This window comes from Caretta caretta, chromosome 1 (genome assembly GCF_965140235.1).
Source record: "Caretta caretta isolate rCarCar2 chromosome 1, rCarCar1.hap1, whole genome shotgun sequence".
NCBI lineage: Eukaryota > Metazoa > Chordata > Testudines > Cheloniidae > Caretta > Caretta caretta.
In genome coordinates, this window is record NC_134206.1 from 217,127,085 (window position 1) to 217,270,634 (window position 143,550).

Here is a 143,550-nt window from a genome sequence, read left to right on the forward strand (position 1 = left end):
CTGTCCCTCAGGCACAGTGGAGCTGTCGCCAGCCAGAGGAAGCTCATTTGTTCAGGAGACAGTTTTCCTGGTGGTTGATCTGAGACTCTGGACCCAACTCCCACAGGATCACAAAATCACCTGAACCCTCTTTCTGTTCCACTTGAAAGTGAGCTTCTGAAATCTGCCTTCAGTAGCATAAGCTCGTAGCATGTCATAAAATAAACCTCCATAAGAATCCACATGCACTTTTTCCCTAGGGGGAAGGATGGAGAACAACCCACATGGGATGAAAGAAAATCATGTCACTTCATGCATCTGTATACGATGCTCTGATGCCACAGTGAAGGGCATAGTATCAGCATTTCTAGGGCAGAGAAGAGATTAGGGGCCTCTTGTCACTGTCTAGTCGTGTGTGTGTGTGCTCATTAAGATACCTGTAAATAACCTCCCATTTATCCTCCTGGATTTCAGAGGAAAGTCTGGAGTCTGGATTGGGGGTTAGGGCCCTCTCTGGAGTTAGGAGTATTTTGTTGCTGGGTTTCTCACTGTTACCGCAAACCTGATAGAGCATTCACTTTCAGTGCAGTGCCCCATCCTAGAGCCTGCGATATCTGAGAAGTGATATTTTAGCATTACTACTTTTTGGTGATTCAGTTGTGAAGTTGCACTCCATAATGTTTTATGGAAATATGCTTATGAGTTTAAATATAATGTAACTGGAATATGCGTTATGCAAAAGGTCTCTTGTAAAGTATCATTACAAAGCTATATAAAATATATTCATCCAATTTGTATGCATGTATCATCATTGTATCTGAAGCTAGAAATATGAAGTATAACTCTAAGGTCCTATTGTAACTAGGCAAAGTGTGGGCCATTAATGATGGCTTAGAATCTTGATGGCTCCCACTGACAAGGACAATTGGTTGCAAAAGTGCAAGTGTTCCTGGGAGCCAGCCAAGGAAGAATGGAGGCTGGGGTCTCACAGGACATGTGAGCATGTCACCTGACACTGGAATCCATCTTAAATCTGGTAATTTTCCATTTAGAAGGAGGGGTGGGGACCCAGAGAGACAAAAGATTCCAGCCTTGTGCCAAAGCTATAAAAGGGGCTGGAACAAAACAAAGGAGGCTGCCAGTCATGAGAACACCCCTGCTTTCCACCTAAGATGTCTGCTGGAACTAACAAGTCTGTACCAGGGGAAAGGATTGGGCCCAGACTAGGAAGGAGCCTAGTTCGTGAAAGAAGCTTATTAGCATATCTGTGAGGGTGAGATTTTACCTGTAATCAGTTTCTTAATGGATTAGGCTTGGACTTGTGTGTTTTTGCTTTATTGTGCTTGCTAACTTACTTTGTTCTGTCTGTCATTACTTGAAACCACTGAAATCCTACTTTTTGTTCTCAATAAAATCACTTTTCTTTATTATTGAACCCAGAGTAAGTGATTAATACCTGGAGGAACAAACGACTGTGCATATCTCTCTATCAATGATATAGAGGGTGAACAATTTATGAGTTTACCCTGTATAAGCTTTATACAGAGTAACATGGATTTATTTGGGGTTTGGATCCCATTGGAAGCTGGGTGTCTGGGTGCTGGAGATAGGAGACCTGCTGAGCAGTTTTTGGTCAAAGTCTGCAGCTTTGGGGGCGTGGACCAGACCTGAGTCTGTATTGTAGCAGGCTAGCATATCTGGCTCAACAAGGCAGGGTGCTGGAGTCCCAAACTGGCAGGGAAAACGGGCTCAGAGGTAGTCTCAGCACGTCAGGTGACAGTCCCAAGGGGGTCTCTGTGACCGAACCCGTCACTTCAGTCTCCATCTCTCTCACTGCTGGTCCACATGGAGCCACCCAACACACCTCATGAGAGAAACATCAGCCCAGGGACAGATCTTCAAAAAGGGTTTAATAAGAAAAAGCAAAAATTCACAATGAAGAAGTGTTAGGGACAAAAAAGCAGGGAAGTTCCAGACTGTCTGATCAATGGGAAATTAGAGGGGAAATCACAGCCCCTGTCTCAGTCAGACTTATTTCTTGCATCTAAACAAAACTGAAATCAAAAAGCTAATTGAAGCAGTTCCCAGGCAGGGATTGTCTCCAATACCCCGTTGGGTCAATGAGCATTTGGGACAGGAAGAGTCTAACCATACAGCATTTACATCCTCACAGGATATTTGATCTGAACCCAGCCATTCTTATATTGATGTCCCAGAGATGCCATCATCAACGTCATCATAACCTGGGTCATGAGAAGGTGGGGACAGGGCTTCCCTCTCAGCCCCAGGGGCCCCTTCACTTCTTAGCGAGTGCAGACTCCAGCCTGAAAATAGCAAGCAAGTCACATTACAGTCAACATATTCATTCTCCACTCATGTGCACTCACATAATGGATGGGCAACATACAGCATGGGCTGTGAATCAGCCTCCACCCACAGTTCCTCTTAGTGGGCCTCTGACATTTTTAAACCATTAGCTCTCTTTCTGTTCTTCAAAGAAAACATGTGGGAGCGGATTCTCTCTGTGCTGAGACCTCCCTGGTGCAGGATAAATGTGGGGATGGCAGTGAGCTGGTGACAACTCCCTGATACAGCACTGGGAGCTGCTGTAACTCCTGACAGCTGATATAGTCCCTAAGGGACCACAAGCCAGCAGACACCTGGTGGCTGGAGCAGGGTGGGGACCCTAGCCTATGGGACTTGCCTGTACATCACAGATCTCACCCACCCACACAATGCTCATTCACACGTTATTCCCATCAAGACCAAAGAAATGCACATTTCATCCCAAACCAGTCTCCCCTGAGATGCAAAGTGGGAGCTCAGTCCTGGGTCCCAGCTCTGATCCTGTGCTAATGGGGACATTTACATATTGAAGATAGTGATTTCAAAGCCAGGCCGCTAACTAACCCCACCCCAGGAACCTGCTCTTCCCATTACCATCCAGGGAACTGACATCTGGTTTGGGGAAGGGTACTTTGGCCCTGATCCTGCCAATGGACCCATGTAACTTTGTTGATTTGGACAGTCCCACTGAAGTCAGAGAGAGTATTCATGTGAGTAGACTGACAGATGGGATCTAGTATTTGTAGGATCAGGGACCTTATCTAGGAAATCTTCTCTCTGTCTTGATTTCAATCCATTTAACTCTATTTAGCAGAGGTCAGGGAGGGGACACAGCTCGGAGTTTACCAATAACTGTGTTTCAGTGCAGTCACAGTGACCCCTAGTGGCCAGTAAAGGCTCTTCCAGGTGAGTTGTGTACACTCCACTCACCTGTCCGTGAATCCCTGTTCCTGACACTTTCCCCATGGGCCCCCGTGACTCCCTGGGCACTCGGTCCAAAACCAGGGTCATCTTCAGGGTCAGAAATTTCTCTGGCATCATCATAACTGTCCCTTGGGTCATCTCCAGGTAGGGCAGGGACCTCTGAAATAATGATGGGAATTAATGGTAATGAGAAAAGGCTTTCCACTGAATAGAGAAATAAGCTACATGCCAGGTGTGGCAAAGCAGGGACTTATGTGTATTATTTCTTATGAATGCCACATACACCTCAGTTTAGCTGTTTGATATTATCCTGCCAGATTGCACAGGGATAATCAAAGGAGGCCATTAGAGGGGAAGCAAACAGGAAACATAAAAATAACAAAGACGTGGCTCCTACAGGCAACAATGAGGGGAGCTGTTAATTGTGAAATGCCCTTGCCATAAATATAAAGGGAAGGGTAATCACCTTTCTGTATTCAGTGCTATAAAATCCCTCCTGGACAGAGGCAAAGTCCTTTTACCTGTAAAGGGTTAAGAAGCTCAGGTAACCTGGCTGGCACCTGACCGAAAATGACCTCTGAGGGGACAAAATACTTTCAAATCTGGACGGGGGGGAAAGGCTTTTGTCTGTCTGTGTGATGCCTTTGCCGGGAACAGATCAAGGATGAAAGCCCTCCAACTCCTGTAAAGTTAGTAAGTAATCTAGTGAGAAAATGTGTTGGGTTTTCTTTGTTTTGGCTTGTGAAATTTGCTGTGCTGGAGGAAATGTGTATTCCTGTTTTTGTGTCTTTTTGTAACTTAAGGTTTTGCCAAGAGGGATTCTCTATGTTTTGAATCTGACTGCCTGTAAGATTATCTTCCACTCTGATCTTACAGAGTTGTTCTCTTATCTTTTTTTGTTCTTCTAATAAAGTTCTGGGGTTATTTTTAAGAATCTGATTGGGGTTTGGGGGTCTTAAAAATCCAAGGCTGGTTTGTGCTCATCTTGTTTATTCTCAAGCCTCCCCAGGAAAGGGGGTGTAAGGGCTTGGAGGGATATTTTGGGAAAAAGGAACTCCAGGTGGTCCTTTCCCTGGTCTTTGTCTAAATCACTTGGTGGTGGCAGCATATTGTCCAAGGACAAGATGAAATTGGTGCCTTGGGAAAGCTTTTAACCTAAGCTGGTAAAAATAAGCTTCGGGGGTCTTTCATGCGGGTCCCCATATCTGTACCCGTGAGTTCAGTGTGGGGAGGGAACCCTGACAGCCCTTCGCTGGCTCCAGCCAGGCTACTTTGGGTTAATTCTTCCCAGCCCTGAGCTCAGGATCAAAGGGCAGACTAGGGAATGAAGGGGGGGAGCAGCAGTAGCCAAGGGGCAATGTGGCTTCCAGGAGGCAGATTCATCATTGCTCACCTCGGCTGTCTGGAGTCTGGAGGACGTTCCTCAAGGCAGGCTCCTCCACATTATCGTAATCCAACTGAGATCCCCCTGGGGAAGCTCCCTCTGGAACAGCAAACATCACGGTCAGCTTCCCCTGAACACACCCATTTCCCCAGCAAGTTTTAGTTCCCCTGTTTAGTTTAGGCCTGTTGTTTTCGAGTTTGGGCTTTTCATCATAGAGTCTGCAGGAGAAGTCACAGGGTGACCCAGGGGAAAAGGGAGAGTCATGGACATTCTGTCAAACAATAATTGTGCCACCTTTGTTTCCTCAGAAATAACTAAGGTCCAGCCCTGCCCCACAGCATCCAATACCAACTTTGTCATGCCCTTCAATGAGATCAGGATCTATGCTGGTATTGAGCTAACCCTGGACCTGTTTCATCGATTCATAGATTCATTGATATTAAGGTCAGAAGGGACCATTATGATCATCTAGTCCGACCTCCTTCACAATGCAGGCCACAGAATCTCACCCACCCACTCCAGCGATAAACCTCTCACCTATGTCTCAGCAACTGAAGTCCTCAAATCGTGGTTTAAAGACTTCAAGGAGCACAGAATCCTCCAGCAAGTGACCAGTGCCCCATGCTACAGAGGAAGGCGAAAAACCTCCAGGGCCTCCTCCAATCTGCCCTGGAGGAAAATTCCTTCCCGACCCCAAATATGGTGATCAGCTGAACCCGGAGCATATGGACAAGATTCACCAGTCAGATACCCAGGAAAGAATTCTCTGTAGTAACTCAGATCCCACCCCATCTAACATCCCATCACAGGCTGCTTGGAGATAGTAGCTGCCACACCAGAGCTGATCATTGTGAATTCAACTGAACTCTATTAAGGCATGGTTTAAAGTCCTTACATTATATGGGCTGGATCGTGAATTCGGCTATATGCTCCTGTTGAGGAGGCAGGGGGCTAAGGTCATGGGGCATAGATCGGGGTTGTACAGTGACACGTGTAAGCTGTGGAAGTCAGATTCTTTCATACAGTGTGAATATTTCTCTGCCCGGTTCCCTGCAGCTCCTCCCCTGCGAGAGAGCACACTCAACCACACACAGAAAGGGTCAGGATTTGTTCACATTTCCATCAAGAGCTGGACAGAAATCTTGTGTGTGTCTCTGTGTCCACCCCCATCCTTGTTACCTTGCTCTGATCCAGGATCATTTTCCCCCTCGCTGTCCCTGGTGTAATACTGCAGCTTTGTCACTGAGTCATCTGAATAGGAAACTGGAGAAAGGGTAAATGGGATGTTATCACAGTGAGAGCAGCGAAACTGGCTGATGGGCAATACATCTGGGTCCTGGAGCAAGATTTATGGTCTCACTATATTGCTTCTTCAAGAGAAGATGCTGAATTCACAGTGACTGAGTGGTGAGAGGCTGACACAGACTTTCTAAGCTAAATATCAGTTTTTTTGTAGTAAATGTGGCTTTGGGGTGGATAATTCAGACTGGGAAGATGCTGGGAACAGCCATATTGACCTCATGAGGTGAGGCAGGAACTGAGTGAGCCTTTTACCATGGCATCCCCTCCTGTGGGTTTCATTCAAATCCTTCTCAAGAACTGGGGAGCCTGTTTTGAGTCACACTCAGGGTGTAAGAATCTCTTTAGAGATGAATGTTTATCTTCTCCTCCTGAATGTTGCTGCTTCATGGCCTGATCCAGCAGAAAATTATGGCTGAGGCTGCTGGTCCAGATCTCCTCAGCCACGGACATGACTCCCATTTTGTTCTGGAAGATACTCCCCCTCCCCCGCCTTTTTGACAGGTAAGGCCACACCCCTCCTATGATCAGAGTCTGTGACTAACCCCCACCATTACCAGAGAGGAGAATGTGCATCTCAGAAGTAGCCTCGGGGAGAAGCACTGACCATGCTCAGAGTGCCCCACAATGTGCTGAACTGAGAGCAGCATCTTCCCCCCTGATTGACATTCAGTCAAAATGACATGTTACAGTCACTTTCCTGACCCATAACTAATTACCCCCTAAGGCTGCAGGATGTACTGATGGGCCCGACTATCTTCAGAATGGGGCTAGCAGAGTCTGCTAGGGAGGAAACTCATTCATCTCAGTCCATTAACTGGCTGGTCTCTTCACAGACCCAGCATCTGCAGCCATCCAGGACTCACAGGCTTGAAGGCTGCAGAGATTTAGCTCTAAGTCAGAGCTTTAGATTTTCTCCCTGTTAGGAATGACACACACAGACCTGAGCGATCCAACATTTCCTGCTTCTTTCTCATCAGGTTATAATCGATCTCCTCGTACACGGCCTCAGAGAAAGGGTCCAAGGGTCTTCTGGAGCCTGAAAACAAAGGGCAGGGTTTGCACAGGGTCAGAGAAGCTAGGGATGGGAAACCCTATGAGATCATCCAGCCCCTGCCCCCAACTCCAGTGCAGGACTGGTTCCTACAGCATATTCCCACTGCTCTCTCCAGTTTAGATTTCAGCATCCCAGGTGTCCCTGTCATGTTTGTTCTATTGGCTATTTCACTGTCATTAAGTTTATCTGGATATTCAACCTTAATGGTCCCTTCATAAATGTATCCTATTACTCCTACTACCACCCAAAATCATTCCTCTCCTATCCTGGTGCTCACACCTATGGGCAAAATAGTACTTGTATATGTACTGCCTAGAGACTGTGTGGGGAATAATTAGCTAATATTTGTGCAGTGCTTTAAAAATGGAAAGTACTATCTACCTATCTTTTTAGGTGATGAATTTGAGGAACTGTCCCAGATTGAGGTGTCATGAGAGGAAGTTCTGGAACAAATTGATGAACTAAACAGTAATAACAGGTTTCAGAGTAACAGCCGTGTTAGTCTGTATTTGCAAAAAGAAAAGGAGTACTTGTGGCACCTTAGAGACTAACCAATTTATTTGAGCATAAGCTTTCGTGAGCTACAGCTCACTTCATCGGATGCATACTGTGGAAAGTGTAGAAGATCTTTTTATACACACAAAGCATGAAAAAATACCTCCCCCCACCCCACTCTCCTGCTGGTAATAGCTTATCTAAAGTGATCACTCGCCTTACAATGTGTATGATAATCAAGTTGGACCATTTCCAGCAGAAATCCAGGTTTTCTCACCCCCCACCCCTGCACACACACATACACAAACACACTCTCCTGCTGGTAATGGCCCAACTTGATTATCATACACATTGTAAGGAGAGTGATCACTTTAGATAAGCTATTACCAGCAGGAGAGTGGGGTGGGAGGAGGTATTTTTTCATGCTTTGTGTGTATAAAAAGATCTTCTTCACTTTCCACAGTATGCATCTGATGAAGTGAGCTGTAACTCACGAAAGCTTATGCTCAAATAAATTGGTTAGTCTCTAAGGTGCCACAAGTACTCCTTTTCTTTAAACAGTAATAAGTCACCAGAACCAGATGGTATTCACCCAAGAGCTCTGAAGGAACTCAAATGTGAAATTGCAGAACTACTAACTGTAGTCTGTAACCTATCATTTAAATCAGTTTCCGTACCGGAAGACTGGAGGATAGCTAATGTGATGCAAATTTTTTAAAAAGGCTCAAGAAGCAATCCCAGCAATTACAGGCCAGTAACCCAAACTACAGAACCAGGCAAATTCGTTTAAACTACAGTAAAAAACAGAATGATCAGACACATAGATGAACATGATTTGTTGGGGAAGAGTCAACATGGTTGTTGTCAAGGGAAATTGTGCCTCACCAATTCTTTTGGATTCTCTGAGGGAGTCAACAAGCATGTGGATGAGGGGGATCCAGTGGATATAGTGTACTTAGATTTTCAGAAAGCCTTTGACAAGGTCCCTCACCAAAGGCTCTTAAGAAAAGTAATCTGTCATGGGATAAGGGGGGAGGTCCTCTCATGGATCAGTGACTGAGTAAAAGATAGGGAAAAAAGGGGAAGAAATAAAGGGTCAGTTTTCAGAACAGAGAGAGGTAAATAGTCGTGACTCCCAGGGGTCTGTACTGGTACCAGTGCTGATCAACATATTCATAAATGCTCTGGAAAAAGGGGTAAACAGGGAGGTGGCAAAATTTGCCGATGATACAAAACTAGTCAAGATAGTTAAGTCCAAAGCAGACTGCGAAAAATACACTGGGATCTCACAAAACTGCGTGACTGGGCAACACAGTTGCAGAAGAAATTCAATGTTGATAAACGCAAAGTAATGCACGTCGGAAAACATAATCCCAACTATAGATATAAAATGATGGGGTCTAAATTGGCTGTTACCACTCAAGAAAGATCTTGGAGTCATTGTGGATAGTTCTCTGAAAACACCCACTCAATGTGCAGTGGCAGTCAAAAAAGCTAACAGAATTTTGTTAAATCATTTGGAAAGGGATAAATAATAAGACAGAAAATATCATGTTGCCTGGATCTAAATCCATGCTATGCCTCCATCTTGAGTACTGCGTGTAGATGTGGTCACCCCATCTCAAAAAAGATATATTGAAATTGGAAGAGGTTCAGAAAAGGGCAACAAAAATGGTTAGGGGTATGGAACAGCTGCCATATGAGGAGAGATTAATAAAACTGGGACTTTTCAGCTTGGAAAAGAGATGATTAAGGGGCGATATGAAACTATAAAATTGTGACTGGTGTGGAGAAAGTAAATAAGGAAGTGTTATTTACTCCTTCTCATAACACAAGAACTGGGGGTCACCAAATGAAATTAATAGGCAGCAGGGTTAAAACAAACAAAAGGAAGTATTTCTTCACCCAACACACAGTCAATGCCTGTGGAACTCTTTCCCAGAGGATGTTGTGAAGGACAAGAGTATAACAGGGTTCAAAAAAGAACTAGATAAATTCATGGAGGATAGGTCCAGCAATGGCTATTAGCCAGGACGGGCAGGGATGGTGTCCTTAGCCTCTGTTTGCCAGAAGCTGGGAATGGGCGACAGTGGATGTATCACTTGATGATTACCTGTTCTGTTCATTCCCTCTGAAGCGCCTGGCATTGGCCACTGTCGGAAGACAGGATACTGGGCTAGATGGACTTTTCGTCTGACCCACGATGGCCGTTCTTATGTTCTTATATAAGGGTAAATCTACACTGCAATCTGGAGGAGTGATTGCAGCATAAACACATCTGAGCTGGCTTTGATCAAGCTAGCCACGTAGCTGTGTCAGCACACGCAGCAGCACAGGCTAACCTGCCGTGTACAGCCTCGCCTAGGAGCCTGGGTGCACACTCCAGTGGCTAGCCCACGTCACAGCCATGCTGACGCAACTACACTGCTGTTGTTATGCCAGCTAGCTTTCACCGAGCTAGGTAAAAGCTAGCTTGGGTATTTCTACATGTGCTGCGATCACACCTCTCACTGCAGTGTAGATATGCCCTAAATGCCTAGTAGAACTGTCTGATCTCTTTGGCCATTACCACCCAAGCTCTTTTGCAGCATTTCTCCTTCCTGGTACCCTCCCTCCTGCTGTATCTCTCTATTCCGGATCTTTCCCTCACATGGATTTTCTTGTACTTTTCTAAATGGAATCTCAACATTTTCTAAGAATACTTGAAGTCTCTTTGTATTATTTTCTCCAGTGAGGCGGAGTGGCCTCCCTCCCCACTTTAGAGTGAGGGACCACTACACTCCCTCTGGTGGGCAGAGCTAAACCTGCCCTGCCCCCGTCGCCGGAATTACCAGGGCAGGACAGGAAGTATAAAGGGAGGGCCTTGCATCTCATTGGAGTGGGAGCCAGGAAAGGAGACAGAAGTCTCCAGCCTGCTGCAGAATTCTGGAGCTGGACCTGCACTAGGCAGCATCCTGTCCCCAAAGGAGACTGACCCTGGAGAGAAATTGCCTGCACTGCCATCGGCCAAGTACCCCAACGAGACCAAGGACCCGGGCACTATGGAACCCCTCACCCAGACGCTGGTAGGAAGTAGACCAAGGAAACTGGACTTTGGTCCCATTACACTGTCAAAACCCGAGTCAACATGTTTTAGCTGAATCCCTGCTGACCCAGTGGCAGAACAGTTCACCACTGTTAGGGCCCCGGGCTGGGACGCAGACGAGTAGGGTGCGCCAAGGTCCCCTCATCCCCTGCTGCCAATCCCATCCCTGGGGTGGCAGCCTCCCCACGTTAGGCCAAGCGGTCTGCTGTTGGCCAGAGCCAGGTCATCAAAACTGTCTGTTTGGTGCTCTGCCCTGCCTGAGGGCCTGAATCCCTAGACTGTTTGGTGCTCCCTGCTCTTCCCCACCCAAAGAGCCAGAGCCCCAGACTGTGTCTTTGCTGCCTACCTTAGCCAAGAGGCTTAGGTAAAATCTGCTTCCCACTCTGCCCTGCCCTGGGGGCCAGAGCTTCCCTTATCAACCATGAACTCCTGGCTGTTCCAGCCAGGATGCTGTGGACTAAAGACTGTTTATACTCCACCCCGCCTAGAACACCAGGGTTCTAGACTCTTGATTGGCGGCAGCTCTGACAGGAGGCTGCGAACTCTAGACTTCTTACAGATCGGCCCAGCAAGTGGGACCCGAGCCTGAGTGCTGCTGCCTGACACAGTGAGAGGGTGCGGCCTCCCTCTCCACTTGAGAGCAAGGGACCACTGCATTTCCCCTTTGTATTATTTCTCTGTCGTCCCCACTAGTTTCAACTCCTCCCAGTGTAGTGTCATCTGCAAGTGTCACTGCTGTGCTGTTCATTTCCATGGCCAGATCATAGCTGAAGATATTAGATATGACAGGACTTAAGATGGTCCCTGGATCCCCCACAAAGCTCTCCCTGACATGTACACCTTGTGCAGGTTACAGGGCTGCTACTAGCAGGCCAGACTTCTGTACCAGACATGCACTGGCTACAGAGCTTCCGTGCAAGAGAGGTACACACCAGATGTGTTCACCGTAAGATACCTTAATACTCCGACAGGTATGGCTGAAGTTAGTTTAAACAAGGTATGTTACACACAGTGTCACCTAGTGGCTGAATAGTATAATACAGTTTAGCCTTCCATTACGTCTCTCCCTTTGCGTTCTACATTCTTACCATTCACAACATTTACGTTATCATGGTATCTTTATAGTTGAGCACAGATCAGTCTATTAAGTGTCTCTTGTTAGTATATAGGTCTGTCTTTTAGCCTAGGATAAAATTTTGGGTTTGACTTTTGATACTTTTATATCCTCCTTACGAATATGTATGAACAAAGAATGAAAACACTTGTGTGTTGCTTCCAGATGGGGTTTATAGCACAATGAAAAGAAATAAGGAAAAGAGTTAAAGTGTTGCTGGGAATGGTGGGAGTTTAATATACAAGCGTATTCTTGAAGACTGCCTCAACCCTTATCTCAAGGCAAGGTCAAGCAACCAGACGGGAGGGGCGGGCGGGAGGGTGGGCAAACATAAGAAACACTAAAAAGCCAAAGAAAAGGTGACCCTGGCCGAAATATAACCTTACTCCTTACCCCACCCATAGGGTACAAAAGAGGTGGTACCAAAGTCCCCATACTACGATCCTCCAAAACGGAACATAACCATAAATTGTAAGGGGTAATTGTTCCTGTCTCCATCCTTCATTGCTCCTCTGTCTGCAACATCTGTTGCTCTCTTCCTTCTGTTTTTCTTCTCCTCTGGCACTGCTTAACTTAGGGCACCATGTCACATACACCTTGGACATGGTAGGTGGCAAGGCTGCTATAAGCAGGTCAGGCTTCTGTATCAGACATGGACTGGCTACAGAGCTTCCTTTCCGGAGAGATACTCAACAGATGTATTCACAATAAGATCCCTTAATGCTCTGCCAGGCATGGCTGAGGTTAGCGAATGTAAGTTGTTACATGCAACACCACTTCGTGGCTGAACAGTATAATACAATTTAACCTTCCACTACACTGCCAACGCCCCACCCCCCTTAGGCACAGCTCCGCCTGCTATTTCAGAGGCATTTCACACAGTGACACCAAGCAGGACCCACCTCTGCGCTCTGCCCTGGCACTTCGCACCTGCGCCCCCAGGATGATTAAGACCAGGCAGAGCAGGGCCCCCAGGATAATGCAGATGACCACGGGCACCGTGACTCTCCCACTGTCGGTCGGAGGGCGGCGCGGGGGAGCTGGATGGAAATGAACATGGAAGAGGGAGAGATTATCCTGTGGGAGTCCGGGAGGCCCAGGGATCTCCCCAGTCACTCATTGCACGGCCCAGGACAGCAGGGTAAGGGGCTGGGACACAGTCTGTGTGCCATGGGGGCAGCTCACAGGATGCTGTTTAAATCATGGGCCCTGCCCTGTCAGCTGGAGCCAGCAGACAGGAATCCTCTGGCTCAGCACAGCCTGCAGCTCCCACCCAGATGTCATTCGCCCCTAGATTTCACAGGCCATGTGTAAGGGGACTGTTGGCTCCTTACTAAAACTCGGTGGGGGTGTTTCGGTTGGCTAGCTCCCAGGACCAGAAGGAAGGGGAAGGGTTGATAGGAAAGCAGGACCCTGAGACTGACAGTCCCCAGGAACAATGGGGAGAGGCTGACTGTCAGCCTGACTGACAGGGCGGGCAGGCTAATCAGGGAGTCAGGAGGACAAGGTGGGTCCTGTCCTCCCTGTGAGCTGGATTGCCTGGGTCAGACAGAGTGGGGCCGAGCTATGGAGAGAGCAGGGGCCTGAGCTGAGCTGCGGAGCAGAGCTGCGCCAGATCCAGAGAGAACCAGAGCAGCAGCCCGGGGGAGCAGGTCAGTGCTGGGAGCAGAGTCACAGGAGACCTGTGCTGGGAGCAGAGCTGCAGCAACCAGATCCGGAGGGGCTGGAAAAAGCAGCCCAGGGAGCTGGAGGCAGAGCAGCAGCAGCGCTGAGGCAGAGGGGAGCAGGAGCAGGAGCAGGAGCTGGGGCTGGGGCTGGAGCAGTCTGAAGCCAGGCGCGGTGAGGAGCTGAGGAGAGCGAGGGGGACCCTGGACAGCGGGCCCAGAGCAGGGAGACGCCCCCAGCCAAGAGGCCTGGCAGGCCAGACTTGGAGGGGGATCGTAACCCCGACTGGGCGGGGGCGATACTGGGAAGAAGGGTCCTGCCACCTTCAGCCTGAAGGTGTGTGACCACCCCCAGAGCAAGTGTCCGACCCGCAGTATCCCTGCAGCACAGCCAGGGCCTGGGCAGGAGGCCTGGGACGTGTGAGGAACAGACTGAACTTCCCTTACAGTCCAGAGACGCTGGTTGTGACGTCCCCGTGCCACAGTGCAGGGTGACGTGTTTTCCTTTAACCTTTCCCACTTTTTTCTTATTTTTTAAAATCGATTGCCGTTTAATACACTGTATTTCCTTTGAACTGCATGAAATGATCAGTGGGTCAGGGAAGCATCCAGTGCAGAGAGAGCATCTGGGAGTGGGGACACCTTAGCCCCTGCCCTAAGTGACCACGACAGGGTTGGGGGTCGACCCCCCCAGGAATCCTGGGCCCAGCCCTGTCGGGGTTACGAGGACTCTGCCAGACAGGAGTGTGGAAGGGGAGCCCTTAGAATCATAGAATCATAGAATATCAGGGTTGGAAGGGACCCCTGAAGGTCATCTAGTCCAACCCCCTGCTCGAAGCAGGACCAATTCCCAGTTAAATCATCCCAGCCAGGGCTTTGTCAAGCCTGACCTTAAAAACCTCTAAGGAAGGAGATTCTACCACCTCCCTAGGTAACGCATTCCAGTGTTTCACCACCCTCTTAGTGAAAAAGTTTTTCCTAATATCCAATCTAAACCTCCCCCACTGCAACTTGAGACCATTACTCCTCGTTCTGTCATCTGCTACCATTGAGAACAGTCTAGAGCCATCCTCTTTGGAACCCCCTTTCAGGTAGTTGAAAGCAGCTATCAAATCCCCCCTCATTCTTCTCTTCTGCAGACTAAACAATCCCAGCTCCCTCAGCCTCTCCTCATAAGTCATGTGTTCTAGACCCCTAATCATTTTTGTTGCCCTTTGCTGGACTCTCTCCAATTTTTCCACATCCTTCTTTTAGTGTGGGGCCCAAAACTGGACACAGTACTCCAGATGAGGCCTCACCAATGTCGAATAGAGGGGAATGATCACGTCCCTCGATCTGCTCGCTATGCCCCGACTTATACATCCCAAAATGCCATTGGCCTTCTTGGCAACAAGGGCACACTGCTGACTCATATCCAGCTTCTCGTCCACTGTCACCCCTCGGTCCTTTTCCGCAGAACTGCTGCCTAGCCATTCGGCCCCTAGTCTGTAGCGGTGCATTGGATTCTTCCATCCTACGTGCAGGACCCTGCACTTATCCTTATTGAACCTCATCAGATTTCTTTTGGCCCAATCCTCCAATTTGTCTAGGTCCTTGATGTCAGGCAGGCCTCTGCGTAAAGGAAGGGGGAGCGAGGACTCAGATCCCTTCACTAGCCCATTTCACTGGGGTAGTGTATAAGCCAGGAAAGTTCCCCACAATAGTGGGACCATTCCCCTGCTTACTCATGGCAAGGAGCTCCTGTCCTTAGGCTACAGCTTGCAGCTCATCCTCTGTGACCCAGCACCCAGTAAATTTTAACTCTTGATGGGAGCGGAGGATGTTTTACCTGTTCTACTCAGTGATGCTGTCGTCTCTGTCACACCTGCAAGGGGAAAGGGAGGAGAGTTGGAGTCTGGAGCGAGGGGGAGCTGATGTGTTTGTCACTGGGTAGCGTCCCCCTCAGATCTCCAGACATCACTTCTACAAACTCCCTCAGAGCAGCACAGGGTCTGTCTGTTAGTGATTTAGGGCCCACGTCCCCCTAGGCTGACTAGTAACAAACCAGCACACTGGGGTCTGTGATGGACGCAGGGGTTATGTGGGCTGATGTCTGAGCCAATATGGCCCCACAAAGCTTCCACCCCACAGCATCCATGATGCTTCTGCAAACAGGAGATGGAGGGGGCTGGCCTGTGACCAAGGGCGGGCGGGCAATTGGACCCATCCCCCTTCCAGAAAATTACAGCATGTAGCAGAAACATCTCCTGTCACTCACCTGAGCAATTCACTGCAACATCTTCCTTGTGACCACAGTTGCTCTCACCCCAGGGCTTAGCAGGACAGTCCCAGAGAGATGACTCCGTCCCTCTGCAATTCAACGTTTCTACCCAGATGGGACCAGTCCCTTCACCAAATGCAGCCTCGCCTGGGACTGGTACAGCAGATCCACAGCCCAGTTGTTTACAGACAACTTTGGCATCCGCCATATCCCAGGAGTCATCACAAACTGTTCCCCAGAAGCCACGGTACCAAACCTCCACTCTCCCCGAGCATCTGTCCTCTCCTCCCACGACACGTAACTTCTCCTGATCTGGAAATGCAGAAACCTCACATGTTACTGGGACAGCTGGGAAAGTCCTTTGGGACCAAGAGTGAGACAGTGAGAAGCAGAAATACCTGTGCAGCTTGTCGAGTTCGGGCAGTCGGCAAACAGGGTCTGAGGTGGTTTCTCTTTTTCTCCTATGCAGAGAAAATGAGTAAGTGAACGGACCGAGAAGAGTGTATGATATAGGAGAGAGTAGGGCTTATCTGTATATTAAACCCCTAAATTTCAGCAATTTTATAAACTTAAATCTAAAATCTATTTTGTTTCATAGCTAATGGATTTGTTCCTCAGTGAATTCTCTGGATGTTGAAATCTTTATTCAGCTCGCTGCTGGTGTGTGCGCGTTTGTGGGTATCTGAGTCTGTTCCATCCACCCTGTGTACAGCTGCTCTTGACCCTGTTTGAAGGTAAACTGATCTGTCAGCTGAAACACACCCACATTGTTGTGAGGATCCAGAGACAAGAAATGGTGGTATTAGAATTGAGGACTGTACCTATTGGGTAATGGGAAGTGGGCACCCGCTTCAGCCCTGAAGGGGTTGGAAAAGCCCTGCAGAGGGCTGGGGCTGGGGAAGGAAGTAAAACCCCAGCTGACTGGGGGAAGTGGTGGCAGCTGGGGGCCACGCCCCAATCAGGGCCCAGCTGGCTCTATAAAGGCTGTGAGCCAGAAGCCAAGAGAGATCACTCTCTCTAGCTCTGCTGGAGGGACCTGGCTGCAGAGACCTGAATAGAGGACCCAGTTTGGAGCAGGACTGGGGAAAGGCCAAGGGAACTGAGGAGCTCCAGCCTAGGAAAGCTGCAGGCCTGGTAAGGTCTATTAGGTACGGGGGTTGCAGGGGCAGCCACGGGTGGGTAGAGGCAGCAGGTCCAAACCCAACCTTGCTGGTTGGCTCATACTGCAGTCTGCCCCAGAGCGCAGGGACTAGCTGGTGACTAGAAGGAGCCTACGACTGAGGTGAGGTAGGGATAGCGGGTGTGGGGGTTCCCCTGGGAGGGGGAGACCCAGAACTGTGGGGTACTGCCAGGGGGCAGCACCCAGTGAAAGGGGCACCAGGGTCCTGGGAGGGACACGGGAGCCAGCAGCAAGGCGAGACAGGGCTGAAGAGGGCGCTCTGGCGGCTGGAACGCTAAATCCCAAGGACAACCAGCAGCAGGCGCCGCTGGTGAGTCTGCGCCCCGGTTACAAGGACTAAATGAGACTTTAGATCTGAAACACTCTCACCTACACGCACAGACCCCCTTTTTGGGAATTCTGATCCTGACCCAGATTTCACAGCCTGGGTGTCAGGAAGCAGGGGCTGCAGCGGAGCTAGTCTCCAGGCTACTTAACGAGCGCAGCTGGACTGTATCAGGCTGCCTGACTGGTCATACTGCCTGATTGGTCAGCAGTCCAGCTCTTGAGTCCAGCAGCCACACCAGCATTCAGCAACTGCTCAGAGCATTTCCCACAGCTAAGATATCTCATTTTCCTGTCTTGTTCAGTCTTGCTTTTACCTTTACTCCAGACTTACCCCTTGCCTTGCTCCAGCTAACCTGGTCCTGACCCTGAGCTCCAATTTCTGCCTTTGGCTCTGGCCTCTGGCTCTGACCCTTGGCTCCAATTTCTGGCTACCAGCTCCTGCTCTAACCACTGGATATGACTCCTGCTCCAACCACTCAGCATGACCACTCACGTCCTGTTCACTGACCTTGGGCCCATCTCTGATTGTTCATCCCAAAAGTACAGCCACAGAGATTCCCAAATGATGCTTGCTAATGGGAGGCATTTGCAGTGGTGCTGGAACAATTTTTACAGTTGGGGTGCTGAAAGTCCGGTCCCCAAACTTTTTACCTTGCCCCTTCTTACCCTGTCTGTGCACCCTCTCCCCCGAGTTGAGGCCAGGACTGGGCTGTGGATCGGGGTAAGGTGACTCAGGCTGGGACCACACCTTGTGGGGCTAACAGCAGGACCCCGTGTCGGGGACCAGCAGTGGAGTGCGGGGCCGGCAGCCAGGACCCCACGCAAACTGATTAACCCCTTGCACCCCAAGTTCCTGTGCCTACGGGCATTTTTAGGCTCTCACTAGGTGATTGCACCGTGTAACACAGCTTGTATGAATAACTCCCATGTTTGTTTTCCAGGTGCTGTATTGAGAATTGACAATGAAAATATGTCTCACTACTGTGAATGTAAAACTGTCTCTACTGAAAAGTAAATACATTCAAAATTTCTATCACACCCTTTCAATGAGTAAAAGATGGAGTGGGTGTGTGCACAGACAGTTTCAGAATTACCACGGCAAGAAATATGGGTCTCTTCTGCTCGGTTATCACAGGACTGCTGTTTCCATATGCCTGATGGGCACTGCCAAAGGGACCTGTGCTGCTCACTGCATACAACATGGTCCAGCCACGTGGGACCAGAACCTGCTCCATATGCCAAGTCTCTTGCAACCTGCCCTCCATCCCCACAGTTCAGCTGTTTGCAGACAATTGCTGGGGTGACTCCAGACATCTGATTGGAGCAAACACTGCCCCACGTCCCATTGTAGAAAACTTCCAGCCGCCCAGCACAATCACTGTCACTCACCAGCCTCAAATCCGTGAATTCTAGAAGGAAGTGCACAAAAAGGGAATTTAAATCGTCTGATTCTGAAATGAACTGGGGTGAAGAATGAAATCCCAGCGATTGCTCAACCCAAAAGTATAGCCACATCATTCTGCAGGAACAAGTGCAGAGAGAATCACTCTAAGAATGAGAGACTCTCCTGGACACCATGGGACTATTAGAAATACAATGGTCACCTCTGAAAAGTCACCAGTTCCCAGCAGTTACACACACAGACACCTGCAATACAGCAGTGACTGCCCTGCCAACACTAGAGAAATGCTGCGATATCTCCAATACTCCTGGGTGGGAACCGATGGGAAATGGTGACTTTCTAATCATGACCCCAGTTGGTAGGTAGAACAGTAGAGTGACCATATTTTCTCAAAGGGAAAACGGAACACCGCACGGGGGGCCCAACCCCCAAACCTCCTTTCCTCTCCCCCCCCGCCACACGTGGGGCCAGCCTGAACGCACCCTGCCTCCCACCCGTGCGGGGTCAGTGCAAGGCCCCATTCTTCCATCCTGCGCGCACAGCGGCCGAAGACCCTTGCTGCCCTCCTGCGTTGGGCTAGCGTTGCCACTGTCCCCCCTCCCCCCACATGTTCCTCCGCACTCCGCTAGGGGGCGCATCCCATTTTTTTGGCAAAACTGTGCACGTGTCCAATTTGCTCTTCCCAACTCCTGATCCGTTGGCAAGAGGAAACGAGAGAAATGCCCAGTTTTGCCAAAACAGTCGGGATGGCCAGGGCAGGCTTAAAAAAGAGACTGTTCTGGCCAAAACGCGCTGTATGGGCACCCTATAGAAAAGACAGTGAGGGAGAGGCTCTATCATCCTCGGCTCTCTCCTCAAATGTCTGCCCCCTCCAGTAAATCCCCTGGTAACCAGGCTCACGTGAGCATTCCCGGACCAGACCTGAGCAGAGAACTCCCGCGTCCTCTTTGTGTCTGCAGTTGTGCTGGCCCCAGCCCCTGGAAGGACAGTCCCAAAGATCGGATTCGTTTCCAGAGCAGTTCACATCGTCCAGCCAGATCTGCCCGGATCCTTCCCCGTAATGAGCACAGACAGTTGCATTGATGGCGCGTCCACATCCCAGTTGTTTGCAAACGACATTGGAGTCTGACAGATCCCAGGAATCATCACAGACTGTCCCCCAGCTGCCATTGTAATACATCTCCACTCTCCCAGCACAGCGACCTGCCCCATTCACCAGTCTGATCCGCCGGCTCCCTGCAGGGATAGATCCCAGCTGTTAATATGCAATATGATGATTATTAAATAGCTTCCATGTAAATCAATGATGATGCTACAATGGCTGAGATATTGAAATGCTTTTTAAAATCTGTCTTTAACAAGAAACACAGAAACGGAGAAAAGCTGAGTAAGGAAATAAGGAATACTTCTTACAGAGCACTATTGATAAACAACATGTGAGTGTAAGGGCCTAATTCTGAATTCCTTACTCATCGGAGTAATCCTTAAGGGACTCATCATATGGGTCAGAGCTATTTGTGAGACTAAGCGTTAGCAGAAACAGCCCTTACTCAAAATCTTGAATATTCTCAAACAACTCTTAAAGGATAAGCATCAAGGTGTTCAAGGAATTATTAGGCAATTAATTTATCCAAAACCAAATATTCTTTTCAATTGTTACAGAATGGGGAGGGGGTGACACTGGCTGACCAGGTCATGCTAGAGTGTAGTTAGATCCGTTCACTTGTGTAGATTAAAGTAATGGTTAGATGTATACGTGTGTATTCAGATGTTTAAACTTTATGAAAACCAGTGGAATGTTATGGGTATTGTTTTTGCGTGTCTATTGCTGTCATAATGTAATGCCAAACATTTACATGATAAATACACGTGTAGCTAAATAACACATCAAATAAATTTTGTGAAATGGGGAGGATTTAAGGACTTTAACAGAAAATGCTAATTTCAAAGGAAATAGCCATTATGAATAAGGTCTGAGGTCAAAAATCTAAGTGCATTTCTCACTCCCTGTCATCAAAGGAAAAGCCCACATGGGTAGATTGTCAGCTTGTTTTCTGTGAGCTTATGTTCTTATGTGAGAAGAAGATATAAATATGGATTCAAAGAAAGATCCTGTATCTCTGGACTGTCTGGATTCTAACAGAGAAGAATAACTGAATGAGAAGACAGAGATCCCCAGAGTTATTTCTGGGTAGCCCTGTGTGATGGGGTGAGCTCCCCACACTAGCCTTGCAAGAGCTGGGTTGAGCCAGGTGGGCCCAATCAGCTAATTATGCTGCAAAGGGTGGAGGTTTAGGCCGGAATCAGTTGGTTAGAGAGAGTCTCACCTATTCAGGAACAGGTGGGACCTATAAAGCCAGGAAGGTGGCTCCGGGTTGGGGCTGTTGGGAACGACTGCAGTAAGACAGACAGCAGTCATGCCCTGGGAAGAGGGAGGAGTGTATGAGGGCTGCAGGGAGACAGTCTGTAGTTATTCCCTGGGAGGAGGATTCTTGGGGCTGGCACACCCAGAGTGAGGGGGGGAACCAGAGTATAGGAAGCAGTCATACAATCATAGAAGATTAGGTTTGGAGGCCATCTAGTCCCACACCCTGCTCAAAGCAGGACCAACCCCAACTAAATCAGTCCAGGGAAGGAGCAGTGTGGGCAGAGAGAGGAAGCCCAGAACTGCTGAGCTGTCCCTGGACTGGATCCCAGAGAAGAGGGCAGGCCTGGGTTCCCCTATCAGCCACTGAGGGAGTGGCACCAGGGCAGTGAATGGGAAGACGGCCTAGGACTGTTGATGGATTGAATCCCGTAAGGGGGAACACTGAGTGACCTAGCTGGAGGGCTAAGTGACAAAGAGGATGCTGCAGGTCCTGGAGCAAGAGGAGCTGCAGACCAGAGTGAGAGCGATGGTGTGCAAACTGTGGATGGGCATTGGCCTCGAGAGCTAATCCCCAGAGTAACCAGGAGGAGATGCCAGACTGGCAGTGAGTGGAGTACCTCACGACACCCTGTAAAAGACTTTGGGGAAACTGACAGTTTATTACATCACTGCCACCATTTGGAGTTACAAACTGATTTCCCTGTTGTTATATTTTACCTGCTATAGCCTCTCAATAACCCTCCTTCTTTCTTCTTAGCTAATAAACCTTTAGTTATTTACTATAGAACTGGCTGCCAGCGTTATCTTTGGAGGAAGTTCTGGGTGACTGACTGGTCTCTTGGGACTGGGAGAAACGTGGTGTGGTGTGATGTTAGGATTAAGTGTCATTTTATCACAACTTTCAGTTTGTCTGGGTGGCAGGTTAGGCGGTCTGTGACTCCACAGTGAGACTTGTATAGTGATCCAGGAGTTCACGTTTGTGATTGGCTTGATGAATCATAGAATATCAGGGTTGGAAGTGAGCTCAGGAGGTCATCTAGTCCAACCCCCTGCTCAAAGCAGGACCGATCCCCAATTAAATCATCCCAGCCAGGGCTTTGTCAAGCCTGACCTTAAAAACTTTGAAGGAAGGAGATTCCACCACCTCCCTAGGTAACACATTCCAGTGTTTCACCATCCTCCTAGTGAAAAAGTTTATCCAATCTAAATCTTCCCCACTGCAACTTCAGACCATTACTCCTTGTTCTGTCATCTGCTACCACTGAGAACAGTCTAGAGCCATCCTCTTTGGAACCCCCTTTCAGGTAGTTGAAAGCAGCTATCAAATCCCCCCTCATTCTTCTCTTCCGTAGACTAAACATCCCCAGTTCCCTCAGCCTCTCCTCCTAAGTCATGTGTTCCAGTCCCCTAATCATTTTAGTTGCCCTCCGCTGGACTCTTTCCAATTTTTCCACATCCTTCTTGTAGTGTGGGACCCAAAACTGGACACAGTACTGCAGATGAGGCCTCACCAGTGTCAAATAGAGGGGAACGATCACGTCCCTCGATTTGCTGGCAATGCCCCTACTTATACATCCCAAAATGCCATTGGCCTTCTTGGCAACAAGGGCACACTGTTGACTCATATCCAGCTTCTCGTCCACTGTAACCCCTAGGTCCTTTTCTGCAGAATTGCTGCCGAGCCATTCGGTCCCTAGTCTGTAGCAGTGCATTGGATTCTTCCGTCTTAAGTGCAGGACTCTGCAGGCGAAATCTAATGATAGAACACACCACCAGTTTGGGGTATCTGCCCTTGTTTTTTGAGTCTGCCCTGAGTTAGTCACTTACAGTGGTGAGCCACTCCAGATAGCATGACAGCAGGTACCACAACATTAGAGAAAAGGAGACTTGGTACCACTTTATTTTACAAATAAAGGGAAAGACAGGCAAATTGTCTCTGTGTGTGTACAATAAAGTCCCAGACGCTTAGGGCCTAATTCTACCCTGCTGAAATCAACTGTGAAGCTCCCACTGACACAATGGGAACAGAAATGGGCCCTTAATGTGCTGTAGTTACCCTGCAGTTGGAATGGGCATGAAAACTATCAGTGCAGTAACGTACAGTGCATGATATAGGGACATAGTTAAAATATCTGTTACTTGTTTACTTTTACTGTTGGAACTTACTGTAAATATATACCATCAAAAAGAATAGAATTATCTTGTACAATAGTCATGTACAACCAAGAACAATGAAGAAATCCCATCACAGATTTTTTTTTTCGTTTTTTTTTTTTAACCTTTAAATGAAGGAAAATTGCAGTTATAGGATTAGGACTTCACAAGGTCACATTATAAAAGCAACTTTGATGTACTTCCTCAGTGACAGAGGGTTAGATCCACAAAGGAACGTAGCTACCTAACTGCCTCTTTATAAATACATAATATATAAATCATTATGTATTTATTGAAGCAGGGACTTGACTCTCCCATATCCCAGGTGAGTGCCCTGGCCACCAGCTAGAATCAATCTCTAGCTTTTTTTTGGATTCAGTGACTGATTATTTGTACAAAGTGGAACATTTCCAGCAGGAGAGACCCACCCCAGCACAGTCTAGAGTGACTAGGGCACTCACCTGCGTTCACGTCCCTGCTCCAAATCAGGCAGAGCAGGGATTGAATGTGGATTTCCCACCTCCCAGTTGAGTGCTGTAACCACTGGGTCACGTGTAAAATGGGGAGATGAGAGAGCTGACCTGGCTTACGTGCCTAGCTCCAGGAGTGGGTTCATGACTGAGGTCCCCGAGCAGAGATAGGTGCCTACCTCTACCTGTGTGTCAGGGGGCTGAGGCTTCGATCAATGGCAGGTTGGCAATGAAATAACTTTGTGTATCTCGGCCCTACTCCCTTCCTTGGCATTTCATTGCTGGCAAATGTAGGTGGTTCCCTGTTCAGCTTTCTGGCTTCTGGTGCCTAACTCTCCCCATGCATTGTACGTGGAGCTGGGCGCGTGACTCATGGCTGAGGATCCCATTCGATGGCAAGGCACCTAGGAGTCAGGCCTTGCAACGCCCAAGGCCTTTGGGGGATCTAGCCCAGAGCTACTATCCATGGCAGCCTTGGTCAAAACAGGTTGCATGTGACTTCCTTTTCTTACTGTTGTTTTCTGATTCAAGACAGCATGTTTTTTATAGACTTTAACATAAAGAAGCCACTAGATACACAAGAGCTGCTTGGTTTCAGAGTAGCAGCCGTGGTAGTCTGTATTCACAAAAAGAAAAGGAGTACTTGTGGCACCTTAGAGACTAACCAATTTATTTGAGCGTAAGCTTTCATGAGCATCTGATGAAGTGAGCTGTAGCTCACGAAAGCTTATGCTCATATAAATTGGTTAGTCTCTAAGGTGCTACAAGAGCTGCTTGGAAATTAATCCTTTTCTGATTCAAGACAGCATGTTTTTTTAAGACTTTAACATAAAGAAGCCACTAGATACACTAGAGCTGCTTGGAAATTCATCCTTTTCCCCACAAAATATGAATGACCGTGAATATTTTTCATGTTCCACAAATAAATTTGGGATTTTCATAGATCTGTCAAGTGATTAAAAAAAAAATTAACCGTGATTAATTGTGCTGTTAATAATAGAATACCATTTATTTAAATATTTTGGATGTTTTCTACAGTTTCAAATATATTGATTTCAATTACAAAACACAATAGAAAGTGTACAGTGCTCACTTTATATTTTTTTATTCCAAATATTTGAAGTGTAAAAAATGGAAGAAATAGTATTTTTCAATTCAGCTAATACAAGTACTGTAGTGCAATCTCTTTACCATGGAAGCTGAACTTACAAATGTAGATTTATGTACAAAAAATAACTGCATTCAGAAATAAAACAATACATTTCAACTGGTATTCTGTTGTTTAACAGTGCAATTAAAACTGCGATTAATCATGATTTTTTTTAATCTCGATTAATTTTTTTTAGTTAAACGCGTGAGTTAACTGTGGTTAATGAACAGCCCAAGTTTTTCAACTGAAATCTGAACATTTTCAATGAAAACAAACTATTTGAGAAAATTTGTAATCTTATTGTGAAGATTTTTCACAGGAAAAAAGTTTTGATGAATTTTTTTTGAACAGCTCTAATCCATAAAAATATGAGAGAGAGAAAGAGAGAGAGGTTGCTATAGTGCACTAACCCTATACCATGGTGTCAAGGTTCCTCCCCCACTCTGAACTCTAGGGTACAGATGTGGGGACCTGCATGAAAAACCTCCTAAGCTTATCTTTACCAGCTTAGGTCAAAACTTCCCCAAGGTACAAAATATTACACCCGTTATCCTTGGAATGGCCGCTACCACCACCAAACTAATACTGGTTACTGGGGAAGAGCTGTTTGGACGCGTCCTTCCCCCCAAAATACTTCCCAAAACCTTGCACCCCACTTCCTGGACAAGGTTTGGTAAAAAGCCTCACCAATTTGCCTAGGTGACTACAGACCCAGACCCTTGGATCTTAAGAACAATGAACAATCCTCCCAACACTTGCACCCCCCCTTTCCTGGGAAATGTTGGATAAAAAGCCCCACCAATTTGCATAGGTGACCACAGACCCAAACCCTTGGATCTGAGAACAATGAAAAAGCATTCAGTTTCTTACAAGAAGACTTTTAATAAAAATAGAAGTAAATAGAAATGAAGAAATCCCCCCTGTAAAATCAGGATGGTAGATATCTTACAGGGTAATTAGATTCAAAAACATAGAGAACCCCTCTAGGCAAAACCTTAAGTTACAAAAAAGATACACAGACAGAAATAGTTATTCTATTCAGCACAATTCTTTTCTCAGCCATTTAAAGGAATCATAATCTAACACATACCTAGCTAGATTACTTACTAAAAGTTCTAAGACTCCATTCCTGTTCTGTCTCTGGCAAGAGCAGCACACAGACAGACCCTTTGTTTGTCTCCCTCCTCCCAGCTTTTGAAAGTATCTTGTCTCCTCATTGGTCATTTTGGTCAGGTGCCAGCGAGGTTACCTTTAGCTTCTTAACCCTTTACAGGTGAGAGGAGCTTTCCCCTGGCCAGGAGGGATTTCAAAGGGGTTTACCCTTCCCTTTATATTTATGACACGCCCCCCAAATCTCAGCTAGGGTGAAACACTGGCTGGGATTTCTTCCTGGAGCTCTAGGAAAAACAGAGTTAATAAGACACATGCATCTCTAAATATACTACCAAGTACATAAAGACTAACAATATTTTCCACATCTCAAGGACGATTTTAACCAGTTGATTCTGGGAAACTTTCACGGGAGAGTGCATCAGCCACTTTGTTAGAAGCTCCTGAGATGTGTTGGATGTCGAAATCAAAATCTTGGAGAGCTAAACTCCACCGAAGAAGTTTTTTGTTAGTTTCTTTGACGGTGTGAAGCCACTTCAGTGCAACATGGTCGGTTTGCAGGTGGAAACGCCGTCCCCAAACATATGGGCGTAGCTTTTCCAGAGCGTAGACAATGGCGTAACATTCTTTTTCAGTGACTGACCAGTTGCTTTCCCTCTCAGACAGTTTTTTGCTGAGAAACACTACAGGGTGGAATTCTTGATCAGGTCCTTTCTGCATTAAAACTGCTCCCACACCATGCTCGGACGCATCTGTGGTTACTAGGAACGGTTTGTCAAAGTCTGGGGCCCTTAGTACAGGGTCAGACATGAGTGTCGCTTTAAGCTTGTTAAAGGCCTTCTGACACTTTCCGGTCCACTGAACAGCATTTGGCTGTTTCTTTTTGGTTAGGTCTGTCAGTGGGGCAGCGATTTGGCTGTAGTGCGGTACAAAGCGTCTGTAATAACCGGCCAAGCCTAAGAAGGATTGAACCTGTTTCTTTGACTTTGGGACAGGCCACTTTTGGATAGCATCCACTTTGGCCTGTAGGGGGCTGATAGTTCCTTGACCCACCTGGTGTCCAAGGTAAGTCACTCTGTTTAGGCCTATTTGACACTTCTTAGCCTTAACAGTTAGTCCTGCCTCCCTTATGCGCTCAAGGACTTTTTGTAGATGTTCCAGGTGGTCTGCCCAGGAATCCGAAAATATGGCCACATCGTCAAGGTAGGCGACTGCATATTCTCCTAATCCCGCTAGGAGACCATCTACAAGTCTTTGGAAAGTGGCGGGTGCATTTCGCAGCCCGAAAGGGAGTACATTAAATTCATACAGCCCGAGATGTGTGATGAAGGCTGACCTTTCCTTGGCAGATTCATCTAGCGGTACCTGCCAGTACCCCTTGGTTAAGTCCAAGGTAGAGATGAACTGGGCCCGTCCCAGTTTCTCTAATAGTTCATCTGTGCGTGGCATTGGATAGTTGTCTGGGCGAGTTACAGCATTTAGCTTACGGTAGTCCACGCAAAAACGTATTTCCCCATCTGGTTTGGGAACTAGAACCACTGGAGATGCCCATGCACTTTCAGAGGGGCGGATTACACCCATCTGTAACATATCCTGGATCTCCCGTTCTATAGCAGTTTTAGCTTGAGGAGACACCCGGTAAGGTTGAACCCTAATTGGGTGAGCATTACCTGTGTCAATGGAGTGGTATGCCCGTTCAGTCAGTCCTGGGGTGGCTGAGAACGTTGGCGCGTAGCTAGTGCACAGCTCCTGGATCTGCTGTCGCTGCATACGCCCAAGGGTCATGGAGAGGTTCACCTCTTCCACACCACCACCACATTTCCCTTCATAGTAGACACCTTTGGGCCACTCAGCGTCGTCTCCTCCCTGGGCTGTAAACTGACAAACCTTTAATTCTCTGGAATAAAAGGGCTTTAGAGAATTAATATGGTACACCTTAGGCTTTCGGTTGGAGGTGGGGAATGCTATGAGATAATTAACAGCTCCCAGGCGCTCCTGGACCATGAATGGCCCTTCCCACGATGCTTCCATTTTATGGGCCTGGAGCGCTTTTAAGACCATGACCTGGTCTCCTACTTTGAAGGAACACTCTCTGGCATGTTTATCATACCAGGCTTTTTGCTCTTTTTGAGCATCCTGTAAGTTTTCTCTAGCAAGGGCTAAAGAGGTTCGGAGGGTGTTTTGTAGGTTGGTTACGAAGTCCAGAATGTTAGTTCCTGGATAAGGTGTAAATCCCTCCCATTGCTGCTTCACCAACTGCAATGGCCCCTTAACCTCACGGCCATATACAAGTTCAAATGGGGAAAACCCTAAACTGGGATGTGGTACAGCTCTGTAGGCAAAGAGCAACTGCTGCAACACTAGGTCCCAATCATTGGAGTGCTCATTTACAAATTTACGTATCATGGCCCCCAAAGTTCCATTAAACTTCTCCACCATGCCATTTGTTTGATGGTGGTAAGGAGTGGCAACCAAGTGATTTACCCCATGAGCTTCCCAAAGGTTTTTCATAGTTCCTGCCAGGAAATTAGTCCCTGCATCTGTGAGGATGTCGGAGGGCCAACCTACCCTGGCAAAAATGTCTGCTAGTGCCTGACACACACTTTTAGCCCTGGTGTTGCTTAGAGCTACTGCTTCCGGCCATCGGGTGGCAAAATCCATGAAAGTCAGTATGTACTGCTTTCCTCTGGGTGTCTTTTTCGGAAAAGGACCCAGAATATCCACAGCTACTCGCTGAAATGGAACTTCAATGATGGGGAGTGGCTGGAGAGGGCTTTGACCTGGTCTTGGGGTTTTCCCACTCTTTGGCACACCTCACAAGACTGGACATAGGTAGAAACATCCTTGCCCATTCCCTCCCAGTGGAATGATCCCCCCAAACGGTCTTTGGTCCTGTTCACCCCAGCATGGCCACTAGGGTGATCGTGGGCTAAGCTCAAGAGCTTGGCCCGGTATTTAGTTGGAACTACCAACTGTTTCTGAGGATGCCAGTCTTCCTGGTGTCCACCAGAAAGAGTTTCCTTGTATAAAAGTCCTCTTTCTATAACAAACCTGGATCGATTAGAAGAGCTGAGAGGCGGTGGGTTGCTCCGTGCCGCCGTCCAAGCTCTCTGGAGGCTTTCATCTGCTTCCTGTTCGGTCTGGAACTGTTCCCTTGATGCTGGAGACATCAGTTCCTCATGGGATTGTGGACTTAGGCTTGGTCCCTCTGGAAGCAATATAGGGGATGGAGCTGTTTCTGGTGACTGTGAACCACTCTCCGCTGGTGCACTATGTTGGGATTCAGGCTCCGGCTGAGCCTCTTGGGTCGGGTTATCGGCTGCTGCCAGTTCAGGTTCGGTGGGGCCCTCTGTTGTTGAGGTTGCAAGTACTGGATTCAGTGCTGACACGGGGTCTGGTGTTGGTTGTTCGGCTGGTTCCGGTTCTGGGACTGGTTCCGTCTGGGTCTCTGGGACTGGATCCACTACTGCTGTTGCAGACATTGGCCTGGGGTCCAGGTCCATCACCTCTGACTGGGTCCTGATAGAAGTTTCCGGAACAGAGCTAGGCCTCACGGCTTGTTTAGCCTGGCTGCGGGTGACCATTCCCACCCTCTTGGCCTGCTTCACATGATTGGCCAAGTCTTCCCCCAACAGCATGGGGATGGGATAATCATCATAGACTGCAAAAGTCCACATTCCTGACCAGCCCTTGTACTGGACAGGCAACTTGGCTGTAGGCAAATTGAAAGAGTTGGACTTGAAGGGTTGAATCGTCACTTGGATCTCTGGGTTGATTAAATTGGGGTCCACTAAGGAAGCATGGATAGCTGACACTTGTGCTCCGGTGTCCCTCCACGCGGTGACCTTCTTCCCGCCCACACTCACAGTTTCCCTCCGCTCCAAGGGTATCTGGGAGGTATCTGGGCCTGTGGACCTCTGGTGTGATTCCGGTGCAATGAACTGTAATCTGTTGGGGTTCTTGGGGCAGTTGGCCTTTACATGCCCCAGCTCGTTACACTTAAAACATCGTCCAGCTGACGGGTCACTGGGGCGAGGAGGGTTGCTGGAGAACGGGGTGGTGGGACGATAAGGGGTCTGGAGGGTTCTTTGGGAGGTAGGTGGGGCTTTGGGTGGCCCCCGGTAATAGGGTGTGGTCTGGGGTGGTCCCTTCTGGTCTCCACTCCAACTGCGACCAGTTTTCTTCTTCTCTGCCACCTCCACCCATCTGGCTCCAATCTCTCCTGCCTCGATTACAGTTTTGGGCTTCCCGTCTAGGATGTATCTTTCTATTTCCTCAGGAACACCCTCTAAGAATTGTTCCATTTGCATTAGGAAGGGCAAATTTACTGGAGATTCAACACTTGCTCCTGATATCCAGGCATCCCAATGTTTCACAATGTGGTAGGCATGTCGGGTAAATGACATGTCTGGTTTCCACCTTAGGGCTCTGAACCTCCGACGAGACTGCTCGGGTGTTATCCCCATTCTGACTCTCGCCTTGGATTTAAACAGTTCATACTTGTTCATGTGTTCTTTAGGCATTTCAGCTGCCACCTCAGCTAAGGGTCCACTGAGCTGCGGCCTCAGCTCTACCATGTATTGGTCAGTAGAGATGTTGTACCCAAGGCAGGCCCTTTCAAAGTTTTCTAAGAAGGCCTCAGTATCATCACCTGCCTTGTAGGTGGGGAACTTTCTGGGATGGGAAGTGGTACCTGGAGAAGGATTGCTAGGGTTTGTTGGTATATTCTGCTGGGCCTTTATCCTCTCCACCTCCTCCACATGCTTCCTCTCTTTTTCCTTCTCCTCCTCCACATGCTTCCTCTCTTTTTCCTTCTCCTCCTCCACATGCTTCCTTGCCTCCATTTCCCTCTTGTGGGCAGCCTCCTGTACCTCCTTCTCCAGCCGCATGAGTTCTATCTGTCTTTCATGTTCCCTTTGTCTTTCCCTGAAATTTGGCTAATTCCAGCTGTAGTTGAGCTGAGGATTTGGTCATTCTAACCTCTCTGTTTTTAACTAACTTTACACCTGAGGTTTAGAAATAAACAAACAAAACTTGGCTGTAAAATTTTGCTGTGCTGCAATAGAATACCTATTCTCTGATAGTGATTGTCAGCCTACAGAAAAAGACAATTCCCTTGTCTCTGCTCTGGGCCCAAATTAAAGCAAAAAACCTCCAACTGCTTGGAAACCTGCTTACCCAGCCCAAAGAAAAAGCAAATGGGTAGAACACACACCCCCTATTTACTTTTAGGAAGAAAAGAAAAAAAAACCTCTGGATTGGAAGATTTCCCTGCAGGAGTTAAGTACCCTGCCTCCAGGCAAAAAAAAACCTGCAATTCACAAGATAATCCCCTTTTGTCTCTGCTTGGCCACAAAGCAGAGAGAAACCAAGCTGCTTTCAGTTTCAAAGCTGCTTTCTGGACTTTCTTTCCAAAGAAAAAAAAATTTTCCTTTTTAAAATCTGTATTTCTAGTTCAAAAAATCTCAACTGGATCTCAAATGATTTCAGGTTAATCCCACCACTGTGCCACCATGTCAAGGTTCCTCCCCCACTCTGAACTCTAGGGTACAGATGTGGGGACCTGCATGAAAAACCTCCTAAGCTTATCTTTACCAGCTTAGGTCAAAACTTCCCCAAGGTACAAAATATTACACCCGTTATCCTTGGAATGGCCGCTACCACCACCAAACTAATACTGGTTACTGGGGAAGAGCTGTTTGGACGCGTCCTTCCCCCCAAAATACTTCCCAAAACCTTGCACCCCACTTCCTGGACAAGGTTTGGTAAAAAGCCTCACCAATTTGCCTAGGTGACTACAGACCCAGACCCTTGGATCTTAAGAACAATGAACAATCCTCCCAACACTTGCACCCCCCCTTTCCTGGGAAATGTTGGATAAAAAGCCCCACCAATTTGCATAGGTGACCACAGACCCAAACCCTTGGATCTGAGAACAATGAAAAAGCATTCAGTTTCTTACAAGAAGACTTTTAATAAAAATAGAAGTAAATAGAAATGAAGAAATCCCCCCTGTAAAATCAGGATGGTAGATATCTTACAGGGTAATTAGATTCAAAAACATAGAGAACCCCTCTAGGCAAAACCTTAAGTTACAAAAAAGATACACAGACAGAAATAGTTATTCTATTCAGCACAATTCTTTTCTCAGCCATTTAAAGGAATCATAATCTAACACATACCTAGCTAGATTACTTACTAAAAGTTCTAAGACTCCATTCCTGTTCTGTCTCTGGCAAGAGCAGCACACAGACAGACCCTTTGTTTGTCTCCCTCCTCCCAGCTTTTGAAAGTATCTTGTCTCCTCATTGGTCATTTTGGTCAGGTGCCAGCGAGGTTACCTTTAGCTTCTTAACCCTTTACAGGTGAGAGGAGCTTTCCCCTGGCCAGGAGGGATTTCAAAGGGGTTTACCCTTCCCTTTATATTTATGACACATGGCTATGCTTTCTTCTGTATATAATATATTTTTACTATAAATGGGTCCCAGTTTGAACATCAGATCCACATCGTTTCAAGGACTGCCGAGATCACAGCACAAGGTGGGGTGGAGGCAGTCCCTGGGGTGGGTCATGTTCCATTGAACAAGGACAGGATATTTATAAGATTTTCACACTAAGTCACCTGAGCAAACGACACCAACGTCCTCAGCAATTCCTGCCTGGGTTGTCTCAGGCTGGGAGATGTCACAGAGAGTCAGACGAGTCTCATTTCCTCCACATCGGACACTTTTCAGCCCCACGGGGCTCCTTCCTCGCTCAGACATAGGCGGGTTATAAGCTTTCTCAGCGACTCCGCACTGGAGCTGTCTGCACACCACGCTGGCATCGTCCATGTCCCACTGGTCATCCAGCACTCTGCCCCACACACCATGGAGGGAAATCTCCACTCTCCCACTGCATCGGTTCTCTCCATTCAACAGTCTGAGCGCCTCAGAACGACCTGGGCTCACAGAGACAAAAAATATGCTGAATAACACTCCCTGCTGATACTGCATGAGAAATAATACACAGGTGTGATGTGAAACACAGGTTTCTGTGCTGAGTGGAAGGTAACTCTCACCGCTGTGCAGTGATACAGGGAACAGCCTCTTTCAAGGGTTTCATTTGTCTGTCTACTCAGAAATGCAGGAGGTGATGGAAGGAAAGAATTCCCCAGCTCTGAGATCGGATCTTGCACGATGTGGAGCGCTCTCACCTCCCTAAGGAGTCAATGTGAGTGGAGAGTGCTCAGGAACACCTGGCAGATCAGGCCCCTGGTTTCCAAAATGGTCTGTGCAAAAGTGCTCAGTGCTCACCCCGCACATTGATAGCGTCAGCGCTGTGAGGTAGCTGTGATTCACAACAGGAGTCTAGGGATTGGCCTGCAATGAGCGCACCAAGCGCCCCACTTCCCTGCTGCAATTCCCAGATCCAGACTGCCAGGACACATGGCTCCTTTAAAGAAAACTCTGCCCTCTTTGTCCCCGTTCAATGTACATTGGTGGCCTGCGATCACGGCGTCAGCTCCAAACCCATAAGGAGCTAACACAATAAAGGCTTTTCTGCACTCAGCAAGGATTTTCCAGGCCAGGTCTGCAACTGTGGACGCTTGAGTTACCTTTCTCACGAAGTCTAGCTATTGGCTTGGCTGGAGATGATGCTGGAGAAGAGAGTGACCTCAGGGCAATGGGGAAGAAGATCCCATTATTTTTCTAAACATATATATTTTTCATTTTAAAACTTTGTTCACTGTGAGCACATAAAGATGTTGAAGTTCCTTGTGGGAGAAGCGAAGACCCTTTCTGGTGATTAGGTCATTGGAGATTTATACAGTGTATGCAGCACCTTACATTTCAAAGGAGCCAAAGTGCTCCCAAAATGTGATCTGTAAACCTGTCAAATCTTCCTAATATATAAACAGTTATAAGAATATACATACAGAGGACAGTAGTGACTCCATATTGAAAGATGAGATTAGTATTACACTTAAGACAGGTATTTAACTACTCTGTTTTTTATTAAAGTTTTGTATGGTCTGAATCTCACATTAAGACTCCTATACTCTGAGCAGGTGTAAATGAGCCCTTAGGGTTAGTAAGAATTAGGCCCAGTGTAATCTCCCCTTACTTCCCGCACAGAATCTCTGTGTCAGTGTGACCCACATTCCTTGTACTGCAGCATTTGACTTTATTTCTCTGACAGGAAGCGAAAGATGCCATGGGGAGGGGACATAGATTGTATCTGGATACTCTGGGCCTCTGTTACGTTAAGGGCAACCCCACACCCTAGTCACCCTCTGAGGGCAGAGCTAGAGTGCAGGGTCGGGGGGGGGGGGAAGGTTATAAATACAGGAGTTGAAGGGCTTTTATACGCTTGAAAGGCTACAAGGGCACAGCTGCAGCTGTACCTCTGTAGCCCTTTAGTGTAGACCCTACCTATGCCGACCGGAGGGGTTCTCCCATTCCTATAGTTCATCCACCTCCCTGAGAGGTGGTAGCGAGCTTGACAGAAGAATTTTTCTGTTTACCTAGTGCTGTCTACACTGCGGGGGGTGGGGGCGGAAAAAAAGCTTTTTTCAAAAAGCTTATGCTCAAATAAATTGGTTAGTCTCTAAGGTGCCACAAGTACTCCTTTTCTTTTTGCGAATACAGACTAACACGGCTGTTACTCTGAAACATATCCCTGAGTGATTTAGCTGGGTCAACCCAGCTTTTTAATGTATACCGTGTCGAAGACAGCCCTGTGGACTCAGTGGCTGAGAGATGTATCTGCTGTGAGGGCTGATCCCAACCCCTCTACCACCGTGGATACAGGGCAGTGCTATGCCAGCTTTATTTTCTAAGGAAGCCCTCCATTGAGATAATGTTTGGTGCACCATGGTGTGGTCTATGGACGTAGAGGGAGAGCTGGGGCAGTACTTGTTGCTGTGGAGACCACAGAGACTATGGAATTTACATTTAGCTATCAGCTGACTGCTCTAAACTGGGATTCTGTCTCAGTTAAAGAAAGAGAACGGGGCAGCACTTGGTGAGGTGAGGATTTGTGAATTCTTGCCTGATTTAGCTGGGTTTATGGGGAGAAGACAGTGCTCCATGGAGTGAGAGCCTCACAGAGATCCAGGGAACAGATATTGTAGAGGCTGCTTCCAATCCTGGTACCACATTGAATACAGGCTACAGATTTCTGTTTCACCAGCAACTGAGATACCCAGTCAACTCTTAACCCAAGCCTAGGGCTGGAGCGCTGCTAGCTGCTAAGGTCCCCAGACTGTTTCATTGCTCACCGAGTTCTGAAGTGTTTGAAACGGCTGAGGTTCTGCCATTTGTCAAGCTCTGAAGACCCACTACATGTTACAACCACACTGCAAAGCCTGAGAAATCATCTCTAAGAGAAGATCAGTGGGGAATGTGTTTGGATGTTTGTGCTGAAGTATAGAACACGTTAAGTTGTAAGAGAAACAAATGGAGGAAGGTCTGTATAAGGAGAACCCATAGATTTACTTTCTTATAGCTTTTGTTGAAGTGGCAAAGAGTCCTATGGCACCTTATAGACTAACAGATGTTTTGGAGCATAAGCTTTCGTGGGTGAATACCCACTTTGTCGGATGCATGAGGTGGAAATTTCCAGGGCGAGGAATAAATCTGCAAGCAAGAATCAGGCTAGGGATAACGAGGTTAGTTCAATCAGGGAGGATGAGGCCCTTTTCTAGCAGCTGAGGTGTGAACACCAAGGGAGGAGAAACTGCTTTTGTCGTTGGCTAGCCATTCACAGTCTTTGTTTAATCCCGAGCTGATGGTGTCAAATTTGCGAATGAACTGAAGCTCAGCATTTTCTCTTTGAAGTCTGGGCCTGAAGTTTTTTTGCTGCAGGATGGCTACCTTTAAATCTGCTATTGTGTGTCCAGCGAGGTTGAAGTGTTCTTCTACAGGTTTTTGTATATTGCCATTCCTAATATCTGATTTGTGTCCATTTATCCTTTTACGTAGGGACTGTCCAGTTTGGCTGATGTACATAGCAGAGGGGATTGCTGGCACATGATGGCGTATATTATCATAGAATCATAGAATCATAGAATATCAGGGTTGGAAGGGACCTCAGGAGGTCATCTAGTCCAACCCCCTGCTCAAAGCAGGACCAATCCCCAACTAAATCATCCCAGCCAGGACTCTGTCAAGCCTGACCTTAAAAACTTCTAAGGAAGGAGATTCCACCACCTCCCTAGGTAACGCATTCCAGTGCTTCACCACCCTCCTAGTAAAAAAGTTTTTCCTAATATCCAACTTAAACCTCCCCCACTGCAACTTGATGACATTGATGGATGTGCAGGTGAATGAACCGGTGTTGGTGTGGCTGATCTGGTTCGGTCCTGTTATGGTGTCGCTGGTGTAGATATGTGGGCAGAGTTGGCATTGTGGTTTGTTGCACGGATTGTTTCCTGAGTTAGAGTTACTATGGTGCAGTGTGTAGTTGCTGGTGAGAATATGCTTCAGGTTGGCAGGCTGTCTGTGGGCGAGGACTGGCCTGCCTCCCAAGGCCTGTGAAAGTGCGGGATTGTTGTCCAGGATGGGTTGTAGATCACTGATGATGCGTTGGAGAGATTTTAGCTGAGGACTGTATGTGATGGCCAGTGGAGTTCTGTTGGTTTCTTTCTTGGGCTTGTCTTGCAGCAGGAGGCTTCTGGCTCTGTTGATCTACATGTCTGGCTCTGTTCATCTGTTTCCTTATTTCCTCGTGTGGGTATCGTAGATTTGAGAATGCTTGGTGAAGATCTTGTAGGTGTTGGTCTCTGTCTGAGGGGTTGGAACAAATGTGGTTGTACCTCAGCACTTGGCTGTAGACAATGGATCATGTGGTGTGTTCGGGATGGAAGCTGGAGGCATGAAGGTAGGCATAACGGTCGGTGGGTTTTCGGTATAGCGGTGGTGTTAACGTGACCGTCACTTATTTGCACCGTGGTGTCTAGGAAGTGGACCTCCCGTGTAGATTGGTCCAGGCTGAGTTTGATGGTGGGGTGGAAGCTGTTGAAATTGTGGTGGAATTCTTCCAGAGTTTCCTTCTCATGGGTCCAGAGGATGAAGATGTCATCAGTGTAATGTAGGTAGAGAAGGGGCGTGAGTGGATGAGAGCTGAGGAAACGTTGTTCCAGGTCAGCCATAAAAACGCTGGCATATTTTGGGGCCATGAGGGTGCCCATAGCGGTGCCACTGGTCTGGAGGTGTATATTGTCACCAAATTTGAAATAATTGTGCATAAGGGTAAAGTTACAGAGCTCAGCAACCAGCTGTGCTGTGGCATCATCAGGGATACTGTTCCTGACAGCTTTTATTCCATCTATGTGTGGGATGTTTGTGTAGAGAGCCTCTACATCCATGGTGGCTAGGATGGTGTTTTCTGGAAGATCACCAATGCACTGTAGTTTTCTCAGGAAATCAGTGGTGTCACGGAGATAGCTGGGAGTGCTTATTCATAGCTATTACAATGTTTTAATGTGTGCATTAAATGTTTGGTTTACTAAGGCCATGTCTACACTGTGAGTGCTACAGTGACACAGAACTTCACTGCAGCTATGTCGCTGTCGTGTGGATGCTTCCTTCAGCGACAGAAGGGGTTTTACTGTTGCTGTGGGTAATCCATCTTTCCAAGTGGTGGTAGCTAGATCAATAGAAGAATTCTTCTATTGTTGTCTACAGTGGGGGTGAGGTTGGCATAGTTATGTCACTCAGGGATGTGACTCCTATTGATCTCATTGATGAATGCTGCAAAGTGCCTAAATCCTTACTGAAAATGAAATGTATGCTCTTAAACCAGTTAGGCATTGCCATGCTGAATGGAGCAACAGTGAAACAGCTGTAAAAATATGGGCCTAGCCACTATGGATAGCCATCAGATGACTTGCCATCAATCAGCTATGGCAGTTCTCTGGTGTGGCATGGGGAAGCCGATGAAGATCTTTGGAGAAGCCTGCAGGAAAAAGGACCCCTACAGTATTTGTGTTGCATTGTAGAGGAGGATCTTCATCAAAGTGCCAGCTGCTCTCACTAAGAGCAGGATCTTTGTGAAAGTTCCCAGCTTGCTCAGAAGCCAAGCTCTGGAACCATTTGAACGCTTTCCTGAAAACTGGGATCTTTGGCAAAGAAATGACTATTTCTATGAAGTGCTGTGGGGAATTAATGATCTACAAACATACACACCCACTGAGCAAGCTCTGTAGGTGAGGGCTGCAGCCCACCAGCACACAACCCAGGATGGGCAACGGGGGAAGTGTTTTGGCCAGGAACACTCTACTTTTCCAGAGAGTGAAATGGGATTGTAATGGCCCCACAGCATGGATGAGATCTCTGCGTATAGGTTGCTTCTGCAACACCAACCTCAACCTGATGAAGGGCTGAGTCAGCCCTGCTGGGACTGAGGGAATCTGTGAATCACAAATCCCAGGTTTATAGCACAGAGCCATTCTCTCCGGTTCACTCTAGCCTAGTGCTAGGATCCACCTCGCCACCCCTTACTGCACCTGGAGGTGTCTCTGATCTGGGGAACCTAAACAAAGAGAGCAACATTCCGATACCCCTACTTACCTTGCGTACTGTAGTCAATGGGACTACTCATGATGATCCTAAGCTGGCCTATAAACTGCACTATAACTAATACACACACATATATATTAAACTTACCTGAGCAAATAACACTGACCGTGTCTCTGGGGGAGCAGGCTGGGTTGCCCAGGGCCATGCGAGAACAATCCCACAGACAGAGTTCAGTCCCTTCACAATGAAAAGTGTCGCTCCATACGGTTCCGCTCCCTTCCCCGAAATGGGCTCCTCCCAGGATCGACTCGGCGTATCCACAGTTCAGCTGATGGCAGAGGACGTTGGCATCTTGCAAATCCCAGTGGGAGGCACAGAGGCTTCCCCATGTGTCTCCATGTCGGATCTCCACTCTCCCGGAGCACTCAGTGCCATTCACTAACCTGCCGCCTAGGCACCCTGAGCACAAGGGAAAGTGAGTGTCGAGGAGGTGCAGTGATCAGTGTTAACGGCAACGGCAGGGAGGGGTGTAGGGAACAGGAAGGGATTGTTGGTCATGATCAATTCTAGCAGTTACCCTGTGGGGGCTGTGGGACTATTCTACACCTGCATATTCACAAACTGATACTCGATCCACGTCAGTTAGTGCGAAGGGAGGTCCAGGGACCAGAATTTGGCTTCCATGGTACATTCCATACTCAAGGCACCACAAGCATTTCACTGAGGGATCAGTTCCAGCAGACTTGGCTGGTGCAGGGACAGGGGGCCAAATTATGGGCCAGTCCCCACCTGGTGTAAATCGGCATAGCCTCACTGAGCCCAATGGAGCTTGGCTGATTGACACACTGTGAAGATCTGGCTGAGGATGTTCCCCAATCCCCAATCCTTTTCTTTCCCCCTGCAGCTGCTCACCTGAACACACCACGCTGGCTTCACTCCCAGGGGGACACTCAGTTGTGCCCAGCGCAGTAACAGGACAGTCCCTCAGGCGGGATTCATTCCTCTCACAGCCAAACGTGCCATTCCAGACAGGCCCGTCTCCTGTGCCAAAGAGCTGCCCGGCTGGAATCGACAGGGCGAATCCACAGTCAAACTGCTGGCAGAGGGCGTGGGCAGCCTGTAAATCCCACTGGGAGTCACAGAGGGTTCCCCAGGCGCCTTCGTGACGAAGCTCCACTCTCCCCGAACACCCTGTGCTGCCGTTTGCCAGCCTGTACCCGCCGTACCCTGAGAAGAAGGAGAAGGGAGATCAAAAGGACATTTCTCTTGCACAATTGTATCCAAAGATGTGACGAAGGAGCCCCAGTGACCTGGGATAATTAACTAATAATTACTTCCCAGTTTACTGGGCACTTTGTAAATGAGGATGTTCAGATGTGATTATCAGGTTCTTTCAGTGCAGACGTTATTGCTCATATCTGCCCTTTGTGGGAAGTCACACAGCACGCACCAAACTCTGCCTTGGCATTTACTGCTCTGGGGTCAGGGTCATGCCTGGGACAGATTGTCTTTAGCTGAGGCCAGTCTCTGCTTTGGTTGTTCCAGAGTGCTGGTCAGGAGTCTGGAGCGGCTGCCCCTAAGTTATCACACAAATCCCATGTGAAGAAACTGGGGTTCTCAAGGGTGCTGAGTCCTAGGTTATTGGAAGCTTACTGAATCAGAACAGTTGCACTCAGGAGTCTGACTGGGAATAAAATACACAGTGGTGATATTCTAGCTCAGTGACAGCTCTGCAACAGTTAAGGTTGAGACCAGCTTTCCTTCAAAGCTAATTTTTTCTAAGTGCTCTAATATCTGCTTGATTGATTGGATTGGATTGAAATACAGTATTTCACATAGGAGCACAGGGTTGTATTAGTAATCCAAATGTGGGGCCATTTCACCAAGGGGTTTCCGAGATACAGCTCCCAGGAAGGAAAAAAAACAGCTTATATTAAAGTTGACAGATTCGGACATTTTATTTTTGTACACAGGTAGAGATCAAACCAAGGCTCAGATCATTGCACCAGGGTCTCAGACACTTGAGGGTTACCCCCAACAGAGGATATTGCATCCACCAGCCTTTGAGGGAAATCGAATTCAGATGTTATTTCAAAACGAGCCTGCTTCTCCAGTTAGGTGCTTGCGAAGGCTTGTGCACCTACACACACATCTACTGGACTACACTGAGCATGTGCAGTGAGAGAGGATAGCTGTCTGGAAACCTGACAATCCAGCATGAGATGTGGGTGGCTTTGAGGGTAAATTGTGGCCTTTACAGCTAGGCACCCCCAACCCCGGCACTGTGAGCGCAACTCCAGCTCAGAAAAGAAACGTGATGTTAAAAAAGCAGGTTTATTGCTCCAGTTGGTCTCTCTCATGGGGGATTTTGTTTGGTGTAAATATAATGAGTGCAGCAACATATTCAGAATGTGCTGAAATTGCTTTTGAAAAGAAAACAACTTCCAAATGTGAATGTTGACTGGGAAGGGTAGGGGGGATCAGGGGTGCAAGAGTAGGTGGTAACAGGGGGAAATGTTTGGGTTTTCAGCCAGGGATGTGCTTATTATGGGGAGGGAGACAAATGGGAATCGGTGGTAGGGGAGAGAAGAAGTTGCGGGGTGGGCTCAGGGAAGGGGGAGAGTGTGAGGAGTGGGAGAGGAGGAAGGGAAAATACATGAGGGGTTGCAAACTAGGAAGGGTAGCAGAAAAAGTTGAGGGGTTGAAGTAAGTCACATCAGCCATGAATTCTCCCCTTCCGTGTGTGTGCTGCAATCTATGGGAGCCCTATCCCTTTGCAGGCCCTGGGAGCAACTATACAACCACCATTATCCCCATTCCATTCTAACAAAATGTACAGGACAAGGAGGAGCACTGAGGAATCACATAGCAACCTTGTGGCCCAGTGGAAAAACCACTGGACTGGAACTATCCCCAGCTTTGCCACTGGCTTGCTGTCTGACCTTGGGCAAGTCTGAGGTTCTGAGCCCCAGAAGGTGGTGAGAGGCAGACCAGCTGAAAGTCTCTGGGCAAAGATAAAAGCCGGGAAAAATAGTGGTGATGTAATGGTGGGGGTCTACTATAGACCATCCAATCAGTAGAAGAAATGGATGAGGCATTTCTACAACAAACACAAATATTCAAAACACAAGACCTGACAGTAACAGGGGAGTTTATCTACCCAGACATCTGTTGGAAAAGTAATAAGGCAAAACACTAAATGTTCAATCAGTTCTTGGAATGTGTTGGGGAAAACTTTTTGTTCCATAAAAGTAGAGGAAGTAACCAGGAGGACCGACATTTGAGACTAGATTCTGACCCAGAGGGAGGAATTGTTAGTGAATCAGAAGGTGGAAGGCAACTTGGGTGAAAGTGACCATAAACAATAGTTGTCATGATTCTAAGGAAAGGAAGGAGTGAAAGAAACAGAATAAGTAAAAAGGACTTTGAAAACTCCAGACTTTAACAAACATAGTGAACTGATAGCTAAGTTCCCCTGGGAAGAAAATCTTAGGGAAAAAAGGAAGTCAGGAGACCTGACAGTATCTGAATATTAAAGACACAACTGCAAAGTATCCTGATGTGAAGGAAAAACAGAAAGAATCGTAAGGGAACATTATGGCTCCACAGGAGCTCTTTAAGGACTGAAAATCAAAAAGGAATCGTACCGAACGTGGAAATGTGAAACACTTGCTAAGGATGAGCACAAAACCACAGCACCAGCATGTTGGGACTAAATCAGAGAGGCTAAAGCACAATACGAGTTACACCCAGCAAGGGACATAAAAAGATAATACTAATAAGAAGTTCTCTAAATACATTAGGGGGTAAGAGAAAGATGAAGTAAAGTACAGGTCCTCTACTTAGTTAAAAGAAGAGATAATAAGGAATGATATCAAGAAGGCTGAGGTGTTTAATTTCTATTTTGCTTTAACCTTTACTAAATAGGTTAATGGTGAGCAGATACTCAACACAATTAATATTAACAATGAAGGGGAAGGAATGCAAACCTCACAGAAATTAAGTTGACTGTCCCCACAGATACACTACACACACACTAGCCTGTTAGCCTGTAGCCCTGTATTTGACATTCCTGCCTGTACCCCACAATTGGACAGCACTGGAGTCAGTCATTTTGCCAGCTGAAACCCAAACATCACATAGCTAATAATAGTTTAATGACCCTGAGAGGCAAGGCCAAATAGCTACATGCTTGCAGTTTTTCTAATCAAAATGGAAGAATACAATAAAAAATAAACGTACTGTAAAAATAGAAACAAATGTTTGGGCAACTGACCTTGGTTTCAGGTGCCTCTAACATGTAAGCTTTATCATTGTTATAACCAGGAATATTTTGCTAATAAAAATAATGAATTGTTATTGGCTGTTGCTGGGGAAATTATTAGCCCATTAGAGGCTATTATGAGCTGTGTGCTTTATCCAAAGAAAATTTACAAAAAAAATTATTTAGAAAGTGTGCTTTGGAGCAGTCTGGGGAAGCTTTCCTTTTGGCAAGGATTTTACACTTAAGTTCCCCAATAGTCAGATGGAAGGAGGGGGCCCCCAGTAGCTTGGCTGTTAATTTCTTGAGACCATTTCAGACTTTTTAGATAACTGTAAATATTTGGAATGCTCTGCACCCTACTGCTACAGCATACATAGTGTGCCCACGCTTGAAACCCAATAAAGTAGTTTTAGGTAAAGCACTCTGGTTTGTATCAATCATTTATCAGACAGAGGAGTTATGGCCATATTATTTTTTTCTTGAAGAAAACCAGTTAAATTACCACTGATTTGGGTTCTAAAACCCCTGGGTAGCAAGCCCAGCTGAGGACACACTCTTTACCTTAACACACAGCATGGAGCTGATTTATGGTAAAACCACGAATAAGTTTATTAATAAAAAGAAAAGGAGTACTTGTGGCACCTTAGAGACTAACCAATTTATTTGAGCATGAGCTTTCGTGAGCTACAGCTAGCTCACGAAAGCTCATGCTCAAATAAATTGGTTAGTCTCTAAGGTGCCACAAGTACTCCTTTTCTTTTTGCGAATACAGACTAACACGGCTGTTCCTCTGAAACCTTTATTAATAAAGAACATAGATTTAAATGATACTAAGCAGAGATAACAGAAGCAGAAAATGCTTACAAACAAAACAAAATACAACACTTTCTAGTGTCTAAGACTTTACTTTAGCAAACTATGATCTTTGCCTCAACAGCTTTCTCACATCAAACTGCCAGCATCTCCAAGCCTTCCGGCAGGAGGATCCAACATTCACGGAATTGGAAGGTGCTGTCCTCTTTGCCCACTAAAGGATGGGTAACTAACGAGTTTTCTCCCCTTCTTTGTATACTCTAGTAACCTTTTGAAATGTGTTTGTCTAAAGTGCCTCCCCAGATAAATTTCTTCTCCTTTGCTATTTGACTCTTCCTAGTGACTTCCCATCATCCTCTTGGCTCATATGTAACATAATTACCACTGTCTCTGGCCTCACCTTGCTCAGTTTACATTGGAGACACAGGCAAACAGGTAAAACAACATCCCTTTGTCTAGGACAAACTTGTTTCTCAAGTCTGACCCCAAAACATATTTTAGGAACATCTTTCCATCACACAGACATAACTCTACTCGCCATCTGTATATACCTCACACAATGATATCCACAACGAGCATGTCTCCAGTTTTTATATGATATCTTACCCAAGTGAGCTGTAGCTCACTAAAGCTTATGCTCAAATAAATTTGTTAGTCTCTAAGGTGCCACAAGTCCTCCTTTTCTTTTTACCCAGTACACTGTTATAGTACAATAATACTGTATACAAACAGTTGTTTCAACTGCTTATTCTTTGGGTTTCAGGCCCCTTGTTCTCCCCTTGGGGTGTCTGGACCCTGATTGTCACACAAAGATACTTAAGGATCTAGCTGAAGCACTGGTGGAACCGTCAGCCATGATATACAGACAGCTGCAGCGGCACAGGAGCCAGCAAACAGAGAGGTAAACAGGGGAGTTTGAAAGGGGAGTTTCTCTTGTGGTGCTTGTTCGGAGTTTGTTTTTGCTGTGGGGGTGTGGTGTTTTGATGTGGTTTGTGTTTCCCAGATTAACAGGATTTAGGTGGGAAGGCTATGACAGATACAGAGGCAGCAGTGGGAGTGACCCATGTCGTGGAGGACACAACGAAGATGACTGGATGTGGAAGCTGCGGTATGTACATGATCCTGGAGAGGGGTACCTGGTAAGAGTTTTGTCGGCATGAAATGCCGTCTGATAGAGCTGATGGAGGAAAAGATCCGAGGTTTGGAGATGCAGGTGGAAAGTCTGGTTGAGTTTAGAAAGGGGTTCGAGCAGATTATGGAGCAAAGACATGAGATATATGAAGGGAAAAGCTCAGACTTACAGATGGAAGCAGGACTGAGGAATTCTGAGGGGAGACTACTGGGTGAGGAAAGTGGTCAGTGGAAGTATGTGACTAAAAGAACCAGGCAGAGGAAAAGAAGGGCTAGTGAAGGAGAAATAGAGCTCAAGAATAGGTTTGTGGAGTTGGAAAATGAAGAAGGGGCTCAGCAGGTAGTCACTGAAGGTGGAAGGGCAAGGAAGAAGAGAAGAGCGGCTAGTCCTATAGGAAACGGGGAAGAGTCAATGGAGACTACACCAACTATGAGCCCCAGGAGGATATGGGATAGATTGCAGAGGATTGCAAGGGAGAATAGGAATGGAAAGAACTTGCAGCCAGAGGGAACAGGGGATAGACTGGAGAATAGCACCGTCACCAGGAAAAGGCAGGTCTATGTGAGCAGGGACTCTTTACTGAGAAGAATAGACAGGCCTGTAACCAGAGCTGATCCAGAGAATAGAAGGGTGTGCTGTCTTCCAGGTGCTAAGATACGGTATGTAGACCTGAAGTTGAAAAGGATCCTAAAGGGAGCAGGAAAGAATCCCCGAATTATCCTTCATGTGGGAACAAATGTTACGGCTAGATTCTCGCTGGAAAGTATTAAGGGAGACTATGCTAGGCTGGGGAAGACGCTGAAGGAAATCGAGGCTCAGGTGATCTTTAGTGGGATTCTGCCTGTTCCTAGAGAAGGGCAACAAAGGGGTGACAAGATTATGACTATTAACAGATGGCTTAGGCAGTGGTGCTATAAGGAGGGCTTTGGGATGTATGGCCACTGGGAGGCATTCATGGACAGAGGACAGTTCTCTCGGGATGGACTTCATCTGAGTAGGGAAGGAAATAGACTTCTAGGATGGAGGCTGGCACAACTGATTAAGAGAGCTTTAAACTAGGAATCTGGGGGAGATGGTTGGGAGATGTCCAGATAATCTCCACACTGGATTTTAGCATTGAGAGGGAAGAAAACAAAGTAAGAAAGGATACAGCCGTGGGTAGGAGAATGGATATAAGGAGGAAGGGCAGTGTGAATACCAGTCTAATAGGTTATACTGGCTGTAGAATGACCGTGCCTAATTGGGTACAGAATGTGAGTGAGGCCAAACAGAAAAAATGAAGATGTTTGTACACCAATGCGAGGAGCCTAGGTAACAAAATGGAGAAACTAGAGCTACTGGAGCAGGAAGTGAAACCAGATATTATAAGGATAACAGAAACATGGTGGAATAGTAGTCATGACTGAACTATGGGTATTGAAGGGTATGTGCTGTTTAGGAAAGACAGAAATAAAGGCAAAGGTGGTGGAGTAGCATTGTATATCAATGATGAGGTAGACTATAAAGAAATAAGAAGCGATGGAATGGAGAAGACAGAGTCAGTCTGGGCAAAAATTACATTGGGGAAGAAAACTATTAGAGCCTCCCCTGGGATAGTGCTTGGGGTGTGTTATAGACCGCCAGGATCTAATTTGGATATGGATAGAGCCCTCTTTAATGTTTTTAATCAAGTAAATACTAATGGAAACTGTGTGATCATGGGAGACTTTAACTTCCCAGATATAGACTGGAGCACAAGTGCTAGTAATAATAATAGGGCTCAGATTTTCCTAGATGAGATAGCTTATGGATTCCTTCATCAAGTAGTTGCTGCACCGACTAGAGGGGATGCCATTTTAGATTTGGTTTTGGTGAGTAGTGAGGACATCATAGAAGTAATGGTTGTAGGGGACAACCTTGGTTCAAGTGATCATGAGCTAATTCAGTTCAAACTGAACGGAAGGATTAACAAAAATAAATCTGCAACTAGGGTTTTTGATTTCAAAAGGACTGACTTTCAAAAATTAAGGAAATTAGTTAGGGAAGTGGATTGGACTGAAGAATGTATGGATCTAAAGGCAGAGGAGGCCTGGGATTACTTTAAATCAAAGCTGCAGAAGCTATCGGAAGCCTGCATCCCAAGAAAGGGGAAAAAATTCACAGGCAGGAGTTGTAGACCAAGCTGGATGAGCAAGCATCTCAGAGAGGTGATTAAGAAAAAGCAGAAAGTCTACAGGGAGTGGAAGATGAGAGGGATCAGCAAGGAAAGCTACCTTATTGAGGTCAGAACATGTAGGGATAAAGTGAGACAGGCAAAAAGTCAAGTAGAGTTGGACCTTGCAAAGGGAATTAAAACCAATAGTAAAAGGTTCTATAGCCATATAAATAAGAAGAAAACAAAGAAAGAAGAAGTGGGACTGCTAAACACTGAGGATGGAGTGGAGGTGAAGGATAACCTAGGCATGGCCCAATATCTAAACGAATACTTTGCCTAAGTCTTTAATAAGGCTAAAGAAGATCTTAGGGATAATGGTAGCATGACAAATGGGAATGAGGACATGGAGGTAGATATTACCATATCTGAGATAGAAGCAAAACTCGAACAGCTTAATAGGACTAAATCGGAGGGCCCAGATAATCTGCATCCAAGAATATTGAAGGAATTGGCACATGAAATTGCAAGCCCATTAGCAAAAATTTTTAATGAATCTGTAAACTCAGGGGTTGTACCGTATGATTGGAGAATTGCTAACATAGTTCCTATATTTAAGAAAGGGAAAAAAAAGTGATGCAGGTAACTACAGGCCTATTAGTTTGACATCTGTAGTATGCAAGGTCTTGGAAAAAATTTTGAAGGAGAAAGTAGTTAAGGACATTGAGGTCAATGGTAATTGGGACAAAATACAACACGGTTTTACAAAAGGGAGATCGTGCCAAACCAACCTGATCTCCTTCTTTGAGAAAGTAACAGATTTTTTAGACAAAGGAAACACAGTGGATCTAATTTACCTAGATTTCAGTAAGGTGTTTGATACCGTGCCACATGGGGAATTATTAGTTAAATTGGAAAAGATGGGGATCAATATGAAAATTAAAAGGTGGGTAAGGAAATGGTTAACTGGGAGACTACAGCGGGTCCAACTGAAAGGTGAACTGTCAGGCTGGAGGGAAGTTACCAGTGGAGTTCCTCAGGGATCAGTTTTGGGACCAATCTTATTTAATCTTTTTATTACTGACCTCGGCACAAAAGGTGGGAGTGTCCTAATAAAGTTTGCGGATGATACAAAGCTGAGAGGTATTACCAATTTAGAGAGAGACCGGGATATCATACAGGAAGATTTGGATGACCTTGTAAATTGGAGTAATAGTAATAGGATGAAATTTAATAGTGAGAAGTGTAAGGTTATGCATTTAGGGATTAATAACAAGAATTTTAGTTATAAGCTGGGGGCGTATCAATTAGAAGTAACAGAGGAGGAGAAGGACCTTGGAGTATCGGTTGATCATAGGATGACTATGAGCCGCCAATGTGATATGGCCGTGAAAAAAGCTAATGCGGTCTTGAGATGCATCAGGCGAGGTATTTCCAGTAGAGATAAGGAGGTGTTAGTACCGTTATACAAGGCAGTGGTGAGACCTCACCTGGAATACTGTGTGCAGTTCTGGTCTCCCATGTTTAAGAAGGATGAATTCAAACTGGAACAGGTACAGAGAAGGGCTACTAGGATGAACCGAGGAATGGAAAACCTGTCCTATGAAAGGAGACTCAAGGAGCTTGGCTTTTTTAGCCTAACTAAAAGAAGGTTGAGGGGAGATATGATTGCTGTCTATAAATATATCAGAGGGATAAATACCAGAGAGGGAGATGAATTATTTAAGCTCAGTGGACACAAGAACAAATGGATATAAACTGGTCATTGGGAAGTTTAGACTTGAAATTAGATGAAGGTTTCTAACCATCAGAGGAGTGACGTTTTGGAATAACCTTCCAAGGGAAGCAGTGGGGGCAAAAGACCTATCTGGCTTTAAGATTAAACTTGATAAGTTTATGGAGGAGATGGTATGATGGAATAACATGATTTTGGCAATTAATTGATCTTTAAATATTCATGGTAAATAGGCCCATTGGCCTGTGATGGAATGTTAGATGGGGTGGGATCTGAGTTACCACTGAGAATTCTTTCCTGGGTATCTGGCTGGTGAATCTTGCCCATATGCTCAGGGTTTAGCTGATCGCCATATTTGGGGTCAGGGAGGAATTTTCCTCCAGGGCAGATTGGAAGAGGCCCTGGAGGTTTTTCGCCTTCCTCTGTAGCATGGGGCACAGGTCACTTGCTGGAGGATTCTCTGCTCCTTGAAGTCTTTAAACCACGATTTGAGGACTTCAATAGCTCAGACATAGGTGAGAGGTTTATTGCAGGAATGGGTGGGTGAGATTCTGTGGCCTGCGTTGTGCAGGAGGTCAGACTAGATGATCATAATGGTCCCTTCTGACCTTAATATCTATGAATCTTTGAGAACTCATCTAGGACAGGTGACGTCCCAGAGGACTGGAGAAGGGCAAATACCTATCTATAAAGACTGGAATAAAGAGGACCCTGTCAGTTTAACATCAATACCCAAAAGATACTGGAACAAATTATTAAACAATCAATTTATAAGCACCTACAGTATAATAGAGTTGTAAGGAAGAGCCAGCATGGATTTGTCAAAAACAAATTATGCCATGCCAACCTAATTTCCTTCTTTCACGGGCTTACTGGCCTCCTGGGTAGGGCTGAAGTAGTAGACAGGAGATATCTTGATTTTAGTTAGGCTTTTGATATAGTGGCACACGGCATTCTCATAAACAAATTTGAGAAATGTGGTCTAGATGAAATTACTCTAAGGTGGGTGCACAACTGGTTGATAACCGTACTCAAACAGTAGTCATCAGTGGTTTGCTGTCAAACTGGGAACGTGTATCTAGTGGGTTGCCATGGGGTAAGTCCTGGGTCTGGTACTATTCAATATTTTCATTAATGACTTGGATAATGGAATGGAAAGAATGCTTATAAAATGCGCAAGTGACCCAAGCTGGGAGGGATCAAAAGCACTTGGAGGACAGGATTAGAATTCAATATGACCTTGACAAGTTGCAGAGCAGGTTTGAAAAGAAGATGAAATTCAGTAAAGAAAAGGGCAAAGTACTACACTTAGGAATGGAAAGTCAAATGCACAACTTCAAAAGGGGGAATAACTGTACTTGGTGGTAGTACTGCTGAAATAGATCTGGGGTAACTGTAGATCACAAATTGAATACGATTTAACAGTGTGATGCAATTTTGAAAATCCCAGTATCATTCTGGTGTGTATTAACAGGAATGTCCTATGTAAGACAGAGGATGTAACTGTCCTGATCTAGGGGGCACTGGTGAGGCCTCAGCTGGAGTACTGTGTCCAATTCTGGGTGCCACACTTTAGAAAAGATATTGAAAAAATTGGAGATGGTCCAGAGGAGAGCAACAAAAATGATAAAAGGTTTAGAAAACCTGACCTATGAGGAGAAGTTAAAAAAACTTGGCATGTTTAGTCTTCAGAAAAGAAGACTTGGGGGGACATGATATCAGTTTTCAAATATACTAAGTGCTGTTACACAGAGAACCAGGGTGATTTTTTCTTCCTGTCCACTGAAGGTAGGACAAAAAGTAATGGTCTCAACCTGCAGCAAGGGAGATTTATGTTAGATATTAGGAGAAACATCCTAACTGGAAGGGTATTTTCGGTTCGTTCTAGAGGAGGAGGTTGTAGAATCCACATCACTGGAGGTTTTTAAGAACAGGATGGATAAACTTCTGGCTAGATTGAACTGGTCCTGGCCCAGTGCAGGGGGCTGGACTTGATAACCTCTCCAGGTCTCTTCCAGCCCCACATTTCTATGATTCTTTGAAGATACTTCACTGCTCTCTGCTTCAGTTTCCCATCTGTGAAATGTGGATTATGATGTAAGTACTTTGAGAGCTACTCATGAAAAGCTCTATAGAAAAACTAGGTCTTTAGATTATTAGTCACAGCTGCAAACCTAGGTGAGAACTACAACTGTTGAGAAAAACCATTGACTCCTACCAACAAACATTTCTCTTTCAGTTTAAAAACCTAGGAAATTAAATGGCAACAATCTTTGTTAATGCAGAGTTAATGCACACACACTCCCACTCTGCCTGTTCACTGTCATAGTCAGGCACTATCTGCACTTTCCCTATGCTCAAACACTGAGCCTGCCCCCCCGAGAGCATACCACACTTGCAAAATATAACAACCACCCTTTTACCACCCATTGACACATCAACACAAGATATCACCTAAACATATACTTTCCCCCACCCATCATTAAATCCACACCCAGCTCTCATGTCCCAACTCACTACTGACAAGTACCCATGGCAAGATGAACCCAGTGCCCTGCTCCTGACACAGCCTACACAAATGATGCCAACTGCAACCTCAAGGGCCATGTGCACATCTTTCCTTTGATAACACACAAGCGAGCACTCAAGCCCAGATCTCCTCGTATCACATTCACAGCTCTCTGATGCTCCTCAAACTAATTCCCAGGTCTCCTCATATTACAACCACAGCTCTCCCAAGCTACTCCAGCGTATTCCTCCACCATTCAGTACAGCCACACCTAATGCAGTGGCTGCAGCTGGAGAGCAGATAAGCCCCATGGTTATTGCCAGCTCCAGGAGGATCCCTTGGTGAAGAGCTGCTTGGGGCTTCCATTGGTGGCACTGAAACAGGAACTCTAAGAATTGTGAACTGCCTCAGTCAACTCAACAGTGCTCAAGCTGGGGCTTTCTGAGGACAATTCAAAAAGCAAACACTGGTGATTGTCTCCCTGCCCCAAGTTGTAGAGCTGTTCTGAGATTGTGGGTAAAATTGGGGATTCAGAGCAGACGTTGAGTAGAATTAAATGGTAAAAAACCATCATTAATGCAGAGTTAAGGTTGCCCAATGATACCCTGGGCACCTCCAGAATGTTGATCTCAGCAGGGGAGGGTCCCCCGAGTACAGGACACAATCTCACAAGGTGCTGAGTGGATCCTGTGAGAGGCTGAGCACCCTCAGCTGCCACTCCTGGATCAGACCCAAAGTGAGTCAAACACACCAATAAAGGATAAAGGAGGGAGAGGTGAAAGCTTTATTATCACTAGAAGCTCACACCAAGAAATTTGAAGGAATGAGCACCATAGGGCTGAGGTCTCCCTCTCTCCCCACCACCAGCCATATACTACCTGGCTGGTTTTTGAGTAGCCTGACTAGTTTTTCTTTAGGCTTGCCAGTAGCTGGTCCAAAGGTGTTATTGGCTGCGGGCAGGGGAGGGGTTGGTGTTGCCAGGATTTCTAAGCTGTGCACAAATGCGCCTGGGCATGCAGCGATCTCGGAACTCCAGCTATGCGTGTCACAGCTGGAAACACACAATGGCCTCCCGGCTGGCACACTCATCCTGAGCTGCATGGGTGCAGTGGGCCAAGGCAGGCACCAGTCAATGGGAGAGCAGTGCCACACTCCCAACCACAAATCCCACCAAACTTGTCTTCACTTTCTGAGCACTGAGCTCCTCCCTCCCCATGTTTGCCCCCAACCCTGGGACTCGGTCCTGCCCACAGACCAGCCTCGCCTCTTCTGGGACCTGGCCCTGTCCACAGACCAGCCACACCTCCCCTGGGATGTGGGCCTGCCCACAGACAGGCCAGTTTTTCTGTGCCTTAGAGGTGGCAACCCCACCCTATACAGAAAGGCAGCCCATCTCCAATCCTGGCTTCTCCTGTCCAGGACTTCAAATTTCAGGAAAAAGACCTCTCTGTTTTCCATTTCCCCCAGCCCATCCTAACACCCAACCTGGCAGTATGACCATGGCCAGTGAGCCAGCCAGATCTCCTCATGGACACATGGACAGGCTATCCAGCTGGCTGCTGTGGACTGGGTTTTCGGCCAGTGGTGTGTTCCACAGGCAGGCTAGTGGGCAGTGCAGATCCTGTCCAGGCTCTGCTGTTAGAGGTGATGTTGGGAAAGGCACCTCGCTAGCTCGCCCCACCCTTCTTTTAGCTCGTCCATTTAGGTTTGTGTCCTGACAAGACCCTGGCCCTGACAAGAAGGTGACCTTTGTTACCCATATAAGAAGATCCCAGGTCTGTCACTCTGTCTGTTAGTCACTCTGAAGCCTAGGATGTGTGCTGAGTCAGCATGAAATGTTGGGACAAGCTACAAGCCTGCGGGGAGCAGGGAACAGGGAGGGGAGGGGCAGGAGGCAGATTTAGGGGTTTTGAACAGAATGGCATGGAGAAGGATTTGGGGCAGGAAAAAGGCTGGGGGGCAGAGGGACGTGGGGGGCAGAGGGCAGCTGGAGGTGGAGGTGGAAGGGAGGTTGAGAGGGATGTAAGGGGATGCGAAGTTCAGGGAGGCTGAGGGGGCTGCAGAAGACAGCAATGGGGGTGAGAGATGAAGGGGATTAGGTGGCAGATCCCCAGCCTCGAGTTGGTGGTGGAGGTGGGGTGTCCCCTCCAAGCAGCCAGGGGAAGGCAGTCTTGCCGTGTTTCCAGATCTCACAAGCTGATTGGGAGTCATGGGATTTTGCTGCCTACAAAAAATCAGAGGAGCTGCTGTGATGATACAAGAAGCTCCTCTAATACTCCAGTTTTCAGGGCTGGACCAAGCTCTGTGCGAGAGCTTCAGGGCTGAGGACACAGACCTGCCCTGCCACTGAGCCCTGCCTTCATGTATATCCCTAGAGCAGAGAGAGGGTCCCGGGGCAGCAAGAGGCAAGGGAGGGTGAAGTTGGTAAACTGTTCCGGCTGGGAACCAGGCAGAAGACAAACCCGCTTGGCCCAGGAGGCAGGGAGTGGGGAGTCAGGGAAGTGATGTAGCTGGGTTCTAGGTGGTGTCCCAGGGTAGCAGGAGGCAGGGAAGTCTTGCGATGGGTGAAGAGGGAATGAAGGGCAGTTCCCCCATCTCAGGGGTGAGAGGAGGGCAAGTGCAGTCTCCAGCTGAGCAGCCAGGGAGAGGGGTGTTTTGTGTGTGCATTACAGGGTTGACTTTCCAACCTGCAATTATCACACACTCACACTGGCAGGGGAATAGAGGGCAGTTAAAAAGCCCAAAGATAGACTAGGATGACAACTTATTTTAGCAATAAATACAGTATTGGTACAGTGATAGACTCAGCTTGGTGAAAGGCACCTTGGTAATAAGTAAGTCTCATTTTCAGATCAGAGAGAGCTGTCAGGTGTTCAAGTTGTCAAGCACTTGTCTTTCAATTGATGTCTGCCTCAGAATGAAAATGGCTGCATGCTTTCAACAAAAATGAAATGGGTGGTTCACAATTCTGTGTAAACATTAACTGTCCTAAGTAATTTAAAAAAACAACTGGGAGGGAGGTGGATATATCTGAGACAGATTATATGAGAAAAAGCAGTGACGTGCGTACATTGCAATTTGACAATGTACATGTTTTGCTTTCATATTCTTTCTATGTTTTTTGCTTAATATTTTCTTCCAGCAGTCACTGTTGCTTCACAGGACTTTACAAATTACACCCGTGCAATAGCACAGGCTTCCAGCTAGTCTCTAATAAGCAGATCTGCATGAATGGGTGGCACAAAGCCAACCCCTGTTGCAGGGCAATAACATAAAAGTGGCCACAACTGCTCCAATTCCATCAAGAAAGTTTTAAAATAATAAAACCTGGCCCCTATATAGTACTATGTATTCAAGTGCCTGAAAGCACTTTGCAAACACAAGTGAAGTTAAGCCTCACAGCCACTCTGTGAGGTAGGAAATTAACTGTTGTTTCACAAATGGGGAAACTGAGGCACAAGGCATTATTGAATACAGAACCAGAACTGGAAATAAAACCCCTGTTTTCCGGTGTCTGGTTCTGTGCTCTGACCACTAGACCTTTCCCCTTCCCCTTACAGATGTATCTGAGTAGGGAGGAGAGTGCTCAGCAGTGGAGAACATGCATCCCTAGTGGAGGATAAGGGAAATCAGAGCTCTTCTGGGACCCTATCCTTGTATCAGGAGAAAGGTAAATAGAACTGTCCCCATTTACTGGAGACACTTGAAATAGAGAGGAATATGAGAGAGATAATGGGGTTTCCCACTATGTCTTCTTGGCTCCCCCTGGGTGGTGGGACAGTGGAACCATCCTTTGTAGCAGACAGGAATCCTTTGGAGAAACTTGGAAACACGCAAAATTTTCTGGGATGTGGGTTCACATGAGGGATATTGGATGTGGGAGAAAAGAGACTGAGTGGCTCAGCTGTAGGGTCTACAGTGTTAGTGGTTCACCAGTTTGAATTCTTACCTGAGCACAATACGCCAACATCATTTGTGTGGGAGCATGTGTGGTTGGGACGGGACATCCTGGGACATTTCTGAAGGAGAGACTCATTCCCCACACACTGAAACTCTTCCTTCCAGATCAGATCATGTCCTTCTCCGAAGTGAGCTGTTCCCAAGGTGGCTACAGCCTGTCCACACCCTAATTCATTGCAGATAACAGAAGCGGTGTTGAAATCCAAGTATGAATCACAGACTGTCTCCCACATTTTTCCATGTTTGACTTCAACACGTCCTGAGCAGGCAGTGTCCCCTCCAATCAGACGGACCTCGATGAGACCTAAAGAGTCAATGCATCCATCAATCAGTGTTGGTTATTTTGACATCCCATAACCTTCCCCAGTCCTTCCTGGGGATGAAATGAAGAGAACCTTCTTCTCTCAACAGCAAAGACATTGTTAAATAAGCAGGAGCCCTTTACCAGTCAGCTCTGTGTTCTTGGGGAACCAGGGCATAGTACCCAGCCTGTCTGACTCATGAAAGACCTTCCCCTGCAGCCTCTGCTTGAACCAAAACCGATCAGAAGAAAGACTTACAAAAAGCAATGAAAAGGCAAGTGGGAGACACACCTAAACCCCTGGGACAAGGGTGACAGGATTAAGGAAACTCCCCTAGCCTCATTTGCATGGCAGATGGGACAGGGAGGCATCTCTATTAGCATACAGAATGGAGACCAGAGATTCCAAAGCAAGAGCCACATGGAACTCTGGGACCTGAAAAGCAAGGAAGCACTGCATGATGGGGGATCTCTGCTCCAGATGTTAATGAACCCGCGCCTGCACACACCCAGCTCAGTAGTTATCAGACCAATTCTAATAATAAATCTGTTCCTGGTATCCAAAATACTGAAGCTACCTAATTGCATTGTGAGCTCCCTCCAAAGAACACCACCCACAGCCAGGAAAGAGCAGTCCCTACTGCCTAGCCTGAACACAACAACTTTGGTATATTCCCTTGAGCCATCAGTTTACCCAGAAACACAAGTGACACAACTAGTACATTGATAGAATTACAGAACCTGCCCCCCCCCAAAGAGTAGCCCTAATAAATGAATGTACCCCAAAGTAATGGGCAAATCTGGTAACAACACTGTGCTCCAGTGATGAGAGAGAGTTTGAATAAAAGGGCAATGTGTGACACTGCTGGGGGGTGGGAGTAGGCAACAAAGTAATTCTCAGTAGTGAACAGATAGACACAAAGCAGAATGTGCAGGTGGGACTGATGAGTGTTTACATGGTCTAAGTACATCCTCAGCTGGAATATTTTATTTCTGTCCCTTCATTACAGGAAGGCTATTGAAAAACTGGCAAAAGTTCAAAGAAAGGAAACTATTCAATGATGAAGCCTGGAGGCTTGAAAGAGGCTCAATCTGTGAGACTGGGGAGTAAAGGAGAATTAAGGGGCAAGGAATAGCAAGTGTCTCCACAGAGCTGAGAACAAGGAGAGGAGGAGCTTCGTAATTCATATTATCTGAAAATACTAAAATAATGGCTGAGAGTTCAGAAGGGAAAAGCAAAGGGCAGAGAGGAGGAATAAGTCCCCAGCAGTGGAAGGAGTAGAGCGGGATAGACACAAAGGGGAAGTGACCGAGTCACTGTGATTGAAGATAGTCTAGAACAGACTAGATACAATACTAGTGGGAAGGAAGCAGGGGAATGTTCTGCAAGACGCCAGAGAACAGAGCTGCTCCAACTGCTTGGAATCAGGATCTCGTGTGTCGGCCTCACGCCAACAAAGCCTGACACATGGAAGGCCGGTTCCAGAGTGAAGCCCTTCTCAATTACCCTTATGGCTTGTCTATAGGGGATGTTACCTCATATTAACTGTAATTAGCTCTCCTTAAATACCTTGTGTCCACATGAACCCTGTTCTCATAGCAATTTATTTGGCATTTTAGGTTGCCGTAACTAATCCTCATTGGAGAAGGAATAGCTCCACTTCACATTCTGTTTGCTCATTGTAAGATTCCTGTGAAATAATTCCTAATGCTAATGCTGCTGACAGTCCTCCAGCTAGTGTCCCACACTGCATCGCTTCATACCTGCATCAACCTGCTTTGCGCCTGTTTGCACTCCACAGCTCTGGGGTCATCTTGACCAGATGTACTCTCTCTGGTTAAATGCTGGCAGGCAGCCAGGAGCGCCTCTTTTCAGTACCAGGTGAGTTCACATTCCCATAGCAACCATGGCCCCCCTGCTTCCACATAGACCTCTGTAGAGGCCCAGGACTTGATTGGCCTGTCTGGAGACAAGCATGTCCACTTCCCTGTGGATAAGAGTCACCAGAATGCAGACGTCTACAGGGCACTGTCAGAGAAAATGAAAGTGAGGTGGCTCTGAATCTGGTACCGAGTCAGCGAACGAGCTCCAGCAGGTTAGTAACTGAACGTGCATCTCTGCAAGCTGTCCTGAGTACAGCTGAATGAATAACTGAAATTTCTCCCCGTCCCTCCCAAAATTTGTTCCTTTTTTAATGTCTTTTCAAAATCATATTTCAAATCTTTCATTAGATCAGAAAGAATGTTTTTATGTTTCGTTTCTGCAAGAAAAAACAAAAACATTCAGTTTTGGCTCTCAATGAATCAGTTCTTTTTTCAGATTTTTTGGTTTGGCCACTGAACTGAGAAAATCAAACTATTCACTCAGCTGTAGTCTGTAAAACCTGCAGAAGGGCACAAGCAGTCACTAACCTGCTCCTGCCACTCCTCCACCCACCCTAGAAAAGAAAAGAGTCATCCATCCACCCCCCAATTGCTCCAAACCATACACAGTTTAAAAATCTCGCCTACACAAAGCCTGCCCCCTCCTCCCCACACACGCATGTGCACCACTCAAATAAAGTACAGAAGGTCTGTAGAGTGGGAAATAAATGGGGGAATATCTTACGATCACAAGGGAAAACATGGAGTTGAAAGAGAAGATGGGAATGTCATTCCGACATTATGGGAACAGGAACTTTTTATCATTGTTGGCATGGAGACTATGAGAAATGGGACCATAAAGGACTGCTTTTTCTTATTTCCCTGTGCACGTGTAACTGTGTGAAGAGGAGAGTTGTAGTGTGCAGAGAGGCTGTCAGATCTCAGGAAAAAATAAGAAAAAGCTATACATGATTTGTTCCATGGAGCATACAGTTAATCCCAATAGACGGCTCTGAAAACAGCTGGAAAGGCTTCCTGGAGCATGAACAAAAGGTCAGAATGGAGCACACAGCCCTTGGGAGGTACACGATGCAGACAATGCAAAGGCAAACAACTGTGATAAAGCACCTTTTGCTGCAAAAGCCAAGCACTGTGTCCCAACGCTCCAATGTCCTGAAAACTATGGAGAATGCACCATATTGAGAGCACAATTCCAAACAACCTTAGGACAGATCCTTCCCACTGCATTCAGTCCCACAGGAGATGGAGAAGGAGAACGCTTTCTGATGCATCACCGTCAGGGGTGAATACTCCTTGGTGGGGCTCTCCCTCAATACCCAAGTTTTTCCGTTTGCACAACATTCTTTGGACTGGTCTACTCCTAAAACTTAGGTCACCCTAGCTCCATGGGTCATGGCTGTGAAAAATTCACACCTCTAAAAGACACAGTTCCTTTTTTTGATAAACTAAAAAAATTCATTTCCATAGAATGATCGAAGTGTAGGACTTGAATGGACCTTGATAGGTCATCTAATCCAGTCCCCTGCACCAAGGCAGGACTAAACCTATGTCTTCATTGCCATTTTTGTCAGTGAAACTTCTGTCGGACAGAGGTGTAAAAAAAACTACCCCCGACTGACAAAAGTTTCACTGACAAAAGCGCCGGTATGGACAGAGCTGTGCCGGCAGGAGACGCTCTCCCACTGACATAGCTACTGGTGCTTGTTAGGGCTCATTTAATTATGCTGGCAGGAGAGACCTCTCCCATCGGCATAGAGTGGCTACATGGGATGCCTTACAGCTGTGCCACTGTAAGGTCTGCAGTGAAAACATAGCCTAAGTATTATCTAGACCACCCCTGACAGATGTTTGTCTGACCCTTTCTTAAAAATGTCCAATGACAGAGATTCCACAACCTCCCTAAGTAATTTGTTCCACTGCTTCACAAGTCTTACGGTTAGGAAGTTTTCCCCAATGTCTAATCTAAATCTCTCTTGCTTCAATTTAATCCTTTTGCTTCTAGCCCCATCCTCAGTTGTTAAGGAGAAAAAATTAGTGCCCTCCTATTTATAGCAGCCTTTTACGTACTTGAAGAATGTTAGGATGTCCCCCCATCGACCTTCTCTTCTCCAGACTAAACCAGCCCATTTTTTCCATCTTTCCTCGTAGTTGATGTTTTCCAGGCCTTTAATCATTTTTGTTGCTCTCCTCTGTTAGCTACCATTTTGTCTGAAAAACTCAGAGCTCAGCCCATAAATGGCATAATACCTCCCATCCCATGCTATTAATTCAGAATGTAATCAAACCAAAACTCCTTTACTTGCTCACAATGTTCATTAACCACAAATTCCTGTGGCATCCTAGCAGAAGCACAAGACATCCTCACTCTCTTCCCTTAACCACTTGGACCTTTTTGCAAGGGGCCCTCTCTGGCTGCCCATAATTTTGAGAAGTTTTATCCAGTTCCTGCCCCCATCCATCCTCCAGGATTTCAACCTGGGTCTCACAGATGTTGTGCAACATCCAATAGGCACTTGTCACACCAGGCACATTAGTAGTAGTATCAAAGCATCTGGGAGCCCTACTCATGGTCTAGGGCTCCGTTGTACTAGGCGCTGTACAAACACAGAAGAGAAAGACAGTCTCCGCCCCAAAGAACTTAAAATCTAAGTAGAAGGCAAGAAACAACAGAGGGATACAAACAGACGGACAGGGGAGTACATGGTCAGCATGACAGATTGTGCTCTCAGCACACCAACAGCCTAACCATTGTCTAGTTTTCACCTGGGTCAATTTTCAACTGTTGTCTTGTGTTTGTCTAGTGATGGATGGCAAAGATGGTTTCTGTTCTTGCATATATCTTCCAAAGTTCAATGAACTTGTTTCCAGAGGCAGGATGACCTTAAGCTGTTTTTTCTTTCCTGTGGACTTCCCATTCCCCTGCTGATTTCTATGCAAATAGAGCTTCCCTTGTTTTGGGGGACCCTTTGCTTAATTTCACTGAGGACAGGTAGGTAGTTGCCTTCCGTCCTGCCTGTGAGAAACCCTTTGTTTGGACACACACTTTAAACCCCAATATCACTGAGAATCCATAATTCTTAATATAGTTGTAATACAGAGATTTCATGATGATATTATGTGTGTCATAGGCTTTCATTGAACATCTCACTCAGTGATATTGTATATAATATTGTATACGATCAGTTGATTCAATTGCTTATTGCTTGAGGTTCAGCTCCCCTGTCTTTATAGCCCAGTAAACCTTTGCAATGTACTCTTTGAGAAGTAAAACTCAGACCAAGCTTCTCTCGCCTGCTGCATTTGACGCCATGATGTCTCCTCCCCAACTTGGAGCTTCATAGTTTTGCCTAATATGTAAATGGACCTTTTTCATCTCTACCTGATGACCGGGCTGGTCAGAGAAGCAAACACATTCCTTTGGCAGACCTGTTTACCAACTCCCCATGACATGCCTGGTTTAAACACACTTTAGTCATTATTCCAGCCTGTACTCATAACTCCTTGTATACACTTCATACATACGATATGTAAGAATATCAATATCAGTGACATATTAGTTTTCCAATATTATACATGCCACCTATCAGACACAGATTATGACATCAGTGAATTGGGGACACTGAACTGGCCCGGACATCTCAAACTCTTTACCTGATACCAGTGAGCCCCTTGCCCCCTGGCATTGAGACGCTGTGAGTGTCACACCCACCAACTCTGTCCACCTCCACACCCATACTAACCACTGCTTCCAGTCCTCTCATGTCACCAGTCCTAGCTACAGCCAGGCCAGTAATTGTTGTTTTGGTTCAGACAGCAAACCGAAAAATCAGAAATAATATTTGATTCAGCCCTGAAACTGTTTGGAACTTGTCACAAATCAGAAGAGTCCATTGTAGGTCATACAGAAACTGTGTGTGCTCCCTCTTATAAACTTTAGACAGTGATTAGGGCACTTGTCTGGGAGACACTGGTTTGAATCCCTACTCAGGAGCAGGAGCTTGAATACAGGTACTCTATCCCTGATCCACAGGTGAGTGTGCTACTCACCAGGCCGTGAACTATTCCAGGCTGGAATGCTCTCAATGTCTCCTGTTGAAGCTGTTCCACTTTAAATGTTCCACCTCTGAAATTTAGGAAATGATTAGTGAAGGTACAGGTCACCAGTGGGTGTGTGCAGGGGGAGGCAGTTTGGAGGGGGTTGGACTGGATTGGCCTGGGGCATGGCTGGGGAAGGAGTCCCAGGTTGGTCAGGGGAATGGGGGCCCCAGCTCAATGTGTGGCTCAGGCTACATAGGTACCAAGGTAGGGTGCAGCCCTCCAGTGATCTGCTGCTGTGATATGTTTATGCAGCAACATAGGGCAGGAGACAGCAAGGAATAACTTCTTACACGTTAATGGCTTCTAGAGTGCCAACTAATGGCTTACTGGGATAGGAAGGGGAGGGGGAGCTGGAAACGTTGAAGAGGGCTAAATTTTACAGAGACTGGTGGGGCAGGGGGTGGAGAAGGAGAGAAAAATGGCAGTCTCCTCTCACACACTTAAAGTTACTGTAACAACCATGTGAAAAAAGACTTTAATGATTTTGGGACAGACAGATGGAATTTTTCTTACTGACCTTCTTAGCAAATACCCGTTGCAAACATTTCAAAGCACAACCAGTATTCCCATTCCATTGTGACAAAAGGTACAAAGGCAGGTAGGAGCACTAAGGAATCACCAAGCAACCATGTGGCCTAGTATAGAGACCCCTGGACTGCGACTATTCCTAGCTCTGCCTCTGGACTTCTAAGTGTCCTTGAGCAAATCACTTCACCACTCTGTGCCTCAGTTTCCCATCTGTATAATGGGGATAGTGAGGTAAAGCTGTTTGTGATCTAGTGATGAAAAGCGCTATATAAAATTTAGGTCTTTTTGTCATTACCTAGCTACAGTTTGTGTCAACTGCAAACCTAGGTGAGAACTACAACTGTATAAATGATCACCAACTCTGACAACAAACACTTCTCTTTCTTTTAAAAAAAAAACCTAAGAAATCTTCATTAGTGCAGGGGTAAGGTTGCCTGGAGGTATCTTGTGCTCTTCCAGAATGCTGAGTTCAGTAAACTCAAACCCCTGAAAACATAATGTTAAGGTGCACACCCATGCAACATTAACTCTCCCCTCTTTGAGCTGTGATCCAATATAGTCATAGGACAAACATGCACACTTTGCCTTTGAAAACATCACTCAGGGAATAGGGCACATGACAAGAGTATCAACTGAAGCAAATGCATATTCTTTGTTAAGATACAACTTGTTTTCAGGTGAAGTGTACTGAACAGCCTATACTCACAACCCTACATCTGTCCAACACTCAAATACTCAGTGTACCCCCAGAAAGAACCACAAACCTGTTAAATTTGACAACCCTTTTTCACCCTTGTCACCCAATCATGCTTCTCCCCCAGCTCCAAAGAATGCACTGCCACACCCAGTCTTTTGGGAGAATGTTTATTTTCTTAACAGAAGTTAGAACATAAGAATGGCCATACTGGGTCAGACCAAAGGTCCATCAAGCCCAGTATCTTGTCCTCTGACAGTGGCCAATGGCAGGTGCCCCAAACAGACAGGTTATCATCAAGTGATCCATCCCCTGTCACCCAATCCCAGCTTTTGGCAAACAGAAGCTAGGGACACCATACCTGCCCATCCTGGCTAATAGCCATTGATGGACCTATCTTCCATGAATCTATCTAGCTCCCTTTTGAACCCCGTTATAGTATTGGCCTTCGCAACACACTCTGGAAAGGAGTTCCAGAGGTTGAGAGTGCATTGCGTGAAAAAATACTTTCTTGTGTTTGTTTTAAACCTGCTACCAATTAATTTCATTCGGTGGCCCCTTGTTCTTGTATTATGAGAAGGGGTAAATAACACTTCTTTATTTACCTTCTCTATACCACTCATGATTTTATAGACCTCTATCATATCCCCCCTTAGTCGCCTCTTTTCCAAGCTGAAAAGTCCCAGTCTTATTAATCTCTCCCCGTACGGAAGCCGTTCTATACCCCTAATCATTTTTGTTGCCCTTTTCTGAACCTTTTCCAATTCCAATATATCTTTTTTGAGATGGGAAGACCACATCTGCACGCAGTATTCAAGGTGTGGGCATATCATAGATTTATATAGAGGCAATATGATATTTTCTGTCTTATTATCTATCCCTTTCTTGATGATTCCTAACGTTCTGTTCATTTTTTTGACTGCCGCTGCACATTGAGTGGGTGTTTTCAGAGAACTATCCACAATGACTCCAAGATCTCTTTCTTGCATAGTAACAGCTAATTTAGACCCCATCACGGCATGTGTAAAGTTAGGATTATGTTTTCCAATGTGCATTACTTTGCATTTTTCAACATTAAATTTCATCTGCCATTTTGTTGCGCAGTCACCCAGTTTTGTGAGATCCTTCTATAGCTCTTCACAGTCTGCATGGGACTTAACTATCTTGAGTAGTTTTGTATCATTTGCAAATTTTGCCACCTCACTGTTTACCCCTTTTTCCAGATCGTTTATGAATATGTTAAATAGGACTGGGCCCAGTACAGATCCCTGAGGGACACCATTTACCCCTCTCCATTCTGAAAACTGACCATTTATTCCTACCCTTTGTTTCATATCTTTTAACCAGTTACCAATCCATGAGAGAACCTTCCCTCTTATCCCATGACTGCTTATTTTGCTTAAGAACCTTTGGTGAGGGACCTTGGCAAAGGCTTTCTGAAAATCTAAATACACTATATCCACTGGATCTTCTTTGTCCGCATGCTTGTTGACCCCCTCAAAGAATTCTAGTAGATTGGTGAGGCATGATTTCCCTTTACAAAAACCATGTTGACTATTTCCCAACAAATTATGTTCATCTATGTGTCTGACAATTTTGTCCTTTACGAAAGTTTCAACCAATTTCCCTGGTACTGAAGTGAGGCTTACTGGCCTGTAGTTGCCAGGGTCATCTCTGGAGCCCGTTTTTAAAAATTGGCATCTTATCCAGTCATTTAGTACAGAAGCTGATTTAAATGATAGGTTACAGATGGACAGTTAGTAGTCCTGCAATTTTCACATTTGAGTTCCTTCAGAACTCTTGGGTGCATACCATCAGGTCCTGGAGACTTATTACTGTTTAGTTTATCAATTTGTTCCAAAACCTCCTCTAATGACACCTCAATTTGGGACAGTTCCTCAGATCTGTCACCCAAAAAGAATGGCTCAGGTTTGGGAATCTCCCTCACATCTTCAACAGTGAAGACCGATGCAAAGAATTAATTTCGTTTCTCCGCAAAGGCCTTATCGTCTTTGAGTGCTTGCTCTTTGAGCATCTCGATCGTCCAGTTAGCAAACCAACAGGAAATTTTTTCTTTTTCCTTCCTTGGTCTCTGGGCCACCCCATCCAGGGGTCTCTGGCACTGCTGCTCCTGGCAGCTTCCAAGTTTCAGTCACCTCTGCTCCCTTCTCGGACCCTAGCTGCTTCCACAAGCCCCTGGCCCCTTGTTGGCGGGATACACCACAGGAGCTAACTCCCCTCTGGTGTGTCTTCCCCTCCCCAGGCTGCAGCCTGTCTCAGTCTATCTTCCCTAACTGCCCATGAGCAGCCCTTTACAGGCCCAGGTGTAGCTCAGCCCTCTTCAATTGGCTGGATTGGACTCACCTACTCTGGACCAGGGTAGCTGGCTTAGCCTATCCACAGGGACCAGCTACCCTGTGAAAATCCTCTTACAACCCATTCACCCTTATGTAGGACCCCCTGTCTACTCAATTACCTCCTTTGGCACCAATCTCCTTACAGGTTTTGATGGATAGGCCTGGGCTCTTTTGAATCTCACCTCCAGCTCAGCAGGGTTCAACTTCCATATTCTTCCCATATGAATTTATTTGGCAGTGCCTCCACTCTCTTCGCTCCTTCCTAGTAGGGTTGTATGGAAGCTGGAAGGAAAATTCTGACCAGAGGGTAACCCCCACTTACTTGCCAGACAGTTGGAGACTCCCAAGAAATAACACAAACACATACAACATATTCAACACAGTAATTACATTTCACAGGAAGTAAATCTAGCACAACATGGTAAAACACTGCTCTCAGGGCCACTGGTGCCCATGCTGATAGTACCCATTAGTTTCCCATGAATCTAAACTCCACAGTCACTGCACAGGGGCTGATGATCGCTGCTCTCAGGCATCCTCTTCATGCAGGAGTCAGACTGCTTCTGCTCCTGGGATTTCCCCTCATCACAAAGGGGTGCAGGGCTCAAGGTGCACATTGCAATAACATTACTAAAAATCCTAACTTTAGTCTCCTTCCCTAGTGCTCAGACACACTCATAGCAGGCAGGCAGCTTTGACTCGCAGTCAGAGCAAAGTTTGCCATGTGGTGGTGGATTTTACCTTGGTAGCTGAAGCACTAATTCAGCCTGGCTGGGTGGGGAATATTCCCAATAAAACTCTTCAACCGGGGAGTCACCTTGAAAAGGGAAAGGCCCAGGCTGAGAGATGTTGCTGCCCAGGGGCCAGTTCTAAGGGGGACCCTGCATGCAGGCCTGGGACTCACCACACAGCCAGTCCTGACCTTTCCATAGCTGGCTCCAGACTGCTCGAAATTGGCTTCTTGTCTCTCCAGTGCTGGGCATCTCATATCCTATTGGTCAGACTTGCTCATGTTCCCAGGCTCTCTCTTGTCAGTCACTTGACTCTGCCCCCTCCTTTCTCTCAGACATGGCCCCTCCTCTGAGCAGCGGGCTGGTGGCCACCCAGACACAACTGCTATCCTCGCCTGACCTGACACGGCACCTATCACGGACATGGCACCCATCTCTCCATTCTCTCTCTTGGTAGCCTCACACACTCTGGGTCTGTCCCCTGACTCCCATGTACAGTGCTTCTCCCTGAGGTACTAGCATACGGAGCCCCAGGAACCTAGGTAAACCCATCATTAAACACACAGACTGCCTTCATCTCCCACCAGGTGCATTAATGAGGATTTTTGTTAGTGAATTTTAACTTAATTCCACAGTTACTGATATGCAAAGTTGTCTGTCCACAGGCAGTAAGGAGAGTCTGGCCTTCATCACAATGAATGAACAATGGCCTCCTGGTTCTGAGAGCACCAGTGACAATACATAGTGTGAGAAATGTTCAACTCTAGCAGTGACTGCAGGTCTATGTGCACACAGAGGTCTCTGTCCTCCATAGTGCTTTGTGTAGGAAGCTGCATTGGTGTAACAGTGGTGTAAAGTGGGCCTTACACATCACCGCTAGTCAACTGCACCCACGCGCCACCTCTAAGCTGACTGTTGCCTGTGAAAAGTAGATGTAGTTGAAGCAAGACCAGCTGGCTCTGTGAGATGAGAGGCACTCTCCAAAAGGGAGCTGTTAGCAAAATCCATACTGTGCTTATTTCCAGATGAGAGCCTGGATGTAAGTGGATGGTGTAAACTGGAGAAGCCACAAGGCTGCTCAAAAGAGAAGTGCAAAGCTGGTGGACAGGGATCCTATTCAATAGCAATATTTAACAATGCCATGCTGTGTGTTGGCCTCTCTGCTCTCCTCCTGGTGTGTACAGGGTTGCTGCCTGGTGTGTAGATGAAGGGAAATGTGATGCATTTCCCTTGGTGCAATACAGGTAATTGGCCAGATAGGTTTTGTGTGGGTGCAGGGTGTGAAAGCCAGGGAGGGGCCATGCAGACATCAGAGGTGGGAGAGAGGGAAAGTGGCAAAGCCACTGAGCTGATTACTGACTGGTAAAATAGGGCCTTTCAACATCCAGCCAGTGCTTGTCAGGTGTGGGGAGGGTCATTGTGCAGACTAGTACATGTGAGCATCGCCCTAGCACAGACTCAGGGCAACTTTACAGCAGCTGTGTCTGGGGAGCAGAGCTCTCAGTCTACCAAGGGCCAAATGTGGTGCCAGTGTGATTGTCAAGGTTCCTTCCCCACTCTGAACTCTAGGGTACATATGTGGGGACCTGCATGAAAACCTCCTAAGATTACTTTTACCAGATTAGGTTAAAACTTCCCCAAGGTACAAATTAATTTTATCCTTTGCCCTTGGAATATCCACTGCCACCACCAAACTCTAACTGGGTTTACTGGGAAACGTAGTTTGGACACATCTTTCCCCCCAGAATCCTCCCAACCCTTGCACCCCACTTCCTGGGAAAGGTTTGGTAAAAATCCTCACCAATTTGCATAGGTGACCACAGACCCAAACCCTTAGATCTGAGAACAATGAAGAAGCATTCAGTTTTCTTACAAGAAGACTTTTAATAGAAATAAAGAAATTCCCTCTGTAAAATCAGGATGGTAGATACCTTACAGGGTAATTAGATTCAAAACATAGAGAATCCCTCTAGGCAAAACCTTAAGTTACAAAAAAGACACACAGACAGAAATAGTCATTCTATTCAGCACAGTTCTTTTCTCAGCCATTTAAAGAAATCATCATCTAACACATACCTAGCTAAATTACTTACTAAAAGTTCTAGGACTCCATTCCTGCTCTATCCCCAGCAAAAGCAGCATACAGACAGACACAGACCCTTTGTTTCTCTCCCTCCTCCCAGCTTTTGAAAGTATCTTGTCTCCTCATGGGTCATTTTGGTCAGGTGCCAGCGAGGTTACCTTTAGCTTCTTAACCCTTTACAGGTGAGAGGATTTTTCCTCTGACCAGGAGGGATTTTAAAGGGGTTTACCCTTCTCTTTATATTTATGACAGTGATACAGACCCAAAATGAAGGACACACACTGAGCATTCATGCAGGGAACTTAAAATGCCAAGGAATCTTTTCCTTTAGTGTAAATGTCTCTTTCTGTAACCTCAGAGCAATGATTCTTTATTTCTGAGGTAAATTATTGTCAATAATAACTGTGAGGGGACACTCAGTTCATTGGTTGCTTTGGTAGCAAGATGAGTTACAGGAGGTACACTGGAGTAGGATGGATGGAGTTAGGGTTTCTCAGACAAGTAGGTTTCCATTTCATGTATATTCAGGATCTACCTTGTAAATGCTTGTGCCTAATTCCCAGATAGCTGGTCGAGTTCCTTTGTACCCTCTGGATCCTCCCCAAATCCTCCAAGCAGCACAATAGGCCCAGAAGTTCAGGGTTTACAAGCCCAGAGCTGCGGCTGCAGAGACAAGAACAGGCCCAGCAGGGAATGGGGGTTTTGGCTGCCAGGCTCCCACTTTGGGCTCCTCCCATTATGCAAAGGAGCTCCTCTCTGCACTTGTGCATTTCTGGTATAGAAACAGTGGAAATAAGGGTGGTGCAGCTCAGGCAGGTACACCTCAGCTGAGACACTGCAGCTGCAGAGCTCACTGCACATGGGAAACCCAGAATGAAGCCCAGAGAGAGACCCTTCACCTCGGCCCCGGTAGATCCATGCACCTGTGCTGAGCCTGGCACAGAGACTGAGAAGGGAGCCAGTGCATCTCCATGTGCTGAGGGTTACTCCACTTTAGGCCCTGTTGAGGAGGCCCCCACTGTGCCCGGCATATTTCTGAAGGAAGGTTGGGGGGGCTTATGGTGACTGTGGCCCCTGTGTTCTGACACAGGGCCAAGAGGGCACAGGGGAGGGGAAACCTCCCCCATAGTTTCTGGGGATCCTGTCACTGAGGATGTGTGGTGTTTAGATGCTGCTTGTAATTATTAGAACTGGGAGCACTGGCTGTTGGGAGTCTGAAAGGACAGGAAACAGGAAGGAGAGGGGGAGTTGAGGAGGCGGAGTGAGAGCTACGGAGGGTGCAGCAGCAGCTTGGTAAAGAGGTTTCCACTTTAAAAATAAAGTCCTGTTCAAGTTTTTAGTACCTTGCCTGGTTGCTACAACAGGATGGTAAGTGTGTGGCAGGGTGTGAGGGGAGACACACAAAGCACTGACCCTAGTGATCAGACGTGACCTCACCATTAGCAGTGATCAGGAACTAGCAGAGAGATGCAAACTGAGCTAATCAGAACAAAGAGGTGTTGTCACTGTTCAGCCAGCTGCAGCGACCAGTGTCCTACACTGAGGGCAAGTCTACAGTACAAAATGTAGTTGACCTAAGTTATGTGAATGTATAGCTGCCACAGTAATTAAATCATTTTGCGTGTCCACACTACACTCCTTGTGTTGATGGTGTGCATCCTCACCAGGGGCGCTTGCACCCATGGACGGCACATGAGCCGCCCATTCGGGGAGCCGAGCCCCTATCCCTGCCCCTTCTGCCTGAGGCCCCGCCCCTCCTCCGCCCTTTCCACCCCCCATCCCCTGCCAGAACCTTGAGCCCCCGACCGTGGCCACTGCCCCTCCCCACCGCAGTGCCGGGCCACCCTGACCTGCCCACCCGAGCGCCCCCAGGCTCAGAGCACTGGGGGCCCCAACTGCCCCAAGTCCCGGGGTCCCAGGCTGGCACATGCTAGCCCCAGCCCCCTTGGGGAAGAGGAGCAGCCTGCCTGGGCTGAGGCCAGGGGGAAGCAGCAGGAAGCCGGAGGGGGTTTGCAGTGGAGCATGGGTGGGGCCATGCCTGGCTATTTTGGGAGACAGCCTACCCTGGCCTACCATACCCGCTGCCCATGCTTGCATTGATTTAACTGACAGTGTGGAGCATTTTGGGATGACTTCAGAAAGGCAGCAATGGTCAATGTAAGCAATGCAGCATCTACACTGACACTGTGTTGACCGAACTACATCGACCTAAGTGCTACACCTCTCATGGAGGTGGAGTTATTATGTCGGTGTAGTGGGCAAGTTACATTGGCAGGAGCTGCAGAACAAAGAGCTACGCACCATGTGGGAGTTTTCTGCCTGACCCTGCGGGGGGATTCGGGGAAGGAGGGCAGCCATGTGGAGAAGCGCAGCCAGTTTTTGCCCCCGGCACCTACCCCCAGCTGTTTTGGCCCCTCCCCCTTTCCACTGTCAAGCTCAGGGCTCCTCTCCTGCTGCCTCAGGGAACTCTGGGGAAATCTCCACAGCAGTCGTCCCCGCCGCCCGCCCCGGCTCCCATCCCAGCTCCAGCAGCCACAGGCAGGGTCAGATCTGCTGCTGCTGCCCTGGGGAGACACTGGGCTTCTATACATAGGCACCTACCAGCACAGACCTGCTAATGGAGCTGCCCCCTGCCCCTCCCTTACTCCATGACAGCTGCCTGACCTGCCCAGAGGATGAAACAGCCTGCTCATCCCCAGTCTACCCAGGACAGCTCAGGGAGAGACTGGTCAGCTCCACACAGACCTCAGTGCAGGGCACCCTCCAGCTCTGAGTCACCAGGAATGTCACACATGTATTCAGTCCCTTCTCCCTCATGGGCAGTTTCCTACAGGGCAGGTTGGCGGAGTTCTTACCTGAGCAGATCACTCCGGTATCAGCAATATGAGAGCAATTGACTGCACCCCATCCTATATGTCTGCAGTCCCAGAGAGCTGACTCGTCACCATCACAATCAATTCCAATCAGCCAAGTTGGTCCAGATCCTTCTCCAAAATGAGCCCAGCCAGGGGCACTGACAGCAGATCCACATCCCAGCTGCTTACAAACCACCTCAGCATCTTCCATGTCCCAGGGATCATCACACACTGTCCCCCACAGATCGTGGTGTTTAACCTCCACTCTCCCGGCACAGGGGCTGCTTCCATTCACCAGCCTCAGCTCATCAGCACCTTCAAAGAGACACAGAGCAGAGTTGCAGACAGAGCAGAGTCCATCCCCTCTGGCTTGGACAGTATCACACAAGGGCCCTGGGTTTTACTCCCTGATCCCCCAGTCAGGCTTGTCACTGGGGAGGCAGCATGAGGTATCTCCTCCCCTCTGAGTTCTCTGGGCTGGTGAATGCTGAGCACCGTCACTGCTGTGTGATTCACCACCCTCCCTCACCACCCCATCTCCTTCCTTCGACCCTCCTCCCCCATCACTCACTTGAAAACATGTTTCCCCACCCAACCTCTCCCTGGCACCAGCTCCTCCAACCATCTCCAACAACCTCTCCTGCCTGGAAAGGAGTGTGGTGTATTGAAAACTGTTAAAATGACAACCTACTGCCACTTTAAGAGTAAGAGGCTTCCTGGTCCTGTCTGCAGGCTGGGGACCTAGAACTTTGTAAGGAAGTGGCAATCTGGGCCTTCAGCAAACAGACTGCAGAGAGCCCACCTAAACCTAGGTGGGGTAAGTTGTGCCTCTCTGACTTGTGAAGCACTCTGCTTTGTCTCTCTCTGTTTTGGGGTTCTTGTGTGTGAGGGTTCTGCATTCTAAGTAATAGAGTCACATTACGTTGCAACCTTCCAGAAACAGTATTTCACATGTTTATCTAACTTCTCTATGTTTCTGCTGTGAACATAACATGGAGAGACAGACATATCCCACTATCCTGCTCCCCCTCCCCTCAGACTTGCTGCTGCTCGGCCCATTCAGTGCCATGCTTCCACATGCAGCCCCCTGCCACTCACTGCTACTTGCCTTCCTCCACGGTCCGAGTCACTGCTCCTCCCAGAACTGTCCTCCTACACCTGCTTCAAATCTTTCTCATAAGGAATTAGAGAAAATGTTTTTACCCATCTGCATTTACCTGCTGGTTACAAAGTGTAACTGCAGATTTGTGTTATGCATATTTTATCCTCCGTTTTTATAAAGCACATTTCCTCTCCAGTAACAGGGGCTGTAACTCCATCCTGGGGGTGAGGGGACATCAGAAGCTCAGAGCAGAGAGCTCCCCCTAGCTGCAATTACAGCTGTATAGTGATGGGGAGCCGTGTGTGTGTGGTGGGGGGGGCACTGTTCCATATAATCTCATGGTGAAAACAAACCCCTTCCCCAGAGCACAGTGACTATTATGGGAAGTCCAGGAGCTCTGGACCCACCTCCATGTCCCCTCTTGTTGAGGGGATTCATTCTGTGACACTGAGTCCGATTAAGAAACTTGATGTCTCTTCCGACCCTTCCCAGCTCTGTGGGAACCCACATGTTGGGCTTGGGACTAAAGAGTTTACTTTGTTCATTTCAATTTATTTAAAGGTTTTTTCTGTCTGGTGAATTTTATCCCCACGTTATCTCTCCACCCTCAATCACACAGGTAGGTATTGTTCCCTTTTTCACAAAAAGGGAATCTGAGGCAGTGAGAAATGAAGTGAGATGCCCCAAGGTCACACACTCAATCTGTGGCAGAGACAAGAACAGACCCTAATCGCCAGATTCCCAGTGCAGGGTTTTCACCATAGAACCATCTGTAAGTTACACAGGGGGCAGAGACTGTGGACTCATGTATTCCATGGTGTCCTCGCCACAGCAGTGACTGGGGGTTTATTATTATGATTTCCTCTAAGTGCCGCTCCCAGAAGGGCATATCCACTGCAGCATGTTTGCTCTCTGCTTTCAGCAGCCACCATCATGTTACACCTGCCTCTTGCTCTTTGTGGCCCAAACCAGCAAAGGCTAATTATTATTATTTCCTCTTAGTGTCACTCCACCCTGCAGGGAGAATAGGGCCCCCTGGTTTAACATGATGCATACCATGGCAATTTGCTTACCCAGGAATCCCAGTGGAATTCTCTGCGTTTTCACTCTCGTAAAGTTCAGTTTTATCATGAGATCAAACTCCAGCGTCTTCTGTGGGAATTTCTTGGGAAGTTCAGGTAAAACCCCCCACTTCAGAAAATGTCCTTGCTCTGGAATCCTCAGCACCTACCTTCCGAGGCACAGAGACATTGCAGAGCTATCTGTGATCTCTACATACCATCTGTGGTACCGCAGTTTGTCTCTAGCTAAATATTTGAGGTTTCTAAAATCTGACTTTCATCTTCAGCTTCACCTGTTCATACTGCAGCTACAGAACAGCAGCATCTCAGACTGCAGCAACTCACAGAAACAAGCTGCTACTGAACAGTTCAATGTCCTGACAAGTGCATCATTCAAACCCTGCTGAAGTTGCCCAGCATGTTGGATGCACACAGGACAGCGGTGTTATTTTAAATGGTATGGAGTGTATATCTGGAATTATTCACAGGTTCCATACACAGGTAAAGAGCTGGATGGGAGATGAGGCTGGAGGTCACAATACAGAAGCTCACTTTCCTTTTCTTGTGGTTCATTTGTTTAGCAGGAATTTCTAAGCACTGAAGCCATTAGTTCACTAAAACCAACTCTGGGCTCAGAGTGCTACAAGACTGGGGTATTTTATAAAGTACACACAGTCTGGGACTGGGTAAAATCTATGATTATTGCAAATATATAAACCTCCTCCCTCAGAATAACCAACAGGGAGATAATTACACATACACATTTACTTAAACCCAATTGCCTGATTTCCCTTTGTTTCATTGATTTCTGGAATAAAACCCCATTTCCAGTGGATTCAAAACTCTCTTTCTAGTTCTTGTCTGCCCAGCTCATCCAGTGAAATAAAGCAGGCACTTACCCATGGTGTCCTGAAGAAAGAGGAGAAACCAAAGCAGCTGAGTGGAGAGATGCCCCTTCATTGCCAGACGGACCTGCTGTCCCCTCCTGACACTGCACTGGCTGCACCTAAGCACCTGCCAGGGCTCCTCTGTGTCTGACAAGTGACAACAAAGCAGTGGAAGGGAAATATATAGATTCAGAGGCTGGCATCAGCTGCGAGAAGGAACCAATAGAAACAATATTCACCTTTTTAGACATTATCAGAGGGTTTATCTAAATCTTTGTGCAGCTAAAACATCCAATACAATTCTAAAACTCCAGCTCTTACCATATATGAGTGACGAGTCCGCTTCTGATGTCATCTTTGCTTCAGTCTCGGATCATCATGTAACCGCCCTCCTTGGCGTAGGGCAGAACAGTGTGAAAAATGATTCTGTCTTTTTAGGCGAATAAAAGTGAGCCTTGAATGCTGTTCCTCTGATAAATTAATTAAGAAAACAAATGTAGGGAAAAAAGAAACTCCTAAAATTGAACCCCTCAGAGCTGTGCGTGTCCAATTGTAGCCAGGCCACTAAAACCACAGAGTTGGGATGTTACCACTGGGGTCAGTTGTATCCAAAGGAGAGGGGAACAACCCCTGCTACCTTTGTGGAACCCAGACTGCTCGGGGCTTCCTGAATGGCAGTGGTACATTAGTGGTAGGAGTGTGTCATGGAGCTTCCTTTTTCAGATGTAACCATCAGTGGCAGCAGAGTCTCAGAGGGCTTCCTGTTCACCGTGTCAGAGCTTGTTCTTAACACTGACTTTCTAGGTTCTGAGTGACCATCTCGCATACCGTAGTGTAGGTAGCAACCCACTCCAGGACTCTCTGCCCAGGCCAGTGCTAGGCCTGCCCTGTGTGGTAACTCCAGGCAGCACAGGCTGCATTAGTCAGTCTGGGAGCAAGAGAGAATTGCAGAGTCCTGGCCATTTCCGTCCATCTGAATAGAGAATCTCCTTTATACACAGTGTTGCTGAATCCCATCTCTTCTGTACAGTGAAGAGCAGCACATTGGTCATAAGACACAAGCTTCCCAGGAGACAGCAGCAAGTTAACCAGGAAAACAACATAGCTGAAGTCCAGTGGAAAGTGGGTGGGAGAGGTCAATCAAAGGTAAAATCCAGCCTGAAGGAGCCGTGTGTAGGTGTGTGTTAGAACAGGCCTAACAGAGGCACTTAGAATGGAATCTGAAATCAGCCCATCGCAGCAATTGTGGTACCAAACAGAAAGGCAGCCTTGTAGGAAACAGCTCTAACGCAGGCATCTCTGGCACTTTGCCACCCCTACCTCAGGAAGGCCAAACTGCCACAGCGTGAGCTTCTTGGTCATGAACAACAGGGTGTTTCCCCAGCCAGAAGCCATCTTGGTGAGCGGCAAGAACTCTGACTCAGCACAGGAAGTTCTCTCTCACCCATCCAGAGAGCGGCAAAGACCAGGAACCATGCGGCAGCTACCCCAGCTCTGCCTTAACTACAGTCCTTGTCAGCGGCTCACCATGCCAGGGCCAGTAGAGCACAGTGCAGCCCCTGATCCTGAATAACCAGAACACAGGTCGGAGAATTGAAGAACTGCCTGACAATGGAAGATGTGTGCTCGCACAGACACAGTTTGTTAGAAAGTTCAGGTCTTATATGTATGAGGCCCTGGCACTGACAGTGACATTCACACGGATAGGACGTGTTGAAGAGCCACAGTTACTAGAAGTTAAGTGACTGTTCTTTCTTGTGTGTGAGACTGTTGCATGTCCCTACCTCTGCTGTGTGAGGGCTCTGGCTTCATTAGAGTCTGTTGGGGTTTTAGACAAATACTGTCTCTCTGCATTCATTCAGATCCCCTGATGTCACAGTATTTATTGTTATTATTTTGGCTGTTCTTGTTGTTCACGGCAATGTCTGATCCTTTGTAGAATCCTCAGGATCCTTTACATCAAAGAGACACTCAGAACTCGGAGCTGGATATTGCAATTCTTACTTGGAACACGGAAATCTGTCCCCTTAGTGGGAGCTGTGGTCCAAGGTCAGCCAGTCCAAGGTCAGCCAGTATGGCCAACCTCTGGAGATCAGAAATCATGAGTCAATCCCCGCAAAAGCACGAGCTTGATCCAAAAAATCATAAGATTAAAAAAAAAGACTATATTGTGTTATCTGTTTTTGACTGTTGAACTCCCTCTGCCCATCCCCAATGGGGCTTGGTGGGGAGGGTTCCAGGTGTGGGGGGCTCCCAATGCAGGGGAGGGTTTGAGAGGTCGGGGTTTGGGTGTGGGTGTGGGGAGCTCAGTGGAGGGTTCTGGGTGCAGGAAGGTCTGTGTGCGGGGGGGCTCCTGATGCAGGGGGTGAGGCTCGGGGGGTGGAGGTCTGGAGGGCTTAGTGGGGGGGGGTTTCTGGATGCGGGGCACTCCTGATGCAGGGAGGGGCTCGGTGTGTGTGTGTGGGGGTTCTGGGTGTGCAGTGGGGGGAGGGGTCACTATATAGGGAGCTGTTCCCCCGTCCGCCCAATCCCCTCCCCTGCTGAGCTTCACCCCTCCACACTCAGAACCCCCACCTCACTGAGCCACCCCCTGAACTCTGTCTCTTTACTCTTTCCCCCTTGCACCCCGCCCAGCTGGGACTAACATCCCTGGGCAGCCGGGGCATCCCCAGGCCCCCCTCAGTGATTTACCTCTCCCCTGGCTGCCCGAACAGACGCGTCTGAGCTGCCTGGGAGGGCTGAATGAGCACTGGTGCAGCTTCTCTTTGCTTCCGCACAGAAAACATTTTTGGCAGAAAGTAAAGAGAATCTGCAGGGGGGCATTTTTCTGCTGAGCTGCAGAGACGCAGAATTCCTCCAGGACTAACAGAAAGGAAGGAGGGACTGGAGCTGCCCTGAGCTGCCGGGCTCTTTAGCTCCACTCCCTGCTCCCTTCCCATAAGAATGGCTTCAGGTTACTTCAGGGAGGAATTCTCCTTGCAGCAGGTCTGATTGGTTCCTTTGCCCCAGGAGGGGGGCAAGTGGGGCAGGCAGCCAATCAGAGGGCCCAAATTTGCTAGCAGGCAGGAGCGTCTCACTCACCTTATTGCCAGAGTGGGTCCTACCTCGCTGAAATCCCGTCACTGGGAGCAGATCACCAGAGCTGGCGGCGCTGTGACGGCTGCTCCCAGGCCATCCCCTTCAGAACAGGTGTCCTGGGTCCTGCAGCTTCCCCATCAGGAGCAGAGGAATCGGGTGACCATGTCATTTGGCTGATCCCAGGAGCAAGGCAGAAACAGACAGGCAGTGTCTGTTGCCCAGTCAGTGGAGATCAGGGTCTGGGAAAGACCTGGAGCAGGTCTGTGCTCAGAGCCTAGCATCTGGAATGTGGCCGGCAGAGCTCCCTGCCTGAGGAAAGCTGGGGCAGGAACCAAAGGCAGGACTGGCAGGTGAGCCAGTGGCTGGGAGATGAGAAGACAGGATCTGAAACCTGGACATGAGGGGTAGCTATGGAACTCTAGGAAAGGGGCCACATGGGCTGGTGAAGTCCTGCCCCAAGTATAGCAGGACAGGGCTAAAGAGATTGGGTGGGGAAGCCCTGCTGTGAGGGTGAAGAAGGGAATATGTTTCTGTGCTGTAGCTGCCCCAAGACAGGGGAACTTAACTGCCCCCTACCAGGTGTGGGGACTTTATGGAACTGTCAGAGAGTAAACTGAGGCAGGGTGACAGCATGGGCCTGTGCCAGACTGCACCTTAGGACATTGCTGATCTGGGGTCGGAAGTGTGGGAGAAGTCCTGAAAGCTTCTAAATCCCACTCCCAGAACACACAAAATATGTATAGGTTCCTGCTACTGGGCTCTCATAACTCTCATGAGTCTAGGGTATGCCTTAAGCCAGAAAGCGTACTGGGCTTTGTTCTATATTGACAATGTGTGTGTGTGTGTGCTTACATTGGGGGAGGGGGAGGGTTGATAATATTTTTGCCTCTGTCTCTATGTGGCTAGTTACCTTAATCATTTCCTGCTGTTTGAATTTCCCATTTACTCCTGTACAATGATGTATTTTTGTATTTGCCTTGGTTTGCTCCCCCAGATAGAGAAGAACCTTTTCCAAAGGCCCTGTCAGTCTCGGTTTATTTCACAGTCAGAAAAACACCAGAGAAGAGATCAGTATAATTTCCCCATGAAGAGAGACCACAGTGTGGGGTCCGTGCTGTGTTCCAGGCCTGGCCCATCCAGGAGGAAGGCAGGAAGACTCCTCACATTTAAAGGTGCAGACCACAGGAAATATAATTGTAACATTTCCTCAACATTCACTGCAGAGGAGGGTCGGGGAGGCTCAGGCAATGCAGCATCATCCCCCTCATTGTGACATCTCAGACATTCCTATGCTTGAGCGCCTCTTGTTTGGATCTCTGGTGCTCTGGGGACTGTAGCTGAGGCTGCAGGGGGTGGATCCTCTCCTTGTGTCACCATTGCCCCATAATACTTTGCGGATTTCACTGCATAAGAAACTCCCACCAGGCAAAAAGCTCAGTACAAGACCTGAGCTGGATATTCTGGGTCCATTTCTTCTTTGGTGGTTCCAGACTCCTGGCAGGAATCTGTGGGGTGGAGGAATCTGGAAGGGGATGTCCCGACATTGCAGCTGTCAGCAGGGAGTCAATCCCAAAGTTCTCTCTTAGCCAGATCTTGATGCCCAGACTCTCCCAGGCTCTGTTGAGCCAGGTAAGCTCTTCTTTGGACCAGCTGATGGTTCCGGGGGTACGGGAAGGTCCCCATCCTTCCCTTCTTCCTTCAAGCTGGGGGAAGTGGTAATATGCCCAGATGGGAGCTTCTTGCCCCTCCAGACCTGCAATAATAACAACAAGACATCTCTCCTGCCCCACATCAGACCTCACCAGCCCAAAACCTTTAATGCTCTTTTCTGATCCCCATTATTCTTGTTGTCCCCCAGCCCCTATTTCTGCTCTCTGTTTGTTAATGAATCAAGGTATGATGGTGGAGAGGGGCACATATTGACAGTAGCTGTCCATTTGCTATTGACTGAGGCCTGAGTGACATGTTTCCAAACCCAGCTGGGAGTCTGAACCAACAGGGCCTTTCCTGAAGGAATGGGACCATCAGTCTCAGTAAAGTACAACTGAGAAGTTGAATATGGTCAAGGAACAGCCTCCCTCTCTCCACAAGAACAGGGGGCCACCACTAGAGGGTGATGTGGGAGAAGTGCCCTCAGTGCCTTCCCAGAGCATGTACTCTCATTGGTGCACTCCCTCTGCTCCTCCCTAGACCCCCTCTCAGCCTGACCTGGCTCTCAGCATCAGGTGTTATCACGAGAGCCCTAGGGGCCCATTGCTGGCTGTTTAATGCCAGCGCCCCACCCCAAGCTCTCACTACCTGATGCAGCAGTGATCTCACTGGCCTGGGATGGTCCTAACAAGGGGGCTGCCGGCACTTCACAGATATCACTTGCCTGTGAGCATCTGGAGCATAAACTTGGGGTTCCTACAACAGGCCTGGATGAGAACTGGGTGTCACAGTTCAGGGGCACCTGTATTCTCCCTCTATGGTCCACCAATCTCAGACATCCAGCTGTCACCTGAGTGGAAACCCATGTGTCTCTCCCTTCTGACCAGGGTATTTATAGGTTGCACAGTTTCCTGACTACACTGTGAATTCCTCATCAAAACAGACTGCCTAAGCCTGCCTGTTTTGCCTTCTCTTCAGAGACTGTAAGCAGCATAATTACCTCCAGTTAAGCTACCATACAGCCCTTTCTAAGCAAGCACATTTATTCTTAAAGTAAAAGCATTACAGAAAAAAACATATTAAAACAATAACAAATTAACATGCATGTTAATAAGCTTACCAGAGACCACCCCAACTCTAACATGAGCTCTGGCAGGTGAGCAGTCTTTCAAACACCACCAAGGTGTTTTCTGTGGTTATTAGTTCATAACCACTTAGACTCAGAAGAGGCACCCCCATGAATCTGTGAGTATCTCCTTTATCCAGTTTGGGTCTTTGAAGAGACCATGAATAGTAATCAGCCATGTGTTGCATTAGTTTTTTTGTTTGTTTGTTTGTTTTTTGCAGCATCACATTGCTGACTCATTTTGAGGTTCTGATACCTCACAACTCCCAGATCCTTCTCAGCAGTGCTGCTGCCAAGACAGTTTTCCCCATTCTGTTTGGTTTTTCTTCCCTAAGTGTAGCACCTTACACCTGTCTTTGTTGAATTTCATTTTGTTGACTATAGCCCAGATCTCCAATTTATCATGGGTATGGAACAGCTCAGGTATTATGTATGTTAGCTGGGCTTCTGGGTAGTGTCCAGGCTCCAAAGCACAGAATATGGAAGGGAGAGAGGGAAGGATTCCCATGACGGAGTAACAATTTCCCCTGAAGAGAAGGGTTACTCCCTGCCTTTATGCCAAGCTCCTGGCCTGTTCCCATCTCTGCCCACCCCACCCCTAACCTCAGCTGCTCCAGCAAACTAAGGCAGCAAAGACTAGAAGCCACTCTTGCTCCTAGGACTGAGGAGTAGGCTGATAATCTACCTGGATGTGGGTGGTGTCCTTCCCCATGCCCATGATCAACACACTATGCAAGGCAGCCTGCAGGAGGCAAGTTTCCAGCTCCTGATCCAGGGTCAGCCAGAGTTCGTTGGCAGGAGAGAGGTGCCTGCTTTAGACTTCCAAGTATGGGGGTAGGACAGGCACTAACAGGAGCAGGAAACTGTCAACTTGTTGAATGCGGTGGATGAGACTTAAGTATATATGACACAAACACATATGTAGAGTCATAGATGTGCTTTATTTGTATACAAAGAGACATCTATGTAGAGCAGTTAATGAGATTAATGTGCATAACATAGGGACGAACATGACCGATTATTTTGGAAGCCATGAACACTATTTTTTATGCATTTGGAAATTAGACACAATAGATCAGCTGACACTTTCAAAGATACTTTTTGTTTTCACAGCAGACAAGCATTGGCAAGGAACAGAATAAACCACTGCCCACACCCCAAGCTGGACCCATAGAGCTGCATGTCTTAGGTACCCACGTGCCATGATCCTTGTAAAGAAACATTTTCCCTTTGCCTTGAGGTTTTTCTTGAGAAAATTAAGTTACCATAATTTTCACTCCCCAAGGCAGGGTTCCTCTGGGATTTCAGCCCAGGACCTGTGCCTTTGTAATGAAGGCATACTTTTAGGCCATCTGACCACTTTGTGCTTTGGTTTTCTCACTCATGAGTAGGTCTTTGCCAATTAGGTGTGAACTATTATTTCAAAACTGAGCAGCACCCAAAGTTTCACAAGACTAAAGACCACAACTCCCAGCCTGGGAACTCCCCTAGAACACGTCCTGTCTATGAAGAGCTGGACCAGGTGCTCAACCCTGCCTCGAGCATAGAGTCTGCTTTCATGCTGGACCAGCTTCTGCATACGGATGGTGTTAATACTGGACTGGGGCAGAGGGGCTGGAGGAGACATCAGAAGCCATCTCGCCCCGATGCTGCAGCACTGCACTCTGGATGCTATACTTCCAAGGTGATATTAAACTGAGCTACTTCTGCTTGGCTGGGCAGACCAGCGGGAAATTAACCCCGTTGCCAGGTTGCTGCAGCGGACACCTGAGGTCTGGCTCCATCCCCAAAAATGACATTTTAGCCAGGCTGCTCTATAGCCCTTAAGGGAAGGGCAATCTGCTGCTGCTGGGGAGATCTGAGGCCTGGCTCTATCCCCCAGATTAATACCATTGCCCAGCTGCAGTACACACTGCTAGGAGGGCTGCTCTGCAACATCTGTTACTTGGGACCTGCTCCATCCCAGAATTAGTACCTGGCCAGGCTGTTCTATTGCCTGCAGGCAGGGACAATCAGCTGCTGCTGGGGACACGAGTCCTAGCTGAATCCCCCAACCAATGCTCATTCTGGGTTGCTCTATAACCCTGCAGGGAGAGGAGTCCTTCTAGCTCTGCCAGAGAAACGCCAAGACCTGGTTCCACCCACTACTGACATCACTGCTGACCCAAAACACAGCTCTGGATTTTTGATATTAATTTGCTTGAGCCATCAGGTGATCAGGCTGAGGCCGCAGGATCGTTTGGGGAGGAGATGACGGAACACACCAAGTGTCTAATTATAAAGCTTTATTAATAAAATAATGAAATAACAGTGGAGAGTGATGGGTGCTCCCCATGTCACTCAGAGGAAGGAAGAAAGCGTTAGTGCCCCAAGCCCTAACCCACTTTCGTACTCACACACTTAATACCCGAGGGTGGCCAGGCCTGGGTGTAATGTAAGAAGAAGAGGGGGAAGGGTGGATGGGAGTTCTGCCCTGTGTGCACCCAGGTCATCCAGGGTCCACTGTTGATTCCGATTTGCCTCAGCTCTCGGGAGGGTTTTAAGGCCTGGGGTCTCTTGGGGGCATCTTCTTCAGAGATCTTTGTTCCCCATACTCTGTGTACCAGTCCAAACCGGCCTTCCATGGCTTCTTTAGCTTTTTTAAAACACACTGGTTTCAGGGCCATGAGACAGTTCTATTTGTTCCTGGCTGGCCTTTGCCGTCTCGCTTTTTTTCGCGGCCCCTGCATTTTGTTTAATAATTTTTTTTTTATGGCTGGTTGTGGGGGTTGGATTTTTTATTTTTTTTTTTAATTTTTTTTTTGTCTTGGCAGGTAGTAGCTGGCCTTGGGCTGTAGTCAGTTTTTTATTTTCAGACTGAGCTTGCTAGCTGCAGTGTTGAGTTAACCCGTTCTCTGCTCTCTTCCTCCTTCCCCCTTTGGCCTCTCGCAGCCTGCAAAGGAATCTTCCACTCCACACTTACACCTTTGACCCTCCCCAAAATGCCCTGCAATGCTTGCAACAGCAATAGCAATATACAATGCTGATCTGCATCCCGCAGGGGACCTCCTGTGGGAGGAGGCCATTGGGGTGTGACGGTTGCCTCCTACTTCTGCAGAGTGACCATGAGGCCTAGCTCCAAACTCAGCATTAATCTCATTGTTGGGCTGCGAGATAGCACACCTGAGACCAGGCTCCAACCCCCAAATTAATGTAATTGCTGGGTGGCTCCATAGCTCTGCACTGTATTACTATCGCTTCTCGGGAGACCCTAAGGTCAGGATCCAACTCTAAAATTATGCATGTACCATGACTGTCAGTTGACTGTGAGTTGTAACATTTGTTCTCAGTATCTCCAGCTTAGGTTGTGATCATCACTGGTAGGGGTAATGGTACATCACAGAGCATCCTTCTAAAGCACTGAGGCTTAATGGTAGCAGAGTTTCTTAGGGCTTCCTGCTAAAAACTAGATGATTAGTGTTAGAGGAGATTCTAAAGGACCACGGTCATCATCATTATCAGATGTCCTTAAGACTTCTGCTTCATTTCCTTCTCCCTTTCAGCTTTGTGCCTTGTGTCATGCTGCCCCTGATGCCTTGAACCTTCTCCCTGTTCTCATACACTAACAGCCCTTCATCTCCTGCTTCAAATCCCTGCTGAAAACCCACTGCACCTCACCAATAACCCCCAACTTCTCTTATCCTGTTGCCCAATATCATCTTTTTATTTCACTTGTCTTGCTTAGATCCTCAGCTCTTCAGGGCAGGGAACTCACCTTATCTGTGTTTGTAAACACAGTATAAATTTAGGGCATTGTAGAAAGCATGTTTAATAATAACTCATTCTACGCAGCACAATATTGATTCATGTCCCTACAAGTCCCAAATGTATGCATGTTCTGTATGATCCTAATTCCAAATGACTCCAGCACAGGTTAGTAGGAGTTAAACCCACATCTACGAAAGTTGAGATTCTCCTGCAACCACATGGATCCAGGCAACACCAAATATTACAAGACTTGCAATAACGTAATGCAAGCTGGTACTGCTAACTCCCTTGCACCCCTTTGGAAATTCCAGCTGAAGAGTAAAATTTTCATTCCAGGTTGAGAGAGAGACAGAGAGAGAGTATAGTGCAGTGATTTGCTAGGTAACATTCTGCATCTGAACTGAAACACAACATGGCTGCTGCCTCACAACTCCCGCTATATTAGAGAGAGGGTTTGTCTACACTGCAGTCTTAGGTGTGATTGCAGCTCTGGTAGGCAGGCCACACTAGCTTTAATCTAGCTAGCACAGCTAAAAAGAGCATGAAGACATGGAGGCATAGACCCCAGCACAGGCTAGTGATGTGAGGACATACTCAGGATCCCGGTCAGGCTGGTACAGCCCATGCTGATGCCTGTGCTGCCAGCCCTTTACTAGATCCCTCCAAACGCCAGACTCTCTTCCTCCAGTTGCACTCATCACAGTGCACCTCCCCACACATCTCTGTCTGGTAACACACACCGATCAGATTCCTTCAAGTCGGGGGTTGTGTTCATCTCCTGGATGGTCTTGTGGTACGTGCCCTGGGCTGCGGCTCAACAGAGATGGATTCAGTTGCTTGCTCTGTCATAGGTTCCTGTGTGACCACCTTGAGCAAGTTAGTTTATTTCTCTCTATCTCTGTTCCCTCTCTGTAAAATTGAGATAATACTTTTCCCCTCTTTTCCTGTGAGTACAATGGGTTTCTACTCCTTGATTGTGGCTCCCACGCACTCCTGTTAAATAAATAATAAGGAACTCTGCATTTTGGAACAACAAGGGGGTACTGACTGGAACTTGTTCCCTAAAAGAAGACTATATTTCCCCCCTTATCTGAACACACATATTCTTTGGCCTAGTGTCACCACAACACTTTTCTCCAATAAAAAATGGAGTTCTATTGGCTGTGTTATCATTGCTCTTGTCTCACCAGCAGGTGGCACTGTGAAATATTAAAGAGTCCAGTTGGGCAGTGATAGTATCATTGAGTGCTTGGAGTTTAGACAGCCACTTACTGTGTTGCACACACCAGGGTAATTAAAGGGGTGTAAGTGTGGGGCTTGTATGGAAGGGGAGAAACAGGCAGATCAACCTGGACATGTTGCTTTTGCTGACTAGAATGAGAGGAGGTGACATACCTGATTTTTCTTTGCAAGGTTGTGGGACTAAAGATTTTTATCAACTCTCGGCTACAGAAGCCAGTCATGTGCCAGAGTCATAATGTCCAAACACCCCTCTCTCTTTCTGTGGTGATGGTGTCTGTGGAGGATCAGAGCCCCAGAGTAATGCAGGAAGGAGGGATGGGTGGGAGACATATAATTGATTGATTACTAATCAATCTGTCTCTATTATTGTATGGGATGTGGATGTGATTTGGCCTATCAACTAGTGGGGAGTTGGGGGAGGTTTTATGCAGATATCATAACTTAGTTTAAGTCACAACACAGGAAATGTTATAGGGCAGGTAACACTGAATGCCAAACAGAATCCCCAGTGTTAAACTGATGGCTGGATCCTTGCTGCTTCTTAACATTTAACCCCGACGTCCCTAACCAACAGAACTTGACCCTGGAGATAAACCCCAACCACTCTGTGTGACTTTTATCCTGTAAATACCCAGCTAATCAGTAGCATCTGAAGCTATAAATAGTTCACAAAATGTCCCTGTATAATATCTATAGCTATCTATCTATCTTATCCTGCAATCCGTGTCTTGGTTTGGTCACATACTTAGTTGAGACAGAAGTAATGATCATGTATTCCTCATGGATATTAATACTCAGCACTCCCATCCCTGTTAAATCTCCAGTCACTACCTAGCACTTGCTCCTATAAATACCTTACCCTGATCCTTAAAGGTGCCTAAACACCTTTAGGATTTAGGCCCTTGCTATTTCATAACATTTAACGCTAACGTCGCTACTGTGTAATTTTGATCCTGTAAATAGCCAGCTAGTGCCTCCCCGTGTGCGGTACTGCCTTGCCATGGCAGTGCTGGGAACCTGCTGGACATGAGTGAGAGGGAGCTCAGTTTGTCTTCTCTCAAGACCTTTGCTTCTAACCCTCCCTTTCTCCTCCTCCCCTCCCCCGCCCTGACATTACTGTCCTGTAGGGTGACTACTGAGTTCCAGCCGAGATGGGGGTGACGGGAGCTCCTCCAATGCTCACCCCTTGAGCAGAGCAGCAGCACCTGTGTCACATGCAGCCTGCACCACACCAATATGTCTGTCCTGCTCTCAGGTCAGATCTGTTCTTTTGAACAGTGAATTGTGGAATACAAACCCTGGGATTTGTTTGTGGTCTTTTTCCCCCAAAAAACAGCTTTAAAAATGTTTTGAATTTTCAGATTGTATGTATTTGATTGGGTTTTGATTTGACTGGAATGCAAATACGGGCTTGATCGACTAGGGAAAAAAGGGGTACTTACTTAGATTTGGTCAGTTGTTTATTTTGCTTTAAATAGTGTGTGTGTGTGTGTGTTGTTTAATTTCTTTTGTGTGTGCAAATGGCTAATTTTAAAATGTAATACAGTACACTCTCTGATTTAAAGTAATTAGAGATTAGTATCATTTAACCAGTATTTTTCCCAAAGTTTGCATGTTTATTGTTATTCTTGTGATTTTTAGCATTATTAATTTATATATTTGTTGACTTAGATTTTTTTCTATTGATTTTCTGTGAATAAATGTTGCACCAGTGAGCTGCCGTATGCGAAGTTGAAAACTGATCTGTCTGTATATATTTTTATTCTTCTTTTCAGAATACCATAGATAAAACACATATTTAAGTGCATATTGTTAAAAAAAATAAGTATGTATGGTAGGGCTCTACAGACTACCAAATCAGGAGGAGGCATTTCTAGAGAAAAATGGAAAAAATATCCCAAACTCAAGACTTGGCAGTAATGGGAGACTTTAGCTACGCAGGCATCTGTTGGAAAAGTAATATAGAAAAAACACAAAATGTCTAATAAGTTCTTGCAATCTGTTGGGGATAACTTCTTGTTTTGGAATGTGGAGAAATTAACTTGGAAGATGGGTGGCCATTTTACACTTGATTCTGATTTACAGAGAGGAATTGATTGCCAATGTGAAGGGGGGTGCAACATGGGTGAAAGTGATTATTAAATGATAACTTTCATGATTCTAAGGAACAGAAGGAGTGAGAGCAGCAGTCAATGGACTTCAGAAAAACAGATTCAGTGAACAGGTAGATAAGGCCCCCTGAGAAGAAAATGTAAGGGAAAAAGGAGTTGAGGAGATCTGAAAGTTTTTTAAACAGACAATACCAACGGCAAAACTGTAAACTATCCCAATGAAAAAGAAAGGTAGAAAGAATAGAAAGAGGCCAATATGGCTGCATCAAAAGCTCTTTAATGACCTGAAAATCAAAAAGGAATCCTACAAAAAGTGGAAACACGAACACATTGTGTGGCAAGGCACCTTCTTGGTCTCACCAGCCTCAGCTGTTTTTAGCCTTGGCGAGATGGCTTGGGTAAAACAGTCCCTCTTAGCTGCACAGGGTCAGTCCATTCCTTCTCTCTGCTAGTCTTTTGGGCTTGTTTTTCTCCCTTATGGGAAGGAATGCAGCCTCCCCTCCTGGTGAGGCTTACTGTCTTGCTGCTCCTAACCTACTGGCAGCTTGACTCCTTCCCTCCCCCTCTCTCTCAACAGGGGAGGGTTTAAAAAGGTCTCAGGCAGCCCTTAGTTGGAATCAGCTGATCCCAGTTGATGGGGGGAGGGCCTTTTAACCTTCTGGGACTCTTTTCTACCCCCTCCTTTCAGCTGTCTGTCCTGAGTTTATCACAGTTGCTAAAGGTGAATAAAAAAAACAACAACAAAAAATAACCACAAGCATGTAGGGAAAAAATCATAAAGGCTAAGGCAAAAATGAGTTACACCTAGTAAGGGACAAAAGGGCAATAAGAGAGGTTTTGTTAATACATTAGGAGCAAGAGAAAGACGAGGGGAAGCGTAGCTCCACAAAGGAGAGATATTAATGGATGACACCAAGAAGGCTGAAGTATTTAATGTCCATTTTTGCTTCAGTCTTCACTGAAGAAGTTAATTGTGGCCTGGTGCTTAGCACAATATTAACAAAAAGGGGAAAGGAATACACACCAGAAGAAGGAAAGAACAGAATATTTAGATAAGTTAGATGTATTCAAGTCAGCAAAGCTTGACAAATTCACCTTAGGGTACTTAAGGAACTAGTTGAAGCAATCTTGGAACCATTAGCAATTATCTTCAAGAACTCATGGAGGATGGGTGAGGTCATAGAGAAGTGGAGAAGGGCAAACATAGTACCTAACTTTATAAAGGGGAACAAAGAAGATCCAGGGAATTACAGACCAGTCAGCCTAATTTCAATACCTGGAAAGATGGTGAAACAAATTATTAAACAACCAATTTGTAAGCACCTAGAGGACAAATATGGTGATAAGTAATAGCCGACGTGGATTTGTCAAGAACAAATCATGTGAAACCAACCACAATGTTAGCAAACTAAGGAAATATGGTCAAGATGAAATTACAATGAAGACAGTGTCACGGAGTTACAGGGTCTGGTCTATGCCCAAGCCTGTCACCAGGCTTCTGGGAGTGACACTTTTAGGACCCACACAGTTCCATAGGGCAGGCCCCTGGCCTCCAAGACTGGGCCTTCAGCACCAGTGTTCCCTGCCTCTGTGGGTCCCTGCAGTGAATCCAGCCAAGACAAACTCCTCTGGGAGGCTTGTACTGTGCCCCTTCAAAGTGTGCAATGCTCTCAGTGAGTATTTACAGCGATGCAGGCAGCCTTTTCAAAACAAGGTAATCATTTATTAGTCATTTAGCACACAGAATTTTAAAGACCTTCGATTAACACAGAGAAGCCAAAGTTAATCCATAGTCCACCTTGGTCCAACTAGTGCCCTGATGGGCCAGCCACGCTGTGATGAACTCCATCTCTGTCTCTCTCTGTTTACCCCTTTGTCTCCCCAGGTCTGGCTCCTGAATCCCTTTCTTCCAGTCACCTGACACCTTCTCCAGCTCAGTTCCCAAATCCTAGCTGCTGGAGTTTTCTGCTGTTAGGTGTTGATTGTTCAGTTGTTGGAGCATCTCTTTGTCTTGCTGGACTCTGCTGATTTGGATCAGTTTGAGCTACTTCTTTAGTGACTGTATTCATTCCCCCCAGTGAGGTGAAACACACAAACCTCCTGTCTATTGCACTGTTCCAGGAGTAGTGATAACCCTTTTTACCCTCTGGCTAGCAATGACATGAACAGAAGGAAACTGAAGCATGCCTAGGATTCATAAAAATAGTACAGAAAATCTCCACTTTGTCACAAAGGGTACACAACAGGTCGAAAGACCATACACAAAGTGTGGTTATCAATGGTTTGCTGTTGAACTGAGAGGGCATATCTAGTGGGGTCTGTCATAAATATAAAGGGAAGGGTAAACCCCTTTGAAATCCCTCCTGGCCAGGGGAAAGCTCCTCTCACCTGTAAAGGGTTAAGAAGCTAAAGGTAACCTCGCTGGCACCTGACCAAAATGACCAATGAGGAGACAAGATACTTTCAAAAGCTGGGAGGAGGGAGAGAAACAAAGGGTCTGTGTCTGTCTGTATGCTGCTTCTTGCTAGGGACAGAACAGGAATGGAGTCTTAGAACTTTTAGTAAGTAATCTAGCTAGGTATGTGTTAGATTATGATTTCTTTAAATGGCTGAGAAAAGAATTGTGCTGAATAGAATAACTATTTCTGTCTGTGTATCTTTTTTGTAACTTAAGGTTTTGCCTAGAGGGGTTCTCTATGTTTTTGAATCTAATTACCCTGTAAGATATCTACCATCCTGATTTTACAGGGGGGATTTCTTTATTTCTAATTACTTCTATTTTTTATTAAAAGTCTTCTTGTAAAAAACTGAATGCTTTTTCATTGTTCTCAGATCCAAGGGTTTGGGTCTGTGGTCACCTATGCAAATTGGTGAGGCTTTTTATCCAACATTTCCCAGGAAAGGGGGGGTGCAAGTGTTGGGAGGATTGTTCATTGTTCTTAAGATCCAAGGGTCTGGGTCTGTAGTCACCTAGGCAAATTGGTGAGGCTTTTTACCAAACCTTGTCCAGGAAGTGGGGTGCAAGGTTTTGGGAAGTATTTTGGGGGGAAGGACATGTCCAAACAGCTCTTCCCCAGTAACCAATATTAGTTTGGTGGTGGTAGCGGCCAGTCCAAGGATAACGGGTGTAATATTTTGTACCTTGGGGAAGTTTTGACCTAAGCTGGTAAAGATAAGCTTAGGAGGTTTTTCATGCAGGTCCCCACATCTGTACCCTAGAGTTCAGAGTGGGGGAGGAACCTTGACAGGGTCCTATAAAAGTTTGTCATTTTCATTAATGAATTGGATATGGAGTGGAGAGTATGCTTATAAAATCTGCAGATGACACCAAGCTAGGAGGGGTTGCAAGCACTTTGGAGAACAGTGTTAGAATTCAAAATGACCTTGATAAATTGGAGTAGTGGTCTGAAGTCAACAAGATGCAATTCAGCTAAGACAAGTGCACAGTCCTACACTTAGTAAGGAAAATTTAAATACACAGGTACTAAATAGGGAATAATTGGCTAGGTGGTAGTACTGCTGAATTGAAATATGAGTCAACAATGTGGTGAAGTTGGAAAAAAAGGCTAATACCATTCTGGAGTGTCATGTGGTAAGGCACGGAAGCTAACTGTTCTGCCCTACTTGGCAGAGGTGAGGCCATAGTTGAAGCACTGTGTCCCGTTTGGGGTGCCACATTTTAAGAAACATGTGGACAATTTGGAGAGATTCCAGAGGAGAGATTCCAGAGGAGAGCAACAAAAAATGATAAAAGGTTTAGAAAACCTGATCTGTGAGGAAAGGTTAAAGAAACTGGGCCTGTTTATTCTTGAGGGAAAAAAAGGTTGAGGGGAGACCTGAAAACCATCTTCAAATATGTTAAGGGCTGTTAGAAAGCAGGGGTGGGCAAATTTTTTGGCCTGAGGGCCACATCTGGGTATGGAAATTGTATGGCAGGCCATGAACGCTCACAAAATTAACAACGGAAAATTAACACTACTAAAACGTCATAGTCACCTAAGACAACAACTAACAGGCACATGGGCTTGCACGTTCCAGGCTCTAATGGCATGTGAGGTGCAATTGGGTTGGGCAGCTGGAGTAATATGCAGGCCCTCACGCCTGTCATGCAGGTCCTGAACATGCAGGAGTGCCAGGTGGGCAGAGCAGGGCAAGCCCCTGACCCCGCTCCCCAGCTGGAGCGCCGGAGCAGGGCAATGGAGCTTGAGGGCTGGATTAAAAGGTCTGATGGGCTGGACGCGGCCTGTGGGCCATAGTTTGCCCACCCCTGTTATAAAGAGTATGGTGATCAATTTTTCTCCATGTCCACTGAAGGTAGGACAAGAAGCAATGGGCATAATCTGCAGCAAGTGAGATTGAGGTTAGACCTTAGGGGAAACTTTCTAACTATAAGGATAATAAAGTACCGGAATAGGTTATTAAGGGAGATGGAATCTCTGTCATGGCAGGTTTTTAAGAACAGATTGGACTGTTACCCCAGAATTTGGCATCCCTGCATGTACCCCAGAATTTAATAGTACTGCCATCAGCAATTTTGCATGTTCAGCCACTGCCAGCTGAAAAGCAAACATCACATACTGTAACGATGCTGCCTCTGGCGGGACACAACTGAGAGTGTCAATTCTGGACAAATTGCTTAGAGCAGGGCAATTACAGCCCAAGGCTGGGGTTTCTCCACTTCTAAGGCAAGCCAAACCAGCCAGACAGGGAGGACTTTGGTTTTACCCCACTGGCTAACTACAAGTCACACAAGCAATTCCCTCAGACACTACAGTTCCCCAGTACCACCACCAGCAGCCACTTCTTATGGGGACGAATGTTATGAAAACTAATGCCCCTGTAAAAGAAAAAAGGTTTTCTCAATCCCAAAGGACCAAGCCCCAGACCCAGGTCAATATACAAGTTAGATCTTACCCACAAATTACGCTGTTGCCAATCCTTTAGAATCTAAAATCTAAAGGCTTATTCATAAAAGAAAGAAATACAGATGAGAGTTAAAATTGATTAAATGGAATCAGTTACATACAGCAATGGCAAAGTTCTTGGTTCAGGCTTGTAGCAGTGATGGAATAAACTGCAGGCTCAAATCAAGTCTCTGGAGTACATCCACAGCTGAGATGGGTCATTCAGTCCTTTGTTCAGAGCTTCAGTTTGTAGCAAAGTTCCTCCAGAAGTAAGAAGCAGGATTGGAGGGGTTTCCAGGGCCTTTTATATTCTTTGCCCTGTGGAAGGACCCCCCCCCCTTTGTTCTTACTGTGGAAAATCCCAGCAGCAAGATGGAGTTTGGAGTCACATGGGCAAGTCACATGTCCATGCATGACTCAGTTCTTTGCAGGCCCACGCCATTGTTTACATATTAGTTTGAATGTTCCCAGGAAAGCTCAGATGTGGATTGGCGTCTACCAAAGTTCATTGTCAGTTAAGTGTTTCTTGACTGGGCACTTACTGAGAATAGTCCCTTCTCAAGAAGCTGACCAAATGCTTCAGTGAGGCTACTTAGAATAAAAACACATTGATATACAAGTACATAGCCAATATTCATAACTTCAACTACAAAAATGATACACCTATACAGATAGCATAATCATAATCAGCACATCATAACCTTTCCATAGACACTTTACATGACAACTTTTGTACAATATTTGCTGCAAATATATAACAGTGTTCGCAACAATGATCTATACGGTTACAGGTTATGTGAGTAATATCACAAAGCCGCCTTACGTTGACCTAATAATGTATGTGTCTACACTACCAGGTCCCTTCCACTGACCTAACTCACCTGTAATGTTGACTTAATTACTCTACCCCTGCGAGAGACTTAATTCAGTGTTGATGAATTGACAGAGAGGCAGTGAAGACGCAGTCTTATGTAAATTGACTGAATTGGCCTCCAGGAGGTGTCCCACAATGCTCCACTGTGACTTCTCTGGACATCATTATCAACTCCACTGCACAGAATCCAGATACCCAGGAAACAGCCCCTCCCCTGTTAAAGCCCCAGAAACTTTGAATTCCCATTTCCTATTTGATCAGCATGGAGAGCTCGGCAGCCCAGGTGATCATGGTGACTTAACGCCTCAAATGTGCTCCAGTCTGTAGTACACAGGAGATGGTGGGACTTACTGGTCTGTGAGGAGAAGAGTCTGTGCAGGCACAGCTCCAATGCGGCACAATAAACTAGACATTTATGAAAAGATCACATGGGGCATGGGAGAGAAGGGCTACAGCAGGGGTACGCAGCAGTGCCACGTGAAAATCCAGGAACTTTGGCAGGCATACCAGAAGACAAGGAAGGCAAACAGTCATTCTGGTTCTGCATCACAAACATGCTGCTCTACAATGAGCTGCATGGGATTCTTGGCGGCGACCCCACCACTACCCCCAAACACAGCATGGATACACCCCAGGAGTCTGAGTCTCGGGCTACCTCAGGCAACAATGAGGAGAACATTCTAGACGAGGAAGAGGAGGAGAATGGGAGACAAGCGAGCTGTGGGTCCATTCTCCCCAAGAGCCAGGAGCTATTTTTAACCCCAGAGTCCAGCTGTTTGCAGGACAGCATGGTGGCTGAGCATGATGCTGGGGAAGGCACCTCTGATAAGTATGCAATTCCAATCAAACTGTAGGGGTTACATGCTCTTATATTTTATGTTTAATGTAAAGAAAAAGTGAAGTGTAGTGAGTATCTGCTTTCCAATAGCTGCTCCAGCTACGCAGAGGGTGGCCCCCTGGAAAAGACCGTTTATGTGCACAGGGATGCCCAGGAATCCTCCATGGAGACTTCTAGGAAACTTTCATGGAGGCACTCTGCAATCCTTTACAGAAGGTTTCTGAGGAGGGCTGCCTTATTTCTTCCACCACGGTAGGACACTTTCCTGCGCCACTCCAGTATTAACTCTCCTGGTATCATTGTGGTACACAGCATAGCAGCATAAGGACCAGGTCTGTACCCAGACGCTTGCAGCATCCACTCCCTTGCCACCCCTGTAACCCTCAGGAGACTAATATCACATAGGGTCACCTAGGGGAAACGAGGGAAATTTTCATTACAAGTGCTCGTACTGCAAACAATAGAGCATGTGATCCACCACCCATAGTGATTTCAGGGTCCCTCAACCATGTTTTCCCTAACATGTGGGTGGTTTGGTTGGCAGGGATTGGCATTGACCTCAAATTCTGCACGTCTAGGGCAACTACTACCTCCGGCGTGGCTGTACTGCCCCCAGCCCCACCCCTGTCCCTTCCATGCAGCTGTCTGCATGACTGCATCTCCTGTCTGGGGTCTGTACAGCCCCACCACAGGACAGGGCTGGGGGCAGTACAGTGGCACCAGAGGAGTTGCCAGTGTGGGGCGCTGGCTCCTGAGAGTGGCGGTTCCATGTTTTGCTTCTTTCGCCACTGCAGTTCCCAGGAGAGCCCTGCGGGTTCTGTGGATACCGATGTATATCTGTGTATATCCGCATCTGCAGGTATAAATTTGTATCCGCACAGGGCTGTAATTAGAAGGGGGGGAAAGAGGATGTGTGTGTGACACTCTACACCCCAGGGAAATGCCCTGTAACCCCCATATTCATCATTTGTATATAAATTGTGATATTTTATGCAGAGCGTACCATATGAGGTATCGTGGGAAAGATTATGATCTGCTCAAAGCCACTGTTCCATCTAAATATGCATATCATTAATGCATTTGAAGTTATGAGAATTGTGTTGTATGATTGTCACAAATATCTGGTGTGGGTTTGGGAAGTGCCAGGATACTAGCTCCCCAAAGACAATAACCAGGGGATAACCAACACCCAGGTGGGTGTCGAACAACCATCAAAAGCCATTGTCCAGCGAAAGAGCTACAATGCAATGACTCAGCTGCGCAAGACCACACCAGGAGAATTGCTCAACCTTGCCTGGTGACTCAGCAATGTACCCTGACATGCCTGGACTTGTGTTCTCCAACCACATGGTGGGACTAAGGATATAAAACAGAACACAGTGACCCTATACTTTGCCTTTTCTGCTCCCCCCACAAATGCTACAAGCAACAAGGACACTGAGAAGACTGAAGACTCCAACAGAGGAGACTGACCCAAGTTTCACGGGTGAAACCTGTGTACCATGAACTGCAATATCTAGTGGGGTGAGAAAAACTGTTTAATCTAGATGTTGCCCAGTCTAATTGGGTTGAGAGTTTAGACTGCATACTTATATTTTATTTTATTTTGGTAACCACTCTGATGTTTTGCCTACCACTTATAATCACTTAAAATCTATCTTTTGTAGTCAATAAACTTGTTTTACTGTTTATCTTTACCAGTGAGTTTGCCTGGAGTGTTTGGTAAATCTGCACAGGTTTACAGAGGCTGGTGTATATCCACTTTCCATTGATGAAGCGGTGAACCAATTAATAAACTTGCACTGCTCATCAGACAGTATATTCCTGAGGTACAAGGCTGGGAGGATTTGTCTGGTGCCTTTCTCTGTGTGATTCATGAGTGGGTCTGGGAGCATTCATGCAATCTACCTGGGTGTGGGGCTCCACATGCTGTTGTGCTGAGTGATAACAGCACCTGGAGGGGTTTGCTGCTTGTCACTAGCAAAGCATTGTAAGAGATAGCCCAGTCTGGAGAGTTCAGGGGGCACAGCGGTCCCACAGTCCCAGGCTGCACGCCAGGGATCCCATCACAGCATGATGACATGTTTAGAAAGACAATAAGGCCTCTGAGACAGCTGAGACAGGGCTAAGAGCCTGGAGGATTTCATTGTCTGAAAAACTGGACATGGAGAGCAGGAGAGCATCCCATTCAGGATGAGATGCTGTGGATTATGAAGGACCAATTAGACATGTTGAGGCATCTGGTTGAGCTTCAGGAAAAGCAGCTTGAGGCTAAACTCTTTCTGCAGCCCATGCAGAACTGCCTGCAAGCATTGCCCTGTTCCCAATCCCTCTCCCACAAACGTTCCAGGAGCTGGGAGTGGGATGTGCAGTATCCCTTCCACTCAACACTGGGGAGGGTACTAAGAACAAAAGGCAACCATTCAAAGATCTTTGATGGGCAAGACTTCTGTGCTTTCACAGACAAACTGATTTGGTTTCTCCCCTCCCAATATTATCCCACCATTTGCCCAAGGTTAAAGAAACAGAAAGAACAGGAAAATAATGTATGTGTGTGCAATAAAGGTAATTGTTTCGAGAATTAAATGCTCTTTATTTATTCCAATAATTGGGGTTGGGGGGTGGGGTGGGGTGGGGTGGGGGGGAGGGTACAGAGAAATTGATGCAATGGAGGGGATGGTAGGAGAAGGCACAACACAGATAAGCGGTGCACATTACTGAAACAAGTTTTCAAAGCATCTAGGAGATGCAGAGCTCCTTGGTGAGCTCTTCTTATTGCCCTGGTATCTGGCTGCTCAAAATTAGCTGCCAATCTATCTGCCTCCATACCCCACCTCTGCAGAAACGTCTCTCCCTTTGCCTAACAGATATTATGGAGCACACGGCAGACAGTGATAACAATGGGGATATTGCTTTCACTGAAATCCAACCTAGTAAGCAAATTGTGCCAGTAACCCTTTAAACGTCCAAAGGCACATTCCACCACCATTCTGCACTTGCTCAACCTTTTGTTGAAATGCTCCTTACTGCTGTCCAGGTGGCCGATGTTTGGCTTCGTGTGCCATAGGAGCAAGGGGTAGGCTGGGTCTCCCAGGATCACGATTGGCATGTCAACATTGTCAGTGCTTATTTTGCGATCTGGAAAAAAGTCCCTGATTGCAGCTTTCTGAACAGACCTGTGTTCCTAAAGATGCGCGCATCATGCACCTTTCCTGATCCTCCCACATTGATGTCGATGAAACTCCCCCTATGATCCACCCGTGCTTGTAACATCATTGAAAATTATGCCTTACAGTTTATGTACTCTTTGGCAAGGTGGTCTGCTGCCAAGATAGGCATATGCATGCCATCTATCACCCCACCGCCGTTAGGGAACCCCATCGTGGCAAAACCATCCACTATGTCCTGCACGTTGCCCAGAGTCACTATCCTTCTTAGCAGAAGTCGATTAACGCCCTGCATGCTTGGATCACAATGGATCCCATGGTGGATTTACCAACTCTGAATTGATTCCCCACTGACTGGTAGCAGTCTGGCATTGCAAGCTTCCACAGAGCGATCACCACTTGCTTCCCCATAGTCAGAGCAGGTCTCATGTTAGTGTTGCTGTGCTTCAGGGCTGGGGAAAGCTCTGCACAAAGTTCCTGGAAAGTGGACTTATGCATTCAAAAGTTCTGTAGCCACTGCTCGTCATCCCATAGCTGCCTAACAGTGCAATCCCATCACTCAGTGTTTGTTTTCCAGGACCAGAAATGGTGCTCCAGCCTGTTCAGCTGCTGCACGACTGCCAGCAGCAACCAGGAATTTTTTCATCCTATGGCTTGCGGCAGGGCTGCTTGCATGACATTGCAATGTTCCACACGGCGGTGCCTTTCTCAGCTCTGGAAATACTGCAGGATAAGGCGCAAGGTGTTTGTAATGCTCACAGCAGGAGTGCACAGCTGAGTGGGGTCCATGCTTCTTGGGCTACGGCATACACACGGCTAAGCCAGGTTTTCGAAAAAAGGCATGAGAAAGTATGGGTTGTTTGCCATTGATATCAAGGTAAGGAGGGAGGGAGGAAACTGCATCACGGGAAGCCAAAGCCATGTTCCCATTCCCCCCTGCATCGATGTTTTGGTCCCATGAGGTGTTGTAAGCTCTTCCCCAAACCCCCTGTGGCTAGTTGCACTGTGGGATAGCTACCCACAGTGCACTGCTCTGTGCACTGATGCAAGCGCTGCTAGTGAGGACGCACTCCACCAACACAATGAGCATGGCGTGGACTGGCACAATCAACTTAATTACTGCAGCGGCCGGATGTCAACTTACCTTAAGTTGACTTAACTTTGTAGTGTAGACATGCCCTCACAGTTACTTTTTAGCCTGCAGTACACCAACCACCAAACCCAGGGAGATAACTTTCATAAAATTAATACAGATATCTCCCAGTTTCTTCATAGCAGTATTTTAGTAGCGGTTTTACCAATGAAGTCTACCAGTATATACTTCCCTAGTACTACTCATTACTCCCCTCCAAGGAACTTTTTGCCACAACATTGCTTTGGGATCTCATGATCCCTATATCCTTTTTCCAGGAGATCTCATTTGGTTGCATTCTTTCTTCTTAGATATAGGACCTAAACTTTTGCTGTATTAAAATGCATTTGGTTTGAATGAGCTCTATTTTCTGAGAAATCCAGACCATCTGGATGACTGCCTTGTCCTCATTTACCACTCTGCTAATCTCTGGGTCATCTGCCAATTTCATCAGCAGTGATTTCATATTTACTTCCAGATCATTGGTAAAAATATTAAATATCATCAGCTTTGTAGAACCCCACTAGAAACACCTCCATTCAAAGATTATTCCCACTGATTATTCCTTTTTGAAATCTGTCAGTTATGTCTGTCCATGTAGCATGAGTTTTATTGATATTGTCTACATTTCACCAGCCAGCTCTTTCAGAGCTCTTGTTATCTGGTCCTGATGCTTTTAGAACACTTATCCCTAGTAGATGCTGTTTTAACATCCCCCTTAGTTACTAAAAGGCGGGGAAGCAGTTCATCATCCTCCTGTAATCCGAATACATCAGTTGGCTTCTTTCCAAATATAGAACAGAAATATTTATTAAACACTTCTGCCTTTTCTGTATCATTTTATTAACAATTTTACCATTTTCACCTAGTAATGGGCTTGTCCCATTATTGGGATTTCTTTTGTTCCTGGTATACGTTAAAACCACTCCTTATTGTCCTTAGTTCTGCCAGCCATGGATTTTTTCCGGATGGCTTTAGCTTTCCTTATCAGTTTTCTACACTTCATAACTTCTAATGTATATTGTTTGCCATCCACCTCACTTTTTTCCATAGATATATCTGCCAGATGGAATTGGCAGCAACAAGGGCTGGGGCTCAATGTTTAGGGATTCCTCTTACCAGTACAAAACAGAACCATTTCAAGCCTCTACCCAGTAATCTGATAAAACTAATTAGCACCCTTGGGCACCTCTAAGAGTCAATACTTACCCACTCAGAAGCATTGAGTCTGTGTATAACACAAGAAAACTTTTGTTAAAAGGGAAATAGAACCCAGCATTACTTTGGGAAAACACCACAACCATGATTCAAAAGCACGTAACCATAAGCAACACGCACCTCACAGTCCCTTCGGGCAGTGTCCTTTGTTTCAATTTCCCATCTTGCAGCATGGAAGTCTGACAAATAAATGTCCCTTTAACATACCACTCCCCTCTCCCTGCACTGCACCCTACTCACAGTTGGCTGTTCTTAGTCAGTGAAGACCCTTAGTTCAGAGGTGCACTCACCTGGATTCACCCCCCACCCCTGAAAAGGGAGGGGGAGTTGTCGAGCAGTGTCTCTGCTGCTGCTTCCACTGTACTCTGCCGCCGTTAGCTATGTGCTACTACCTCTGTTGCTGTTACCTCTGCCGCTGTTCAGCAATGCTGCTGTCATCAGTGCTGCTTGCCACTCACTTCCACTTCTGCAATGCCCCATTTTGAGGTTCCACCACTTAGCCCAGCTCTTAGCCCTGGTCTACACTGGGGGTGGGATCGATCTAAGTTACGCAACTTCAGCTGTGTGAATAACGTAGCTGAAGTCGACGTACTTAGATCGACTTAACGTGGTGTCTTCACCGCCGTGAGTCGACTGCTGCTGCTCCCCCGCCGACTCCGCCTGCGCCTCTCGTGGCGGTGGAGTACAGGAGTCAACGGGAGAGCGCTTGGGGGGTTGATTTATCGCGTCTAGACTAGACGCGATAAATCGATCCCCGCTGGATCAATCGCCATCCGGTGAATAGTGTAGACATACCCTTAGTGATTTCCCTGGACAGCGAGAAACCTCTCTACTGTTGCTTCTTGTCTTTCATTACAACACTGTCCTCACACCAGGTTGAAGGCTTAGAGCTGCTCATCAGTGATTTCAGCTCTAGTAACCACCCAACAGAAACAAGAACTTTTAATTGAGTTTACTCAACTCTCCCTTTGAACACTAAAGAGAAGAGAATCAAATAGTATCTAGAACCCTTTAAAGCAGAGCCCCCCCACTAGATAAAAACATCTATCCCTAACCCCTCTAACTTTCACTGGGATGTGACATCCCTACCCCCTGCTTAGCAAGTGAGTTTGAGGTTAGGGTGACCCCTTCAATCAGGGCATGCTAAGCACAGTTCTGCTGCCCTTTATTCATACAGTAAGGATAACAACATTTCATTATCCCTGCATTCAAAGTGTTTTGTATCCCAAAACCAGCCAAAATTGATCATTTTGGCAATGCAGCTCTGTCTGCTGAACACTTAGGTGTGTGTATGCAAATATAGTCCGGTCCTGAAGTCTTCCTCCCCTCCCCCCATTTCTTTTTGCTGAGTTTTCTTTCTGCTGTCGTGGTTGAAACTCCTGCATGGGGATGGGGATCATTACTGAGACAGCCTTTACCCCAGTTTGTTTCCTATCAGTTACACTTCATATTGCCCTTTACAGAATGAGGCTGGGAATTAAATACTTCTTTTTACCTTATTACTTCTGAAGAAAAGGACAAAGAAGAGAATTGTATAATAACCAGTAAACCTTTACTGTGATCTGTCACTGCAATTTCACCCTTCCACCCCTCCTGAGAAGTGGTGGCATGATGCTTCTCCCTCCCCAGACTTTCCAATTCAGATGAGTTTGGAGTTAAAGTGGAAATGTGTTAGAAAAATAACAACACGGTTTTATTCAGAGGTCAGATTCAAACTAGCACAAAGTGCAGTGAATACCGTATCTTGTTTGAGCCAGTTACAGAGTGAGCCCCAATTCTCGCCCACTCCCTCTCCACCCTGAGCTTCCCAACACAGCTCTTCATCAAGATACTAACAAGGGATGTAACTGGCTCTCAATCTCTCCTGCTGAAGAACCTCTTCATTATAAATAATTAAATAATTATTTAAGAAAGAGGAGTCAAAGCAGGAGTTTGACTCTGTAGCTCAGTGGTCAGGGCAATCCCCTGAGATGTGGGAGAGGCCCGGCTCCAAAAATATTTCATTTATATCAAGTGGAACAGCTGCAGCAGGGGAGACTGAGACATAACCACCCCAGAATATTCAACGACTCAGTGGTTAGAGCACTCACCTGGGATGTGGGAGAACTGACTTCAAGTCCCTGCTCCAACTCAGGCAGAACAGGGATATAGACTGGGTCTCTCACATTATAGGGGAGTGCTCTGTCCACTAAGCTAATAAGGTTATTAGTTGCATTACTGTAGCACATAGGATCCCTAGTTGTGGACCAGGACCCCATTGTGCTAGGCACTGTACAAACAGAACAAAAAGACAATTCCTGCCCCAAAGAGCTTACAATCTTAAGCGTAAAGCAAGAGACTTGTAGGGGAATAAAAGGAAGCAATGAGACAATAATGGTCAGGACGATTGGCATTCTACCCATTGTCAATATATTACAGGCATCGCAGCAAAGGAGAGTTTTGTGGATGTATTTGACGGTGGATGCTTTATGGATGTTTTCAGGGAGCCCCTCCCAACTGTGCCGAACAGCGTGGGAGAAAGTAGAAAGATGCTTGTCTGAAAATGTAACCTGTGGCCAATGGAGGCTGGCATGATGGGCCCATCAGAGATGAGCATCAACAGTTCAATAGCAAATGAGAGATGATAGGTAGGGTGGGAAATGGCCAAGAAAGGACTAGAAGGTGAATATAAGCAGTTTATATTTGATGTGATAGAGAAGGGAGAGCCAGTGGAGGGATTAAAAGCTAGGGATGACATGGGCAAAGTGACAGTACACACATATGTGCATACACACACCCACCAAATTTCTGACCTGCTTGTTCCTAGCTGTCTCTGTTCAAGGCCTGCTCTGATAGGTATGCTCTGAGCATGCCTCTGGGATCAGGCCCTGCAGGCGACAAAGGCAGGGTATTGCCTAGGTTGACAATCCTACCAGGGGTTATGCATGAGCTAGGGAACCAAGCAGCTCAATGGCATCAGGAATTAGGTGATTTTGAGTATGTCCACAGGCAGAAACTTAGGTACTTAAGGAATTTAGGTAGCTAAAGGATTAGGCACCAGCTGAGCAGAGGTTTGAGGATCTCAGTGGTGCCTAAATGTTGGTCTTAGGCACCTAAAATGTCTACATCCCTTTGTGTATCTAGCTCTGTGTACCTGAAAGTGTGAGAAGAACAGTGTTCCAGTGAGGTTAATGGTATTACCCCCATTCACATGATGGAGACACCCCCTTTTCTCTGACTTCACCTTTCCAGGGTCACAAGGGTCCTCCAATCCCTTCCTATAGAGCTGCAAGAGGGTCCCTAGAAATGGTGTAATTAACTCCATTAATGTAAAATGGGAGGTTAATTTCTGAGTGGCTGGGTCTTCATCTGGTACGGGGTCTGTCAGAGGGGGCGCAGGAATAAGGGTAACTGAGTTAACTGTCCCTTTTACCCTGAAGTCTCCAGAGATTCCTCAGATTTTGGATCAACTGAAAAGAAAGAAAAATAATTGATTCAGGAAGACAAAAACAATCAGTAAAATGTCATTCTCTTCCATGATCTGCAGCTACCAGGGCGATGGTACTACTATTAAGAGCTTTCCCTTCACCCTGCCCTGGTTCTTGTCATGCAGACAGAAAGTAGAAGAGCAGAAGTAGTGCACCTCTGATCCTACCCCTTATAATGTATGGTCATTTTGGAGGGTTCTGGGTCTGGGGGCTTCAGTACCACCTCTTTCATATCCCATGGGAGGAGTAAGGAGTGAGGTTGTGCTCCAGTCAGGGACAGGGATTTCTTTGGCTTTTAGTGTTTCTTATACCTTCCCCTCCCATCCCCCTTGCCCTCCCGACTGGTTGCTTGACCTTATCTCGGGAGAGGAGTTGAGGCAGGACTGTCCTTCAAGTGACTGCTTTTATATTACACACCCATTCTGCCCAACAACACTTTAGCACTATCTCTTATCTCTTTTCACCTGATCTGCTTGTGGGCAGATGTAACACCCAGTATCTTTGTTCTTTGTTCATACATATTAGTACGAATATAAAAATATCAAAAGTCAAATGAGCAAACAAGACCCAAAATTCTATCTCAGGCAAATATACAGGTCTGAGTACTACATTATCATCACTAACACTCCTAAGAGCTACCCCCTCTCCTACCCAGCAAGAGACACTGTAAGAAGAGAAGCTGGAGAACTAGCTATGGAATCATCTCCCAGTTACTCCATTTCCAGCTTCTCCCTCAAGGAGGCAAAATGGAAAGGAAGTAGGCGCACGAAGTACGAGGGGAGCTCCCAAATACTCCGGTCCAGGCTTCTCCCAGCAAGGCTGCTGTAGGGAAGGAGGCAGGACAGCTGGTTGTGACGGAGCTTCTAGCTATGCTACTCCCTACAGGAAGCACTGTAATTAGAGTGGCAGGAGTGCTGGCTGTAGCAGGTGCTCCAGGCTACTCCAGTCTCTGCGTCTCACAGCCAGCGGCACCATAGGGAGCAGGAGATGAGCTCTGACTGTGGAACCTCAGTCTAGGGAGAGGGCTGAAGTGCTTTACACTCTTACCTGTTTTTCTTCTCCTGAGCATGAGGCCAACGAGAGCAGCAAGGAAGATGAAAGTAGCAATGAAGGTTCCCACAAGCCCATTAGATGTTTTTTGCTCTGTTGGAGAAAGAGGGGGAGTCAGTGATGTGAAGCTCATCTGAGTCTGTTTGAGAGAGCTAAAATTCTTCACACAGATCACACACAGGGCAGAGCTGGGATCCTGTTGGAGGAGAGATGTGCAAGGTTTCTGGGGAAAGATTAGGATCTCATTAGAACAGTGCCACAGGGAGCAGGGACTAAGCTGAGTTCCTATTGGGGAAGGAAGGGGGTGGGGGCAAAGAAGGTCCTGGTTCCCTTGGAGACAACAGTGTATAGGGGTCCTTGGGGCATGGTTGGGTTAGAACCATAGAATATCAGGGTTGGAAGGGACCTCAGGAGGTCATCTAGTCCAACCCCCTGCTCAAAGCAGGACCAATCCCCAATCAAATCATTCCAGCCAGGGCTTTGTCAAGCCTGACCTTAAAAACTTCTAAGGAAGGAGATTCTACCACCTCCCTAGGTAACACATTCCAGGGTTTCACCACCCTCCTAGTGAAAAAGTTTTTCCTAATATCCAACCTAAACTTCCCCCACTGCAACTTGAGACCATTACTCCTTGTCTTGTCCTCTTCTACCACTGAGAATAGTCTAGAACCATCTTCTCTGGAACCACCTCTCAGGTAGTTGAAAGCAGCTATCAAATCCCCCCTCATTCTTCTCTTCCGCAGACTAAACAATCCCAGTTCCCTCAGCCTCTCCTCATAAGTCATGTGTTCCAGACCCCTAATCATTTTTGTTGCCCTTCGCTGAACTCTCTCCAATTTATCCACATCCTTCTTGTAGTGTGGGGCCCAAAACTGGACACAGTACTCCAGATGAGGCCTCACCAATGTCGAATAGAGGGGGACGATCACGTCCCTCGATCTGCTCGCTATGCCCCTACTTATACATCCCAAAATGCCATTGGCCTTCTTGGCAACAAGGGCACACTGCTGACTCATATCCAGCTTCTCGTCCACTGTCACCCCTAGGTCCTTTTCTGCAGAACTGCTGCTTAGCCATTTGGTCCCTAGTCTGTAGCTGTGCATTGGGTTCTTCCGTCCTAAGTGCAGGACCCTGCACTTATCCTTATTGAACCTCATCAGATTTCTTTTGGCCCAATCCTCCAATTTGTCTAGGTTCCCAATAAGGAGTCCGTGTGCTGCCTTTTTGCTCCCTTGAAATCACTGCCCCCTTAACAGTGTAAGGTGCTGCATTATGCAGAGAACATGCTTTACAAAGAGCTGTAGAGGGTGCAATGAGAGCTGAGGAAGTGCGACTGCCAGGAGAATCCAGGAGAGGAAAGAACGGATGGGGAATGAGGGCAGGCAGGGGAAATGGGAGGGTGCTCCAAATGGGATGGGGCTTCAGTACCCCAGAATTGAGAGGTGAGGGAAAAGCTGGAGCTAGGAGATCAGAGGGTTGAAGCAAAAGCTGAGAGGCAGGGGCAATAAGGAGAACTCGCCCTCCTTTCCCCCTGTTTACCTGGTGTCCTGAGCTGGGCACTAGCTGTAATTGGCTCTTCAAGGGCCAGATGTGAGACATGGCAGCTGTAGGTGACAGGTCCCAGCTCTATGGCTGTGTTGATACTCAGGTATGAATTGATGCCATAGGTGCCATCCTGGGCTTGCCTATGGCTGGAGAAGTATGTGCTTGAGCCTGAGATAGGGATCTTGTCCTTGTCGTCAGGGGCCTCCCGTGTCCACTTCACTGACACATCCAGGGGGTAATAGCCAGAGATCTCACAGGTCAGGGTAGTGGCTCCATCCCCCTCACGTGACACCAACTCTGGGAACAAACGGACTCTCGGGGGCTCTGGAGGGGGGCAAACAGGAAATTAAATCCAGCTGGTGATAAACTGTGTTTGAGGGAATGGAGTAGTACAGAGGAGTCCCTCATCCCCACTGGGTGGGGCTGGGGAAGCAAGGAGGGGAGCAGAGAGATACGGGGAATGGTCAGGTTCCAGTGAATGGGGCTTGTCTCCCCTATTGCCCCCTGACTAGGTATTCTTAAAGCATCATTGCCTCACCGACCAACTGCAGCTGGATGATGTTCTGGGCCTGGTGCTGGGGGGTGGACACTAAACAGATGTATGTCCCTTCATTCCCCACACCCACTCCTTGCAGGCTAAGCGATGCATCTCCAGTCTCCAGCAGCTGCACCACATCCACGTGGGCCGTTGACTGTTCTGCTTGTGCCACGTCCCCCGCCTGGTAGTGGAAAACTCTACGCCCGCTGCCTCGGTGCTGCAGCCTCCACTCCAGCGAGGCCAGCGGAGAGCTGGAAGCCAAGGCAAAGCTGCAGTCCAGGGTGACGGAGGTGCCAAGTCGGGTACGCAAAGTAGGGGTGCGAGATGACAACTGGAATTCAACTAGGAACAAAGAGAAGGAGAAAGACAAATAGACTGAGAGAGTGTTAAATATATGTGGTTATGGAAGACTCCCCCTGGCAGGACACCAGGGACTGGGTCACAGCTCCACCCACCTGGAGGAAGCATGCTGTGGACTGACTGGCCATGCTGGGTTGAAGGGTTGGACATGAGTCTCCCCACAAGAAGATCCCATCCTGCAGGCTGCAGAGCTATTAGCAGGATACGGGGAGTAAGTGTATATTGCTCTCCTTGCTACACCGAACTCTTGGAGAGCAGACACAGCACTTGCCAAGGGTCACAGTGGTGTGGCAAATAATGAACATAAGAACGGCCATACTGGGTCAGACCAAAGGTCCATCTAACCCAGTATCCTGTCTTCTGACAGTGGCCAATGCCAGGTGCCCCAGAGGCAATGGACAGAACAGGTAATCATCAAGTGATCCATCCCCTGTCGCCCATTCCCAGCTTCTGGCAAACAGAGGCTAGAGACACCATCCCTGCCCATCCTGGCTAATAGCCATTGATGAACCTATCCTCCATGAACTTATCTAGCCCTTTTTCAAACCCTGTTATAGTCTTATAGTGACAGTGGTGGGGAGAACAGCGGGGCCAGAACTGGGGAGTCAAGGGGCACAGAAGTGCAAGGGCAGAGTGATCAAGGGATCACACTGGTGGCCCAGCGGTTACATCCAGCAGATAGCAGGAGGGCCCCGTACATTTGACCTTCCCTCAAGAAGGGAAGGATTATCTATCCTGCTGACTCACAGCACGTGCAGTCCTTTTCTCTAGTTCCCTTAAGTCCCAGACTACAGAGTGGGGTGCTATTCCTGGGGTCTCTAGTTCCCCTAGCACTCCTTAATGTGGAGGCTTCAGCCCTGGAGTGTCTGGCTCCCGTAGTGCTCCCTGGTGCAGTAGGTGCATTCTCTCATCAACCCTAAAGTCTCTTCCCCTCATTCGCCACTTTCTTTACCTGTGGTCAGCACTGTGCCCTCCTTGCTTATAGGAACCTTCAGCCTTGGGTGCAGTACAGCCATTCTCTCATCTTCTTCCCTGACACTGCTGACCTTCAGCACCAGGGCTATGCTGATCCCACTGGATAACTTCAGGGTCCCCATGAACCAGGAGGCCTGGCTGGGCCCCTCATCTGCCAGGTGTAAGCTGTATGGAGAGATCTCACAGGTCACTTTCTCCCCAGCACAGTCTGCATGCAGCACGGATTCCGCATATGGGATGGGTACCAAAGTTTCTGTAATGAGAAAGAGAAGACATGTAGTTTGATGAATGGAACAGGAAAAACAGGATCAAGTTTCAGTAGGGACCTAATCTGGTGAGACACCAAGGGCTGTGTCTACACCTAGTGTAAAATGGGGTCAGGCTTCTGCTATGCAAACACAAGAGCCTTAGCATGTAACATTGGTCTCCCAGCTTGTTTCATATATTCCTCAGTTTACCTGTTTGCTTTAACTTTGCAGCCAGACTGGATAAGCTCAAAGGCTGTTGGGGAAAAACAACAGGGAACAAAACAATAACAGACAGACGATACCTTAAGGGAACAATAGGGAGAGCTATAAATTGGGAAATACCTACCTGCCTACATACCAACCATGCTAGCAAGGTTTATTCTTCCCAAGCCTAAACCTAGGAGCAAAGGGGATGCTGAAACCTTAAAGGTTCCAGCCTAAAAAAGGAAGAGGTATTGAGGGTGCAGCAACAGCTAGAGATGAGTGTCTGTCAAAGAGAAAATCTACCTGCCAAATCCATTATTGTTACTGAAGCACATGCCAATCTTTCTTGTTGCCCTGCACTCTCTTCAGCTATACTCCCCATGACAAAATATGGGAGCACTTTAAATAATTTGTTAATACTGTGTATTGGCCTGGCTCTGGTGAGGTGGTTTTTGTGAGAATGTCTTCGATTAAGGGCTTCCCAACAGGTAACCATCTGGGATGGTCCAGGCAGAAAGGAGAAGATGGCTCAAGATGATCCTGTAACAGCTTTGCCAACTTTTTCTTATAGCCCCCGCTGAAATCAAACAATTACATGAGAATTTCAGCTTCGATTAAAAAAGTAAGTTTCTAACTGTTATGATTGAGGAGAAAAACTTTGTTTCAACTGCTAAGTAAATATTCTTTGAGCAGGGGGTTGGACTAGATGACCTCCTGAGGTCCCTTCCAACCCTTATATTCTATGATTCTATGATTTTGTTTTAAAATATTTGATTATTTTGTTGGTCATTATCACTGGTCACAGGTTCCCATGGGAAGGAAACACAGGTGCCCCAAACCTAGCTGGACCTGCACGGTGATAAGCAGTTGTCATACATGGGGCAGTGGTCCCAGACCTGATCCAAGTATGGAAGAGTCACAAGATTCCATCCCAAAACAGACAAGGGCAAGAGGCCCAAGACCTGATTTAGGTTCTCTGAGAGAGTCTAGAAAGAGGACAGAAGTGCAGCTAGTCCTGTAGCTGTGATACTCCCTTTCTTGCACCCTCTCCTCTCCTTGTATCCCTCCCTTATATCCCTGGCAAGTTGCAGATCCAGGGTGAAGTGTACATTCTTCTACGAAGGAACTCTGTCCTCAGTTGAAGGCAGCAGGTTCTGCTGCTTGGTGTCTAGGTGGGACATGAGGGCAAGGAAATGTATAGTACAGAGCATGAGCATACCGAGATGTTTCACAGATAGTCCAAATGTATAACATGCAGCCAGTTTGAAAGGTGCACAGTGAGGAAGGTGCTTGCAGAGTCCGAAGAACAGAGTACCTGTAATTCTGCTGCTGGGTTTGATGCATATTCATTACGATGATATGATTACATTTTTAAATTACATCATTACCCATGATTTTTCTCTGCATGTATCATCAACTGGTTTGAACTCAGGACTTTCAGATCAACAACACAGACTTCTACCACTTGATCTCACTGGGTATGTCTATGCTGCAAGTAGACACCCCCAGCTGGCCTGTGCCAGCTGACTCAAGCTCATGGGGATCAGGCTGCAGGGCTATTTAACTGCAGTGTAGACGTCCGGGCTTGGGCTGGAGCCCTGGCTCCAGGACCCTGCAAGGTGGGAGGGTCACAGAGTCTGGGCTCCAACCCAAGCCCAGAAGCCTACTCAGCAATTAAACAGCTCTGCTGCTTGAGTCCCTGAGGCCCAGTCAGCTGGCACGGGCCAGCCATGGGTTTTTAATTGCAGTGTAGACAAACCCAAGGAAGCAGTAAGTGGAAGGAGAAGTATCCAGTCGAGCCTACGGACCAGGCACGAGAGGGTAGCGTGACATACTTTGCTAGCAGGTTACATAGCTGCTTGCTTGACAGCACAGAACTGTGGGTATCAGGATTCTCAGGCTCTCTCCTCCTACATTCTCTCTAGCCAAACAGCACTTCTGCACTCTCATTGCAGACCATCCTCAAATCCCCACCACTTCTTTGCCACTCTCATGTCCATCCTTAAACTCTTCCCTCTCCTGCCATTTCCACTTTTCCATTCAAAATCTTGCTGATTTTTTCGGCAAGATTAGAAAAGGCCACCCTTTCCTTTCCTTTTGCTATCTTCTCCTCCTTTTTCACTATCACTGAAGCCGGGATCTCTCACCTGTAGCTTTCCTCCACTAACCATTTCAGCAGCCCCACATCCCATCCAAGTGTGTCATAGAATCATGGAAGATTAGGGTTGGAAGAGACCTCTGGAGGTCATCTAGTCCAACCCCCTGCTCAAAGCAGGACCACCCCCACTAAATCATCTCAGCCAAGCTGGGCGTTAAAAACCTCTAAGGATGGAGATTCCATCACCTCCCTAGGTAACCCATTCCAGTGCTTCACCACTCTCCTAGTGAAATAGTGTTTCCTGATATCCAACCTAAACCTCCCCCACTGCAACTTGAGACCATTGCTTCTTGTTCTGTCATCTGCCACCACTGAGAACAACCTAGCTCCATCCTTTTTGGAACCCTCCTTCAGGTATTTGAAGGCTGCTATCAAATCTCCCCTCACTCTTCTCTTCTGCAGACTAAATAACCCCAGTTCCCTGAGCCTCTCCTCATAAGTTATGTGTCCCCCTTCATCATGTTGTTGGGGACACTGGGGCATGGCAACTAGGTAACTCGAGGGGATGGAAGACCACGAGTGTCGATGAAGCCCCCTCACACTAGGCCCAAGTGTCCTTGGCCCCCCCCTCCCGCCTGGAGGCACTCGCAGCAGCTCTGCGTACTAGGCCCAAGTGTCCTTGGCCCTCCCGCCTGGAGGCACTCGCAGCAGTTATGCTGAGGATCTGCAACAATATGTTGCAGAGTCAGAATGCCTGAAACTAAACAAGGCCAAACAGGACAGATATGGAAGAAAAATGCTGAATAAAGCAGCTTAATGTATAGTTTAACAAATGATACAGAGAACCAGGGAACTAGCTGGGAACTGGATTGGCTGGCTATATGAATACTTAGGACAGCTTGCTATTGGATAAATATGCTGGGAAAAAGGATGTATAAAAGCCTGTTTAACTTCCTGCTCTGTATACAGGATTTGAGATTCTATTTTCCCTGTACCTTTTTGCAGCTGCAAATAAACTTTTCTGCTTCTCCACCCCGTTGTGATTATTGGGTGTAGCACACCGGGTGGCGAACCAACCTGAGCTGTTGTTTAGCCTCTCGGCACTGGGTGCTGGCAACAATGTTCTCCTTTGCCCCACTCTCCCCCTTCCTATCCTCCCTCATTCCCACCTTCTTCCTTACCTTCATCCCACACCTTCCCTCTTGCTCTTACTTATCCCTGCTCTCTACCTCTCTACCATCAACTCCACCATGCAACTTTGCACTCTCTCTCTCTCTGAGTGTGCCTCTGTCTTTATCTATGTGGTTATGTGATTATGGCAGTGGTGGACTAGAGTTCAGGAGCCCAGGGTTGCACACTGCAAATTGCCACGCAGTAGCAGCTCCTGGGGTCCAGGAGTGTAAGTACACCTACAGAAATCACGCCTGGATATGCACTGACTTGCATGGGCAGGACCACCTGGGGCAGAGTGTGCAAAAACATCCATCCCAAGATACCCCACACCTGGCCCCCATTTTTTAAGTTCTCCCGCGATCCTGTATTACCCTTGCAAAGTCCCAGTGCCGGCTACTCCGCCTAGCAACAGGTCTCACCCACCAATAAAAAATTCAGGCGGGGAGGGCAGCAGCCAATCGAAATATGATTTTGCCCTGGCCAATCATTAGGCTCCAAGCTCAGCCTCCTCTGCCAATTACAGTGCCAGAGAAAGAGTGTTTTTTTCTACCCAGCAACATGGAACATGTGGCAATCACAAAACCACACCAATGGAAATATCAGGTGGGCAGAGCCAGCCCTCACTGCTATCCTGCCTAGCAATGTCTCACAAAGGGCCTAAGGCGGTAACATCAGGACATATTTAGCCAATCAGGAAAGGAAGCAAGGTGATTGACAGACCAATATTAACCCCTTGAGAAGCCAGTGCTGCAGGCTGCTGGTTTGCTGTCCTTGCCTAAGTAATGGAATTTGGGTGAAGACAGCTCCCCCACTGCAATGAGAGGGGGTGAGGCTAGGAGTATTCAGCAGATCTTAGCTGGATCTAGGATGCCCTCACTGATCAGGAGGGCAATTCTTGTAGGTGCTGAGGCTGCTGAATACCTTGTGTGCGTTTTCCTGGACCACAGTGTCCTGTATCCACTGTCCTCGAGAGTATCTCCTGGGATGCCCAGCTGAAGTCATCAACAGCTGGTATCAGAGCCACTGTAACTGTCTTGTCCAGGGACAAAGAAGATTCTTCTGCTGGTGAAGGCAGCTGGAGCATTTCCCTCACTGCTTCTATCACATCTTCAGAGACTCCCTCCAGTTCTGACGGGGGTGCTCTGGCCAGCAACACCAGAGGCAACTGAAATCTTCTCCTCTTTGCTGAGACATGGGAGGGGACCCTGCTCCAAGATCTATGGGAGGGCAGGCCAATGAGGACATGGTGGCAGGTTGTACTGATACTGGCATAACTGGGTATGCCCCATCTAATGCTAGTTCTGCACCAGGACTCAGTACTGCATGCTTCAGAGTACCCTTGGCAGTATCGACCTCACTCCTCAGGTGAGGGTCCCTGGTCAGTGTGGTAGAGAAGGAGTATATTGGTGACAGGGATGAAAAGTAGCTCTCAGGAAATGGCAATGCTGATAGTTGTGACAATGGCTCCAATGCTAGGGCCGATGGTGCCAACATCAATGTTGATGCCTCTACCAGCATTGGGTCTGGTGCCAGTCAAGGGCATATTCTGAAACTCAGAGGGGCTCCAGTTTTGAAGTTATGAAGTGTAGAAAATTGATAAAGAAAGTTACAGACATCAAGAAAAAATGCATGGCTGGCAGGGGCAAGGACAATAAGGAGTTTTGTAAGTATATGAAGAACAAAAGAAATCCTAGCAATGGTACAGGCCCATTACTAGATGGAGATGGTAACATTGTTAATAATGATGCTGAAAAGGCAGAAGTGTTCAATAAATATTTCTGTTCTGTATTTTAAAAGAAGCAGGATGACATACTCATATCACATGAGGATGATGAAGTATTTTCAAGAACTTAGTAACTAGGAAGTATGTTAACCAATATCTATAAAGCACAAAATAATTTAAATCACCAGGTCCCCAGCACCCAAGAGTCATAAAAAAGTGTTGGCTGAGGATATCTCTGGCCCACTGATGTTCATTTTTAATAAAGCTTGGAATACTGGGGTGCGATGGGGTACTCATCTCCTGAATGCCTCCTATTGGCTGGGTGTGGTACTGCAATCCTCTTTTCCCCACTCGTGGTACCCTCTATAGGTTGTCAGCCACACTAGGCAGGTCTTCAGTGGCTCAGCCCTCTGGCCAACTCACTGTCCTCAACAGATGAACCCCTTCCGGGGTAGCAAATGTCCAACAAACTATCTGCCCACATGAGGGTCTTCAGACCCACCTCTGGGACCTTTAAATCCAGTCCCTTCGCTCAGGCTTCTAAAGGAAGCTTGTCCCCTTCTTGGGGCTTAGGCCACTTTGCTAGTGGCCAGTGGGGGAACACAGGCCCATGCACTACTCCAGGTCCCAACCCAGGAATCCTATAAACCGCAGCCACATACTGCTGCCTCTGGTGTGCTGCTGCTGTTCCCTGGGCCTTTTCCCACATAGCCCCCTTCTCTTCACCCTTCCCTTAGGGCTGAAGTTCTCAGATCTTCTTCCTCCTCACAGAACACAAGTAGCACCAGAACCCTCCCTCTAGTTCTCCCTCAAGCTCCTGTGACCAGCAAGGCGCACCCTGCCTTGCTCCTCTGGGCCCAGCTAGGAACTGACCTGCTCAGGCCCAGCAGCAGCTTTTATTTGATCCTGCGGGGCTCTGATTGGCTGCTTCTATGCAACCCCTCGAAGCAGGCCTGTAGGACCCACCTTCACTGCTCCTTTCCTGGGGCAGGGTGCAGTAGGACCACAAGGCCTCCAGCAAGGGGCCTCGAAGGGCCAGGTACATCCTGTCACATGGGAAATTCCAGAAGACTGGAAGAGTGCTAATGTTGTGCCACGTTTCCAAAACAGCAAGCAGGATGACACAGGCAGCTATAGGGCAGTTAGCTTGATTTTAGTCCCCGGCAAAATAACAGAATCTCTGATACAATTAATTCAATTAATAAAAAAATTAAAGGACAGAAATATAATTAATGCCTCTCCAGAGGCTTTTATTTTAAATAGATTTTGTCAAACAAACCTGAATTCATTCTTTGATGTGATTGCAAGTTTGGTTGACAAAAGCAGACGTAAGACATTTAGACTTTTGTAAGGTGTTTGGCTCAGTACTGCATGCCAATGTGATTCTAAAAATTAGCATGAACACAATACCAATACAGCACATGTTACATGAATTAAGAACGTTTTTGTCGATGATATGGAATTAAATACAAAATCACTGCTGATAAAATTTTCAGATGACACAAAGACTGGCAGAGTGCTAAATAGCAATGAGGATAGGGCAATCATACAGAAGGAACTGGACCAGTTGGTAACCTGATGTGACATTATCTGATTAAAATATGACCAGGTAGATTAGGCGTGGGCAAACTACGGCCCGTGGGCCGGATTCGGCCCTTGGGATTGCCACCCCCGTGGGCCCCGCACTGCTTCTGGGAGCGGCGCGGTGACAGGGCAGGCAGGCAGGGAGCCTGCCCTGGCCCCATTGTATGCTGCTGCCACCCCGAAGCCGCTCCAGGTAAACAGCGCCAGGCCAGAGCCTGCACCCTAAAACCCTCCTGCACCCCACACCCCAACTCCCTGCCCTGAGCCACCTGCTGGACCCTACCTGCACCCCTGCCACACCCCGCCTGCACCCCAACCCCCTGCCGCGAGCCCCCTGCCGCACTCCTCCCGGCACCCCTGCCCCGAGCTCCCTCCCGCACTCCGCACCCCCTCCTGCACCCCAACCCCCTTCCCTGAGCCCCCTCATACACTCCGCACCCCTCCTCTGCCCCAATCCCCTGCCCTGAGCTGCTTCCTACACACCGCACCCGCTCCCACACTCCGCACTCCCTCCCGCACCCTAACTCCCTGCCCCAGCCCTACATTCATGGCCCTGCATGCAATTTTCCCACCCAGATGCGGCCCTTGGGCCAAAAAGTTTGTCCACCTCTGATACAGATCATTGTTGCTATCACTGTTATATAACTGCAACAAATACTGTACGAAGGTTGTCAATTAAGGTGTCTCTAGAAAGGCTATGATTTGCTGAATATGATTATGCTATTTGTATGCGTGTAACACTTTGTGTTTGAAGTTATGAGCATTGGTTCTATACCTGGATTTCAAATGTTTGTGCCTGGGGTAGTGCCCACAAGGTAGTTAGCCAGCACATCTTGGAGGAACTATTGAAATTGAGTGGCCCATCAAAAGAACATTTAACTTACAATGGAAGACGCCCACCTACCCTGAATGGACTTTCCTGTGAACATGCTGTTTGAAGTATAGGTAATGGCTTCTACTGTGTCTATTCATGCATGGACATGTGACTTGCCCATGTGACTCCAAACATTATCTTGTCACCTGTGATTTTCCACTAGCTGTGCTGAGTTCTTTGTTTGAAACAATGGGTTTCCCTCCACATGGCAGAAGCTATAAAAGGCCCTGCAAACACCTCCATGTTGCCTCTTTCCTGCTCAAACCTCTGGACTATGTATGGACTTATACTAATGGGAGCATTCTAACCAAGGGATCGAGGACCTTCCATTGATTTGGAAGCAACCAGAGACTTGACTTAAGCCAGCAGTTTATTCCATCACCACTACAAGCCTGAAGGAAGAACTCTGCAATTATTTTATGTACTTGATTCCTTTAACCAATTTTAACTTTCACCTTTCTTTCTTTTCATTTATAAATAAACCTTTATATTGTGCATACTAAAGGATTGGCAACAGCGTGATTTTTGGGTAAGATCTGAGTAATATATTATTGACCTGGGTGTGTAGCTGGTCCTTTGGGATCAGAAGAAGCTTTTGTTTGATTAAATTGGTTTTAAAGAACCACTCATCTCTAAGTCTAGTGTTTACAGTGGTGATACAAGGACTGGAATGCCTAAGGAAACTGCTTTTATGACTTCTTGTTACCCAGTGTGGTGAAACAGAAGTTTACTTTTGTTGCTGGTTTGGTATATCTCATGGGAGAATAACCACTAGTCTGGGGTATGTCCACCCTATTTCTCAGCAGTTTGTCCTGAATTTGGTATTCTCAGTCGTGACCCACAAAGGCACTGTTACACCTGGGTGCATGCAAACAATTTGCATTTGAATACAGCCAAATGCAAAACTGTACATCTAGGAGCAGGAGAAGCTAGCCCTCGTTATAAAATTGAGGCTGTATCCTGAAACTAGTGACCATCCAACAGATTTAGGGGCTATAGTTGACAAACATTCAATATGAGTTCCCAATGTGATGCTGTGGCAAAAAGGGTTACTGTGATCCTTGAACATATAAACAGGAGTGTAGTGTGTATGCCCCTGGTGAAACTGATAATGGAATACTTGTACAAACGTGATGTCCACATTTTAAACAAAACGTTGACAATTTTACAGAGGGTTCAGAGATGAGCCACAAAAAATATTTGAGGGCTGGAAAAGACCAGGACCCCAAAGTGGGTCACAACCCCATTTTAATGGGGTCGCCAGAGCTGGCTTCGACTTGTTGGGGCTTGGGGCTGAAGCCTGAGCCTCACTGCCCGGGGCCGAAGCTGAAGCCTGAGGGATTCAGCCCTGGGCAGCAGGGCTCAGGTTACAGATCCTCTGGCTGGGACTGAAGCCCTTGTGTTGGGTTGCCCTCAAAGTTATATAAGTATGATAGAATTATAATTATGTAGTAGTAGAAATAAAGATAGACAAAAGAGTATATAGGTATTGTAAAAAGGTATGAACATCAGTTCCATGCTGTTGAATTTCACGCTGTAACAAATGCAAGGCCAAAGTCTAATTATTTCAGGCCGGTACAGGAAAAAGAGTCTGTGCTGGAAAGTGACAAGAACTTTGAGGAAACAATGCTGTTCTTTAAAACAACACCCTGATGCTCTTCCCCCGCGGGGGCCCCTTGTCATGCCTATGTAAATCTTGGTATCCAAAGAGGGAAAAACAGATAGTGGGATAAAACTTGTTAAATAAATCAAGAGTCATAGATTGTGTTGTTAAGTAAAAGAATGAATGATGAGTGCATGGAATTGAGAGCCTGAAGCAGGGAAATAATTGGTTAGTAAATGGTGCCAGCCTAATCCTAAGAATTTCAACCTTGATATCGATGGGCCGAAGAATATGCAAAGTGGAGATAACCTGATGACCCCCGGAGGGCAAACCGGAATCCACCCAAAACGCATCAAGGAAGAACAAGAAGATAACACCTAGCCATCATGGAGCCGTCATGGATGTACCACCGGCTGATTGAGCTGATTGATGGTCATCTCAATTGTAAATTCAGCATGATGAAGCAACTTCCATAGACTTGTACTGAACCAGAGACCTATAAAAATTGGGTCCAGGGACTGTGTTCTTTGAGTCTGGTTCTACGACCACCCTCCAGGAGCATCGGATGCGCATCTGACAACGACTCGGTTCCACTCTCGTGTCCAGGCCACCTGGCCAGTGACTTGGCACGAGCAACATCTAGGCTGGTAACTATAACAACCTTTATGTAGAACCTGTGTGTGAATGTCTGTTTGTGTGAATGGATCAATATAGAAATTGCATATAGGAATATTTTGTTGTATTTACAATAAACATGGCAATTTGCCTTGTCCCTCTTACAAGATCCTGTTGGTATCATTTTTATTCGTGTAACACTTGGGCTTAGGCTTTGACCCCTACCCTTTGCAGGGAATTGTGGCTCAGGCTTTGGCTTTGGCTCCCCACTTGGGACAGTGGGAATCATACAGACTCAGGCTTCGGTCCCCCCTCCTGGGGTCATGTAGTAATTTTTGTTGTCAGAAAGGGGTTGCGGTGCATTGAAGTTTGAGAACCCCTGAACTAGATTATCTAATGGTCCCTTCTCGCCTTAAGTAGATGAATATATTAATTAAAATCTATGAATATTCTGGTCTACGGCCTTGTCTATCTTGAGACTTTAGCTACTGATATAACTGGGGTTTTAGCCAGAGTGCAAACTCCCTTCTGTATGATACAATTTATACAGGTGAAGCCTGATTATCACCAGGGCAGTTTATTCGGGTTTCAATCTCCATCAGTGAAAATAATGGCTTTGCCTTTTTTCACTAGGAGTACCAATGCAATTATCTCAGAAGGGCATTGTGATGGTAATTCATTAATAAGTATGCGGTGCTCAGATATTGTGGTGGTGGGGTCATGTGGGTAAGTAGTGTTCTTGTAGCCATGCTGGTCCCAGGATTTTAGAGAGACAAAGTGGCTGAAGTAATATCTTTTATTGTAGCAACTTCTGTTAGTGAAAGAGACAAGCTTTCAAGCTACACAGAGCTCTTCTTCAGATCTCAAGGAGGGCTGAAGAAGAGCTCTGTGTAGGTCAAAAGCTTGTCTCACTCACCAACAGAAGTTGCTCCAATAACAGATTTTACCTCACTCACCTTGTCCCTCTAATGTAAGTAAGTTGATAGATAGTGACTCTGTCTCTATTTACACAGTGCCATTCATCTTGCTATCCCTTTGTCCATCACATGTCCTGTGAGCCCCTGGGGCAGGGCTCTGTGTTTTGAGTCTGTGCAGATTTCAGTTCACTCATGGCTTACTGTGGCTGGCATGGCAATTCTCCTATCCCCAGCTCCTCACTCACCTGAGACTTCAAAGATGATGGGAGAAGCGGAGTCAGTATTTGTGCCTGGCGCCTCATAATTGGTGACACTGTCCAAGCTTCCATCATCGGCAACGCTGACACCTCTCAGCACTAGGGTGGCAGGGTCTGAGGAGAATGATCCGGCAAAGGCACCCGGAAATCCACCCACAGCTTCCTCTATATAATGACAGTCCAAGACCACATCCACAGAGCGTAATTGGGACCCCGGGGCCAGCTCCACTGGCAGCTCTGCTGAGAAGGAGAAGAACCAGCTGAGAGGTGGGGTGCACACACATACATACACATACCTGCTGCCCCATCGGGACAAGACATTTGGCACTGACATCTTGCCCTTTGCAGGGGCAGCCCTATAGAAACAGGGATGATCCAGGTGAGCCCTGGGGCACGCTACCACCACATAATTCCCCTCCTTCCCTGAAACACCTCCCCTGAAGTACCTCTTCCCAGGTACTTCCCCGTTCCCCACTGCTATCATCCTTTTGGAAGACCCCAAGCACCCCCCCCCCCATGATTATCAGCTTATACTATCACACCTCCCTCTGGTCCATCCATCTTGGGGGGGGGGCACGGGGGCTCACTTGTCTAATCCCTTCTGGGACACAAGCTGCTAATCAAACTGTTCCCCCTCTTGCTCCCTGAGCCTATAATGCAGGGGTGGCCAAACTGTGGCTCATGAGCCACATGTGGCCCTTTTACCGTTAAAGTGCAGCTCACGGAGCCCCCTTCCCTTCCCCCCATTCTCCACTTAACAGACTGGGGGGTGGGGAGGAGCTCAGGCCCTCTGCCTTGCAGCAGGGTGGTGAGGTAGGGGCTTCTGCCCAGAGGGGAGGCGGGTCTCAAGGCTTCAGCGGAAGCAGGGCTGAAGAACCAAGGGGAGCCCTGGCAGGTGCGCCCTGGCTCTGGAACTTCTGAAGATTGTGCTATGCGGCTGGGAGGGTTTGACCACCCCTGCTATAATGGGCCTTCTGAAGAGGCATCCCTGTAGACCAGCCAGAATCCCTGACACCTCCTAAACTCACCAGCCTTCAGAGCCAGCACTCCACAGATGAGGATGAGCCCTAGATTCATTCTGTGCCCCAAACAAGGGGTTCCAGACACCCTAAAACATCAGGCATCTGTGCTAGAATCAAACTCTGAATGAGTCTTCAGACTGCCAGAGCCTTTCCTTTCACTTTCACTCTGACAACCAAAAACAGACTGGAGAATATTAACTCCTTCCTTACCTAAGAGAGGAGCCGGATAGCCTGAAACACTTGAGAACTAGATAATGGGAGACCGCAGGTTAGGATTGAGGGGCATCAGCAAAGCTGGGTGTGGGAGGCTGTTTTACTCTCTGAATTGTTTTTTTAGATAAAACTCTGCTGTGTCAGTCTCTTCCAAAACCCATTTTGTGCCACGTTTCCTTTTTTTGAGAACCCCAAGCTTCTGTGAAGCCTTTTGAATCTGTGTTCAAATGCATTTTTAAAAGATTTGTGCTCACAAAAAAGTTTTTGCTGATCATTCTTCAGCTGAATAGAAGTGTTTGAAAGTTGTCTTCTCTATGAGTTATGTATGACAAACTATCTGAGTTCAGTGCGTGTGACATGAATTCCAGAAATAAGGAGAGTTTGTTCTCAGAATGGGGAAAAAAAAAAATCTAGATTTAGAAAGTGAAGGAAAAATCCAGCAACTCAACAGAGATGAGTGAGCAAGAGGCTCAGCATTTCTGATATACCAAAGATTGACTAAGTTTCTCTGTGTCTCTCACATATACTGCCAGAAAATGGCTTTTTAAAAAAACAAAATTAGGGAGGAGCATACTGTTATCTTCCCACAGATTTACAGTTGTAGAGCTATGCTGTGAAAAAAAAGATCTTCTATACTTTCCACAGTATGCATCCGATGAAGTGAGCTGTAGCTCACGAACACTTATGCTCAAATAAATTGGTTAGTCTCTAAGGTGCCACAAGTACTCCTTTTCTTTTTGTGTTGGAAGTGTCACTTTAACTTTGCTTTTCCTTGCTTTATGTTTGTTGTTTGTTTGAGTTTGAGGGTTTTTGTTTGTTTGGTTAGTTAGTTTTTGTTTTTCTTTTCTTCTTTTGAGGCTGTAAAGAATTTTGCATGTGAATTTCACTTGTTTTGGGAAGAACTGGGGGTAGTTAAGGGGGTGCGATTGAGGTGCATCTGTAGGAGGGCTTCCTGTATACAGTAAGCTGCTCCACAGGTAGCCCCTCAATCATGGCCCCCTTCATGCTGGAGCTGTGACTCTCATGAGGATCGGAATGGGTTTAAGGTTTTACAGTGTTCCCTTTTCCCCAGAAAACTATCCAGAGGAATGGCCTTCCATCCCAACATTACCACAAACCCACCCACACCTTGGGAGTGTTCGAATGAACTCTTTGAATCCCAAGGTTCCTGCATCTTTTTCTGAATCTGCCATGTTTCCTTCTCTCTAACTCGTCTCCACAAGCAGAACCTCCCTACATCCATTCCCCACCCTAAGCAGACCCTTACACACCATCATCAGTCATGACACATGGCTTCAGAGGCAGATTGGTAGATGTTACAGTCTTCTGTAGAAAGCTGAGTTGAAAGAGAGAGGTTAGCATGTGAAATCCACCAGGCTTTGTCAGAGAAGCAAAATGGTGCAGAGCTTTCGTTCCTTAGTGTAACTCTGGATTGCTAGAAAAAGCCTCAGAATCAAACCTCCCCCCTTACTGTGATCCCGTTTTCTCTCCAAAAGCACTGGGAGTCATGCTGAAACTATACCTTGTGTCCCAGAATCTGCTGCACCTCCATGCCTCCTCCCAAAATGTCAGGTGTCCTTTAACACACAGCTTCTGCATGCTCTGTCCCTCCTCCCACCCAGGTGCAATGCGTTCCTTCCTTCCTGAACCCAACCCCCAGCCCTGCTCCAAGTCTCTCCACATTGCCCTCACTTCTGCAACATACCCTGGTCTCCCTGGCCTGACACACTGTCCTCAAGTACCAGGAAAGACAGAACGGAGCTCAGAAAACGTACACTGTTATTTCTCCTCTGTCGTGAGTGGAGCTGTCATTCCAGCCAGTTGGAAAAACAAGGAGGCGTCCTTGTGGCCCCTTAGAGACTAACACATTTATTTGAGCAGAAGCTTTCGCGGGCTAGCCCCCACTTCCTCACTAGCACGGCTACCATCGGGAACCACCTGGAAAAGACACCCCAGCCACCTCCTTGGGTCCCACCAGACCCTTATCTCTGGCGTCTCTGAAGCAGAAACATCAGAGCTCCTCGCGCCCACCTCCCAGCCGGGTGCGGCTACGAGCGGCTGGGAGGAGACCCTGCCACGTCCCCGCATCCAGGCCCCGGGGCTCGGCGCGATCTCCCTTGGCCGGGGCAGGGCGGTGCAATGTCCGCGGTGAATCCTTCCTCTCCCGGGCGCGTTCAGCCTCTTTCCCTCCGTGCCGCAGGGCGGCTGCGCTGTAGCCTGTGCCCACAGCTGTGTGTGAGCGAGGCCCGGGGCGGGGGCGGGCTGCGCCGCTGTCTCTTGACAACGGGCCCCGCGGCCGCCTCCTGCCGGCGCCCGGGCGCTCTCACGCGGGGCAGAGACACCCGGCGGCTGCCCCGCTCCGCCTGCGGGCGCCACCTTGCCGTGCCCGGGGTCGAAGCGCTGCGGGGCTCTGCAAGCGGCGCTGCCGGCCGGGGGCCTCGGGCTGCGGGAAGTAGCCGCTCCTGCCAGGACACGGCGTATCCGCAAATGGTGCGGACTGCGCCACAGACACAGACAAGAAGAAGCTGCCGTGCACAGACCCGCAGAAACCACACAGAAGGCGCAGAGAATAGACACAGTGAGTACACACAAGTGAGGGCCAAATTAAAGCCGTTAAACTAGAAAAGGCTATTTTCAAAAAAAAAAAAAAATCCGGAAGAGGGAGGACTGTAAGGCAACCCCACCTGTATCTTTCTGTTGTAATCCTGCTGGAGATGGGAACAAACCTTCCAGATCTATATGAAAACTTCGGGAGCAGATACAAAAGAACAGGGGATAAGAGTAGCCATTTTACCGGAAGCTCTGGAAGTTTATAACATTCTTACAGCAGCCAGCTGAAAATGCTTCTCTTTTGGATGAGGCCTTCACAATGCTTAGGAACTATGGTAACCGTAAGAAAAATGTTGTGTTTGAACGGCACCAGTTCTGTAGTGGCCTCACCTACACTTAGGGGAAGAGCAGATAGACAAGTATGTCACAGAGCTGAGGCAAAAAGCAAGCGTTTGAGTTTGGAAACACTGAAAAGGATATTCTCAGCTACAGTACTGTGCTTAGGTTTCAGAGTAGCAGCCGTGTTAGTCTGTATTCGCAAAAAGAAAAGGAGGACTTGTGGCACCTTAGAGACTAACCAGTTTATTTGAGCATAAGCTTTTGTGAGCTACAGCTCACTTCATCGGGAGCTGTAGCTCAGGAAAGCTTATGGTCCAATAAATTGGTTAGTCTCTAAGGTGCCACAAGTCCTCCTTTTCTTTTTGCAAGTACTGTGCTTAGTGTCACTGATAAAGGGCTAAAGGAAAGGTTGTTGAGGAAAGTGGAAACCTGATTTGGGCTTGCAGAAAGGAATAGGCATTCGCAGAGCCTCACAAGCCGCAAAGACACAACTAGAGATCCCATCTGGGCCACATACTGGCAAGTTTGTAGAGGCTGTTACACAAAAGAAGACTCATGGGGAGGGCCCAGCTGCTGGTGAGTCAGAGCAAAGCAGGCACACCATCCACTCACACAAAAAGTCTGTACACACTGTGGTACAACACACCTAGCCTATGGAAAAATATGCCACAAATGTGGAAAATTAAATCACTATTCTATTTGCAGAGCAACACACTTACCCAAAAGGCAAAGCCACAAATCTCTGACTGAACTAGAATGTGAACAATCTCTTTTTGTGTATACAGTGTCACGGGGAAACAGAAATCCTATACCTCTGTCAGAAATCATATAGCTTACTCACAGAACCTTGGTATCCTACACTGTATGTAAGGAAGGTACTTATGAAGTTTAATCTTGATATTGGGGTGGAAGCTAAATGTTTTCCAATTCAGTGTTTGAGAAAGATAGCAGGTCCCATCTAGAAAAAGCAGTCTGATGAGGTGCTTATAGCATATGGTGATTCCAGAATATACTCTGAAGGGGAAGTCACTTTAACAACAGCAATTGTTAAAGCTAAGGTCAGTCTTCAATTGAAGACTTCACCTTAGTGATGAAGACTGAATCACTAAGGCATTTACAACACTACTGATAGGCAGAGAAGCCTGCATACGGGTACACCTAGTATGTATGAATGAGTATGCTGCACACAAAAGCACACAGCACTAAGAAGAATTGCTTGCACAACACCTGGAATTCTTCAGGGGACTAGGAGAGTTCTGTGGGAAGGATTGCATATATACAGACCCATCAGTCACCCTTGTCATACAGTGCATGGCTGCGGAACTACACCTTTTGCAGTGACAGACTCAGAAATTCACTCAGACAGTTAGAAAAGGAAAGAGTCCTAGCCAAAGTGAACTCACCCACTCCATGGGTTAGCAGTTTAATCATAACTGGGACAAAATACGGCAAGATTAGGATTTGTTTGGATCCCTGATGCCTTAATAAGACTATACTGATACAGCATTATTCTATCCCCACACCAGCAGATGTCCTGACTAGCTGGTAAAAAAGCATATTTATTATGCTAGATAAGAAAGATGGATATTGATAAGTCACATTAGATAATGAGTCATTTGATCTTTGCACTTTTACTACACTCTGGGACAGATACAAGTTTCTCTCTTTACCTTTTGGAATAAGAGATAAGGTGGTTCAGTAAAGATAATGCCATAATAAATAGACATGAGGAATGACTAAGAGAACATGCTACTGTGTTCTGTTGTGTTCCAGTGGTTTGAGCTGCACCGTTTATCTGCATGCACACTAGCTGCCTTAGGTGTAATTGTATTGAATGGTGGAGCAGTTGGAGCAAATTGGCTGCTCTGTCACTGTGATATGAGGAGAGTTGCATCTGTACTTTGAGGGATCAAGTAGTCCTCATTTCAGCATTGAGTTTATAGGCTTTGTCAGTAGGGGGTGCCGGGAGTGTGTCTTGCTATGGGGATTGTCAGCCATCTGGTGGTCTATGTGACTAGTCTCCAGTCCTTAGTGAGGAGTCAGTGAAGGCAATGTCTCAGAAGGAATCCTCAGGGCAAGGGTGAAGAGGTAGTAACATTTAGCAAATCTGGGATGGTTAGTGTTTGTGTGTAGGTAGCTGCTGTTTGCTATGTCTGATCTAAACTTGAGTTTTGCCTTAGCAAAGAGTAGATGCTAGACTTTGTCCTACAGTGCTTATGTGCTCTGTTCCCAGAGTGTCTGTAGTATCTGTAAGGGCAGTGTGTTATTGGCATGTTGGAGTATCACTCAGAGGGCAGAGTAAAGGTTGCATTGCACAAATGGTTTGTACCTTAACTTTTTATTTCCTTGTTTTCAGAGGTTTAAGGTTACCCACTGTTCACATTCTGGAAGGGCATTAGGCCCCACTGAGTAAACCTAACTCTGTATTAATGAAGGTTTGGGGCAGTTAATTTCCTTGGTATTTTAAGGGGAAAAATTCTTACTACCCCGTAGAGTGGTTGCCCTTGCTGAACCCCTGAGGGGAGGTGCAGTTGCCCTGAATTGTGACACCTGCTACTAGAGGGAGCTGTGGAGACTGTTCTGTTGTTTGAATCCATAAAGAAAAATGCACCAAAATTTGAAAATAAACTCTCCCCATCATGCCAGGCCTGGAAAGAAGGGACTCAGCAGGGGAGGAAGAAGATGACAACATGGGTCAGCACATCTCACAGGTTCCAGATAAAACAGAGGGAGCCATGGTTTAGGGATATCACACCAGCAGGAGCACTATTTCTCTGCACTGCAAGAAGTGCGGTAAGAGGGAAAACGTCACCTGGTCTTTCCACAGTGCCCCACAGAACAGCAAAGAATACGCTGAGCAGAAGCCATCAATGACTGCAGATAGGAGCCATGGAACTAGTTAAGTGACTAGGAGGAGTCGGGTCCGGAGGTAGGTTGTCTCCAGATGAAAGGATATGTGAGCTGTACCATTTCACAGAACTGTATATGGTGGAGACTGAACAGATGTCATCACCTGTATTATGTTAATGTAAAGGTTAATGATGTGATATTGACAATGGAGAGAGATACAGGAGTGGCAATGACCATGATCTCTGAGGGCGCTTACAAAAAAAATGTTATCTGAGGTAAGAAACTATTGTGCTTTTACAGAATTGCAATAAAGGCAGAGAGGGGTATTAAGGTGTCTCCCTGTCACTGTAACTTATAAAGGTGTCTGTTCACCGTTAGAATTAATTGTAATGGAAGGAAATGGCCTCCTAGTAATAGTCAGAGACTGGCTATACAAGATTAAATTGGATTGTGGTACATCATCTGCCAGACAGAGTGGGGGTACTAAAAGACCAGTGTAATTAGTGCAGATACGGGTTTGGTTAAAGACATACACCAGCAAAGCAAAGGCCAGTCCTAAATTTCTGAAGACTACACCTGTTCCATATGCTCCGTAAGAGCCCATGGAAAAGCAACTGGATGACTTGCAAAAGCAGGGTATAATTTCTCTATGGAGTCCAGTGAAAGAACTGTACTAATTGTGTGTATCCCGAAAGGTGATGGTAGTGTAAGAATTTGTAGGGATTATAAAGTCACTATAAACCCCGGGCTGGAGATGGATAAATATCTATTTCCTAAACCACAAGATTTATTTGCAAAAGCTGACAGAGGGAATGAAGTCGAGCAAACTAGACTTGCCCCAAGCTTACCAGCAGATGGCAATGTAGCCAGATGCAAAACCATTTCTGTCCACAAAACGCACACAAGGGTATTTAGGTATGAAAGATTATCCTATGGGGAGCTAGCACGCCTGTTCCGTTTCAATGAATAACAGATCAGGCACTGCAGGAGGTAAATGGTGGTGTCTGTTATTTAGAAGATCTATTAATAACTGGGAGGACTTCAGAGGAACATTTAAAATATCTAGAGGGGACTTTAAAGAGATTGCAAAAAAATTGTAAAGTTAACAGAGTTTAGGAAACAATTGACCTTAATCGCTGATTTAGAAGTATAGGGTTGGAAGGGACCGCAAGGGTCATCTAGTCTAACCCCCTGCTAAGATGCAGGATTTGTTGTGTCTAAACCATCCAAAACAGATGTTATCCAGCCTCCTTTTGAAAACCTCCAGTGAAGACTCTTCCACAACCTCCTGAGGCAGTCTGTTCCATTGTCCTACTGTTATTAGTGTTAGGAAGTTTAATCCACTCGTAAAAATACTGGGTCCAAAGGCGTTCCACCATTAGTGGCAGCAAGGCTGAAGCGATGGGATTTGATCTTAGCAGCGTACCCGTATGCCATTTATTATAGACCATCAGAAAAACATGCTACTGCAGAAGCACTGTCCTATTTGCCCCTTTACACAGGGAAACAGAGAGGAAAACTCTGCGTATCGAGTCTCTTTCCTAGATGACCTTCCTATTTCAGCTAATGATATTGCTCTGGAAATAAGAACCAAAATGGGATCTTTTAAAGTGATGCACTATGCACTATCAGGGTGGCCAAATCACATAACCGAAGAACAACTTAGCCCTTACTATTTCAGGGAACTGGAGTTATCCCTGTAGGATGGTTGTTTACTATGGGGACTAGGGTTGCCTGGTGTCCAGTTTTTGACCAGAATGCCCTGTCGAAAAGGGACCCTGGCGGCTCTCGTCAGCACTGCTGACCAGGCCTTTAAAATTCCAGTTGGCCGCCCACAGCAGCTCCTGGGAAGCTGCCAGCATATCCGTCTGGCTCCAAGGCATAGGGGTGGCCACAGGGGCTCTGCATGCTGCCCCCACCCCGAGCGCCGGTTCTGCAGCTCCTGTTGGCCAGGAACCCCAGCCAATGGGAGCTGTGGGGATGGCGCCTGCAGGCAGGGGCAGTGCGCGGAGCTGCCTTGTTGCACCTCCACCTAGGAGCCAGAGGGAGGAGATGCTGCTTCTGAGAGCTGCCTGAGGTGAGTGCCACCCGAAGTCCACATCCCGAACCTCCTCTCGTGCCCCAACTTCTTGCCCCATCCCTGAGCCCCCTCCTCCCAAACCTCCCCTTCCCAAACCCCTGCCCCAGCCTGGAGCGCCGTCCTGCACCCCAAACCTCTCATTTCTGTGGAGCCCACACCACCAGCCCAGAGCCTGTACCCCCTCCCACACCCTGCCCCAGTCTGGAGCCCCCTTCCACACTCCAAACCCCTCTGCCCCACCCAGAGCCTCCTCCTGCACACCAAACCCATCGTCTCCAGCTCCACCCCAGAGCCCGCACCCCCAGCTAGAGCCCCCACCCCCTCTCACACCCCAACCCCCTACCCTAGCACGGTAAAAATGAGTGAGTGAGCGAGGGTGGGGGAGAGCAAGCGACAGAAGGAGGGGGAAATGGAGTGCAGGGTGGGACCGCAGAGAAGGGGCAGGGGTAGGGCCTCAGAGAAGGGATGGGGTAAGGGCGTTCGGTATTGTGTGATTAGAAAGTTGGCAACCCTAGTCCTGTGTAAGGCAGTAATGACATTTTCATGAGAAGCAGAGAATGAAGAGGGAAAGATGTCTGAAGCCTGGGTCCAGCAGAATGAGCCTTACCTGGATTTTAGCTTTTTGTCCATATTGTGTTACAGCCTATACTGGTTTCCTGACAGCCCCTCCCCCAGGTTTTTCTGTCTAGGGTAGAGAGTATTGGTACAAAATTACAAGGGGCGGATGAAGTGGGAAGAAGGTGTAGTAAAGCAGATATTGGGATCAGTGACACATCTGGTAGAGGTAAAAGGGGGCGGGGGGGTAATGAAGAGGCATTCATTGTTACCAGATAAAGGCTCAGTACAATTAGAGGGTGTGGCTCCTGAAGTTGATTTAAGCAGGGTCTGAATGAGCTCTTCTCTGACATCTAGTGATCAGCTGGCGGGAAAGACTTCAGGAACCAGTCTTGTTTGCATAGGCACGCCTATTGTGCTAAGGTGTGCAGCGTGATGGAGCAGCTTTGCCCAGATGACCACTTTTGGCTGGTGTAGGACTGCAGGTTACTGTGGTGTTGGGTGCAGGGGTGAGGAAAGGTTGTTGTCCTCGTTGTATGAGTGGGGGCAGCAGAACTGTGCTTGGCCTGCCCTGATTGAGCGCGGTCACCCTCAACTTTACTGCACTCACTAAGCAGGGGTAGGGGTGCCAAAGGCTAGCGGAGAGGTGAGTTGGGGGTGACTGACTGAGGTGGTATAATAGGTATAGGCTTTGCCCAGAGAGTCCTAGCCATTGTTCTGACCCTTTGCTCTCTACTGTTTAATAACTAAGCGGATTATACTCATTTGGGAGTCTCTTGTTTTGTTACAGATCACTAGAGCTGAAGTGGCTGATGCCCAGGTGCGTGTGACCTGCTGTGGGGCAGTATCTCCCGTACAAGAGACTGACCAGTCTGCTTTAGGAGCAAGGCTGCTCTTCTAACGGCTGAAATTACTGAGAGCTGTGTTAAGGGGCGGGATGTCAAGGCATCGCAGAGGTGGCAGTAGAGCGGCACAGTGGTGGCGTGAACAACGAGGCGGCCAGCGGCCGAGGGACTGGCAGCGATGTGGCCAGCGGCAGGGTGAACGATGAAGCAGTGGCGGCAGCAGGCAGCAAGGCAGAGTGAAGGGTGGAGCAAGCCGCTGAGGCACTGTTCAGCCCCTCCCCCATACCCACTGTGGTGGGAGGTGAACTCACCCGAACGCACCTCTGAATTCTGCATCTTTGCTGACCAAGCACAACAATTGTGAGTGCAATGTGGTGGAGGGAGAGGGGAGTGGCATGTTAAGGGAACACTTTGTCGGACTTTCACACTGCAAGGTGAGAACCTGAGGCAAAGAACACTGCCCAGTGTATTGTGGGGTGGGGGTTTTGCTCATGGTCACATGCTTGTGGTGGTTCCCCAAATTAATGCTGGCTTCCTTTCCCCTTTTTATTGAAAGTTTTCTTTTCTACACTCAGACTTGGTACTTGCCAGAGGGGAAGTATTGACCCTTAGAGGTGCCCAAGGGCGGTGTAATTTTTCCCAGATTACCGGTGGGGACTCAGGCCAGTTCTGTATTCTGTTGTTAAGAGGGATCCCTAGATATTGAACCCAACCTCACCTGGCAGAAGGGTTACATTAGTAAAAACAGTTACTTCTACTCTAAAGAGCTAATAGAGAGGATAGAGGCAGATCTGTCAGAAAGGTGTTTGAGAACTGCCAGCATGTTAAATGCAGGATGGGAGTGATTGGGGTTTTATTGTCAGGATTATTTTCTCTTTGTTATAGACAGTCCTGAGATACAACATCCTCATGCCCAAAAAGATATCTGGGTTCAATCTCTCTCTGCAGACAGTGAATGCTTCCTGCACAGCAGCCTTGCAGCACAGTTTGATCTGCTCCTTTCAGCCAGGTCACTTCCCACCATTGCCCCAGCTCCCTGGGTGATAAGAACCAGCCAACTGGGAAACGGGAGAGGAGAGGGTTTAAAACAGGACTATCGATTATAAATATTGTTACAAATCTGGAGCACCCAAGGACTTCCCTGTTGTCACTCTGATGAACTGCATGGCCCCTGAGGGCTGCACTGTGTCTGTGTGCATAGGACTTGGCTTCTCCTGCCCCAAAAATCTGGGCCTCAATGACTGGAGCAAAAGGAGATTCTCCACTAGATGTTAGCAGTATAGAGTCTATGGTACACAACTAAGCATTTCTGATTCTATCCAGCAATGCCCTAGAGTGCACATATACACAAAATAGTTGAGTACAGTGTTAGTGCTGTTTTATAATGGGGATGATTCCTCCCTGGGCTCAATCCTTAAGTAGTCCCAGCCCTGGTATGGGGCCATATCCCCAGGGCTTCCTCCCTGGAGACACTATCTTCCTACAGCTGGGCTCAGTCCTTTCTCAGTCCCAGCAGCCAGCCGGGAGCTCCTTCATTGCTCCCCCAGTCCCTGCTAGCAAATTGTCTTTGGCTCAGTCCTAGCAGCCAGGCAGGAGCCTCTTACTCCTCCGGTCCCTACCCCTGCTTAGCTGCCTGTGCTCCTGCTGCTTTTCCAGCCAGGCACACAGTCCTTTCTTCTCCAGCTTCAAACAGCAACTAACTGATGATCTGTTCTGCAGCTCCTTTTATATGGCCCTCCTGGCCCCTGATTGGCCATTCCAGTAGCCCCTCTGATTGGTTGCTTCCTCGCAACCACTCTAGGCCTCTTGGAGGATCTCTCCACAGCTCCTTTCCTGGGATGGGTGTGGCAAACCCTGAGGCCTCCAGCCGGGGCCTTTGGGCCTACTCCACCCCATCACAGGCCCCCAGATAACAAAGTCCAATAATTTTGGATCGTGTCCCTGTACTATGGTCCTAGTCAAACACTTAGAACATTAGTTCCCTCACCCTGCATGGAACTTAGGGTGTTTCCATAAAGCACAGTTTCTGTCTCTAGGTATTTATAGAGCACCAGCACCATAGAAACCAGGCACTGTATTAATAGGCCTCCTCTCATGCCCGGTCCTTCCAGGGGGCCCCTCGCTACCCTCTCTCTCCTCCATGTCATTAAGTAGCCACAGTGCAACAGGTAAATCAGAAAGGTCTTCACAGGCTATTCGTGCTCTGGAGCAGAACGTTTCCTCCTCATTCATGATGTAGACTGATCCAGTCTCCCTGGTTTCAGTAATGCCGGATATGCAATAGCTCCAGCATGGCCACTGTTGATGGCAAGATGCTGTAAGGCTTCATTTCTCTCAGATCATCCCTGCGGAAGGTAAACGATGGAAGCGACATGAATAAACCACCCCAGGGGCAGAGGGGGTTACAGGCTGTTATACCCTGGGCTGGATAAAAGGAGAGGACCGGGTCAGCCAACCAGTGTTCTGAGCATTGTGGGCATTCACTGGAGCCCACTTGGCTCAGGACACATTGCCATCCCCTTCATTACATACAACCAGTAACCCACTTAATGAAACAAACATTATACTCAAGTTGTGTGTAGATTTCCTGTCAAACTGCTGCAGACTAGCTTAGGCCACACACATACAACCTAGAGACCGATTTTACAGGTATCTAGGTATTTAAATACCTTTGAAAATTTGCCCCCAGTGATTATTTTGCAGTTCCCATTTTGACCACTAGATGCCATTGTTCTTTCACAGGAATAGAACTGCCACTACTCCCAGTAGCTAAGGAAGTGGTGGGTCATAATATCATCACATGGGCATTTCTGCAGGATCTGGGACGCCTCTTATGTTTAATGCTTGTTAATAATGGATCCTCTTTCCCATTTCTTTGTTTAAAGCTTCAGGATGATTGTGTGATGATGCAGATGGAAACCAAGAACAACTGTGTCCCCTTTTACATGGAGAACATAAATTCAAAGAGAGATTTTCCCCCTGGTGTTATATATGTCTACAAGCTTTAAACAGATGCCTCTTGAAAATTTTTAGTCTCAGGGCCAAAAATCTTAACAAGACAACTGTAAAGAAACTGATTGGATGAACAGGGACTCTCTGGGGTGATGGTGCCATGCAAGGTGGGAGCCCCGTGTATTTGGAATCCACCTCAGTAGGTCTTTGATAGAGAGAAATTGATATTAAAAGAAAACATATAATGCCCTCCTCTGTCCTCCCATTCCCAGGTCTCACAAAAGAATATCAGTTTCTCTTGCTCAGCTGAGCAAGAACTTTCTTTGTCAAACATCAAACCAGCTTCAGTGCTGATATGTAATTACTATAAAAGAGGTAGGAGGCCTGGCTGAGATCCTTGTCTATTTCCACTAAACTGGGTGATGTTTATTTGCACTTTGCTGCTGGTACCTTACCACAATTGACAAAAGGCCACAACCAGCCTGTGTGTTGGATGTTAGCCCCATGCCCCTCCCAGATGCGACCAGTAGACTCATTGGAACTCACCAGACACTGCCTGGTTTTTGTACCTCTGCCTTGGGAATGGATCAGTCCAAAATGGGGAGATTTCAAGAGAGGTTCAGAAAGTCACTAAATATTTGATGAAAATGTCAGATTCTGCCCAAGAGTTTATAGATCAGCTGTGAAGACAGGTCATTCTGAAACAAGGGAGGCTGTGAAGCAGGGGGAACTCTTGGTGCCAACTGGTGGAAGACACAGGGATGCATAAATGTTACAGGGATCCCTCTGGGTCTGGTATTTACATACTACTTTGTCAGAGTCTGATGCAAGGTCTCTTCTGAAATCTTGTCACACTGGCCATCATAATCATTGCAAAATATATGTGTGGTTAATATGTAAAGAGTTATGCGTAAATAATGAAAATTATGTTTTAAGTTCTGTGAGTTGAATGCACCCACCATCAGTGGATAAACAAGTTTATTTCAGCCAGAAAATGTTTATCTATTGGTCTGTCTACAATTAAATTGGGTATTGTATACTTCAGAATGAACACCTATTTACAGTCTGAGCAAAATGCTAATCAAGTGATTGCAAAGTCTCCAGTGAAGACAATGGATTTCTTTTTTACTACAGCTGTAGGGACAGAAACAAACTCTGCACTTTTCCACTGAGGAGGCAAGAGATCAGCATACTTGTATCATGAATGGAAGATCACAGCCTAGCTTGGCTGTAATACGCTGGAAGGATTTTGGGTGAGTTTTTGCTCTGTCTGATATGACAAGTAAAGTATAGGCTCTAGAATGCATGTTACGATTTTATTTTATATGTAACACTTTGTTTCCAAAATGTCTGCTTATTATCACTTGACTCTCTGCTCTTTGTTTAAAAAACAGAACAAAAAACTTTCTCTATAGACAAATCTAAGTGCTGTGTGTAAAGCAGAGCTGTGCTGTACTGCTCTTTGGGAATGGCAGATCTGGAGAAGCTGAGTGTGTCCAGTGGATCTGGGGCTTCGCACTGCAGGTGGATGCTTGGAGGACTCAGGGGTTGGAGCGTATCTATCATTAACCAATACAGAGAGTGGGGCCTGGAAGGTAGTGCTTGTCTTGCCCCAGGCTGGTGGTGGTGGAGAACCGCCCCACAGCAGGTACAGACAAGGCTTCCTCATGCTCAGGGTGAGTGGTAGCTAGGTCCCTTATATCCATGGATACCCCTGGGAAGCATCACACAGGCTTCAACTTCTCAAAGGTTTTTGTGAGTTGGGAATACTCTGTAATGGGGGCAGGGGACATTCATATGGAGGTTACAGCAGTGGTTCGATAGAATGTGACATTTGGGTTTTTTCTTTTCCAAGCAAACACGTCTTGCTGAGTGCAGCACAGCTTGTGGTCAGACATCTCACCCGGAAAGCAGCTGCAAGTCTGCAGCGATTAGAGTAACGTGTGAGTGATACTTTACATAGAGAGCGATAAGAATAGGGAGAGGGGAAGGTGGGGGGAGGAGAGAGTGGGTGGCATGCAGAGATGTAGTTAAAAGAAAGGAAGAGTTGTTCCAAATCCAGAATGCTCTGAGGTATTTGAAAATGAGCCCATGTCACTGGAAAAATATACAAGATTTTCAGATGTTGGGCTTGGAAGTGAATCCCTTTTTACAGTGAAAATAAACCTATTCCTGAGGAGAAAATGGGCCCATCAGGAGGGATTTTCAAAAGCAACTAAATGACTTTGGAGCACACGTGCTATTGAAAGTCAGTGGGCCATGTACTCCTGAGGCACTTTTGAAAATCCCGCACATCAGCTGAAAGTGACTCTGAAATCGGAACTCTTGCATATTCAGGATTTGAAACGTCTCACAGTGCTGATGCTGTAACAGCCACTTCAGGGAACTTCATGGAAAAGTGAAACGTGGGGCATGAAATTGCCTAAAACATGGTGAAAATCTCTGTGCTGATTTCTACAGCTGCAGTGATTTGTAGAGCAGGAGACGAAAGGAAGTGGGATTAAGTGTGGATTTTTCCCTCCTAGCGCAACCAGAATTCCCATTAAAGCCCATGGGGCAGATTCTGATTTCTCTTGCTCCAGCATAAATCAAGAGTAACTCCCATGAAGTCCACAGAGTTACAGCGATGAAAGAGAGAGCATGGGTGAGGATGCAGGATTGCTCTGCATGGGCCCAAACAGACTGTTTCATGTAATTAATAGAACCCCCCCTTTCAGGACTGGCCTGTTTAGCTGTACAGAATGACGACATTTTCTGGGGAGAAAATTGGGCTTTTTTTTTTTTTTTTTGGTGCAGACTCCCCCTTTTCATTGTGGTGACAGAGTGCTGAGGCTGAACAGCACCCTCATGGCTTTAGCCTCCATTAGTTCCCCCAGGGACAGCTGCTAGAGCAATTAGCTAATCAGAAGGGGAGGCTGGGGAGGTAAGGAACACATTAGCCCTTAGCTGGCTAACCTGATAGAAGCCAGGAAGGAAGTGCTACAATGGAAGGAGGACTTGGCTAGCTGAGTCCAGGCTGAAAGTTCCCAAGAGAGGGAAATCTCTTTTCCTCCTAGGACCCTGGTAAAGATGGAGTGAAACATGTAGGATTAAAAACTGTGATGTTGCCCTGTACAGGTGTTGGTGGAAGGGTTTGGAATAAAATACAGACTGAACACTAAAAGAAAGTGGGTCTGAGCAGTTTCTGGAGCATCAGAGGATGGACAGAGCATCACCCTGTTATAATCACTCATGGTTTTTTACTCGGTGTTTTCTCTTTTTCACAGGACAAGCGTGGAATGTGAACTGAAGAAAGAAGCCGGACAGCTTATTTCCCTCTGACTATAGGCTGTTAGTAAATGTTACACTTACAGTCTGACAGACCGCACGCTGTGACTGTGCAGTAGGTGACTTGGCTAGATTCAGCTCTAGTGTGTAGGTCCCCTCCACAAACTCCCCCCAGATCTATAAGACCACACACTACCCTGGTTCCACAGTCAGACTGAGAACAGCAATTGACCAAAGCATGTAACATTTCCCATAATAAACTTCTCAAATTCCACATACCTGGGTCCTGGTTATCTTGTTCTGTCCACACACTTTAGTGGCATGAAACTGAAGAACATTTTTTGCTAGTAAACTCAATGGCATTTCTCTCTTGTAGTGCAATAATAACTTATAAACACCCCAGCTGACCAATTCCAAAATTTCAGGGAATGTTCTAGACATCGGTGGGCAGAACCCTGCAGATTTTGAAGAAACATGGACAACTGGAAAAGCCTGATTTTCCACTGGTACATGTGTGATTTAAAGTCAGGCATACAGGATGCCCATTTGGTGCTGCGGGCAGAGAAATCTCTGGTGCCCCCTGCTGCTGCATACACAAATCACAGGCAGCTGTTTAATATGCTGCTGTCTCTCCCTTAGGTGGATTGCTGGGCCTATGTAAGCAATGATGTGTGCAATTTCTAGTTAGAGCTAGAGGCAATCCCTAAAAGAAAGTAACAAAAGGGCAATGGAGTTATGCATGACTCTTGGATGAATCATCAGGAATATTGTGGGCAAGGCAAAGTACCTGCTTCACAGCTCTGCGAGTGCCGCTCAGTCCTGCCCTGCAGCCCCCTGCTAGTCCAGTCCTAGTCACCTCTTAAGAGCACTATTCACTAGGTCTTCCACAAATTTCCATACTACATATAACCTGATCACGGTGGAATTAAAAAAGACCCACACAGCCCCTCTTTTGCAAGTAAAGCAAGTTGGGGGGAGGGATAGCTCAGTGTTTTGAGCATTGGTCTGCTAAACCCAGGGTTGTGAGCTCAATCCTTGAGGGGGCCATTTAGGGATCTGGGGCAAACATTGGGGACTGGTCCTGCTTTGAGCAGGGGTTTGGACTAGATACCTCCTGAGGTCCCTTCCAACTCTGATATTCTATGATTTAAGTAAGAAGGGGACTGTGCCATTTAAAGGACAGAGCATCTCTCTGTCTTGTCCACCTCACAGCACCTTCCCAATTACTCAGCCCATTACAGGAAAAACAAAAGGGAAAGTTGGCACCATTCCATTTGGCCTCATTCAGTGCTGAATCAGTCACTCCCGCCACTGCCCCCCACACACACACACACTTGATCCTTGTCCCTAGGATGTACCAGCTTTAGGTCAGTACTCAGTTCAGAGAAAACCGCAATTACCCTAATGCACAATAGGACCCACACAATCAGTGTGTTGCTTGTGTCTATGATACAGCTAGAGCCAACGATTAGGGGGCCCCTGTCATGTGACTGTCCCCTCGTCAGTCTGACCCACATCATATTTCTGGGACCAACAGATACCGTCTAGTTTGTTCCCAGTATCCCTTCACATCAGAGCATTAAAACAAGGAGGGGAGGTCCTGACTGACCACTAGATAGTGAGACAAGGCATCTCCTTCACCCCAGCAGGCTCACTGCTTCCCCCTCTGGCAGTGGGGGCTTGGAGTAAGTCAGCCCTGCTCCGGATAGTGTTTGTTCTCCTGCTTGGGATTTATTTCTCAATATTTTCCAAGTAGGTCTCAGAGCAGGCCCAAGGAGTGCCCCTCCACCAAACAAAAAGAAATATGTTCATAATACAAAGCAAAAGGGAATACCTTTTCCTATCCTTCTCTGGAGGCGTGTTTCCTCTTATTGGCCCTGGAGTACCAGTTCTTCCCCTAAACAGGCAGGCAGCTTCCACTGTAAAGAGAAGAGCAACCATACAACCTGGCAAAGCCTTTCTCCCTGCTGCCACTAGCCCTGCAGCAGCTTGTCTCTCACCTGAGGTGGCATTTTTGAAAGTCTCAGGTAGCCCTTAATTGGGCTCAGGTGTCCCTAGTTGACCTGAGGTAACCCCTTTTCAGCTTCTTGCCCCAGAATGAGAAAGGCTAATATACCCGCCCACTTCCCAGAACCCAACAGGACCCCAGCCTGACTTTGTCATAATAGTAACAAGCTAGCAAGGCTGACTCTAGGGTTAAATGCTGTGGGCATGCCTACATGGCCCTGCAGTTTGAAGTTCAGGGGTGTAACAGTGCATACTAATGTGCTACACTATAACTGCCCCGTGTAGACCCTGTGAGCCAAACTAAAAGTTACATCGTTTACATTAATGTAGTCCTGTTTCAGGAGTATGGCAGTGCAAATTATGTACCTTTTATTTGCACCTGTAGGGTTTATATGGGGCAGTTACAGGAAAGAATACTAGTGCACAGGGCAGTTTGCACCCCTCCACTTCAAATTGCAGGGCCATGTAGACAAGCCCTTAGAGAAAAAATAATGAAAATACAGTAATGATTAGTGTAGACAGTATTTCCACCAATAGATGCTGCTGTATCTTTATCTTAGTGTTAAGTTGTTGTCTTGTGTGTTGTGGGGAATTTAGCTGGGAATTCAGTCCTGCCTGTGGTGCTGGAGTTATTACTTGCCGTGTCCCAATAAATACTTTGGGTTCTACAAGCAAGTATTACAACTGGTGGCACCAGCTTCAAGATGGCAAAATCAGTTTTGCCTGAGAAGAAATGTGCTGATCGTGCAGATGAGACTGGAGTCTGTGAATAGTTGGCAGACTTTCAGCTGTTGCTCTCTGTTAATGAGTGGTCTGGTGAAAAAGCAGCACGTACCTAGCAGTGTGTTTGGATGGTGACTCCAACTAATTTTACCAGCACCTTCCCAGTGTGGATCATGCTTTTTATAGACAGTAACAGGAACATTTGTATGACCACCATGGGGGGGGGAGGGGAGAAGAGATTCATCATTTTGAAATACTGGAAGGAATGGTAAGCCAGGAAGTGGCAGGGAGGGGAACATCTGTGTAGGTATTTGAGTGCATTGCAGACACTGTTCGAAAGGACTTTCCCTGCACCACCCTGCCTGGGAGATGGCTCAAATGAAGCAGAATCTGTTGCACCGAATCTGGAACTGGCAATGCAGAGAGGAGGCGTATGCCTAGTGGCGAGCTGTGAGAGAATCCCGTGTGAAAAGTAGTTTATAAACTGTTCAACAGAGGATCTTCATAAGCTGATGGTGAAGAAAGATCACATACTGGACAAACCTAAGGGCCAGATTATACACAGAGTTGCAAATGTGGAAGCAGAAAGTGATGTTTCCTTAAAGGTATCAGCTGTTAATTTCCAGCCCCGGTGTGACTCCTGTGCAGTAACTCTGGGAAAGATTGCAAGGGAAATGGCTAAAAAAGTGGAGGCCCAGGTGCAAGCTGTGCACGGACATCTGGTGGGTCAGAGAGAGACTATTTCTCGAGTGGGTCCCAGGCCAGATGACATTTGTGGGTGATGTAGAGGCAAAGGCCTTGGGAGATTAAATTGTCCAAACAGGGGGAAGCCATACCTAGGGAAACTAAAAGTTGCTGCTACAGTAGGGCCACCCTACTAAATGGGCTCTTCTTCTGGTGACCAACATTTCCAGTGATGTTGTACTGGGAGTAGATTTCATCTAGGGAATCACAAAATCCTGGGGTGGATGCTGGGGGGGCAACTCTTGGACCTTTGAGATGCCTCTACCATGCCTACAGGGTGATACCCTGTGGTAGCTCAGCCGTAGAAGGCAATGAAAGGACAGGATTAGAACAGCTACTTTCATGACATGCTCATGTGTTTCCCAAGTTCTTCATTATTCCTGGAAGATAGGATTGGGTGCAATATCAGACTGTTCTTAAGCCTGGGATTGTTCCAGTGGGACAACATCATACTGGAGTTGAAGGGGGAGCAAAGGTGAGGTGGGAGGGCAGAACTGATGTGGGAGCAGGGTTGAAAAGCAGAATGAATTGCTGGGCAGGGGACAGGCTGATGTGGGGGTGAGTCCCTGTAGCAGGGGCCAAAAATCACCTTAATAAATTCAGGTGAGGGGGCTACACTAAATTGTCACATGGACACACACAAACACACAGATGGACAGACACAGACCCACTGGGTATAAGCAGGGGTCATTCAACAATCAAAAGTTAGGCAAAAATGCAATACAATCTTTTTTAAAAAACTTGGTTTTGGGCCAATGATTGGGCCCTGACTCATGATTTTTGAACTTCTGGGTTGGCAATACTGAAAATGTCACAGCTATAACCCCTATGGAGTGTGAAAGGGTGGAAAGAGGGCACGAGGGTGGGAGAGAAGGAAGAGGAGGGGGGGCTGATGTGAAAGGATGGGGAAAGGGCATGGCTCAGCAGCCCAGCAGAGAACCCTGCCAGCAGATGCCCAGCTCCGCAATGTTTAAGGCCTGTCTAGAATCCAGGCCTGTGTAATGAAAACCCTGGGCCAAGCAGCTGCAAAGAGTGAGGCAATCACCAGCCCCCAAACTTTTCCTTTGCTCCAAAGATTGGAGGGAGTGTGGCTCAGCTGCCCTATAGGGAACCTCACAAGCAAATGGTCAGTCATTTACTGTGTGTTGGCCGAGCCCCAATGCTCATCACAGCCAGAGCAGCAGCAGTTCACCCTCTGTGACCTGCAGGTCAGCTGAGCTGATCCCACACTCTCCCAGTATGTGGGGGCACACTCACCGATCAAGGAACACCAGCAGGCAGCATGGGACAAAGATCAGTCACCAAACAGAAGGAACAAGGAGACAAAAAAAAAAAAAATAAAAATTAAAGTCTGAATTAAAAAAAATCAAATATTTGAAAATAATTAAACAAAAATTCTAATTGATTTTTTTTTCACAAAAAGGAAATTTCTTTGGCATCTGTAGTCTTCAAAACAGCAATTGTGATGAATAATTTTTCATTAGAAAAATATTTCATCAGCTCTCCCCTGACATGTTTCGCTCTTGCAGGAGTTAGTACATTTCTGACTAGCAGAGGAAGCTTTTGAAACAGACTGGTGCATACAGGAAGGCATGCACACACACCCTGATCCAGAGAGATTTGTCTCAGGTGTGTGTTTAAAAAAAGGGTCCCAACATTCTCTCATTTGAGATACAGAGATTAATCCTTATAAACTCAGACTGAACTGCAGAAACCACAGTACCTCCTCTGTACAAGTCTCAAACTCCCTCAAGGCCTGAGTGAGGAAGAAAGTGGTTTCTTTCCCACCACTCATTTCCCCTCAAGCAATGTTGCTCCTTCCTCCCTGCTATTAGTTCCATCTCTTACATAAACATCCTTATAAGAGATAACAGCTGCTGAAAATCAAACGTGCACTCATAAAAACATACAGCTGTAAACAGAACTATGAAACCCCGGTAATTTGACTCTTGGGGAGTGTGTGCTCTCTCTCTCTCATATATATTTTTAGACTGTAAGGGCAGGGGATATCTTTTAACATATATGTCTGAACAGTCCTCAATGTACAGTGGGACCCTAATCCTGATGGGGGCGTCTGAACACTAAAATTATCTGTAATTATTTGTATTACTGTATTAATAGGTCATTAACAAAATCCATTTTTTAAATTCTTAGCACTAGACCAATTCTCTAAAAGATTTTTTGTGCTAAAAGCGTATCTGCAACCATTCTGAGAAATTTCTAGTTTCTACACCAAACCCCAGAGATGCTATTGCTGTTCAATTGAAGGTGGTGGTGTTTTTTTTTCTAAACAATGGTAAAATTGTATTTTTTTCTTTTTCTTCAAACGTCTGGCCTGTTTTGGCTGATTTTGTTCTTTAATCACCTTAAGGAGAGTCTAGGTTAGAAAATTTCTGCCTTAAAGATAAAAAGTTATAAAGAGGTGGAAAGGATCCCTTTAAAATGGAAATGCCCAGGCAACGTTAACTGTAGTCTGGAGCACAGGTGTTGCTCTGCACTCCACCTACAATACACACAAGAAGACGACCATCCCCCACACAGCTGGATGTGGCTCTCAGTGGTCAGCTCTTGTTATGAATTCACTCGGTTTTGGCAATTCTCTTGGATAAATCTGATTCAATAAAACTGGTGACCTCATGTGACCTTAATTTCTCCAGAGTGCAGGCTTCATAGTAGAATTGGTTGAATAATAAAAAAGATGTAAAAAATAATCTCAAACTGCTCTACCCAGCTCATACCCAGCTCCATGAAGGAACTTAAGTTTTATAAATTGTTAGATTAAGCTAGTTCAGAACAGCACATGAATAGCTGAAAAACCATTAGTGGAGAATGAGTGGCTTTTAGGCCCAGATTTGTTCCTCGGTGAGGGTGTCCCCAAACAGGGGCGCTTCGGGCTCCGCAGCTGCAGGGACCAGGGATCCCAACTCCTGTTCAGTGGGAGGGAGGCATTACAGGGTGATCAGCAGCCCCTCTCGCTTGCACCATGATTTCAGGAGGGTCACGTGACAGATTTGGCACTCTTTTCACTGATCCGGCTGATGGACCTCATAGATAACGGGGCCTGCCTGGCGTATTACCTCATATGAGCCCTTCGACTGGGCTACAAGCTTGGCCTCCTCGGAGGGGACCAGTACGTGGCCCTGATACCCTGGTTCAAAGGTCCGAGTGCGCTTCCCGGTTGTAAATCCTGGCCCAGGCCCCCTGGACGACCTGCAAATTCTTCCTCACTAGGTCCCCGGCCCAGGTTAGGTGTTGTTGCAATTGCATGACATACTGTAGGAGCCCCTGGGTCTGGGTCGGTGCCTGTTCCCAGGTCTCCCATATTAGGTCGAGCAAACCCTGAGGTTGACGCCCATACAGTAGGTCAGATAGCGAGAACTAGGTGGAGGCTTGTGGTGCCTCTCTCATGGCAAGCAGTAGAGGGGGAGGATCAGTTAGTCCCAAGAGTGCAAGGTGGAACTTTCAGAGCATCTCCTTGAGGATCCAATTGAAGCGCTCGACAAGTCTGTCCACCTGGGGGTGACAGACTGATGTCTGCAGCTTCTTGATCCCTAGGAGGCCGCAAACTTCACGGAGCAGCCAGGAGGTGAAGTTTGTCCCCTGGTGTGTCACAATCTCCCAGGGTAAGCCCACCTAAGCAATGATCTTCAGGAGTTCTGCCACGATGCTGCATGTGGTGGTGTTCCATAGGGGGACAGCCTCGGGAAAGTGGGTGGCCTAACCCATCACTACCAGGATGTAGTGGTAGCCAGCAGTGCTTTTAGCGAGAGGCCCCACCAGGTCCATCACGACCCTCTCAAAGGGTGTTCCCACCACCGGAAATGAGACCAGGGGAGCTTTCGGTACCCCCGGAGGTACTGGCAGTTGGCACTCCAGGTAGGAAGCGCAGTAATCTTTGACATCTCAGTGTACGCCCAGCTATAAGAACCAGGCCAAGACCCAAGCCAGGGTCTTCACCTGACCCAAATGGCTGGCTGTGGGGACATCATAAGCCATCCTATGTACAGTCTGACAGTGACACTGGTGGCATGACTAGCTGGGACCAGGGCTTGCAGGTCTGAGGATCCTGGGAAACCCTTGTAGGCGCTTCCCTGTCAGCTCAAATCGTGGCCACTGGGCTGTGCGCTATAGGCTCATTGCCGCCCTGGCCATGTAGGCCAGCTGCTTATAAGCCCAGCTGAGGGTGGAGCCCTCCCTTTGGTTCCGGCTGAAGTCAACCCCCATGTTCAGGGGGGCTTCCCGGTCGTCTGACTGGGTTGGAGTGCTGAGACCCCCACGTGGCGCTGGTGGGTCGCCTGGGTGAGCCTCCCTGCGTATCTCAGCCTGCCCTGAAGGGGGTCTCCCTCAAGGGCCATCTGCTCTGGCAGGTCCCAAAGGCTTGTGGTGTGCAGAATCCTGGTGAACTCTGTCCAGTCAAGTCCAAGGATGATGGGGTAAGGCAGCTTCAGGTCGACCCCTACTGTTATTACCCAGGTCACTCCATCCACAGTTAATGGCACTCGAGTACTCGGATACACCTTCACATTCCCATGGATACAGAGGAGCCAAATCTGGCCAGGTCACTTGCCAGGGCAAGCCCCTGACACACTAAAGTCTGCCCACAGCCAGAGTCCACCAGGGTGTGTACCTGTTTCCTGACAAGATCCATAGGAATCATCACCTTGGCAGTCGGGCACCAGCAGGCACGGGTCTCCTCTGTGTAAACTTGCACAAAGGAGCAGTCCATGGTTGGGCACTGTCGCTGGAGGTGCCCAAAGCTGCCGCAAGTGAAACAGGGCCCAATCTTGGCAGGGACAGTCTGGGCCTTGGCTTCCCCCCGCTGTGGCTTGCAAGCATCCCATGGGACTTTGGGATGGGTTGTGGCAGGGGACCATTGTGATGGTCTTTGTCATGGTTCGAGTCCCAGCGGGCTGCTATCTTAGGACTGGAGGGTCTTTCTGAGGTGGGGGTTGGGGGGCTTTGAGCCGCCACTGCAGTTCCAGGTGTAACTTTAGCACCCTTGTGGCCAAGATGGAGTCTGCTCTGTAGGCAACTCTGGCCAAGAGACGGTGTGCGCAGGAATGCAGAAGGAAAAATCCCTTCCACGCCAGGGGCACCTGTTCCAAACCCACCAGAGTGAACACACCCACCCACCGGAAAAGTACAATGGATATAACAACGGGAGATATTTATGTACAGAGGCATGAGGGGAGAAAAACAACAAGGGGAAGTATAGGGGGAGCAGTAGAACAGGGTTGCATTCAAACCAAGGCCCCTCAGGCCCAGTGGTAGCACAGTCTGAAAGGGCAGACACTGAGCAATGTGTCTGCACACAGTCTGGAAGTCCTGAGCAAAGTTCCAGTCCAGTGCTGAGTCTTGGGTGCTCCTGGTGGTCTTCACCACCAGTGAACTTTCCCCAACAAACCCCTCCGGTGCCCTCTTCTGCCGCTCTTTGCAAAGCCACAGAGCAACCACCTCCCCACTTAACTAGCTGGCAGCCTCCCTCCTTATTCCCAGTGCAGAGTCACAAGCCCCAGTACTCACGGCCCCATGCAGTTCTGGGCAGCAGTGATACTGGATCCAGCTCCGGCCTGTCCTTCTCAGGCGATTCCTCCCTGGCACACTGCTCCTCCTGGCTCCTGTCCTGGGGTGTCCCCGATCAAGCGCCCTGTCCCTCTCAGGCTTCAGGCAGGTTCGCTGCTGCTTTCCT

At 47.1% G+C, this 143,550-nt stretch overlaps 2 protein-coding genes and 2 long non-coding RNA genes across 10 annotated transcripts; 2 read left to right on the forward strand and 2 right to left on the reverse strand.

Annotated features, from left to right (window-relative positions):
- Nucleotides 1-1,870: 1,870 nt before the first annotated feature.
- Nucleotides 1,871-73,540, reverse strand: LOC125623264 (antigen WC1.1-like). Its single transcript, XM_048822312.2, has 17 exons — nt 73,409-73,540; nt 70,347-70,661; nt 54,805-55,119; nt 39,184-39,498; nt 38,419-38,730; nt 32,391-32,708; nt 19,438-19,752; nt 18,209-18,523; nt 16,006-16,068; nt 15,605-15,919; nt 15,176-15,211; nt 12,586-12,723; nt 6,876-6,971; nt 5,813-5,896; nt 4,643-4,732; nt 3,256-3,408; nt 1,871-2,303 (listed from the first exon to the last, which is right to left on the reverse strand). Exons 1-17 carry the CDS (start codon nt 73,467-73,469, stop codon nt 2,179-2,181), a joined length of 3,366 nt encoding a protein of 1,121 aa, XP_048678269.2. The 5' UTR covers nt 73,470-73,540; the 3' UTR covers nt 1,871-2,178.
- Nucleotides 13,230-18,249, forward strand: LOC142069414 (uncharacterized). The gene is made up of 3 exons (XR_012665236.1): nt 13,230-13,335; nt 16,206-16,341; nt 18,056-18,249. It is a non-coding gene; the product is annotated as an uncharacterized LOC142069414 (long non-coding RNA).
- A 26,473-nt stretch (nt 73,541-100,013) lies between the features above and the next one.
- LOC125623229 (tapasin-related protein) lies at nt 100,014-120,459 on the reverse strand. Of its 6 annotated transcripts, none has more exons than XM_075120340.1 (8): nt 120,221-120,459; nt 118,947-118,983; nt 117,703-117,951; nt 106,396-106,671; nt 105,084-105,425; nt 104,540-104,869; nt 102,998-103,093; nt 100,014-101,932 (listed from the first exon to the last, which is right to left on the reverse strand). In XM_075120340.1, exons 1-8 carry the CDS (start codon nt 120,224-120,226, stop codon nt 101,892-101,894), a joined length of 1,377 nt encoding a protein of 458 aa, XP_074976441.1. In that variant the 5' UTR covers nt 120,227-120,459; the 3' UTR covers nt 100,014-101,891. The 6 variants fall into 6 exon arrangements, with proteins under 6 accessions (XP_074976441.1, XP_074976437.1, XP_048678256.2 ...); XM_075120336.1 differs by having other exon boundaries at nt 117,703-117,954; XM_048822299.2 differs by lacking the exons at nt 118,947-118,983; nt 120,221-120,459 and adding an exon at nt 118,743-118,906.
- A 692-nt stretch (nt 120,460-121,151) lies between these two features.
- On the forward strand, nt 121,152-134,661 carry LOC125633527 (uncharacterized). Of its 2 annotated transcripts, XR_012665232.1 has the most exons (6): nt 121,152-121,527; nt 124,666-124,767; nt 128,114-128,528; nt 132,255-132,373; nt 132,976-133,063; nt 134,387-134,661. It is a non-coding gene; the product is annotated as an uncharacterized LOC125633527 (long non-coding RNA). The 2 variants fall into 2 exon arrangements; XR_012665231.1 differs by lacking the exon at nt 124,666-124,767 and having other exon boundaries at nt 121,165-121,527.
- The last annotated feature ends 8,889 nt before the right edge of the window (nt 134,662-143,550 follow it).

Bases quoted from the DNA above. Each gene is read 5' to 3' on its own strand.
- LOC125623229 (XM_048822291.2), bottom strand. From the start codon at position 118,791: ATGAATCTAGGGCTCATCCTCATCTGTGGAGTGCTGGCTCTGAAGGCT. The intron at 106,672-117,702 runs GTGAGTGAGGAG...TTCTCATTACAG, and splicing joins CATCATCTTTGAAGTCTCAG to AAACTTTGGTACCCATCCCA. The intron at 101,933-102,997 runs GTAAGAGTGTAA...CTTTCTTTTCAG, and splicing joins GCTCAGGAGAAGAAAAACAG to TTGATCCAAAATCTGAGGAA.
- LOC125623264 (XM_048822312.2), bottom strand. From the start codon at position 73,469: ATGAAGGGGCATCTCTCCACTCAGCTGCTTTGGTTTCTCCTCTTTCTT. The intron at 32,709-38,418 runs GTAAGTTTAATA...CTGTGAGCCCAG, and splicing joins GGTCAGTGTTATTTGCTCAG to GTCGTTCTGAGGCGCTCAGA. The intron at 4,733-5,812 runs GTAACAAGGATG...TTGCTGTTCCAG, and splicing joins TGATCCTGGATCAGAGCAAG to AGGGAGCTTCCCCAGGGGGA.